This window comes from Aptenodytes patagonicus, chromosome 5, assembly GCF_965638725.1.
Source record: "Aptenodytes patagonicus chromosome 5, bAptPat1.pri.cur, whole genome shotgun sequence".
NCBI classification, from domain to species: Eukaryota; Metazoa; Chordata; class Aves; order Sphenisciformes; family Spheniscidae; genus Aptenodytes; species Aptenodytes patagonicus.
In genome coordinates, this window is record NC_134953.1 from 27,855,456 (window position 1) to 27,977,351 (window position 121,896).

At 37.8% G+C, this 121,896-nt stretch overlaps 2 protein-coding genes across 10 annotated transcripts; both read right to left on the reverse strand.

The window, feature by feature from the left end:
• Positions 1–16,634: 16,634 nt before the first annotated feature.
• ATE1 (arginyltransferase 1) lies at positions 16,635–104,664 on the reverse strand. Of its 9 annotated transcripts, none has more exons than XM_076339156.1 (13): positions 104,587–104,664; positions 102,984–103,047; positions 102,564–102,626; positions 101,736–101,839; positions 100,635–100,907; positions 93,751–93,983; positions 90,772–90,900; positions 78,854–78,886; positions 72,102–72,283; positions 67,273–67,372; positions 40,049–40,169; positions 25,059–25,148; positions 16,635–19,801 (listed from the first exon to the last, which is right to left on the reverse strand). In XM_076339156.1, exons 2-13 carry the CDS (start codon positions 103,043–103,045, stop codon positions 19,623–19,625), a joined length of 1,569 nt encoding a protein of 522 aa, XP_076195271.1. In that variant the 5' UTR covers positions 103,046–103,047; positions 104,587–104,664; the 3' UTR covers positions 16,635–19,622. The 9 variants fall into 9 exon arrangements, with proteins under 9 accessions (XP_076195271.1, XP_076195265.1, XP_076195266.1 ...); XM_076339150.1 differs by lacking the exon at positions 104,587–104,664 and adding an exon at positions 104,194–104,366; XM_076339151.1 differs by lacking the exons at positions 90,772–90,900; positions 104,587–104,664 and adding exons at positions 91,931–92,059; positions 104,194–104,366.
• Positions 104,665–105,520: 856 nt separating this feature from the next.
• Positions 105,521–116,301, reverse strand: NSMCE4A (NSE4A component of SMC5/6 complex). The gene is made up of 11 exons (XM_076338137.1): positions 115,941–116,301; positions 114,564–114,644; positions 113,839–113,969; positions 112,624–112,769; positions 110,549–110,648; positions 109,074–109,164; positions 108,491–108,585; positions 107,659–107,707; positions 106,853–106,944; positions 106,178–106,269; positions 105,521–105,615 (listed from the first exon to the last, which is right to left on the reverse strand). Exons 1-10 carry the CDS (start codon positions 116,224–116,226, stop codon positions 106,186–106,188), a joined length of 1,155 nt encoding a protein of 384 aa, XP_076194252.1. The 5' UTR covers positions 116,227–116,301; the 3' UTR covers positions 105,521–105,615; positions 106,178–106,185.
• Positions 116,302–121,896: the final 5,595 nt, after the last annotated feature.

Below are 121,896 nucleotides of genomic sequence, written 5' to 3' on the forward strand. Positions count from 1 at the left end.
TATTGCCAAGGAGGTGTTCATACTTTTCCAAAAAAGCACATCTCAGGCCTCTGGTTGTAAGGTTTCATGCACTGGTTAAATAAAATTAGAAATCCAGCCTAAAATAAATCAAACATGTCACAGACATCTAGACATGATATTCCATTACAGAAGTTATTTGGAAATGCTACAGTTTGATGCTACGGTTTCCTTCATTTAATTTAAAATTACCTCAAGAATGTTAATCATCTCACAGCAGTAAATCCCCCATGCACCAAGCATTTTCCATAAAACCTAGAACTCTTTGTTCATGCTGATTGGGATCTCCAGGGGATTAGGTGGTCTGTCCATAGAAAGGCAAACGAGAGAGAATAATTCAAACCGGTCTTTGAAAATCACGGTGCCTCATAATCCATCATAACCACTGGTCTCAAGTGGGAATCAATAGCAAGGATTCGTCAAGGCCATAATTTGCCAGTCTACCCAAATACAGGTATTAGAGCTATTGACTCAAAGTATCACCCGAGGGCTACAGCTGAGCCTGTAACCCACAAGGTGCTGCACAAACCTCTAGTAAAGGATAGTCCTTGCCCTTTAGGGAGGTGAATCGCCTCCTGGTACAGCTACCCGGCTGGTACGAGCGAGGTGGCTACAGCGGTCCCACAACAGCCAACCTCCTCAACTGCTGCTTGTGGTCAGCGCTGTCTGAAGTAGGACATCTCACAGGACTCCTAAGGTAGGACATCTCACAGGACTTCAGTGCATGATCAGCTACTAGCCGTCAGCTGAGGCATTACAGCTCACTCCGTGCATGCTTTTAGCCCACAGCAAAGGCAAAGAAATGAGAATTGGCAAAGCACCCTCTCACTGCAGATTACATTAAGACGAATTGCACCACTTTTGCGAAAGGTCAGGAGTACACACAAGGCTTGTTCCCCATCTCTGCTGACATAGGGAAATTTGGTCGTGTGTTGGAGCCCTAGTTCTCATGTGAGCCAACGTGTATAGTCTATGAACATGGACTTCTTTCATACACATCTGTCACACATGTGAGGGGTGACAAATAGCCATACAAGGATAGCAAAGGCTCTACCTATTGAATCTCACATAAGGTTAACAAGAAAACAAGTTTGGACTCAGCCACATGGACTCAGGCTGCCAAGCAACTTGAGTTTCCAGAGTAAAAACAGTTGTGCAAGCAATGGAAGCAAGAATGGAGTCTGACTTCAGAGCTTACCAGGAGGGAAATAAAGAGCAGAAAATGAAAGTAAAGTTTCTTTCCACCTCATGAGGGAAAAGAGGCAAAAAGTGGATGATGTGCCATTGCCAGGAATAATGAACTCTAGAACACCTAATAAAAGTGTTCAGGCAGCCCTGTGATCTCAAACAGAAAGAGGCTGTAGAGAGATATCACTCTTTTCACACATATCCCACAGAAAAATCACGAAGAAAAAGAAGGGAAGCATACTTGCACCGCAGAGCAAAACACTCCGGGGCTCTGCGTTTAATTTGGAAGACAAAACGGCTTGCCAAGTAGAGGTGGGATCATTTGTAGGACGTATGAATAAACTTTCTTCAACAGAAGACTTTGCTTAGAGAGACTGTTCTCCGCTTAGCGAAACATCTCCATACTGAAGTGGCAGCTGGACAATCCAGAAGGAGAAGAGAATGGAGAAACATGTATGGTGACTTGAGATAGAGGCTTCATGGGGTGGAGACAGATGGAGCGTGAATATCATATTCCCATAGAAAAAGCATTTTTAAAATCAAAGAAAAGAATATCCAGCTTACAAATGTCTGGTGAAGGACTGTCAGAAAGAGAGCTATTTGATGGAAAAAGCAACACTGAAAAGTTAGATAACCCTACTGAGGAGGAGAACGTCAACGGCAGAACTTGAACAGACACGAAGACCCTTTACGTGCCTGCCCTGAAGATGACTAACAGCTAATTCACCGGCATACTTGGAACAAGAATCAATCCGGTCCCAGGTGAACAACACTAAATAGCAGTTACATGGCAGAGCAAATGCAACCGCAGACTTGTGCTGGGGGGGAAGGAAAGGAGGGGGAAGCACCAGCGAGGAACGGCAGGCTGGTCCCAAGCGGTTCAGAGCATCATGAAGAAAACACGCGGGATGCAGCCAAAGCAAACAGGAGACAGATCTCTGAGGCTACAGCAGTGGAGGAGGAAGATACGGTTGTGCTTAGGAAAGCCATTTCCAGCAGGGCTGCAGGGAGCGGTGTGCAATGCAAACAACCTTGCAGAGCCAGAGCCTGGCCGCCTATTTCCAGTATCTGCACATCTCAGAAGGAGGTGCCAGGCAACCCAACAGAGCTTCTCACTGAGCAAATAAAACAGTATAACCATTCATTTTCTGGAACTGGCCAAAATTCATCAAGTGCCATAAGAGGCAAGGTGAGAGAGCAGCTGTACATACAAGCCCAGATTTTATTTGAAGGAATTTTACAGTAATCTCAGTAGCTGAAAGAGCTGACATCATGATGCAGAGACACCAGTCAAATCTGAGGGAAGCTGGAGGATTTATCTGCTGGTCAAGCATACTGGGAGCAGAAAATAGACGTGCAAAGGGTGCCATGACTGACAGGAGGACGAGTCTGTGCAGCTTTATGAAATCCAGCCCAAGTCAAAACCTGTTCGTTTGGATGGAGCCGATTCATCCACTAGCAACTCAAGACGATGGCATACGGTAACAAGCCAAATGGCAGCAAAACATGAGTCACAGGAGACAGGTACTAACTCAGAAAAAAACCAGTCAAGGCAAAACAAAAGATAACATGAGTGGCAGCAGAGAAAAACTCAGCCCAGATGGCACAAAAGGAAGAAGTTAGAAGACACGGGGTCAGCTGCGGCTCCATGGAGGAGAGCCACAGATGGGCTCACAGGAGCAGCCTCACACAGTGAGTAGCAACGCGATGGGAGCAAGGCCCACCAAGCAAAACGGGACAGCCCAAGAGGGAACGGCTCAGCAGCTGGTGGTGCAGACAGAGGATAAAGAACAAAAAAAGTCACTTCCGATCCACTTCCAAAAAGTCACTTTACAACTCAGTTAAAGCAAGTGCATCTCCTCCTTGGCTCATAAGTTCCTGGAGATGAAAATAATGTCATTATGCAAAATGGACTATGTTTAAACCTACATAAGTGTGATATTTTACATAGAAAATGTCAAGAAAAATATGAGGGGGTGAGAAAAACACCGCACATTGCCTAAACTCCACCTATTGCAGACGGACACCTAACATTTCTGGAAATACGTTTAATTGCACCTAATGCATTAAAAAGGCCTCGAACTTGTTGCGTATCATGGTTGTGCCTTCACTTATAGAGAAGAGGCACAAAGTTCACCAGTTTCCAGCTATTCAGCAGAAAAGAACTGCAACATGGCTAGACTGGCTTGTGTTCATTCCTTCCGACCTCACAGGGAGAATAAATACATTGAACATCAAGAGGAGCCCAGGTATTACTCTAAGCAGAGTCTATATAATTACTAAAAATAGATGCTATGGAAAATCCCTGTGCTTTAAGCCCTTGCAGCTTTGGGCCAAATTCCAGAGGCTGTCACAACTGACAATGTGCACGTTTGTTAAGCAGCAACACAGGCCACATCTAGCTGATTGGGGACTTTATGATGTATGTTTTACTAATGAATTTTATGCTAGCTGTGCCAAATCAGCTAGTTTATTTGGGCACATTCATGCAAATTGTACATCAACTTGGAGAAGAAAGAAAATTCTTCAACTTTCCAGTGCCGTGGAATAAAAGGGATGTGTTCTCCCAGTCGAGGAGCACATTTGGCACACTGAACAAGGGTCTTGAAGGCTTTGAGGAGGGTCTACCACAGCTTGATTAGGGGCTCTTGCACTTTGGAAGGATTTTTTGGGGGAGAAAATATTTTCCCCCTATTATATTGCCTATATAATCTGGGGGAAAAAAATAGGGTAAGTAATAGAAAATCATTTTTGCTCACAAGAAAATGTGTTTGGAGCCCAATGTCGTGTTGTGTCAATTAAGCAAGCAGGAGAGGGAGGGCTTCTGGTGCACTGTGTCCCAGGCTGAGTCCTGGCTCAGCTCCTGGGCACTGCGGGACCGCGGGCAGGCAGGGCTGACGCCGACGCTGCCTCCTACTGCTCCTGCCCATCACGGCCCGCGTCTTCCTTGGGGCCTACAGCTATTGCTCTAGGACATAAGTCCTCAAACACAGGCTAAAAGGCGATTATGTTAGTAAGACTGCACCGGGAGCTGCATATTGGCTCTCTCCTTGCTCTCTCCTTAAAACTGGCCAATGACTCTGCCCCTGTTGGCTGCTTAGCATCTTCGCCCCTTTCCAAAGATGCCTCTTCCTCTCCTGGACACCTAATTGCCACAGCCTAGCATTAAGCAAACCAGGGTAGCTCATTCCTCACCTACCTGCATAAGAGACAGGAAAATCCAGTAGTACGTGGGCAAGTGAGGATCAGCAGAGCAGATATCTGCATTTACAGCTGTGCTCCATTCCCTCTTAGGGCTCTAAGTGCTTAGCCAAGAGAGAAAATACAAGTATTATTAGGTTGGGAGAGGAGTCAGCATTTCCAAGTGAAAACTTGTTTCGTAGGCACAGTGTAAGCAGGGAAGAAAATCTCATTTCATACAATTTGTCACTATCCTTTGATTAAGTCTTAGTTTTCTATGTTTTTCACCCTCTGTGCTTCTCCACCCCTTCCCCCCCTGCCCCCCCATCCCCTCTCACAATTCCCAGATTGTGCTTTAAACAACAATACCACAGCTGAAAGGCTATTATGCAGATTCATGAATACATAATTCAAAATCAAGCTACCACAACAGTTGCTCTTAACTTTTTTAACCCTATTGTCAGCCGAGTGGCGACGTTCAGCTGCGACAGCAGACGAGAGAAATATGACACACGCAGGTTTTCCCACAGCCTTTCGCCCCTTCTCCACGCTAATCTCATTGAGAGCATTTATGCCCGGAGCACAATGCGGGGATCCCCACCGCGGTCTGGGGACTGGCCGCAGCTCAGCCGCCCCATACCAGGGGGATCCCCCACCATAGTTTGGATCTGGGTTTTTGGGGGGTAGGATAAACCTCTTTGCAGTGATCCAAGTCTGGCTGTAGACGACAGAGCCGCTGTGTTAGCTTGACTGTGAGAAACACTCATTTATCGCATGACTGTTCAGGCACTCCAGTAAGCACAACTGCACTACCGAAAAAATTTTTGCTGTAAAATGAAACACTAAAAAACCTGTTGAATTTACAAACCAGTGCTCATACCGGTTTGTTTCCACCTGTTTGCTTCCTGCTGCCTTTTTAGGCCAGTTTTAGAGAATGCCAAGAAACAAGGCTTTACCATCAGCAGCTCCTGACAGGAGCTATGGTGTCCCTATACCTTCAAACCAAAAGCAGCTCTTTCTGTTTAAAGGGTAAATTAATGTATTTTGTCTTCCAATAACATACAACCCAGGTAGACTGACCCACAGCACGCTGTCACTTGGAATCTGGCTCTGCACAATATGCTGCCCTGTTAACTTGCCTAACAGCCCAAATGCAAGCCTCGGTATCTGTAAAATAGCCCCTTTAATTTAGCCCATAAAAGACTATTTCTGATTAGTGTCAGGTCAATTTAGTGTTCTCAGTACTTTGCAGGCATTTCCCAGACAGCTCCAAGAGCAAAGAACTCTCATCCCAAAAGTAATTTTGGCATTTAAATTAAACCACGGTAACTGTGTGCCTTTTTGCCTATTTCCAGACGACTGTAGTCAAAGCAAGTACAGCGACTCCTCAGTGCCCTGTAAAGATCCCGCACAAGAGAATGAGATAACCAACTCTTTAGCGAGTGGATTAATAGATCGTGAAAAGCCCGTCTCTAAAATTCAGCACAAGCATTTCTAATGGTCTACGGACAAGTGAATGATGGGCTGATTTTTATTAAGTTTCACACAAAGGTGAATTAGTGTCTTTCGCTATGGCAACGGCAATAAAGGGATATAGAATGACTCCGAAAGGTCCCGGCTGGCCGGGGAAATTGGTTGACATTCTGCAAGCCTATTCAACCAGGAAACGGTTTCATTATGTGCACTTCCCCCAGGTTGATGGGTCCCATCACGTGTTCCCCCCAGCCCACTGCCAGGGATGGGACAAGAAGAGAGCAGGAAAGAGAGCTCATCCAGACGTCTGAAATGGTGGCGTTTTGAAAGGAAACCATCCTGCTAAAAGGAGGGAGAAGGACATGGTTAATTGCTACTTGCTGAAACTGTTGGGGAAAAAAAAACAGGGAAAGAAAAACACCAGGTCAAAGACAGTCTGAGGCTTCCCACTAGGTCAGGCAAAGATTAAGTTCTGCTTCATCAGCTGATTCAGCAAACTGCATATCCGGAGCTACAAGATACCTGGCGTGGGGACCGACCACAGCTTAACAACAGGAGTTATGCTTTTTGCCAACCGAAAGATATGCACGCTACCCGGGTCTAACAGCTGCTATGGCTGGTTTCTCAGTAGATGGACTAAAACTTCAACACTCTTTTACATTGATCACTGCAATCTTCTATAGATCCCACCACCCAGAGACTTAGTTAATGATACAATAAATGCCTAGAAGAAAGGGCATCCTCATTTACACTCTGAAGGGAGCGAACAGGGAATAAACCACAAGAGACTGAACATTTAGGCTGGTGAATGTTATGTTGCTGGGGTGGGTTCCTATACTGTGCTTTTGTCTTACCTGGAGAACCTTGCACCTGTGTGGCAAAATACAGTCTTTCTCCACTTTCAGTTCAAAAATGTCATTAACTTGCCATAATAACAGCGGTCTTGAAGTCTTGCATGAACCTATCAAGCACTTCAGCTGTCCTCTGCAGAGCCTGGTCCAAGCTGTTGATTTCTTCCCTACTGACTCTGGACCAAGTTAGTCACATGATCCTGTGGTCCTCATCTGCTCCCAAAGTCCTCATGGGGATCTAATTTTGGTTTTCACTCAATCATAGACTCAGAGAATAATTTAGGTGGGAAGGAGGGACCTTTGGAGGTCAGCTGGTCCAGCTCCCTGTTATGCAAACATTTCCATTCAGCTGTCTACTTTTTGAATTCCTAAAAATTCTCTTGTAGTCTGTCCCTGAGCTTCACCTTATCTGTCGTCTTCTTGATACAGCGACTGCTTGGTGGACTTTCACTCTCCCACAGCACTCGTAGTAGTTCTTTGCACTTACAACCCCTTGTCTGAGGATGTCGGAGTTCCTGGTGGGGCTGATTAAACATCATCCCTTGTTTTACAGAAGGAAGAATGGTGCCTTCAAAAGATTAAGTGGCTTGGCAAATTCTTCTTGTTCACGCATTAGTGACATGCCCAGCCGGCCGCACCGCAGCAGAAGGGAGCATCGCGGCAGCTCTGGCTCTGCAGAGCCTTCACTGCCAAAGGGGACCGCAAACCACTTCGTCAAAGCAAAAATCAGCAGTGAGGAGTGACTAAAGGAGGGGGAAGAAACTATCAGGAGTGTTTGAGGTCACAGCCTGAGGGCCCTAATCAAGAAAAATAAACGGTAATCTTCCCCCAAGGAAATGCTCTGTACCTTTTTATCTCATTTCTTCTGGAGTTGATAGAAGCAGAGGGGAAAAGCATTAACTTTTTGTTACTTTTTATTTACTGAAATGCAGTACTGTCTTAGCTCCAACTTCACTGTTGTCTTACCTTACTTGAAATTCTTCCAGACAGTTTGACAAATTAATTGTGAAGTGGTCCAGCATCACTTGTACTTTCTACAGCGCTATCAATAGAATATGCTCTTAAAGCACAGATCCCCCAAATACCGGGGGAAAAAACCCTTTCAGGATAGCAGCTGCACACTGCGTATGTGCTATGTTTATGGAAAGAGTAAACACGAAAAACAGACACATTTGGTTTTAATTCACTTTGACTGACCCAAGGAGTCCTCCCTAGAGATAACACTCAGGTCAGCCCATAAATTTTCAAATAAGCGTGCATGATTTTCACTCCATGTCTTCTATTGAAAAAGCCAGAAAGTTGTGTGGGGAAAGGTTTCTGAGCAGACATCCAATAAAGACACCGACACAAACTGGCATATTTGTGGACTATTTCACCAGAGGCCAGCCATTGTACCAGCACACACCATGGCACAGATCAACAGTCCGTGTAAAACCCTGCTCTTGTAGACAGAAGTACCTCATATTACCGGAGGCAAGAGTCAGAGGCTCAGACATAACATTGAATAATATTGTACCCTGCAAAGAGCCTCACTGAAGCCAACAGATGAAATCATGGGCTCAGATACCATTCAACGTGGCTATCGCAATTTGATCCATGATTACAGCTTCTGGGAAAATGTTCCCGCTTCTTCCCTCCACCTAATTTTTAGACAAGTTGAAGGGATTTTGTCATAGAAGAGCAAATTTCTATTTTATCTTAGTTCTTTATAGCAACATAAATCTGGAAAATCCTGAAGCAGGTGCCAAAACCTTGTCCTATTAATTATAATCAAAATGTTGTAATGTTTTAAGTCCTCAACGCTGGACCACACCGTGGTGTCCTGGCTCTCGTGGAGTCCACCTCATCAAAACATTCCTCATGGGCTTAGCCTTAAGCATCTGTTTATGTGGTCTGCTGAGCCCAAGCCATGCAATGTAACAGTTCCCTACAAGAAGTGTCCTTTATCAATGGAGCTACACTAATCTACAGCAGCTGGTGTTATCTCTGCACAGCATTTCGATGTGAGGTGCTTTGTATTTGGTTTAGTTCTGGTTTTTACTTCACTAACACAGAGAATGACAATTTTGACTTATCATTAAGGCAATGACTGTCATTACACAATATAAAGGATGCAAATATAGGATGCCTCCCATCATGCAAGTAGAGAACTCACTTCTGATTTCCTGCCACTACCCTGATTTCACAGCGCTAACATCCCAGCATTTTGTCTTTGCTGCATTTGGGGTTTCTTTTCTGTTTTGATTGCCTTTTTGTTGACAATGGTGACGATTTCAGTGTTATTTTAAAAGAAGCTTAAGTGATACCCCAATTCAAGTCTCTTACGTTGCTTTGAAATTTGAAAATCCTAAATTCACTTTCAACAAAGACATAGCTGGAAGCACAGGAGGACAGCCCTGATGTACACCATTTTATCTTAATTCCCCAAACTCAAGCCAACTGCTCTCAGTAATATTCCACTGAGGAGGTGATATTGATGAAACTCAGCCAAACACAAGAGCAAAATCCCTTTTTCAATTAAATGTTTTTAACATCTCCAAAACAGAGTTCCATCATACGACAACATCTTGAATTGATTGAGCTATGGGCAATCCTCGTTCTTTTTGTGTAGTATGAAATGTAGGAAACACAGATGCTGTCTGTTTAAACTGTCAAACAAGTTTCCTGATGGTAGCTATCATGTCTGCTACAGACTTGTTGGTTTAACAAATGTTGTGAATGCAAAATTGGAACATGTGTGCGAAATATTCCAAGCTATAAACATCAGAATCATCAAAAGTTTGGTAAAGGTTTGTACCATCATCATGAGAAGAGCTATAACTGCTATGGCTGTTTTGGTGAAGGGTTTCAGGAAGGCTTTTCTATTTCAAATATGACCACACTTACTGTGAAAAGCTTCATCACCCAAAACAGGAGAACCTTACTTAAAACTGCAGGCAACTAAGCAAATAGTTGGCGCATAAAAAGCCTTCCATTTTTCTTGGTTCAAGTTAACAACAAAAGAAATACTGCAAGTACTTTATGGCCTTTCTTATTAGTACAATCCTTGAAAAATAGGAGGATTAACTCAGCAAAAACATTGAGAAATCTCAGATACTGCATCTAACGGCCAGATACCATCTCTCCACACACACTTCTATAGGTAAAATTGTTGAAAAGTATGACAAGCGTGAGATCTTTATGGGCTAGACGCACCAAAGTTACTATTGCAGGTGCGCAGCAGGGAAAAGGGACAAGGCCACGTGTGAAAACTTTCAGAACAGGGATGAAATCACAAGACGTGTGGTTATTCTACTGAGCTCCTGAAGTCAGAGGCGACACAATTAAGACAAACCATTGAGCTTATAACCCTAACTTCAACCTTTTAAGAAGGACAAGTGTTTACAGCTTTGCTATAGTACATGGTTATTTCTTGATCCGGGTGATTTTTATCTCCAGTAAAAACAAGATGCATAGACAATTATTTGTTGCATTTGTAGTACACCAGCAGGTTCAGGAGTTTGTATTTTATAGTAAGTAAAATCAGGATTACACTAATGAACAATGGTATAGAGAGGTTTGAAAAGGGTCCCAGGTGCTGGCTGGAACAGGAGCTGGGAAACCTCTTTCTTATTATGTCAGAATCAAACTTTTTATTAAATATCCAACTATTACTACACATCACTAACGATTGCAGGACTTCTAATGAGGACAGACTGCTGGCTTTTAAAACCACCATATCATATCTGCTCGATGCAGAGTAAGAAAAAATGATTACGCTCTGTGGAGCCCATTCAGAAGAGAGCTCAGGCTCGCTGAAGGCCAGATACCAGTATATTTGATTTCCCTGACCTTACTTTTGAGAAAAGTGGAGTCACTTCTAAAGGCCTCAACAACTATGGAAGGGTAGGAAACCATTCTGCACTCAGCTGTCTAGATTTTAGAGTAGCTTACCTGCCACACAGTCACGCTCAGTAAGAGTGATTCAGAATGATGGGATTTTGCGAGACTATCAAAGCACTTTCAAGTACCAGCAAATTGAAAAATAAGGTGCCTGTGGGGAGAGTCATGACATTGTGAAACTGTCGCTCCAAGGCATTTTGGATCAATGTACAATGTGCTGTTCATAGGACTTAATGAAACAATTACAGCCCTCCCGTTGATTGTCTTTGTTTTCTACCATGAATCAATAGATTATCAACTGTAAATGTCAATGCATTCGTTCTTTCCTAGGAGGTCACTCAGCAAGGTAATAATGAAGAACATGCACCACTTGATTAAATATGAATTACTAGCTACGGATAAATGTCTCAATTTCTAAAGAGTCTAAAGAACTGAAAGATGCTCATATGTGCAAAACAAAAACTGAGGACACAACAAAGAAAACCCCAAAGGAAATGTAAATGGAGAATCAGCTGTTAAAAACCATCAAAATCTTCAGGCATAGAAAGTGTATTCCGCTTTGTAAATGGAAAGTATATTTTGACAACTTCACTCCTTTGGATTGAGAGGGTTTCTGTTAGGAGAGTTCTGCCTTTTCAGGAATGTCCATTTTTAATTTTAGCAAGTCTCATTTTTCTATTTCAGTGTTCTGCTTTTCCCCATTGTGAAAATAATAATTATTTTTTTTTATTTTGCAATACAAGGCAATAAAAGAAAAATATAGATTTAATATATTAAAAGCAGATCGAAAGAAGACAGATAAGCTCCAATTTCATTACACCGCACTGGAATTCCTAGAATATCTCTATCCTGTTAAACAGGCCCATGAATACAGGAGGTTTTAGAGGATCACCACCTGAAGCAGGTATTGATTTGGAGTGAAGGGTGTCAATAATGAGATGGGGAGTTGCATGATGTCAGAAGCTGAAGCTGGTCAATGTAAAACTGAAGACTACACGTTAGTGAAGATGCAACATTATTCCAGCAGCTTTGCTGCCAGGTCCCACCTGGGTCGCTACCTTTTATCCACGCAAATGCCCTTCTCATTCCAACTGAATACTTAAACTGCTGAAGAGTTTTGTCAGACTGCTGCCATGTTTATTTTCGCTGAGAAGGCAGTGTCTCACGTATCCCCTTATTACAACTTGGTAAGAATGTGCTAATTTATTCCTGGCTGAAATGTGCTGACAGCCTCCAACTGAAAGAAGGAAGCCACAGAAATACTGCTGTCTCACAGCACCCATGGAAGGTAAGAATGACAATGCCTCTCCATAAAAGCATTTTTAGGAGACAGAGGGAACAAGCTATACGAGAGTTATCATAAAGTATACAAGCTCTCAAGGATGCTAACATAGCAACAACAGTATAAAAATACAATATACAATAATATTATAGAATATTATACAATAACAATATTATACAATAACCAGGAAATCAAATGTGCTGATTTGAAAGGCCAGCAAGGGAGAAGTCCCTTCTCCCCTATGGCCAGGGTGAGTCTTAAGGCACCGCGGTCCCTTGGGAAGAGGTGCAGTAACTGGAGCAGGACATTCCTCTGAACCAGTTCCTCCAAGCCTTCTACCTTGTTCCTGGAAAGCAGTTATTCACTCCCTTTACTGAAGCCAGCTTAGAAAGGAGTATTTACAAGACATCTGGGATTTTATGGACTGCAAAAATTTCAGGGGTGAGGATAATCTCAACTTGAGGACACATGCAGCAGCTGTTGCAGCAAAGCCTCTTCCAGGTTTCTGGGCACTGCAATAATGTATTTGTATGAAAAATAATAAATAATTTAAAATTGGGAACCTTGTTTTTTCAACTGATCTGTCTTTGACCGTTTTCATCTTGAACAATAGAGACTAATATATTCACAAAACAAATGGGTTGCAATGCCCTTGGCAATGAAGAAAAGCGTTGCAGTCTCCTGACCTCTAAGTTCACTATTAGAAACCTTATTTCAACATCATTTTATTCCCTGCATAGGTGAGAAAGAAATCCTGATATCAAAATAACTTAGGTTAAAAATGAAAGAGGGATAAGGAGAAAGGAGAAAAATAATGCACTTTTGATTTTTTTTTTTTAGCATTCAAAATCAGTGCACTAGAAACCTCGCCAAGACATCTATTGACAACTAAGAGATTTTTTTTTTTTTCAGGGCAGGTTTGAACTGAGCATTGTTTTTTTTAAATACAATTTTGTGTTTGACTTAAAAATCAGTTGACTTCTGAAAAGAGAGAGCCTTAGCAAGGCAACAGACAAGCTGTTAGTAACTGAAAGTGCAACTGCTAAGTTAATTGTCAGTGAGCACAATACACACCTCTCTTGCACCAGAAGATGCGAGCACACTTTGTTCAATTTTCCTGAGATGCACTGATTTTGTTGTTGCAATCCCGTTGAGAAATATAGAGCAGCTGTCAAAATTCATGCAACAAACAGTATATTAGACATTATTAATGCTCCTACTGCACACAGTTTGACAGGAACAACATGGAAAGGAATAGCATCAAAAGCATTTCGAGATAAGTAACTCTGCCAGCTGACTCCTCCTTAAGTGTTCTACGGATCTTAATTTCAGTCATATACTAGTAGTATAATGTATCTGATAAATCTAGTGTTATAAAATCTAGACTATTTGTCTCGAAATAGCTTTTAATCCTAATTTTTAAAAAATCTGTGCTTCATTCAACTAATGAAGCACAGAACTTTGTCAACCCCACCTGACAATAATTTTTTTTCTGATATACCACAATGAAAAGCAGAGTAAAAAATTAAACTCGGAATGAGATGTTAATAACAGAGACCCAGAAAATTTGGATACTCAAACAAGAAGTAACATTAGTGCTACGACAAACTTCGCAAGCTGGAAGATGCCCTCTGGTGGCTGCAGGTTGAGAGCATTTAAGGAGAGAAAAATTATGTTTGCTGGTATAGGAAGGGTTGGTTCTTCACCGTATTTTACTGAAGTGTGGTAGATAAACAGAAAATATGGACCTGTGTTAAACAGAAAATCAGTTAGGATAGTGACAATTATTATTTTGAAAAAGCAACATTTGTCTGCTGATGTAAAACACTGAAATACTTATTACTTTGATTACTAGAGCAGCTGGCACTAGGGCACCACACTAAAAAAGTGGACCAAAGGGGGAATACTTAAGAAAGCTCAATAAAATATCTTAAAAACACGACTATTTGGAAAGGTAATTGGGATCGGTTAGTTTAGAAAAAAAAAACCAGCAGGTTGACTTGGCAACAGTCTTCGAAAATGTCTAGAGCTGCTGCGAAGAGGAACCTCAGGGATCGCTCTTCATATTCAGGTAGGACAAAACAAACCAGGTTCACTTGCAACCAAAAGTATGAAAATTCGATACCAGGTATTAAAAACTTTCAATAACAAGGATACTACTCCTTGCAGAAAATCACTGTAAGGAGCTTATTGAACTGCCTTCGTTAGAGATTAATGCAAACAGTGAGGTTCACCCCTGTGAGAGATGGTGGATATGTTCTTGCTCCGCTTCAGCCTGGAGAAGACAAGACAGGGGAGGAGCAGCAAACAGTTTTTGAAAGTCCCATCCAGGCTACACTTTTCTGATCCTATGTAGACATCGAGTGAGAATTTCAACAGAATTAATGCAATTTCATTCCTTAACTCGAGCTTTTTGCCATAAATGCAGTACACTGACCTTAACTATTTTTTTTTTTTTTTTTTAAATATTCTACAATGCTCCATTGATTCTTCCTGGACAATGACAATCAGATGTCACAGACAAAGGGAAATGAATGAAATCTGACACATTTATTTTAAAGCCTGCAGCAGACTAAATTGTAAATAAATTCTGCTTTTTATGCAGCACAAAGGTTGCAGACTGACTGTCCCTGTAGACTCTGCTCTCTTCTCGCTACTTAACAGACTTTCTAACACTTTCTTTTGTCCTGATAGCAATCTCTCAGCAGGACTTTTGGCAGACACATGTATTATGTGTCAAAACTGAAGTGGAAATAACTGATGGGAAGCACAAAAATCTGATGGGAATAGTTATAATAAGGAATGAATAATCATCAAAACAGTAAAACATAACCATGAAGAGATACAGCCAGAAAGCTTCTGAGCTGTCACTTGTCAAAGACGATCAGTAAGAGCCACTGTTCTAAGAGTTAAGATCATTTCGTATTAATATAAATAGCATTAACATATGTATACTTGGGTTTGTATGTTAATTTCATCTATTTACTATCCTATTTATTTTAATAGTTAGAAAACAAAGCTCTCACAAGATGAGCTTTAAATGTGCTATAGAATGCATATAGTAGATTAATTTATAGAATACTATTTTATTTAGGAATTCACTGACCACAGCTAGCACCTGGATACTATGTTTAGTATGAGTTACTATTGTACATCTGTTCCTGTAAATGCGTTTTGGCTTATACAACATAATTTAACACCCTCCATTATCTTTGTACTTAAGCAGTTCTAGTCACAAAATGTTCTATTTAGTAAGTGCTTGTACACTTGGCAACTTAGTCACCGTGCTTTTCAAAAAAAACTCATATAAAACGAGCTTCTTATAATCAACCTAGCCGGTATACTCATTTTGTTAGCAGCTATGGTTAACATACATGGTTAACACCATGTATAAATGGTGTTATTTATGCAATTTGTTTTCCACAGTGCATTTTTCTTTCCCCAGTGAGACTAATATCTCTCTCATAACTAAAGGCAAATCACATGGCTACTTACCTGTTAATGCTCCTCTGACCAGCAGCCACCTTCAGTTCCTCTCTCTGTCACGCAGGGTCATCGCCAACCCTTCCTCGGTGTTTTCTCTGTAGCACCTTCCTCAGCTGATGCTCAAGCCTGACCGAGGAACACAGCTCACCACCCTGACCTCCTAAGGACAGCCACAGAGTCAGGGCTTGGAAACTCTCCATTGTTTCGACTAACTTAAGAAAACAAATAATTTGGCAAGTGGAAACATAATCTGGCTTTTTTTTATGCTCAGTATGTGAGATCATATGCAAGAGGCTCTGAAGGTGCAGTTTTATAAATATATTTGGTACGATATGCAGCTACGATGCTTCTGGAAATGCTGATTTCCCTAAAATGTGGTGACGATCTCCGCCCTAAATATTGTCTGCACCCTGTCAAATGCAGACTCTTTCTGTAGCAGGACTGGGACAGAATGAGCAAGAAGAACCATTAAAGCTGGGGGGGGACAGTGGAGATGGAAAGGCTGATGAGAACAGCACATAATACATGCCTAAAGGATTATCTGGGACAACCAGAGTGAGAGAGAATTCAGAAATACATGGCTGATCAGGCTGGTAGCTTCAGAATGATCACCTGGCAAAGCTATTAACAGACCTTCAAAAAGAGTGATGGATGTAGACTCCAAAGGAGCAATGAAACAGAAAAAAATAAATGCTCCCGGGAAGTATGATTTGAAGGACGGAGCCTTGTGCACTGGACCACCGCAAGCCTTGGCACACCAAAATTTCAAGCCATGGTGGCACTGAGCTTCAATAAAAGTCTCATTCAGGAATCCAGAATTAGCTGGAATTCTGTGTCATTCAGCAGGAAAACGAATCAGTGTTTGGTTATCTTTATGCACATAATCCAGATTTCTGTGTTGCTTGTTTGGCTGCTTACTTCAGAGAAAGGTTTTTTGTCAACCAACTAGAAATGGTATAGCCTAACTAAAATAAATAGCTAGTCCTATCTAGTCTCCATTTGTGAAAAGCCTCTATTTATTCTATTCAATTCTCAAAAGAATTATAAATTCTGTTTCAAAGTATAAACTCATCATTAATCTGTCTAGCTAGAACTAAAATTTAGTTCTAAAATAGGTCATGTGTTTTGAACTGATAGGTATCCCTTCCAATCACTGCTACTCTTTGACTTCCCTGATTTTGCTGCTCACTGGACACTTAGTCAACCTCCAAGATAATGAATTCCTACAAAGTAAGACAGAAGTCACACTCGGAGCTATGACTTACTTATAATAATTCACAGAGACTAGAAATAACTTTATTTTCTATACTTACAAGTCAAACAGGCCTGCTGAAAAGCAATTACAAACTTAACATGCGGGTTCTTTTGCATTTACTGAAATGTGTTGATGCTGGAAATGAGTAAGCTCCCCATTTATTTCCAATTAAAACAAAGAATGGTATTTTTTAGCACTGGTCACAGCTCCACATTTTCTTACCACCATTTCATGCTCGTTTATCAACAGACGATAGAACAAAGCAACCTTACTTTAGGGATTAACGCTCACAAACTAACTACACTAAAAAAACTCTTATAAAATAGTTTGTACTAAATTAAATATCTCTAAATTCAATAATTCTCAATGACAACATCTTATTAAATAAAACTGTAATAGTGATGAATTTTCAGCTCCATTGAAGTCAATGGCAAAATTTACAGAAGTTCATCCTCAGACTGTATTCCACTTCTAAAACAGGGATAGAGGTATCAGTCCTGAAAAATACTGCACCAATTTCTTTCTAAAATAACACTAATGAAGCGCATCAGATCTCAGCATACTACATCAGATGAACCCAATTTTTAATTGAATTAATCTCAGTGTTGACTTTCTTATGTATACATACATATATATATATATATATGTATATTTGAGTTCAGTAAGAGTCAGAAGCCCAGCGTGCCGTGGTGCTGCAGTTCCAGTGGAGGTCAGAAAGTGAAAGCACCGTTTCAGAATTCACAGGAAATGGTCATTTACCTTTAGTGGTCACACTAATGACAACTTCAAGCTGTGCTCAATTTTCAGTTTTATACTTATCTCACTTTTCTTTAACTGCACTCCTTAAAAGCTCCCCAAGAGAAACAGAGCATCAGATAAAAGTCTAATACACATCTAGAAGGCATATCAGCAACAAATAGTGGGCACAAAAAGATGGAGCTCTTCAAGAACTCTCAGTGGTGACGTTAAGTCTGCTCCCTTCCAATTTAACAGAAACTTTAACTTCTCCAGGAGCACAGCGAGGCCATCATTAAATGGTTTTGATAATCTTTAAGATTTTGCAAGTCATACTGGAATTCCTCTGTGCCTATTTACTGATTTTATATCATATAAAAAGGTTTTCTTATTTATTTTGGTTTTAAGCCATACGGGCATCACCGCTTTTCAACACATTGTGTAGGCAGAAAATGTTATACTATCTGACATTTCACTGAGTGGCAAAAGTATTTTCTCCACAGAAAGGAACTCTTTATAATAATGTTCATAAGTAATATTTAGTGATTCTCCCATGGCAATAGGTTTAGATAAGACATGGACAAACTAGATTGTACAGTAAACAGAAACTTCTCAGTACCAGGCAACAGATAAACACATACCAGATATAATGCTGACAGAAATAATCAATCTTGTTGCAGACTGGGAGTAGATCAATACAACACATCCCAATTAATAAAACATAAAATTACTTTTTAAAATTACCATTGAAGCTGTACTCTATATCAATAATATTACAATGATCAAACAGATATGGAAAAAAAAGTTAAATCTGCAATGCACTTGAATCCCAAAATTCTTACATCTGTTCCACATAAAAATCAACGATTAATAATACTGGCCAAGCATTTAAAATTAAATAAAACCCATGAATGATAGGAGTTGTAACCCTCAGAGGGTAAAATTGAATTTGGTTCCTTTCTGGGGAAAAACACCTACACATATATTCTTGAATAAGAATCTTTCTTCAAAGGTTAACAGGAAACTTCAAGTTAATTCAAGGTAAATACTAGCTCTTGTTATCCAAGAAGATAAGAAACACAAATGCATTGGTATTGTTACGATGTTGTAATACACTACTGAATACAACAGTGTTATTTCCCAAAACTTCTATACCTTGTATGACTTAATAGGGACACAGACTACTAATGACAACGTTCATGTATCAGATAATAAAGTGCTCTCATAAAGCATCACAACTTCCTGTGTTTCCAACAGAAGTATTTAGTAAAATGTTATTAAAGATGTTAACCTGTGAGCTGCTGCACCATAAACAAAAGAGTGAGTAAAAACGCAGGAATATGATATTTAAGTCTTCCCATACAATTCTGCAGAAAAAAATTGCAACAAAACTCAGCGGTGGTACCTCATGTCTTTTTTTTAGCATAGTTCTGAAATGCGCACTGAAGAGCTATAGGATAAACCTTCCAAGCTCTATTTCATATTAGTGATGTGCATTAAAATATCCACTCTTTTTAGACAAAGGATAAGGCTTATACCAAAAAACCACTGTGCCACTTGGCTGCATATCTTTGGTATATTTATAGTGCAACTATTCTGTTTCATCTCTAAAGGGGAAAGTTTTCCAAAGCACTGCATCCCCTGCCACTGAGAATCTACTATGAACTCCTACATTCACTAGGACCTCAGACGCTAACCTACTGCTTTAAACAAATGAAGAATGTGCAGTGAAAATAATTTCTTCTTGTTTTTAAATATACTTTTGAAATAAAATTAAACCATGCCAGATTTCACATCAGAAAGTAACAGCACGTTTCAATTCTCTTGCAAGAGTTTAGGAGCATACAAATACGAGCAGAAATTTCATGGCAATTTTTAACGACGGATATCCAAGGTGCTATTTGAAAACATTTGTAATTTAATTATTGTTAATCTAGATTTAGTCAACCTTTTTCTCTACAAAAAAGACATCTGTTTTTCATTTTGCTTAGATACTTAGAATTATTCAAAATGCATAGAAATGCTAGAACTACTTAACTAAAATATATTGCAAGCATGTTTTTCTAAACTTATATTGTTAAAGCCTTGCTGTATTCTAAGTTTTATTGGAGTTGGCCTTTAAACACAGTACCATGTATGCACACAAGCCTAAATATATATCTGTATTTCATACTGCTATTTGAGTAGGCATACCAACACACAAATATAGTACATATCATCCAGTGGCAGTGCAATAAAATGTAGCGGCATCAAAATGCCATTTAATGATTTTTCAACTTCTAAACAACAACATTCTTTCTGAACAGGTCTGTCCAACCAAACTTGCATATTGCTGAACACTGGCTTCATCGCTTGGCCCCTTCCTTCTTTTCTTATACACACTGTAAGGCATCACGGTTCTCTTGTGAAGCACTCTCACCCTGCCCAGTTCCTTAATACGACCTTCATCTACTGCAAAGAGAATCAGAGAACACAAAAATTACTTATGTATATTGTCCATATGATCTTAATTTATGCAGCTAACTTCAATATGCATAATGAAAACTGTATGAAGTAATAAAACTAATCTGCAGATGAACACCAGATGAAAGCAGAGCTGATCTACGGAGCAGTCTTCTTGAATCATGGTTGAAAACAAAACCTAGCTTGCAAAGTAACTGTATTTGTGCTGTGTGAAAAAATAAATCACGCATCACACATTTCTAACGGTGATATATAGCATTTCTGAAAATACCTCTACTGCTGTATTTTAAAATTCACCTTCTTTTAATGCTCGCTGGAGCCCACTGCCAGAAGTGAAACTCTATCTGGGAAATACTTTCAAACACAACCGACCGGAAGAGACTTGCTGTTATCGCCATATTGCACTTAATTACTACACCACTCTCAAAATCCACCAGCACAGAGCACTCCCTTTCCCGAGCTGCAAAAAGTGTATTAAAACCAGCAAGAAGCCTCCACACTGTTTGCCTTAGGTAAGCATCAGGCAATAAACTACCTTCCCAGGTGAAACTCCCTGGCCCTCCAGCCCTCATCTTTTTTTCCTCATTTATACTGGTTTCTGAGTTTCTCTAGTAGAATGAAGTTAAACACATGCCCTTACTTCAAGTCTGATCCACGAGCTCTGCAGACTGACAGTTAGCAGTGCAAGCACTAGCTGGGTGGGCACAACACAATTCCTCAAGCTTTCAAAGATACACACACCATAGTTGAATCTCATTAACCTCACCTACAGACCTCTTGTGACTTAATTTAACCAGAATCATACACATAAGAGAATTGTTGAACAAGTTAAAACTTCCTTATTTTTATGAATCCAATTGATGCTACTATTGCTGAATAATAACGTTATAGAGCCGCTGTGTGTCAGAAAAATTGGCCCTACAGTGCTAGAAAACTCTTTAAAGAAAGTGAGAGAACATGCCACACGCCTAAGGCCATTGCAGGATAAATTAATAACATTATTATAAAACACCAGTAAAAGAAATCTTTGAGTTTTTTGAACTTCAGGTTCACCAATGTAAGAGTCAACTTAAACACAGACGCTGAAATATGAGTTTGAGAATAGAACCATATAAATTCAAATAGTAATAGAGATGTTTACTAGGAGGTCAGCATCTGGGGACATAAACTATGCAAAGACTCAATCTTTTTTCGGCATCAGGACAGTATTCTGACTGAAGAGACAGCAGATGTAAGTATAATTGCTTCACTTTAAGTACTGCATCAATCTGCCCCAAATTAAAATATTTTATATGTTCATGTACTTGCTTCATTTAGGTTAGAATATTTAAGGCTCCTCGAATGGGATCTGAATGGTATCCACTCTACACCATTCCCTGCTTACAACACCTGCAACGAAGCCTTCTCCTGATCATCAGTTGACTTAAAATGAAACCAACTGCTGTGTAAAACCAGGTAATTCAAATAGCTACTTCACAGGCAAAAATAGGGGGTTTTTTTGTTTTTTTTTTTAATAAGAGAATAAACAGAGGTAGAACTTTCTCAGCAAGTTTCACAAATGGCAATAGATCCAAAGTGCAGAGGATATGACACTAGCTCAGGGAAGCAAACTGGTCACCAAGTCCTGTCTTACTTTTTCTTTTTACATACCTGACGCTCACTAGGCTTGCTACAGATAAGCTAAGCAACTTGCCTGGAATAATCTGAAAAAAAATCTTTAAGACAAATCTCTATTCAAATGTAGCCCTTACTATAGAAAAGCTTAATATTCTTTATGCTTTATTAAACACAAAGGAGGTCATTAAATGCTTTTCTTTGCCAGACGTTCTTAAGACCCTGCCCTTATTCACCCACAGAAATGCCTTGTAAACATTTTTCTGCTGATTGCCTGAATTTAGTATGTGAAACTTAGCGGCCTGCTTTACAAAGTTTAGAATTACTTCATTACTTTTATCTGTGTTTTGATTCCTAACATGAAAGCACAATGTATTTCTTAAGACTTAACTAGGAAAACGTGGTTTGAAGGAAGAAAATCTGAATAGTACTTGCTAAGATTGCATTCTCCACTAATTATTGTTGGCAATTGCTTTAGATAAACACCCAAGTCAAAAACACTTCATGGCTTTCTCTCTCTCTTTGAAATCCGTTAGGTTTTTGCTGTGTGGCCAACACCTTTCTGATATCCCAACAGGTTGTTTTTTACTACCAGCCCTACTGCCTCTTCTATTACATCCTCCTCGTTTCTGAAAGTTCACCAAGGAAAAATTTGCAAGTTTAGCTTCTGGAGGTGACACAAGTGTAAAGTTATTTTAACTTCTTAAATTGGAAAGTTTATATTTACTGTACCTCTAGGCTGACTGTAAGTTTGTGCCCTGAAACGGATTTACGCCATGCCTAGCCTTCATAGTCTCATGCCAAAAGCACTTTCAAAGCCGTTCACTACTCACTGTTCGATACTCATTGCTTTCAAATAATACTGAAGCCCGATACTCTGGATGAGTTCATCTTTTGGCTTGTAGTGTTCCTGGCCCCAGATTCAATTTCTTACAGTAACGAAAGCTACCGTACCTTCAGTTTCACTGTAGCCTTACTGGCTCAGCTGAACGCTATTCTTGTTGCTCAGCATTTATACCCTTACTCCACTTTCAGTCATTACATCAAGTGAAGTCGGTGCATTATCCTCCTTGCAATCAGGCCCATGCTAGCTCTAGCTGTGCAGCTACATGAAACAATTATTATGACGAGGGTTCTAGCAAATTTGTTAAGCACTGCAGCCAAGCATTTTCTGGGGAGAAGTAAGGCTTGCCAAACCATGCTGTAGACCAGTCCTTTCTTGGACTGTAGCACAGGTTTATAACGCAACCCTCAGGCAGGAGAAGGCTCTCCCAGAGCAATCGAGAAAATACCAATATCTTGAAAAAAAAAAATCACTGTAATATGAGTACTTCAGACATGTTTTAAGCTTAACACAGACTAAACTAGATATATCTTAAACTAGATACATAAAGACTTGGTAATGAGTTTATCATCAGGAAAAGTTTGAACCCAGGTATGTTTGGTCTTACAAACTTACATTTGATTGACTGTATTTATTCTACACATTCAGGTTGATTCCAGATTATTCAAATAAGGTTTGAAAGGCAGAAAAATAATAGTCCTTAAAACTTCCAAAATGTCTTTACAAAGATTACCTGTTTTAGTGAACATTTTTCCATTGACTCCCTCCAAAATAAAAACTTTAGTGATAAAAATAACCTTCTGTAAATGTAGTTAAATATATAGAATTTAAACTCCATCTGAAAAAGAAACCTTTTACTGAAATGTTAAGTATCAGTAAAATAATCTCAGGTACATAGTTAAGCTTTTAGAGAAGGTGAATAGGAACTTGTGTCACCATAATAACAAATCCCTAAGTTAAAATTCAGCCACCTTTCAATTGCTACTGCTCTAGAGGCAACACCATATGAATTCAGGAAAGTACTCCCTTTATTCATGATTTAAACCTAAGCAGAATGGCTTTAAGAGAATTTAATGGAAAACAAAAACAGATTGAGCTCCAGTATTGTTTAAAAAAGAAATTACCCCCCCCCAAAGAAAAATTAAATATCTGCTCCTGCTGAGTGGCACTTGATAAAGTTTGTTTTATATTTAAGAAGATGCCAACTGACTTCTAACACCCCTTCTCTGTGTGACTGATGCTGGGATACAGCAATTGGGAGCAATCCCAATTCAAATGAGATCATACACTCTATTAAATGAAATTACTTGTTGAAAATAAGAACAACATGCTGGGCGGGAGTGTTGATCTGCTCGAGGGTAGGAAGGCTCTGCAGAGGGACCTGGACAGGCTGGATCGATGGGCCCAGGCCAACTGTATGAGGTTCAACAAGGCCAAGTGCCGGGTCCTGCACTTCGGCCACAACAACCCCATGCAGCGCTACAGGCTTGGGGAAGAGTGGCTGGAAAGCTGCCTGGTGGAAAAGGACCTGGGGGTGTTGGTCGACAGCCGGCTGAACATGAGCCGGCAGTGTGCCCAGGCGGCCAAGAAGGCCAATGGCATCCTGGCCTGTATCAGAACTAGTGTGGCCAGCAGGAGTAGGGAAGTGATCGTGCCCCTGTACTCGGCACTGGTGAGGCCGCACCTCGAATACTGTGTTCAGTTTTGGGCCCCTCATTACAAGAAGGATGTTGAGGTGCTGGAGCGTGTCCAGAGAAGGGCAACGAGGCTGGTGAGGGGTCTGGAGAACAAGTCTTATGAGGAGCGGCTGAGGGAACTGGGCTTGTTTAGCCTGGAGAAAAGGAGGCTGAGGGGAGACCTCATCGCTCTCTACAACTACCTGAAAGGAGGTTGTAGCGAGGTGGGTGTTGGTCTTTTCTCCGAAGTAACAAGTGATAGGACGAGAGGAAACGGCCTCAAGTTGCGCCAGGGGAGGTTTAGATTGGATGTAAGGAAAAATTTCTTTACTGAAAGAGCGGTGAAACATTGGAAGAGGCTGCCCAGGGAAGTGGTGGAGTCACCATCCCTGGAGGTATTTAAAAGACGTGTAGATGAGGCGCTTAGGGACATGGTTTAGTGGGCCTGGTGGTGTTGCGTTGACGGTTGGACTCGATGATCTTAGAGGTCTTTTCCAACCTCAATGATTCTATGATTCTAAACATCTCTATCAATAAGTATTATTTCCATGCTTTATTAAAGCAATTTCAGTTAGTGACTTCTGCTTCCGGAAGGACCCAGACTGATCAGATGACAGTAGAAAAACACATTAGGGAAGCTTTAATCATTATTTTAAGTGCTGAATGCAATATTGTTACCATTAAAAAGCTTAAAAAGCTTCTTTTTTCCTCCTCACACTTTCTCATTTTATACCTCCTGAGTCTCCCACTAACCTCTGCTTCTCCTCACAAGTAGTTGGTGCATTAATTTACAGAAATCTCAGACCAGATAAAATCATGGGTTTGAAGACAAAATTTCTTTTGGAAGTGCATAATTCTTGGATGTCTCATCAAGTTATACTTTATAGCCAGTTAATTTTCTACAGCTTGCTTCTTTAGCCATCACCCCAGTCCAGCCCTGTATGAGTAAGACCAGACCATGTACACCACGGTTTCAAAGACTGCCACGCAGCTCACGTGGTAAGTTGCTTCTTACGAATACCGTAGAAACCATCCTCCTGTTTTTGTTCATTTAAGCGAGTATCACTGAGTCCTGGGACATATTTTTATGTTATTTTTACAATTTTTTTACCATTTATCGATTTCTGTGTATTCTCTGCTGACACCTCTGGAACCACTTCATCTTTATCATTCAAAACAACTGGATTTGGTGGAAGCAGTTCTATTAACAAAGAGTGTTATAAATGAGCAATAGTATTATAAGGAGGTACAGTACTACTAACGTCCATTTGAATTCTTGGGACTTCACCTTTGTATCTGTGAAGATTATCTTCTCATGGAGCTGTTGATTAATTGTAGTCTACAGAAGAGACACTGTTACTTCACATATAAAACATACAAGGATTTAACCCCATAATTCAGTTACATGTATCAATATAGTTTGGATGGTAGATACATAAAACCCCTAAACTTCAGAAAAATCAATTTTGTAGACTGAAAATACCTGTCATTTTAGGGAACTGAGCAACTGCGGATGTCAGCTGTCTGTCTTTACAGAAATAACATCCCGTAAGTATCAAAGCTAAAAAAAACCCCTGAATTCTTGTTGCATAAATCAACTGTCACTTCTTTCCCTTCTCCCCTATAGTCCTAAACCAGCAAGTTATTTATATAGCAATCGTCTATTGAAATTTGAATATAGGACAGATTTCATATATAATTCAACCTTGCCGCCATGATCCCATAAAAAAATTGCAAAGAGGTGTTAAAATTCTTTGTTCCCACCCCCATATCAGTATTAGATGCAATTCATACATGGAGGATTTCTTTTCTGAAAAAACCAAAGCATCTCAGATATGTGCTAAGTATTGGTAAAAAACAAAGTAAAAAGCAGAAGTGATCTAAAGACCCTCTATGTAATTTGTCTTGGCAGATGTCAGGCAGATATTGGTTTGATTTGTTGGCCCAGCTACACACTCACCTTCGTCGAAAGCATAGTCAACATTGCTGAGCGACACTGAGTAATAAGCTAAAGGTAACAGCAGTGGTCTTCAAAGGCAGCCTCATCCAGCAATCAGCCCCAGAAATACTTTTATACTCAAGGGCCTAGGAGGAATGTGAAGAGCAGGCAGCCTGACATACTCCTGTACAATTCAGTTTTTATTTCTTTGCACAAACCAAACCAACTTCCCCCCAAAACTGCGAGCTCCCTCCCGAAACCAAAACGTGAGTTTCAAATGCTGATATGCATTCTTGCTGAAATACCAACATGAAATAAGGAGGAATTATTTTACCTTTTTTTTTTTCACAGCAATAGCAAAATGGGCATCAGTGTGCATTTACACAGAAATTAAAAGTTTCATGTTCTGAATTTTTTTCTGACGGTGTAGGATTTGATTAGCATTTTTATAAAATAATTTTGAGAAGCCGATATCAAAATATTTTTATTCTCCAAGTGCATTAATCTTTATTATTACTATCTAATATAAGCTGAAGTGAAAAACAGCTCCATCTGGTCAGAAAGCCAGGTAAGCACGTGCAAAGCTGTACAACTGAGACTCAGAGAGTGGAGAGCGAGCTCTGCAGCAGCCTTTTGCAACTCTACACAGGCTTGGAGCCAACATCGCATTGGAAAAAGTGTGATGGTTCAAAGGTTTTTGTAGCAAACTATTACTAAACCAGGTTTTTGGTGGTGGCTGATTTGGGTCAAGCTGGTTTTGATCAATACTGATTTGGAAAGACAGCCTGCAGCGGCAGCGTTCTGTACTGCTCTTCTTCAGAGCCATGCGTGACAGATGCCAAGACAACGGTGCCTCTTCCCTCATCCCCTTGAATATACTCCTCACAAACATGACATTTTTAAATTTGTCAGGGGCATAATCTAGAGATCAAACAAGCTAACTTTTTTTTTTAAAGTACATTTTTCCATTTCTAGGAAAATAAGTGAAGAAATCATTAAAAATAAGTGACATATTTATTGACTTTCTTAGTTTTTAAATAGGAAAAAGGACAACTGCCAATTTAAAAAAAACCACATTAGTCACAGGAAAATATTTCTTACATTTTCTATACAGAATGGATTCGGAATTAGTAAGAAGCCTTACTGAGGTCTGGCATTTCTAACTCAAAAAAGAAACATGGCACTCAGGCTAAACTCTGAAATGACGCTGTTTCTGATCATAAGTTTCAGTTTCCTTAAATGTTACTTAAACCCCCTGGAACAAAGAAAGTATTTGGCCATCTTCACTTTGTGCTTCTGCATCCCATGCTACACAGAGAACCTGGATTTTCTTTTCTCCATAGCAGAATGAAACAGTGGAAGAAAGAAAGGAAACAGGCACAGAACCAGTCCTAATTCAAAATTTAAAATATTTAAAACTGTGCCGTTAACTGAAACCTGTGATTCATTTTGAAAGCAGTCTTTGAAGGAAACTCGCACATAAATAACTTACATTATAAATTAGTTTCCATTTTGCTTAAAAATGGAATCTCAGAAAAACTATTTTTACCTCTAAACATTAAATCCACAGGAAAAAAAAGTACAAAGATTAACACTTGACAACTGCTGTACTTTCAGACTGACAGCCCAAAGGGGATGCTTTGTTTTTGGTTTTGTTTCAAGTTGTTCTTGGTTTTTAATTTTCAGTTTTGAAGCAGTTAGGACTTGCATCGTTTTTAAGGATGAACACAGTGTTCACATTTTCCAAATCAAAGAAAAATAACAGGATAAAATTCAACTTACAAGGAGTTAAAAAGTTTCATGATAACCAAGCTTTCAAACTAGGTATAAAAATGATAAAAAGAAACACCCATCTCTTGCTGGTTACACTACAGCACTGTTAGTTTATTTGAGAAACACTACAGCCTCGTCAAATTTTTTTTAAAGAAAAGCTACATCTGGTTACACGACCTTGTCACAGTTAATGATCAATGATTTTAAAACAGAGAAACTTTAAAAGGAAGAAACAAATTAACTTTTCAAATTTTATGACTGAAATATACGAGATATTAATTACTGGAAATAGAAAACGTTTCCACCTCAATCAGAAGTCTAATGTATCTGACCTTTGAATTTAAGCTCATTTCTTACTCAGTTTAAAGCATTATTTCTTTTCATTCACCAGCAAAGCATAGGAAGTCATCCTCAAAAACAAAATAGACAATACACAGTGACAAGATAAGCAATAGCCATTAATAGTAATATTTATATAAAACAGTGAGTTGAAATGTGTTTTTTCTCGTATCGCTTTTTTTCATACTAGACTCATACATTAAGAAATATTAAAGACCAGTATGCCTTGGGGTATAAAACCACTAACTCGAACCAAAATAAGAGTACAGTTAAAATGAAGCATAAACAACAACAACCAAAAAATTCAATGAAAAGGATTCTTAATTAAAACCAGAAAGTACGAGTCACAAAGGAAGGACAGTAAAATGTTCAGGATATTCTCCATCCACCAACTCTTTGCAGTTACTCTAACAAGGAAAAAACAGGAACTTTTGAAATCACTGTTCAAAAAGAGAATGTTTCTAAGAAGAAAAATGCATCTTATCAAAATATTATCAATGATCCTTAAAACATAAAGACAGAAGAACTACAGTTTTACAAGTATAACTTATAGGGAACCTTAAAATGAGTAAAGACAGGATGTTACAATGAGGGTAAATCCTAAAGACATCTTACAAACAAAACTTTTGGGCTTTGTGCCTGAAATCATACAACTGGTTTATAATTTGCAATTCAATCTTGAGGAGCAAGCAGACTAATCACTTGACAAACGCATTCGAAATCCACTAGCCCTGCTGTGCCACGCGGAAACAATAACTCGTGTTTTGACTCTTATTGTTCTAGTAGTAAACATGAATAGGGGCCAATGGAAAACATTTCCTGTGAATGCAGCGATTCATAGCCGTTCTCATTTGCAGCTGCAATTCACAGCAACCTGCAAAGGCTTCTGCTTACCTGCAAGTGCAATCCTTTGACTACATTGCCTAACACTAAAATCCAAGTATGACCCTCTGTTTTGGACACATTTGAAAGAGATGCATATAAAATAGTAAGCATAAAATTCCCAGTTTATTTATGAGGAGCTCTCTTATAATACAATGATTCTAACCTACCTCAATTTATTATCCTGAAATATGGTGACTGAGAAATGGATACCAAAGGGATAGATTTAAATGATACTGAGATTTCTCCAAGGACTTGCTTTTCAGGGATGCACTACAAAAAAAGACTAATAGTACCTGGGAAAATGTCAGTTAAATGAGACTGAACATCTTCCTATCTGAAAACAGTATCCAGTTTGCCTCCAAAGTCAAGACACTAAGGCAAAAAATAATGGAATATAATCTAGCAGATTGTGCATCGATAAAGATATCTATTTCACTTTTAGATGGTCTTCCAGAAGACAAAATGAACTAGTCAATTCTTCTGAAGTTGTATCTCTGACACTATTCTTGATGACTTCAGATACGAGAAATGAGAATGTGAATTGCCAGTGAAGAATATTAACTGCATACCCAGGAGGCTTTTGTGTTTTTTTTTTTTTCTTTTTTTCTTGTTTTTAATACCCCTTTTTGGTCATCCACCAGGCAACTTTCAATTATGCTTTCAGTTTAAATGTACCATGCATACAAAGGCCAGAAGCAGAACTGCAGCAGGTACAGCTAGGTTTTAAATGCATGAACACTGCGAGACCCTAGTTCTGCGCATGGCCCTGCAGACTGTCTCCCCAAACTAGGTTCTGCGACTGCAGGACCCAGGCAATCAGCAGACTGCACAAGGTAGTTTTGCAGATCCATGCTAGCTAGGTCAAGTTTATAAGCTCATTCATTTCCCAACTCATTTTTGCTGGGCTCTGCAGGCATTTCTAATGCACGAGTCTGATCACGCTGGGTTCTGGGAAGGTTTATTGGCTCTGGGTCAGCACTGATGAGACTGACCAAGCTTTAACCTGCATCAGATGCCTCTCCCCAGTGCTTCTCAGAACCTTTCTTAGCTGAGTATTTCTGTTCCTCAAAGTATCCAAGTTATTCAGAACAACACAGGAATGTTCAGTATTTTGAGCTGCTCATTTCTCTTTAGAGACAGAAGGGAAAATGATGGTCAAAATCGAACGAGCCCTTGGAAACAGCAAACGAAAGCAACTCTCTAATTCACTCGCTAATAGGGAATCAAAACCGCACACATATCTTTCCAGAGAGTTTAGCAAGGTACCTGTCGTCTCAAGAACATCATCAAAAGTGACTCAGTCACTGTTGGGAGAGACACATTAAACATGCTATTAAATCTTTGAATTAAAGGTTGAGAATACTAAATTAGGGGTGCATCTTAAATAGAAAAGATGAGGGATGGAAAGCAACTGCCACACAAACACTTCTTATAGGCATAAATGAACTATTTCATTCATTTCTTATGAAAAACAGGAATAAATACTTTTCTTAGATAAACACAGAATGCTTACCTCATTACTAACTCTAGTAGAACTTTAAAACTAGTAACTACACTGACATCTCAAACAGAACAGCATATTCCATCTATTTCCTGAACATATTTTGCATAAGAAAAAACAGAAACACTACATAAACTCCATTTTCCTTTCAACTGGTAGCTAAAATACCCTGTAATTCAGTAAGATTTATCCAAGAAGCCAAATACTCAATTCCACTAAAATCAGTGATTTTCTAACTACAAAGTGACACTAATGAGTCAGTCTAAGTTTTGTAGCACGAACAGTGCCTAAGACGACATACTGACCTTCATGCCTGTGTGAGAGCAAATCACGACTGTCCTTCCCAGTATCTGAATTTCTGCAACTTCCACTGATTGCAAAGATGACATTTATGTCATGTAAAAGTGTTTCAGACTTTATTTTTCAAGTCAAATTAATTTTACAAGGGCTAACAAAGAGGAATAGTGTTACTGCTTCATTTTATATATTTTAGAGCCATTTTGCATTGCACAAACAAATTAAGAAAACACACTTTGTAACTTTAATAGGCCATCGTCACCCTCTGGATTATAACCTTGCTTCCAGAGAATTAAAAAAGTTTTTGTGGCTAAGATAGAAATAGTAATTAAAATAAAGGGAATTTTCGCAATTCTGGATGTTCTTTTTTAATTCTATTTTATAAATACATTTCCATATACTTATTTTCATCACATTTATGCAAGAATAAAAAAAAATGTTGGCAGTTTTGTTTCTTTTTCTGAAGCAAAATCTTCCCATGGGACTGACCCCAAGCCAGCTGATAGTGAAGGGATACTAACGAGGACTTCAGACTTTCACAAGAAGGCTTCCCAGGAGGCAGCTCCACTTTCAACCAGACTTCCAGGGACTTTTAGTCACAGGTTTTAATGACACTTCAAGCCGACAGCAAAACGCAGTACTGAGCCCCAAGCTTACAATGACAGTAAAACCAATGGAATAAGAGACAGTATAAAAGATAGTATGAAAGATAAAAGTTACAGGGTTATGCTTTAGGGAGTTACAGCTCCAAAAAATGGGATGGAAACAGGAAAAAATCTGAAAGAGTAGAAGAGTTAAATACTATTCATTAAAATAAATATATTCATATATATTTATATATAGAAGTAAAAATGGCAGAAAACAGGAAGAGGATCTTTCAAAAAGAAGGGCAAAGCAAAGTCCTCGTTAAGATTGATATATGAGAAGGAGGAAAAAAAACAAATACAAGAGTCAAGCTGAGAATTACAAATGCAAACATTTCCATGAAACAGGCAAAATTGAAGCAATTGGCAGTAGCTTATCAGCTAAATAAATCAGATTACAGCAATCAATTTACTGGCTAAATTAATTAAAACATGGAATCAATTATGCTGCATGTGAAAAGTTACATGCATGATGTCACCAGAGCAGAGCGTAAACATGGTCTGAGGCACCGAGGATCGTTACAAAAGGTCTGACCCTGGAAAAAGCTTGCCACGGTGGCTGGTAGCATGTGGCTGCGCTGGGACTCAGCACATGCCTGTGGTGTCGCTTCCACAGCTGCTCTGTATCTGCGCCTAATTACAGCTTTTAACTTTTATCACATTTTGAAACTGATCCCATATGCTAGTTATCCTCGGAATGAAATAAATCTGCATGATCACTCTACTTATTCCACATTATTTAATTTTTAATTTCTAGTCTTGTGTTTCTAACACCTTCTAAGTATGGAAAATGATTCCTACAAGGTTTGGCAGTCCTTGTCCTTCCCCCCATTCCCCTGAATCTTCACCAACTAATGAGTTCACTTCTGGTCCAGTCACAAAAAAGAGCAGAATTATTCTGCTAGAGAATCAAATGTCACCACATTCAAATGGTGAAGGAGTATCTTGAGCACACAACCATCTAAGATTCATCTCTTCAATGCGAGAAGTAGTATGCTAGGATATCTTTATTTTTCAAGCAAAGTCCTCAGAAAATTATGTAATTTCAAAATACATCTGTTCGTTACACAATCTCTATGATGGTCATTTTGGATTAAAACATATTTTTGGGAATTTTTCAGTCCAAGCCAAATGCTTCATGAACTCCACAAGTGAGACGATGGTGCTTCCTGAGGGCTGTTGGTTTACTCTGCTACATGTATGTCAGAAGCAGATATATTTAGAATAGCAATAAATACAAACTTTAAAATCACAAATATTTAGCAAAGTTTGAGATTTGCTAGAATAACGCAAGAAGGAGCTCATATTATGACCGTACTTCAAATCACATTTTAAAGACCTTTCTGTCTTTGCAATTGATTGTTTTGGGAGACTCCATTGCAGAGCTGATGGTTCAGTGTAATTTCTAACCCACAAGCCAATTTATGCAGTGCCAGTTGTTAAGGACCCATAAATTAAGTTGATAACATTACCTTTTTATTACAGAAGCACTGGAATATTTGAGCATATTTTTGCACGTGAAGCTAAAACCCCATGGCAGTCATTTCAATTTAATCCAAACATACTAAAAAGTGAGGGGAAAAATTTGCCTGGCTACACCTTATTGGCACTATCCTCATTGTTTAAATATCTTGCATGCTCAAGGATCACACTGGATTTAGAAATACTCATTCTGATGATTCCAAGTGTTTATAAACTTAATTAGAAACAGATACAAACTTGTAAGATGCACCTCTTCTAGAGCAGCTGTTAGAAATAACTGATATGTCTGTCTTTTTTTTGGTTATAGTATTCAAACTTATTACCTATAGCTCTGATAAGATAGTGGGAAGTTAGTTCTTAAGAATAATTTAGTTCATGAGCTATCAGAATTTATTTAAACTGTTTCCTAACTCTCCAAAGCACACAACACTGTATCTTTAAAAAATTATAAACAGCAGTTGTTTTAGAGCAGACCAGCAATGTCTCCCTAATGAGATGATTGCACAGTTCTAAACAATTTGTTTAATGTTTTCCATCTGTGATAGTTCTGTGACTACATTTTCATCGTCTCAAGAACTTCAGTGCATTTATTCTTATAAACATTAATCTGCATCACACTACCCTTATACACATCAACGTATACTGTCTTTTGCATTAATCCATCTGACTAGATTCAAAGATCAACACTACACATATACATCACTTTGCCAGGGATCTAAACTATCAGACATGACCAAATGGCAACCGCAGTTCACTTTTCGGGTACAAATATGTGAACATGGCTTTTCCGTTAAGAGAGGGACGAGGAATAAGACCAGAATCATGCTAATAAACTATATCTTTTAAATATATCTTAAAATTAAACAGCCTCTGTACTTGACGGGGAAAAAAAAGAAAAAAGTCAACAAAGTACTTGTGTTCACATACACAATAAATGTAAAACATGTTTGAAACGCGCTTTTTATTAGCAAAGAATAGTTCTAAATTGTACTTAAAATTAAATGTTTTGAAAAACACAGCACTGGAAATCAAGGTTATTGAAATAGTTGTGACAGATTATTTTTCTAGTGAAAGCACCATGCACACAAATATATTTTTAAAATAAATACAGTTTTGTATAACTGCCCAAGCCTGCAGATTTCTGGGTAAGAATTCTAAGTTTAATTTACTAGAACTAATAACCCTCAGTTTCTTGCAAGAAGCATTAAGATGCATAATCAAGTCGCTAATAAGAGGATTCAGAAATTATTAAATACTGGGAATGTTGTTTGCCTTTTACTACTCTAGCTTATTATGTGCAGCAGAATAACAATGCTGCAAAGCTGTGAAAATTTTCATTTTGTATGTAGCAAAGAAAATGGAGACGTTTAAAAATCTGATAAAAACTTGCAATAAAAGTTACAAGACTACTACAGAAAAAGACTGGAAATCTTAAGTAATTTCCTTTAGTTCAGTAACTCAAAAACAATAGTGATCTGGTATCAACTCTGTTTGTAAGTTAGTATATCGCATGGGGGTTTTTACAGAGTGATTCTTGTGAGCCTGAAGTGAGACCTCTCACTTCAAATTATGACCTCTACATAGATATGTGTAGCGTCCTAGGACTCTCTCACTGATCATTGGACTAATACTCCTGGAAAGGAGAGCTCAGGCACTGATTTTAGTGTTGTTTTGGGTTGGTTTTTCTTTCAGATGGTTAAGACTTGTATGTGAACATGAGGCAATTTATAAGACTTTTTGGATTTCAACACCTGTCTTTTGTGCAGACATAGCCTCACCAGTTTCTGGGTGGCTGCAGGCAGATCACTGAAAAGCACAGAAAAGACAAATTATCTTCTCTTGACTCCAATGCCTATCATCATTTTGGCTCAGACCAGCTGGAAATAGTCTAAAGCCTAAATTCTTCTAAGGACCTCCACTCCTCCGCTGGAAGAAGCAAGATCTTTATTGCTGTGTGGAGATGGCAGAGGCAAAGCCTGGTCTGCATCAAGACCAATGAGGAAGGTGGTTGCTGAATTGTTAGGCACTGGCAAATTTCTGCTGGCCTATGACCTTGGCTTCGTAATCTCTTCAGGTTTTCACATCTAGTTTCTTTCTACATAGAGTATCTAAAAAACAGCCTCTCTTATTCATCTCGACAAAGACCTATCTAGGTTTTCAAGTTTTAATCCTACCATTACTTATTTCAACAGCTTTCTTCTGTTCTTGGCAAGCCCTTCTTCTCATCATTCTACCTATACGAACTACTGCAAAATTTACTTCCCCATCTTTCCATGCACGTCTCTACCAGCTACCCATACTCTAATCGCATCAGACCAACCTCACTTCTAGAGCTTTCCACAGTCTGTCTCAACCCCATCTTCATTCCTAGCACCTACAGGCAGTAATGCAAGTTCCACCTCAGACTAACTATGGGATCTGATATCCCCGACCAGTATATCTGGTTTTGAATGAAACTCCTTTGTGTCTCCCCATATTCTTCATTTCTCTTACACCTCTCATGCTGCGAAAGATTTCTCCATAAACTCTAAAAGATAACTAATGTCCTTCCTTAGATCCCTCTTCAAAACTCTCCTTCACTGTGATGTTTACAAAAAAAATTCATACAGTTTAGTCAGTTTAGTCTATTAATATACTATAATTTAGTCTATTCCTATAATTGACCAGACAAACCAGAAGTGCTTCTCTGTTTCTTTATACCATCCATTTGCATCCATCATGGTTTGTGTTAGACTATACTCTCTGGAGGAAAGAGTGTCTTGTCTCCAAGAACACACAAAGCCAACAGAGGAGTCTATGTATGCCTTTGTCATGTGTATTTTTCAACACTGAAGAAAGTACTTTCATTTTAATTAATGTATTCCATTCGATTCCATTTTGATTTCACTCTATTATTAGATATACAGGAAGCTGAACAGATGTGTATTAGCTTAGCCAATTTATCAACTTCAGCAAACAAATCAGTCAAGAAAAAAAAAAGCATTGAAGTCCTTTTTGATCTGCACTACTCAAAGCTTCTGCTCAAAGCAGCAGACACAGGAAGGTGGGAAGCAGCTTCTACCACTGAGACTGCTGTGGGCCATGCCTAGCAATTCGGATCAAGCATAGCTTTTTCACTTGGGTAGAAGCGCCCTGTTCGCCCTGGTTGGCACACACACCCCATATTACATGACACAGTCAAGAGGCTATAAAACTATGAAGGCTTTGAAGCCACCACTTTAGATTGGGATTATATCTGCCCTTATCTGAAGTTGCTTCTTAAAGGTGTTGACAGTCCAGTAGTGATGGGAAGAAAGATTTGAAGTTTCCCACTAATTTAATTACCATCCCAAAAGTAGATTTTCATAAAGATTTTTACTTTATGAAGACATTTTTCACAGGCTTCTCTCAGGAGCAAAAACTGAAATTCTCAACAGATGTTAGAAAAAAAGACATGTCAGTTGGTTAGTCTCAGAAAAATGGAAAGTGGAAGGATAAAAGTATTGCCAGGATACCAAGTAAATTATTTATAATTCTTTTCATACTGCTGTTTGTTCCATGGGCAAAGCTGTTAGTTAAAGTACCAATGAAGTAAAACCTTGAAGACCAGTTCTGAGAGGAGGAAGTTCACTGGTGACAGACAGACCATGCCCAGGAATATTTTAGCAGAGACTATCATGTGACTGAATTTTGCTCATCAGTTTTGATATGTTGTCAAAGTCACTGACAAATACTTACCTGCAGAGCAATCTTTTAATTAACTTCTTTTTTCTTCAACATAATTCCATCTGTACTTACAGCTTCATGCCACATAGGGTTCATTCTTACAAAGTAAACTGCATCTAACAGGCCATTAGCCTTTAGCACTATCTCAATTTTCAGAATGCATCAGTATCCGAAGCCTCTATTACTGCCCTACCTCACTAACTGCTTATTTATTTGTAAGTAAATGACTGGCCACTATTTAATAATAAACACATCAGAATCCTAATAAACCTCTCTCATTTATAAGACGATGCCAGGTCTTCTGAATTTTCCAAATTGAACAGACAACGAAAATGAAAAATTTGTTATGAGGCATGAGTAATTTAGGCAAAACTGGTAATTTATAAAAGCAAGAATATTTTACAAACATGACCTTCTATCCATCAGTGCTGTCTGAGTATTGCTATGGAATTTTTTTTTTCTGAAGTAACTGATGTTTTTCAATACATGTTAGAAACTGCACATAAAGAGCCTACTAGCAGTTTATTTAAATATCAAATTTGAGAGTTTGCTGGCACAAGACCTCATTGTTGTCTCTGTATGACCGAAGTGTTTTGAGGTTAAGTAAGGTTGAATCTCATTACACTGGCCAGTAGTAGGAAAGAGCTGGACCTATTTCAACCATCAGGCACCCATGATTTGCCATACAAAACAATAAAAAGTTATCATCATTCCTATGATTGCTTTTTTAAGTTATTAACGGTTAGACACTTTTTTAGACTTATCTCTGTAGTATAAAGAGTTAAAAACTTTGTTTAGTTTGTCTGTCCCCTCTTCATTCTCCAACTGTTAACAAAAGTATTAGACATCAAAGGAGAAGGGGATGGAAAACAATACACTTTAAAACCATTTGAAAATGCTCAAGCTCAGGACAACCACATAATGCAAAACTGGCAAAAATCCTCTGCAAATATAAATTAATATTTTCTGATACTTTAGAAAAATTTTGCTACTTTTTGTGAGCATCTCTTTTTTTTTTTCAGAAAAGAAAAAATAAATCTGATTATAGGAAGGAGCTCTGCAATGTAACGCGTATGAATACTCAGAAATCCTCTTCATATTGCAGAGACTTGGAAGGTCAGAGTGCATAGCACCCTCTCCTGAAGCAGCACTCACTGCTGTTCTATAATGCATTTTCATAACCTGCAACTGGTAAATTTATTAGGTAATTTTTTAATTTTTTAAAAGGGAGGGAAAAGAAGTTCAAAAATTGCCAAACATGATGAACAAACTAGTGTGAGGTAATGTTTCAGAAATTTTCTGACATTACAGACAATATTAAAAGATGACCATTTTCATTGACTGTTTTATTGGCCCAGGCAGCAATGCAAGGTCGCACTATTTCTCCCAGTCGTTTACTGGATCTGGTTATTGCCCGCAGTTTCTACATCAGAAGTCCCACTCCTGATAAAGCGTGACCTGCTTAACTGACATAATTATGGGCAGTATTATAGAAAGCTGATTCAAGAGAAATAAAGCACACCATCATTCCTATTGCTCTTTTTTAAATTCACTGTAACTTCATTAAACTCTCATTACTGACTATTGCAGAGAGTAAAGAAGTAAGAAGGAAACTGATTTTACTGTTGAGAAATAGCTTCCTTAGAGCTAGAAATTACTTAAACCTCAAATGACTATAAGCTCACAGCAGGTCCAGTGCATTTCAACGTGTAGCTATGTTTTGACTTCCTTAAACCACAGGACATAAGTCTCAGTTCCAGTAGTGTCTGGAGTGAGATATTCTGTGCTGATAATGATGCAAAGTTTTATATCCTGCAGTTTCCAAATGCGTGATATGCCACAGGAATTTCACAGAACCAAGAAGATGACGCCCCTTTGCTTGTACGGGGTTAACACCTTCAAAGGCAGTAGTTTAGTTGTCATTTTTGTGCTCAAATGAATACATGTCCTTTTATTTCTGAGTAACAAGAGCATCTTGAACACCACTGGCCTCCAAAACCATTTCCCTTCTCACTCCTACCTTTGTAAATTTTTTCCAATTTCCTCTCACCAATCTAACGATGATTCTAGCTGACCAAAACATGATGTGCCGTCCGTTTAAATCTCTTATGCATTGACCTTTTCCCATGGTGACAGACACTCTTTTCAAAGAGCATCCAAGCATGTGCCCCAGCCTATTTGTCGTCACACGGCTACCTGCACAATCCCTAAAGAACATTCTCTATTTACACAGAACATAATTGTGCTACTAAAACTTTTAAATCAGTATCTATATCTAGAAATGTATTTCATCTCATTACTGTACTATTTTAACTAGAGTATTACCCGTTCAGAACATTTACAGTTACAAAGTATTATTATCTTAGTGTTCCACTTGAGCAACCAAGTCACAGCACAAATGGTAACATGCACAGACTGAGGAAAAGCAAGAAACTGAAGCAGCTTCTCCAGAAGTTCACAACCCTGCTTGAGTGGTCATCTCTCCAACTTCCTTTCATTTGTCTACATCCTGCCCTTCCAACAGTTAACCAGCTAGTGAATGAAAATTTTATTAAACTACAGCCATGAAAAATAAAAAGAAAGCAGCAGCTGTTGAAGATTACTCAAAGTCAAGAGACAGGTAAATCTGTATTTTGATGGCTAGAAACAGACCATGGTATTATGTAGTTACGTATGAGCTTAATCACCGACACCTCTGAATAATACCACAACCTTTCTCAACTGTTATTCAGTGGGGAAAGAGAAAATTTCAAGAAGCAGCTATTCAGCAATTTGCAATTAATAAAAAAAGTTAAATCAGTTTTTTGTTTTCCACCCAAGCACCACACCAAGCATTCTCTAACACAGCTCCCTTGGGGCCTGCAATCGGCTCACAGAGTCAGTAGCTAAAGCAAGTACATGTATTTTTTTCCATTTGATTGCATTGGTTTACAGTATCATTACTGTATTATGTTCTGGGCAGTAATATTTTTGACCATTCTATGCTGGCAAATCACTAAGTATCTATTTTACAGAATGTAAAAGTCTACATCCCATCTACTTCAAAATGTTAAGGTGCTTCTGCTGTTCATTGTATTCTTCAAATTCTCTGACATTGTTAAACTAAATCTGCTGGTTTGTTTCTTAACAAAAGCACTTGATGCCTTTAAGCTTCTCCATCCCTTTCACTTTCCTGTATTGATTTTAATTTCCTTTCTTTATGCATTCATCCGACTGGAATCTAAAGGAGGAATAATTGTTTGATCAGATTTGTTAATGCACAGAATAACAAATATAATTATCTGTAAGGCAGCAATATGTGTTAATTTTGAACTACATATAGTCTGTAAACCAGAATGTACTTAAAATTTGTATTGCTTATTTTATGTTAAACGGTAAAACTCTCTATTTGCTAGTGCTTGCTGGAGGAGTTGTGAATTTTACACTTTTTATCCTTTACAGATAAGATTTCCATAATGCTTCAGCAGCAGATGATACCAATACATCATAAAAACAAGACAGACAATTTACAGACCTATCATTACACGTAAACTTACCTGCTTTTACATCCTGGTTGAATCGACAGTATTTTGAGTGCTCGAGCAGGGGTAGACATTGCTCAATAGGCGTCCAGACATATGTCTCCGGACACAACAAGTCAGAAGGCCTATACTGACCCTAGAAAGGAGAAAAGGAAAAAAAAAAAAAAAAAGAAAAAAGGAAGAGAGAGTAGTCATATCAGTTGCACAAGAACACTCTGGCTACAACTTTCCAGATTTTCCTACAAACAAGGAATAGTTTTAATCTAATCTACACCAAATGAGTGAGAAACAGCTTCACTGAAATCACAGGCTTACTCCTTTAGTAATTTCAGCACCATTTCAGGAATACAAACTTAACCTTGGCACTTGAAGAAAATGTAAAAGTAACATAACACATTTTAACGGTGTCCAAGATGAACTAGAAAAGTTTTGGCTTTGCTTACTGAAACTCTGTTTTTAAGTTATCCTCTAGAGTTCTGCTGAGCTGGTGCCAACACTAAAAATCTCAGCACCTCCAAAAGCAGCTCAAGTGTTGGTCATTCTAGCAAATAATGGAGACCAAAAAAAATCTAATAGAAAGAAACACTTAACTGTAAGCAGGATGCTATTTTTATTGCATTAGTGATGAAGCATTTTGTTCACTGCTACTTAAATAGTAACATTTTCTTTTTAATTCATGGAGTTTTTCCTGGAATAGCTTACAGGTAACGATTAGTGAAATTCTACCATTTTTTCTTGATTTATTAAAAAGATATTCTTTGCAGATATTCTCAGAAACTAAACAGCCATAATTATTTTCCCTTCAGCTACACAGAAAATCACCATCTCAGCAATAACCGCCTCCTCTAATCAGATCTTCATTTGATTTAAAATAAGATTATTCATTGGCCTATAACTTAATTAAAAAAATCTATCTTTGAGCTATTAGTCATTTAATCCATACCCTCTCAATGTTCAGAGCCATATCGTGGCAATATCAAATTAATGTTTAAACTGAAGATTCATTACACATATCAGCTTGAAAAACAGACATACAATAAATAAAATGAAAAAGTTTAAGGATCTCAATTATACAGGTCTTGAGGCAACAGTTAAAAGACTGGGCGTTATAAGAAATCACCCTGCAGTCGATGCAATTAAGAGCTCTTCATATCAATAATTTTAAATAGGTAACAAAGATGATCATCTTGATATGAAGTTGATTTTTTCCCAACATCTACTATGAAAATGCAAAGTAGTCTCGAATGAAGCTCACCAATGTTTGGGAAGGAACATAGATAATTACTGTGACTACAGTCTGGTGATAAAGACGTATTTTAAAAAGCCTCATTCACAAGCTCTGCTATTCTTTTAGACACACCCTTATGCTGCAACACCCAATTTTGGAGAACCAGAACAACCATTTTTTGAGTGTTTGCAGATTCCCAATTCCTTTTATTCTCTTACTGTTCAACTCTTCACAATATTTATAGCAGAATTAACTTTTTTCATTATGTATTTCTTACCAACTTTAAATTGTTGAGTAAGAAATACAAAAATTTTCTCTCATAAAAACAAAGTCATAACTGTCCACGTGGGGGGGGAGGGAAACTTCATGCTGAACCTTGTCAAATACCTGATGCATCTTTCCGAAATGAGTCTGTATGACTCTGATTTTCTCATTTGAAAAACATTCAGGATTGACTTGTAACTACTGTTGTTCATTTTTGTTTTTTTTTTTTTTAATCAAATGCAAATTTCTATATTAAGTTAAAACAATATTCCTCCAATTCCATGCAGAAGCTTAAACCTCAAGGCCTTAGAAAATCCTCTAAAGCCAGAGAATGGAAATGACATTATTAAATAAACCGCTTTGAAATGTTACGCTATCTAAACAGAAATAGTTGAAAGGTATGTGAAGGTAATGCGTAAAGAACACTTTTAGTCACCATTACTCAGACGAAACAATTTAAGGACTTAGGGAAAAAATATGCCTTTTCAGTCAGATTTTTAAAAAATTAGAACATAACTACTTGTTGATTTAAAGACGTTTTCTCAACTGGCCAAGGAGGCAGAAATAGCTAAGTAACCATCTTTCTGAGCTGTCGCTTAAGCACAGAAAGTACAAGGGGGCAGTTTAGTCTTTCCTAGTAGCATGGGAATACTCATGGGTATAAGTAAAGATTGCCCAGTCACTTACAGTTTTCCTAGACATCTTGAAATATATCACATTTATGAATCCCACACATGAAAATCATATCACTACACAGCCCTATTCTAAATTTCCCAATTACTTCTATGTCATATTCTGTCATAAAATGGGATGTAGAAAATTAACTGCATTGCAGCATTACTAGACTAGTTTGGTTATAACAAAAAAGAGCTTCTTTAGTACTGAGCAAAACAGTAATGGGAAAATTTGATTCTCCAATCCATCACTGTAGATTCAGGATTTATTTTAGGCTTCAAAATACGCTACTTAGGAAGGAAAAAGGAAGAAATCATTCTGAGGTGACTTCCTATAGATGTTTTCTTCCCAAAAAATTTAGAATCTTGTTAATAAACTTCCCTGAAGATACATGAGGCTGAGGTGATGACACATCACTGACCAGTGACACACAATGTAATTAGAGGTAAAAATTAAACAAGCCATTGATGCTTTTCAATATCCTCCCTTTCTAAAAGTATTTCCAAACATACTAGAAGTCAGATAGTTCTCCCGTAAAGGCATTTTATTTACACTACTGGTTAAACCCACATCCCATGACTCATTCCATGGAGGAAGTAGGAACACAGAGACATACCGAGGCGAGTTTCCCAATGAACAGCATTGGCACTGTGTCTATATTGATAGAATTAAAAAGGGAATCCACAGAATTTGTTAAATCAAATGCAATAATTTCTAAGGGCTTTTGCCTTCCCCCCCCAAGCACTTACTCTTAATTTACTTTCTTAAAAATGTTTAAAACCTCAACATGAAAACAAACAACTATGAATCCACCTCACTTTTTTTTTCCCCCCTCTCCCAGGGAACACAGCCAGATTCTGCCTCATGTACAGGAGCACCGGTACTTCAAGAAAAATGTTCAAATTTAATTATTCACTCTAAAATGATTACATCACTTAAAAAAATTGCCTCTAAGCATACTATTTATATTCCTTCTTATTCTTAATATTGCTGATTTGCAGTATGCACCCAACATAAATCCAAAATAGAAAGGGGATCTCCTGAAGGGAACTGCTGCAGAGCTATTTATCACAGTAGAAGAACTTCATCAGAGTTGCAAAACTGTTTTTGAAAATAATTTCTCTTTGGCTTTAATTATTAATTAAATTAGATTAAATTAGCATACATTTCAGAAGTAATTCTGTCTATAGTAAAATTCCACAACTGAAAACATTTTGCTTTCTTTTATGTCATAATATAAAAGCTCTTGCACAGTAGCACTGTTTATGTTGTCCAGACCATCTTGGGAATACTAAACTACAAGACTTTCAACAAAAAGTATCATTTAACAGACCATGCCTAAGCACTTGTCTTACGTTTCAGCTTCTTAAATCCAATACCACCTGCTGATGAAATGCACTCTGTCAATGTACAACTGCACATATTTCTGTCTGTGCATCTACATTTTGTCAAGAAATATCCAACAAGATTTAAAATGTGCTATTTTGAAATGTTTTTGGAAATAAAAAAATACATTTGCCTAAAATTTCATTATTTTTGATGCTGTTTAGAATTTTCATGGACATCCAGAAACACCCTTCTTGAGACAGAATAGTAACACATTTTGAGCTGTTATAACGTAACAGCCACTGCAGGTCATACTAGATGTCCATTGTATAGTCAAATATCCCATCTCTGACAGCCATCAATAGAAAATACTCAGTGAAGACTAAAAGAACAGTATAAGCATGTAGTGTTACTCTGCCAATACTCTCTCGACCTCCAACAGTTTGCAGTACAGATCCTTCCACAACAAGATAACTTCAGTAATAATGCATTTTGCCGTTCAATAATCCTAAACAACTGCTTTGATTTACTTCAATCAGCAAACTGTAGTTCTGTTTGCTGACCATTCCTACCTCTATTACAGAAACGCAGTGAACAATCGTTGCCTTATCACCATGCCACTCATGAATTTACAGACAAATACGGGTACCTCCATCAGTCTGAAGGGACCTAAATTCTTCACTGCATCCTCTTACATAAGGTATTCTATACCTTTAACCATCCTAGTCAATCTGTCCTCTTTCCAATTTTGCTTTCTCTCCTTTGAAACAGGGGGAAAGGGCCACAGGGGAGAAACATCAAAACTGCGTTGTTCAAAGAGCAGGAAAGCACAAGGTATAATAAAGATATAAAGAAAACCAAAAGAAAAAATTGCACCTTTATAAACATCTGACTAATTTATCAAATAGCTTGATTAAAAAGCAATACTGAAAATTAGTATAGCTAAGAAATTCCTGAGAACATGCTTTCTTCTACCAAGTGAACTCATTGCAATATAAACGTGACTGTTTAATAAAAAATACCTCCAAGACTTTTTGTTTTCACTAATGTTTGGGGCATTTTTCCTCTTATATAATATAAAAGAAAGAGCCTTTAAGGTGCTTTCCCTTGTACTATTAGACACGCTGCATTTTAATTGGAAACTTCTGGAAATAAATTTTACAGTCAGGCTGCCAAGCCTAAATTAATACTTCACACCATGATATTTTTTGTTTTACAGTTTCCAAATCAGAATCAACCAGAACTCCTCTGAACTTTTCTTCCACAGGAAGGGCAAAGGTTTTAATGAGAATTTAGTCTGGAGATTACTTTTTAAATATTTTGTAAAATCTCAGGGATTTGGTAAGCACTTGAGATGAAAAACACCAGCAGAGTTTGTTTTTGTAGTCTAAGTGAAATTTAAAATGTAAAACTACCAAGAAAGAGAATAGTCTCAAAAATGAAGAAGGTCAAGCACCAGTAGCACTGAAAAAACAAAATAGGAAGGTTAAACACACATTTAATTCTTTTATCAGGTACAGTTTACATCTGTATTCTATTTTTTCACAATAAACCCATTGATCTTTTATTAAAAGTGAATTAAGACTGCCTTCATCTCCATTTCCAGCCAGCTGCTTAAAAAGAAGCTCTCAGACTACGTAAACAAAGTAACCCTAAATTATCAACAGCAATCCATTAGAGAGAGGCAGCACTGCCCGAGAAAGAGCACGCCAGACTACAGGTTTATTAAATTCAGTCTTTCCATTGAAAGACAACCCCGCTGGAATCCCATCAGCAAAGTACTACAGCAGACCCTTGCTCCCTGATTTCATTACATAAACAGAAATAGACTTTATCGATCCCCAGGAGAGTCCTTTGCAAGTAACTCTAACTGCTGTGTTTTCACAGACAGAGGTTGGACCATGCCACGCTGCGCCCGCACGGTGAGCCAGCGCCAGCGGGGACAAAGAGCTGAACATCTGAATCTGTTTGTGCTTCCAACTGTCCACAGTCACTCACATGGTATCCATCTGTGGAAGGCCTGAAAAACTTAAGAAAAACAACAACAAAAAAACCCACCCCAGAACAACCTACACAAATTCACTCCCACCTCATAGTCACTTTAGTCACTTTTTTTTTTTTAATCTTTTTAAATAAACAAAAACCCCCTAAAATTAATAGATATGGAATAAAGCAAGCAGCTTTATTTATCAATGAGAGATGGCTGGAGACTTCAGATTTATCATCAAAAAGTATTCAGCAAACAAGAAAGTATATACCAAAGAGGAGTTAAATCAGGCAATGTATACTTTGTGGGTAACTCAATGAATAAGTAACAACAAGTGGGATTTAACCGTGGGGTCCACAGTTGCACGTGCAAACAGACTGCCTGATGCTCCAGTGCCAGTATCAAACAAGCTGATTTTATCCAAACTACAAACTTTGAATTAATTACGCAATCAACATTTTTAGGACCCAAGAGTTGCATTCTTGAGACCTTAGCCACCTTTCTGTTATTAAAGAATAATGCATTGTAATCCTTAAAAGATGTTATGAATAATAACCAAAATTCATTTTCTAGCTCATAAATCTCAAACTACTTTTGAGAAGTATATAAAGTGTAAGGGAAATATGCCTTCCTCTTCAAAAAGCTGTGCTGATTCTCATTCTTTTAGTTACGTTATCAGAGGCACATAACCTGTGTAATGGGAAATTTACAGGCCAGCCAGGGATCTGTAATGTGCTTCCCAATGCATCTCAAATATAGAAATGCAGAGCAAATGCTCACCTTCTCCTATATTGTTTGATTTCCTATAAGTGAAATGCAAATATTTCAAGTTGTATTTCAAATAGAAGTGTACCAACACTTACTTAGATCAGTTAATTTGTTATATTACTTTTTTGCTATTTTGTTTTTAAATGTGCTCCAACAACCTTTAAACTGACTGACCAAAGCAATGGTATAATTTGCCAACTTCCACCTCTTTTCTGTTTATTTCCCAATTCAATGTAAAGTATTAACAGAAATAGCTAATGATAAGCTGTCTCCAAGGACAAAATAGTTATGACACTTTTTTCCTACATGTCCTACAACTAGTAGGAAACAAATAGTTTCCTACAAATATTGACTGCATATTCACACTTAGCTGTTCTTCACTTAATACAAAAAAATGTTAGTGTTTCAGAAGGTTTCCATAGTGTTCCTCAGATAAATAAACTATCTCAGGTAAGTGTAAACCAGATTAAGATAATGAGTAAAAGACAAAAAGGAAGACAGCCAAGATTCATGCTCAGTATCCTACAACTATCATACCATTATTTGGCCATTAACTGTCTACATGCTCTTAACCCACCACAAAAATGGAATTAAATTAAATTTATCTTAAATTTCACTCTGATTTAAGGTAAATCTCAGCACTTTATTTGCCTATGGTGGTCTGCACAGAAGCGCTTACAAAGAAATACTTCCCCCCCCTTGAAATACTTTCCGAAAGTATTATCATTTGTTTTCCCAACACATACTATTCCTAGGAATCTCCCAAATTGTTTGGGTTCTGCTATCTTCATAACTCAGTGTACACTCTAAATAGCTGCTTTCACCTTGTCCTCTTTCATAAATATCATCTGAAATATTTAACACTTTCTGGCTTGCTTTTGATACTGGAAAATGGCCAACAGGTGTCTGAAAAGGCTCATGGACTGCTAGAGAAAAAATTGCTTTCCATTGAGGAAAAAGGGGGAAATCTGGGACAGGTTTTTTTTTTTTTTTCCCCTTTCCCCTTTAGTCTCTAACTCTGTCCAGTTTGTCTTCCTCCTTTTATATGCCAATATTATCTTTCCCTCCACTCACTGAGTATAACAAGCTAAGGGAGACTGTGGATGTTTATGTGACAAGATCCAAGCTATGAACTGCTGCACATTAACATACAAACGTGCCATCAGCAAGATCCAAGAAGCCAACAAAGTGCTGCTTAAGATAACATATATCCATGACCATACTCAAACAGATCCCATTATCCTGTCTAACACCACCGTATTAAACAATGAGATAATTCTGGTTTCAAGTTTAAAAGTTAACGGTAATTAGTATGCTCAAGAGACTTGTGCTTCACTGTCGTGGAGGGCTGCTGCAGAAGTGATGTGTGCACAGCGGGCATTTATCACCTCTGTTTTATCAGCTTGGGATGCAACTGTCCAGAGCTAAAGATAACGCACAGCTCTGGGCATACTCTGTCAACCACTTTCAAGCGTTGCTCTCTCCTCCAAGACTTCTTGCCAATAGTTTGTTCTTTTTAATTTATAAAGACCAGTGAAAGTTTTCCATTGCTTGTTCTAAGCAACTAAAGCCACTCTACCCGAATTCACCATATTAAAGCCACTATATCTGAAATAAAGCCAGTGATTAGGCTTGCACAAAAGAGGAAAAAAATCTGTATGTTCAGGAATTACATCATAAAAACTATACTTTTAACATCTCCTTGATGAATATAGACAAACACATATTTAAATGAATACTTACGAAAAGATAATTTAAAGATAACTTTTGCAGGGGGGGTGGCTGCCAGTCTTTTCTGTTCATATTCTTTGCATTTTGAGATTTACTCAAGCCAATGGGTGTCTAATGTACAAAAACATTTCTGAATTTGGGCACAAGCCATTAAACATCTGCGCCTATTCCCACCCCATACCTGTTCTCACTTTTTTTTTCTGGCTAAGATAGATAGATGGATAGATAGATACATACACACAAACAAGTTCTACATTTACTGTTCTTAGATTTCAGTAAGCTTAATCTAAACAGTGAATGCTACTAGGCTGAATTTGCCATGTATATGGTGTCTCACACTGTAGAAACAGTACAAAACATTACAAAATGGTCCCTTCAAGACCAATAAGGAGCATTGTTTACCCTACAACAGCTATTGCACCCTGGCTCCGGACTTCTGATGACAGAAACAGCAAGTTTATGGATTCTGAACTGCCCTAAGTTGGCTGACTGTTTATCCAGAGCTGAAATAATAATATCCAAATGACAGACAAGTATGAAGACAACTTCTGAAACTGAGAAACAAAGAGAAATATTGCAAGTATGTAGCTACTCAAAAAGTTTACATAAAATTAGGGTCAATTTTTAAGCATGCTTCCTAAGTACTTTTACATCATCAAGTTATTGATACATCTATTTTGCCTTTTTGTATTTCCCAAGGTTACTTTTTTAATTATTATTTCTTTTTTGCTTATATCTGCTAATCTGGACTGTACACAATGGCATTTTATTAAAATAGGCTATTGAAACTAAGTTTAGCTTTCAGTGTTGCTACATAAACTTTGTGTTTGGCACACAAAAATAAGAGATGCTGATACGGGATGGTACTTACAGGAAAACCATGCTGTACGTTCCTGGCTGGAATTCCAGAAACTACCACCAAGAATATTAAAACACTGCATAGCTTCAAATATTGCCATTTTATCTCTCTCATTTACTAATATTTAGTATCAGTGATACTAAACTGGCAGAATAGTGACATCAACACAAGACTGAAATTCTAAAGAATGTTTCTAATACAAGGTGTATTTGTACACATTTACAGACTGAGATTCCCTATGAAATCAAAACAGCCATATGTTCAAAACTTTTATAGGAAAAACCATGAGTCTGTGATTTTAAACAGATTATATAAAACCAGTTAACATTTACTGGAAATTGCCATTAAACATCCAGTTGGGAACAAGCTAATGAAAGATGGTACCACACGGACATACTTCTGAAGCTGAAAGCTAATATCCATCTTGCTCATAGAGAAGCTACACAAGAATCCTAAAAAAAAGTAGCACGGTTTGAGAAACCTTGAGTGGAAAACAGTAAGAAAGAAGAGTTAAGCTCGTACATTTGATGAATATTAGCTTCTCTGAATTTTAGCCAACTTCTTCAACAATGTAAAAAAGTATCAAGTATATTACAGGAAAAAGTGTAATACGCGTTTGCCTTTTTACTTCAAAAAACAAAGGTCTTGGGGAATAAAAATCATATGATTACTGAAATGGAACTTGTTTACTTTAAATTTGCAGCAGAAATTCTTAAGGAGACCCTAGCATTAAACTTGGAAAGAAAGATTAAAAAAAAAACTATGACAAAAAGATATAACCCAAGTAGGGGCCTCAAGAGGAATGCTTCATTAAAGACACACCAACTATGTTGACTTAGGTCAATCTCAAAAGGAGTTTATTTTGGCAGCTGTGAGAAGCAAAAGGGAAAAAAAAAAAGAGAAAAAGGAGTGTTTCAATCATGTGGATCCCATATCTTTCTCTTGAAGAGTTGCCATAAACTGACAATATTTTTTGAGTTCATTAAATTAAATGTATGAAATTAAGTATAAATTTTATTTTCTTACATTTAACATAAAGTGAAATAATCACAGGAAAAACATGCACAACCTAATATATCATAATCACGCTTTACACTTACATACACAAAATTGTCACGTTGATATCAAATAGCTTTAAACATTCATTAATACCTCACTAGCAGGAGTCATATCTAAAAGAACAGCATTCATCTAAGCAGCTTACAGACATACTCCACAGGAAAGCTAAATTAATGCCCTGTTAAAGAGGCTTCGACTGTCTAGCTATCAAAGTAAAAACACTACAGACCATGTATATTTAATAGAAAAAAAATCCAAACACAAAATTAAATTGAAGAATTTAAATGAAAGTGAGCATGTTTTAAAATATTTTTAGGTACAACTGCACAGGGAACCAGAACATTAACATTCACCAGAACTAAACCATCAACACAACAGAAATGGATGTGAGGGCAGTGTGCATAATTTTTTATTTTTTAAAAACATTGACCATGATTATGATGTACCAAAAAAATAAACCAATGCAAATTAATTTTTTAATCCTTTGTGATGATTAAAAGAAAACAAGGACTAAACCTGCTACCCTTGCTCATATGACACCCTTCAACTCAAATCTGTTTTTTCTCATCTTTTAAAGCAATAAAGACCCTGAATAATTCTAAAGGACGACAACACAACAGAAAAGCAGGTATATTCTACAGCAAGATACCTGAAAAGTAAATACTGTATCTATGAAGTCTCCAATTTACTCTTTTTATACATGCATAACACATGCATTGCACTTGCAACTTAACTCAACCATAGCTTCTCGGCTTCTGGATAAAACAGTTCACTACTGTGCACTGACAGGGCACACAGAAACCTGTATTTCTTCCTGTCCATGAATTTCTCTGTATTTTTAACCCTTTTGACCATTCTTTGCCTGTATGTCTACCTTCAAATCAAGCTCCCTATTACAGCTGCTGTGTTCTGTGATTACCTCCAAGACCTTGTGCCGTTTTCCCCAGCAAATGTCAGTGCTCAGCAGCGTCCAAGCCTTCCCCATCTTTCCTAGCGTCTCTCCAACGACCCTCCTCAGAGTTTTCCCTGGAGCCCCAAACCTTCTCTCCTCCCAGCTCCAAAACTCAACCTTCATCCCACTCAACCATCCCAGGGCCCCAGGCCGCTCAGGGCACAGGCTAGCACTTGCTACTCAGTGCCCCTTTTTCTGCTCAGCTTTACAGGTCAGATCTAGCTCTGCATTACCACCTATACCCATCACACCACCACTGGGAATTCTACCTCTGTACTAGACTTTCCCAAAGTCTTGCTTCTGCCTGTACTGGGGTTTCCAAAAACTCACACAGTAACACATGGAACTTGCCAAAAATCTATCCAGACAAGACCCTGAGGGCAAGAAAGTAAGACCTACCCAGGAAAGTCTGGGCTGATGGTAGCCTTATACTGAATAAATAATTTCATAGTTCACCTTCATGCCCAGCTATTGACTCAGTCTGTGGAATATTTGAAGACATAATAAATACTAGACTAATTGACAGCTTTTCAAATTGTGAAACACTGATATTCACAAGTTGAAATATACTCCTAATTAAGAATTCAGATGAGAGATGTTGGCTTTAGATTACGGTATGTTATGTGGGATTTTCAAAAGCATTTATAGTGTTTATGCAACCAAATCATGCTGAAAAACAATGTCACTTTAAAAAACTGCCACTCCGGCTTTATTAATTTCTATTTGCTTTCATACATCTAAGAACAAGAAGTAATATTCTGAATCGATAATTCAGAACAGTACAAGATTTTTAACTTTAAGGCTTTCTATCAATATATGATACACCTGACATGTTTTATCAAGTCCAACAATAAAACACCTGGTAAAAGCCAAATAGTTTACCTTTAGTCATTCAACACTGAAATATACACAACCCAGAATTGAAGAAACAACTTCAACAACAGTGGCACATATACGCAAATAGGCGTTAACAGTAATCTTAGGATAGTAGAAAAGAGTAAAGTTGTAGGACAAAGTGGAGAAAACAGCACAGGAAAGCTTTTTAGTAAAAACTTAATTTCTGCGGGATCTTGACTAAATAATATTGCGAAATTCAAGTTAACACATCCTTAACACACACAAAGATGTTACTCAGACTAAAAATCCGAAGGAGAAAATAAGACAATGATAAATCTCAGTGTTTAAGTGTCTACAATTTATATTATCAGGATAGAGTAACACACCTCTGCCAAAAAATCTGAACCTACTTTTCTCCCCTACATCTGCAGATTAAAAAATGAATAAATAAATAAAAAGGCTCGCTTTACCACAGTATTCCAAGCATGTGTTAGAACTTAAACCTTAACAGCAAGCAACAGCTATCTGTACAAAGTATCAACAAGTATCTGTACAAAAATTCTGGACCATCAAAAGAAGTGCACTTTAAAAGAACTTTCTTCCATTGTCCCTAAAAATGTTTATTTTCCTAGTAAGTTTTCATTCATGAAATAAGCATTCTAATTTTAGGACTATTTTGTTTGTCAAGTGTTTGTTAAACACGCTTTGTTTGCTGGGAGAGGAGAATTTGTAAACAAAGCCTCTCTGTGCTCTCCGAGGAGTCCGTTCTCAGCAGGAGACCATCCTACTTCACCTTGGGACCACCTCAGCATGTGGAGCTCGCAAACCACACGTCTGAACTGATGCCATTATTGACCTTACCGCAACAGTCTCAAAATGAGACAAAAATCTGTACTACAAAAAGGTGTTTTGTCACCACAGCAGAGATGGTATGTGGTCTGCAAAACTGGAAATGTGTAAAGCAAAGCAGCCAGGCATCACACCTCCCCTACAGCGCACGCAAACACCTACTATAAAGAGCCAAAAACCCCAACGCTGCAGAAAGCGGAATGTGAACTGCCACCACAGCCCATACCAGCTTCCGTTCATCTTCTCAGCCTTAAGACTCAAAACTGAAAAACAGGCTGTAGCTGTATTAGTCGCCAGAAGAAATACTAAACTGGGAGAGCCCCAGTTTCTGGACTTCAACGCATTTGAGTCCCTCTGGGCCCATGCTAAACATAAGAAAGTGGGGAAAGAATCCAAACAGAGAAACACTAAACAAATGTAGGAATAAGACATAGAAAATACGGCTGGAGAGATGTATTGAATTTTTGTTAAGCTATTTTGCAGGGAATAATAACTGCCGGAGGACATAATATAGTAGAAATAATTGTATCCTTTCAACATGTTCATTTTGACATTGACTTGTTTTCAAACTCCTCCTTAAGTTAATGAGTTCTGTCTCCTTAATTATAAACAAAATATTAAACTTATTATACTGGAATTCTTGTCAAGTAAGTCCATTTTTATTATACAAAACTGAACAAAATTAAATTATAGTAGCAAATTCTGTAGCAGTAATTCTGCATGCAACTTTTGCATCTATTAGCAATGTAAATACACACATGTATGCTTGTGGCTCAGTAAAACTGCCCAACACTATTCTCATAGTTGGTTAGAACAGATTCGTTATTATGCTTTCATCTGAATTACTACCATTAAAAGGTACACAAATGTCTACTTGCATGTTTAGGAAAACATACTGTTTAACATTATGTATCCCCAAAGTCTTTAAGCTGGAACATCAACACTTCAGTTTTCTCTTAATGCCAAATATTTGGAAACTGTTTTCTTTATAATCACCCTTGCAGAAGAAAACAAGTTTGAAGGCAAATGGGCTGGAATCAGTAACTATATCTTATGCTACATTAAATCCTGATCATACCATAATCTGGTAATTCAAGGGTATATTAAACATGCATCCAAATATAGGATTAGGGGAGTATTAAAATTAGAACCGCACTTATAAAAATCAAGCACTTTGTTGACATTCTAACAGTTTATAATCCTCGTTTTTCAGAGTTAGAATAATTAAAAATTGCCCAGGCAATCACCTTGCTTTATTTTAAAATCAATAAAGCTCCACACTGTATTCATGTGCATGCATATCTTGAAACACGAAAGCAGTTTCATGCACTTCCATGCATTAACACATTTCTAAAATAGAGAGCCAAGTATAATAAATACTGGTATGCTTAGCATCATATGCCAATAAATATTGACACAATAGTTTAATCCAGATCTACACATCTAAAGGACAGTGGCCAAAAACATTTCTAAACTTTTCTGCCTCCTGTTCAGCCTTGGTGGCATCTGAAGCTGTTTCAACGTACAGCAGCATGCAGTGGGCACTGGGAGGCTGTTGTGCTGATGAAGCTTGGCAGAAGCATGGCACAGTCCAACTCCACCACCACCCCCTGCAGAAGGTCTCCTGCTGCCCTTTTAGAGAAGTTTTCTGTTGGTTTTGCACAGTCCAAGCAACCTAGTGCAGCCAGGAACCAAATTTTGCCTAAAAACCCAGAAAGGGTTCATAAATCTCAGGGAAGGAACAATAACTGCAGTTTTAAGAGACTCAGGAGAAGGTTCACACTTACTCGTTTATTGTTGCTCTAAAGACATGCAACCACCACAGAGGCAAGAGGATTAAAGAAAGCCCACCTTAGCAGAATTTAGCTTGTAGTGTACTAGAGATTTTAGATACTTTTGTGACAGTTTGCAACTTCTCCAACTTAATGGGTATTAGCTTGAGGAATATTAGCTTCTTTTTTCTTGAATCATCACACTTTCTTCCCACATCACAAGTAAAGGAGGTAAATGTACTATCATTTAAAACTTCATCAGAAGGTGGGGCTGTTAGTACAGCCATTTGAGGACTAACAATTTAGTCATCAATGCGGTCAAGAAGACATTTAATATACAGAGTTTCTTTACCATCCCCCACTGATAGAGAATAATTTTGTACTTATAAATCCATTAAACCATCATCAGCAAACAGCAAAACAGATACAGTTCTGAGAAAGAAACAAATTTATCTTCTAAAATAAAGTTTCAGTCAGGGCTTACAAATTGAACTCTATTAGAAGCACATGACGATTTATGAGAAACACATAAAATACCATCTTGCAAAAATTTAGGCTGCACAGGTGCTGACCTTTCGATCCTTTCTCAATGCCACACCTAATTTAGCAGGAATTGTGGTGGAGCAGCCCCAAAGCTTCTCCCTATGGAGACCTTCCCACCTGATCTTGCACAGCATCCTCAGATTGCCCAAACTGAGAAGCAGGGTCAGAACTTGGGACTGGCTCTCAGCCAGCACTGTAGCTTTTTACTCAGTGTCCTTCACTGCCGCTGTAAGATATAAATGGAGGATGCAAAGAGTAGCAAGCCCCCCCCAAATATACTGTAATCTCTCTCTGCTTTCCTCTCCTTTCCCCTGAATGGAAGATAATTAAAAACAATTAATAACAAGCCACACGATGCCAACTGGTAAAGACTAAAATGGAAAGAACGTAAAAAAAAAAAATCATAAAATAAGTCATGGGTCAACTTTACTGACCACATAAGCACTAAGTAGCCCTTCAGAACGCTAGCCTCAATATCTTAAATAAATAAAATCAGTGGAACAAAAAGCTCATCTTGTCTTCTGTCCATTCATAAAACAACAGCACTTCTGTGTTGGGACGAACAGAGAATTTGGTTCCTATGTACTTTTGCACCACAAATCCATTCTTCTTCAATTAGTTGACAATAGGGCCATTTTCATACCCTTTTTTTGGTCATTCTAGCTCAGTGTTATTTGTGAAAACCTTTTTATTCCAAACAAGAAAGGAGAAGGAAGCAAACAATTTAATATTCTATTAAAAAAGATGATCTACTCCCCAAAACCTTTCTAGTAAGAATCCCAAAATTATCCTACACATCTAACACAGCAAATAACTACTATTAACAGTTTCAGTCATTCCTTTTAGAACAGTTCAGTTATTCAGTTAAAAACAACTAAACAAAATAAAGTTTTCGGCAGCGGTTAACTCTCTCACATGATAAGTGGAAACCTCAGGGCAGTGTCTGGAAACAGCAAGGGGTTTTTGTAGGGTTTTTTTTTCATTTCACACTCAAAAGACAACAGTTCACCAAACTCCCAGGTCTCGCTAGGCCTCCCCAATAAGACCTTTGAAAGCCTTTGGGAACTGATTTTATTAGATTAAGAAAAAGCTTTAAAGAAGCTGTAACAAAAATATTTCACTTCTCCATTGACCCTTCTGCTCAGGGCCCTGCTCCGTGCAATCTCTCAGAGCTCCAGTGACCTCACGATAGTCTTCATGAAAACACACCCAAGAGCCTGCCAGGCTCCACAAACTTTGACTACTGCCTCTAATACCAATTCAAGAGAGTATAGATTTGTTTTTAAGTTATTTGCATCTGAATATCGTTGGTGGCTACCACAGGATAACATGAAGTAAGCTCCTCCCCTACTAGTGATATGCTGGTGGTGTAAAAACACCATTAATTACCATCACCTGCAATCCAGTACTAACACATCTTTGCTCTGGGTTTTGCTTATTCTTAATTTGTTACTTTCTTTGAGCTGCCACTTCCAGCATTTACTGTAATACTATAAATAATAATTTACTATAACAAGGAAGATAAAACTCATCCAGAAGATCTCCACAGGCACTGTAAGGAACAACCATAAAACCCTCTATTCTTTGTCACCTCATTTAATGCAGTATTCTCTCCTGAAAGAAAAATGCAACTTTTAACAGAGACTTAGCTAAACCAGAATGAACAGCACAGAGATTCAAGAGCATATTCACGTGCCTTCCTAGTCACTTAGTCACAAACCTTGACACTAAAAATTACTCAGCCCAAGTCCCAATTCAGCCCATTCTGAAAACTTTGCACTCGCACAATTCCCATTTTTTTCCCTTTCCCCCCCTTCTCCTTGCCTCCAGAGTCTACTATCTTCTTTAGTACAATGAAGGCAATAACTCATGTTATATAAACAAATGGTAGAAGCTGACATCACCATTTGAGGGCCTTAGACAGATGGCCTAATTTTAGACATCATTCTCTAGGACAGAAATGCAGACATGACAGTAGCCCTCAGGTTTAGAAAGAAGGGTGTTGAAATAAAAAAAAAATATATGTTTTTTAATGTGCATGGTAGGTAGGACAAAATGTAATATTCTTTAGGAAGAAAAATTCAGGTCAGACATGAAGAAAAAAAATCAATGGGATGACTAATAAAGCACAAGAATATATAGGGATATAACCACCAATGCACAGAGACCTAAGTTCATTGAAGGAGACTTTTGGCACACATATGTCCAACGGGTCTTAAAAGTTAACACAAATATAGTTGACCCTGCCTTGGAGTAAGGGGATGGACTACATAATCCCCCATGGCCCTCAACAAGTCTACTTTTCTATGATTGCACTATTCCCTCCTGGCTCCAAATCATTCCCCTCTATAGGAGTCTGGGACTCTCATTCCCAAACACTGATGTTGAACTTTTTGCAAACTAGACTGTTAGCAGCATTGTGTTTAATATCAGGATTGAGGATAAATAATAGAACCTTATTAATATACTTTTACTTGGAGACTCAGTACAGTCACCAGCTAAACAAACTCAGACAAAGAAAATAACCATTCAAAATAATGAATTGTCATCTAGATTAAATGTAACACTTCAGAGAAGTGTACTGTGATACCTCTGTAAAATTAATGAGGTCTCAGTAAAACCAGACCTCATTAAAGTATCTACCATTAAATCTTTCCTGGAAAATTGGATAAAAAAAAACATCTCTTGTGTAGATTAACTGACTTGTCAGCCAGCTCCTACTGTAAAGACCACAAGGTGAAATACGGCAGAGCCAGGAAAGGCAGGAGTTCCTGGCTTTCAAACCAAATAAATTCCTCTTGACAATATTGCCTAATTAGAGCTAATGCAATCAGCAAAATAGCAAAAAAAAGAAAGAATACAATAAGAGCAATCAGATTTGAAGTTAAATGAGAGATCCAATACTCCAAGTGTTGCCAGATTCAATAAATGTGGTGCATAGATAGAACTAGCCAGCGTTTCAACGACTTACACTTCAGTGACAGATTTAAAGGGCTGGTTTTTGTCCAGGACACAAGAACGTTGTTATTTTGCCCAACAATTGAAAACTGGAATGGCTATGAACAACTTCACACAGAGACTATGTTAGAAAAAGTGAAGAGCATTATCTTTGTAAATATATTTTAACCTTTTGCATCATGGCATTGTAAGATGTCCATCTCTGCATATTCAAATTCACTCACTTTTGGGAATACCCACAAAGAGACAGGTAGACAGACAAAATTCAGAAGTAAAGAATGCTAACTAGTGTTTGAGAACCATCCAAAAATGATTAAATCAACAAAAAAAAGAAGCGAGGCTGACAAAGCAGCACTTTATTCATTTGCTTGTTAGAAACCTCAAAAATACACTCAATTCCATGTATTCTTACACTTACTAGGAAGGACTAATGGATTTATAGAACTATAACTGGAACATTCCGAAACGTGAGTTGTGACTTCATTCCTCAGATGAAGAAAAATTAAAGACACGAGTTGTGAAGTATATTATTCCTCCTCAAAAAAAAACCCCAACCAAACAAAACCCACACCTCTTTTGTCTATATATTTCACAGTTTACAGTTCTCACTTTAATTGCTAATAGTTGCTATGGAGTCCCCAAATAAGCCTTCAAATCAGATTTAGTACAAGTCAGCAATAAGCAGTGAATTTATGACTATGCAGTGTCATGAATTAGACATGATAAATTTCTACCAGCTATTATCATTCAGAAGATGGTTTGCCTCAGGTTTGTTAACATGATCCTGAATAAACCTTTTTAGCAGTTCTTTTTGACAGAGACAGAGAAGTTACCTCTAATAACTCTGAAAACATCCACCGGTACAGAATTGGCCTACAATTTAACAAACCATACCTCTTATTCTTGTACTTTTGCAAAAGTGAGGTTAGATGCTAGTTTACTTAAGCCTCACCCAAATTAACAAAATCACATTTATTAAATAAACACTATAAGGAAGTTGTCCCAAATTAATAAAATTCCTGTAACAAGTAAAAGGTGTAGAACTGCTAATGTGCATATGTAGGTAGTTAATACCATCTCTAGCACATTTCTATGTTTATTCTTCAGAACATCTGAACTGTGAATCCTGAATATATACCTCCTTAAGCACAAACATATTCCTGTTGTATGCAGAACAAAGAATCTTTACTGATTAAGATCTTAAAATCATTAATAGCATCAATATTATCATCATCAAAATCATTAAAACATCAATATTCAAGTCTGATATTTAAGTCACCTCATATTTGGAATTACTTAAAGGACACAGTGTACGACTTTGAATATTTCTCTGAAATAACTTGCATGGGAACTGGTTCTTTTGGGGTTTTTTGTTTGGTTGGGTTTGGGTGGAGGGATGTATTTGGGTTTTTAAAGACTGTGTGAAAATAATGTAACCTGATCCAAGCCTCATACAGAAGATAACAAATGGACAGTTTTAAGAGGACCTACTCCTACTCAATAACATTTATTTCTCCAGTACACAGAAGTAAAGCACCAAAAAAAAAGTTCACTCAATTTGAGGATTTTTTTTTTTTTTTTAATAATCAAAGATCATCAAAGAAAAAGTTACAGGTATACAGCTGAAACTGTAGAAAGGCCATGACTCACAAATACAACTTCACTCTGAAAATTACTTTCAGATACAATTCCTTCGAAGCTTGTACAACATACACGCCAAAAATTCTGCTTCTGGACACATGTTTATTTTCTCAAGGGGCAGTAAAGTAATGAGAAAGAGACTTGTTCACTTCAGAGGTCAGCTGAGACCTATACAACAGACATTTCTTTCTGCCCTGATAAAAGTCTACAAATAATACAAAGAGGCATAAATATACATACTATTTTCACTTCAGTTCTGCTACACTTCAATCATCTTAAACTTCAAGTAAACAACTGAAAAGAAATCCACATTTCCAAAATTAGAAAAAAAAAAGCCCCAGGGACTTGCTCATTTTTCCCAAAGGAGTTCTAACTGACAAAAAAAAGAAGTCCTGATTGCAAATATTTTAAAAGGAAAAATAAAGTTAAGAAAAAAAAGACATGGCTGGGATCTGTGTTTGTTTCTAGTAGAAAAATGGGATTCCAACTGGTTTTAACCCTGCAAACACTGTGTGAAATTCAGCAAAGCTTCAACACTCGCACCAAGGAAAAACTGTAATAATTCACCAATTACACACAGTATAAAACAGCAGCTTAGGAAACAAAACAAGAAGTAATTGCATTCACTATCTTTACCTGCTATGAAAACAACATGGAAACTGATATTCTGCTTTTAATAATTATATTTTCAGTGGAAATCCACTATCAGCATTCAGTAACAGCTGTTGCTATCCAGAACAGAGCATCTCTTTATTCCTGCTTTTTGATGCTCATAATAATGTAGTTTTCACAACCTGACTAGAAATGTCTTAAAGAAAAAAGAAAAGCAACCCAGAAAGTGGCCTCAAACACTTTGTAAGATGCTGTTCAAAGTAAGAAAGAAACACTTTAAAATATTTATCACTAGCACTACAACAAGAACTAAAGAACTAATAATTTTTCACCCATGGTATTTTTTATTCTGCCCCACATTCTCATAGTTGTTTATTCCAACATGTTTAGTTCCATTTACTCAGTGTGGGCTCTAAGTAGTTAGTAAGAGTCTTCCAGATGAGGAAAGGTGAAAGGAGAAAGCTTTTATGGAAGAAAGGAACAAAAGAAAAAAAGAAAAAAGGAAAAAAAAGGGGGGGGGGGGGGAAGCAGCAAGCTGTAAGGGACACTGCAATCCTGAATATAGCATATGACTTATCAGATCCAAAAAAACAGACAGCCAACCTTCTAGTCAAAACACATTTGATGAAATATATGAAGAGAGATAAGGACTTTTTGCGTTAGTTACAACTTGAAGAAATATTAAAGCAACTTGATTTTCAGAAGCATTTAACACACGTACACTGAGTCAATCATCCAAAATACTTTTGGAAGTCTTGGCCAGCCACTTTAAAAGACTTCTTAGAATCCCTTTGGGTTTTAATGCCAAAACTCCAATATAATTCAGAGTAGTCTTTTTCCTCCAGTCACTAACCCAAACCATTAGAAGGAACACATGGGGTAACTTCACAGCTCTGAAGAAATGAATGTTCACTCTTAGCTGCTGATGCTAATGTAGGGGAGTATCCTGGCCAGCGGGGAAGTTTGGTGAAGAAACGGAAGGAAGGAAGAAGGGAGGCAGTTAAAAGTAATGTTAACAAGACATACTGATAAATAGGGACTTCCCCACACACACACTCTTCTTCAACTCATCATTTTCATGGCTTTATTATTATTGTATGTTTCTGCCTTTGTTTATTATTTTGTTGTTTGTTTTTAACAGTCTTGCCAAAAAAATCAAAACCACTGTGTTGCCAAAACTTTTATTGCTTTCTTAGAGTAGACAATGTGTTTTCAACCCAGATATTTCAGTTCTTTATTAACAAATGGTGTTGCAAGCACAACTTGGCACTCTATAAAAAAGTACTGACTTTTCAGAATATTTAGTTGACTATTTATTGCCTGTTTATACAAAAAAAATTGTTTTGTACTAATTTGAATGCATATTTATTCCTATAAACTGACAAAATTAATCCTGGAAAAGCCACTAGTACAAGCGCTAACAAACTTAGGCAGAGCAACTCCAGTCCTCCAAACTACTCTCAGCTTATCATCTTTTCCCATTATCAAGGTAAACAGTAATACCAGCGAGAAAAGCAGGCTGACAGCTGGTAGCAACTTCAATATGTGCTGAATAAAAAGACCAAGCATGGAGGTATAAAAATGCCAGCTTTATTTGTGTGGAACTAGTGACACATTTTGCAAAGCTGCCTGCCGCTCAGTGGCAGAACCGTAACAGCGTGTGCTTATACCCCAAAAACCGTAGAGGATCACATTAAGTCACATCACATTAAGTCTCTTTCCCTCACACATTTCAGCTTATACAGCAAATCCAAGCTTATTGAAAAGGTTAACTAAATTCCATGGTCAGAAACAGCAAAAGAGTTAGGACAGGCGAGGATGAGCCAGACCTTTGTGGATGCCATGGATGTGTAAGTCCAGGCTACCACTGGATGCATTTCACTGCTGCAGGAGGAGTGATGCTGAAATTCCTGAAAGCAGCCAAAAAAACTGGCTCTCGAGTGCCATAAAATTCCAGGGGCACCGCTTACGACCACAGTCAGTCCGAGGTATTTAGTTTAAGAATGATTAATCACAGATGAATCAGCCTTTTGTTTCTTTTCTGACATTTCAGAACCCTTTCTAGTATTCCATCTATCTGAAGTCTGGCCATGCCTTGATACCAAAGGAGACTGTTTGAAATAATTCCATTTACTTTGGCCTGCATACAAGTCTGGATAAAGATTTCAGTCAAAACACCTCTTCACATCATAGAATGGTCTTAAAATGGTACACAGAGATAACAGCAAGACGACATTAAATCTGTTACAACTTCAAAGTACGCTGATGGTTATTTACAGGCTTAGCAGAGTGACTTCAGGGAAAGCAGATCATTGACCAAAACAAGTAGTGATATGTGCTCCAATTGCAGTATTCGTATGCCAATATTGATGACGAAAAAGCCTCGGAAAACCCAGAAGTAAGGAAACTCACATAGAAAACTTCACCAACAACCCCTTCCCAATGCAAGAACTTAGAGGAGAACTTGATTTAAGGTGAGCAGAGGTCTAAATGGCAAAGGCAGGGCAGCAAATACATTTATTATTTACACCAGAAGCACAAACCCAAAATCTATTTAGTGTCACTCACCACAAGACTCAAAATCAGTATCAAAGAACTGTAACAGAAAGAACAGAAGGGATCTCAAGGAGTTCAGTAGTGACTGGAAAATGTGAATTTAGTAACATAGAGCCATGGAGTAAAATTTTTTACTTGGAAAGATGCAGGACAAAACAGAGTATCAGTACAGGAAAAAAATCCAAGATCCTCTCAAGCATCTCTCCAATACGGCTGTTCGCTAAAGGTGGTTCTTTTATTTCAGTAATTCTATAACTATGTTTGTAAACAAATGTCTTAACTGAAAAGCATTAACGAGTACAGATACAGTACTTAAACACAAGAAGCAAGCCTGAGACCAATATCATCCTACAGTAAAATACTTTCTTGTACTTAAAATTTTATCACAGACTCCAAAATGCATTAGGAGAAAGACTTTGCATCTTATGAGTCCTAGACAATTTTCCAGGAGACTATTTTCCAACATAAGAACTACCACATCTAACAAAGCCCGAAAAGTTTTACCACAAGGTCGTGAATTTCTTCAGAGAACCATTTTAATCTTGTATTACCCTAGCCTACCCGGGAAAAATGGAACCAAGCCATCGCTTAAGGTTTTTCATAGCATTTTTCCATATTAATATAGTTAATAGGACTACAGAAATCCTTTTGTCTCAATTTAATGTAGATTTTATTTTACCAGTTCATAAATATTAACCCATACATGGGAACAAATCTAAGAGAAGCTGGGAACTAAGAAATAGCCTAATATTGCAATATATTCCCTTCCCCCATCTTATGTAATTTCACCAGTACTCCACTGTTTTAAAATCACACTGCAATCAAATGCAAGCTGTTTGGGAACAAAAGGAAAGGGAAGGGAACAGAGAGTTGAAAGAGAGCTTTATTTTTAAAATTTCTGTAATTACATCTGATCCATGGGGTGGATGATGCTCGTTAACCATTGAACTTCCTGCCTGATAATCCAGAATTCTTGAACTCTATTACTGAGCCACAGGAATCCTGACTTGGGGATCCTCTTCTAGGACACTCAGGCCTCCAATCTTCAACTAGACTACACACTATTTATGTCCAAAATTGTACCATTCATGGAAATAGAATACTGTAGATGAAAAGGTCCAATAATGTATTGTCTGCCAGTTCAGCCCCTGACCTGCTCAGCGGTGGCTAAAAACATTCAGCAGCTGCACGGCGCAGTTGCGCTGTGAGCAACTGGTGTGACGTTCTGGCCATATCGGAAGGCGACTGCTCAAAGAAACGTTCTTGAATAAATATATAGATATCATTTTAAGAAGAACTGTGTAAAAAGCAGAACAAGCATACTAGCAGCCTTATTAAAAAATAAATACTTCAACAAAATAGTCTATCAATGCCTTGGACCTCCTCAGAGCACGCAACATAACCAAGATGACCTGATGCAGAAGGGAGGAGCTGTTACTGTAAATGGCTCAGTCACTGGTATATATGATCACCTATTACCAATGCTTTAAAAACTGATGTTTGACTATTACTTTACAACCACAAAAAAGTTAAAATCCAGAAGAAACATCTACAATTTGCATTCCAAGAAAGTACCCATGCAGAACAAGGCTTTAATGCTTGCCGTTGGATATCTATACCTCCAATCTAGGAGTCGCGTATTTAAAACCAAAATGTCCAGCTATGTCCTCATGTGCACAATATTAATGCATCAGTCTTGGATTGTAATACGAGTACAACAGTTCATTGCACAGATCCCCAATTGTTCCAACCGTGTCTTGTACAGAACACTGAGTTTTACTCCAAGTGGAACGCTGTCAAACTCCTTAAATCGACATCATAAAGTCACTGTTCCTTACACATCCCAATTCATCAGCTATCCCTCCTCAATCAGCAGGAAGACAGAGAGCTGTACAGTACAAACCAGTAGTACTGCGTTTCCGTCAAAAATCAAATACAAATGTCAGCTTAGGCATTTCCACTGCTCACAATCTGTGACTAGAAGGAGGAGAATTTTCAAAGATTTCCAAAATCCTGTGACTTTACTGTAAATAAGTATAGCATGCATTTATTATTCATAAGACACTGCTTATAAAGAAGTGATGCTGTGCCTAGCCTCCATTTCTAAACATCCTACAACAAATAATTTGCAAAGAAAATTACAAGCCGAGGATAAAAACCAGTGGTTAGCTCTTGAGCTCCTTCCTTTTCTTTCCTTCATTTAATTTGCTTACCTGACATCAGCTTAACAAGTTACCTACAGCCTGTCATTCTTCCACACTAATATCATTAAGGGAAGGGAGCCTCTAACATCTCTATTAAACTGGAATAAAGCAAACATGTAATGCCTCTAAGGCAACCAGGCATTACTGAAATTACTTAATCCGCAAAGTCAGTACTTACCCACCCTACTTTACCACTACCAATCATTTCACAAGTGTAGTAGCATTATCCAGACGCATTTCAAAGCTTAGTTTTAAAATTTGTTTCTGGTGTACTATTTCAGTGACGGTAAAGTGGAACTACAGAATTAATGTCAACCTGATTTTTAATTGCATTACATTTGGCCACTTCTAAACCAAATATACACAGGAAAAGAAATATAAAATAAAATAAAAACCCTTGCAATTCATTTATTAAATTATTACTCTCCCAACACAGAGCATTACTTACCTGCTATTGTGTGTGTTCTAAATATATATGTATAGGCTTTCTTCTCCCCACCCCCTGCCCCAGTAATTCTCATACTGGGCCACACTTAATTACCTAAGCACATTGACATGTGTAGGTTTCTGGAAGACTAAAACGTATATTCTACCAAATCACAGTCATTTCAGATAAGTCATTAAGTCTAAGCAAGGCAAGAAAAGGAGCTTTTGTGGGAAAAAAAAAATTATAATAGTCCCACTACAATTTATTCAATATCCATTATTTAAGAATGAAAACTAGATGCATCATGAGAGTCTTATATTCTTGATGCAATCATTTCCAAATAACAGCACAGGCCCAACAGAAGAGATACCACATTATAATAAATAATACAAATGTATAGTGGCTACTGACGTTAGCGCCCAGTTTTACAGCATTTAATCTTCATATTTTAATAGTTTGCTGGCTACTTTAATACATTGACTCATGTATGAGCTTTGTTTAATCCATGTGTACAAAGCTCACGTTTTTTTTTAAACCGTATTACAAGCGGCTGAACCTAAAGTTTCTTGGCAATGACCTTTTTCAGAACTGGGACACTTTTGGCTGTTATAGTCAGATCTGTTTCTTAAGTGCCCTAGTTAACTAAATGCATTCTTTTTACAAGTTTTGAACTATGTAGGTTGTAGACTAGACAAGGGCTGTTAAATTGCAGCGTCTCAACATGAACAAGTCATCCCAAACTTTTAACTATTTCCAAAAAGTAGAGCAAGTAATCAGAACCTATCGTTCAAGCTGGTTGATGCGATAGCCTTTAAGATAATTCAGAGGACAGAGGCAGTGTTTTCCAACTCACCCATTTGCTTCCCTCAAACTTAATATTCTCTTTGTTTGGCCAGCAGATGTAGATGATGAACTCAAGCTGGCAAAGGGGCAGGGGGGGGAAAGGACAGACAAACATCTAACAAAAGGAGAGGGAGGGTTTTGTTATTTGTTACTTTCAGAAGACTGAATCATCATGGCCACCTGTAGCATAGGCCACAATAAAGCTGAAATGGTTTTTCCTTCACAACCATCACTTCAATGAGGCTCACAATTTTTGGATATATTTGAAAACTTGCTGAAAACACTGCAGATTTTTAGCACGCTTTGAGGGGAAAAAAAAGAAAACACTGTACCTCTTACTCTAGATTTCATGAACTTTGTATCTTTCCACATTATTAACAGATACATTTGGTTACGTGTAAATATTCAGCAAATTTCTGTCAATGTTCAGTACTCTGAAATTGTATCATAATATTCAAAAGGCAATGACACATTTACAAATAAAAGATACCACATTTATGAGATCTAAAAAACACAGAAGAGAGACGCCCTTAGGCACTCAGGTCTAAACAAAGTTGAGGCTAACCGGGGTTACAAAGGAGGTTTGGTGACAGATTGATTATTCTAAATGTTCTGTGGACTCTCCTGACCCTTTCCTCAAAAATCTGCTACCTGGCTCAAAATTGCTGCTAACCTAGCTTCTAACTGGTTTCATCGGCAGAGCAAGTCCCCTATTTCTAACAAAAAATGAAGAGGAAAAACCCAAGTACAGCGAAGACCACAAAGCCACGTTATCACTGCCTATAGTCACTAAGCAACAGTTCCACAAATATGCAAACCTAAAAAAGGGAGAATTTTAGTCTATTGGAAGATATACTGTAAACATGAGATAGCCAGGTAACCAAATGACAAACTATTATCTGACAGCCTTGAAAACCTCTCCATGCGAACTGCTTTTAAGCCAAATTGTAATAAATACCACATGCGGCTAAATTTAAAAAAAAAAAAAAATCCTAAGCCAAGTTAAATAGTAACCAACGTTCAAATTTAACCATATAAAGTCTACATTAAAATCCAAAAAGACAATTACAAAATATTATATTACTATGAACACTGTCAAATGCTTTGAATAATAGTACACTAAGGAAATAAGTAAAAACATACTTTACCTTGTATCTCATTTTGGGGCATGAATGAATGTAGAAACCCATATAATAAAAACAGAGATCAGGAGCTTTTTCATGAAGTTGCCTAGTAAAAGCAATTTCCCTGTGAAAGGAAAGAAGAGACAAATTACTTTCGAATACAATTCTTACATTCATTTTACCTCTTCATATTGAAATATTTTACAGCTACCTGGCTCTTGACCTATTTAAAGCACTAGACTTCTATCAAATAAAAAATGAAGGGAAACTCAAAACTAATGCTTTAAAAAAACCCAAAGATAATAAACTGAAAATTAATGCTTAAAAAACAAACAAACAAATCATCAAAATGCAAAACACTGTGTCAGACTTAAAAATACTTTCATTTTTGTGTTTTGTCCTGCCAATTGACTGACTGGAAATTCAAATAGAAGTGACCAAGAGCCTCTACTTAACAGGTTTCTTGTTAATATTCACGTACACTGGAATTCTACAGAAATCTGGCCCAGCTATTGTACACAGACTGGATAACGTGGCTCAGGAAAACATCAGAGTATTTTTAAAAAAACAAGATTCAAGGATAAGCCTCTTGTTTGTTCTCTTATTTGCATCCTAGCAATTTACATGTAAAAACATCCATCTTTATGCAACAAAAGGTATTCTTCACCTATCCCATGTTTGTTTGTACAATTTTCTCATTTATTCTGAAAGATGTGTCAATGGATTCCAAAATAACTTTGCTTTTTATTTTACTGGCACAAGGAAAATATTATTACAAAGATTCCACCAGTGTTTCCACTATAGTGCTCACTTTTACAGCATTTGTTACTTTGCAGTTCATATCTGTACCAAATTCGATAAAATATGGATGCTGGTTCTTACTTTCAATGTCAAAAGGATAAGAGGATATAAGCACATGCATATAGGAAGCATGTACAAATACTGGGGTTTTTTTTATCACTTAATATTAAGTTAGTAATGAAGATGTTTACATACACTGAAAACCTAACATTTCAGTTGCATGTAGTTTGCCAAGACCATCATGAGTCCATGATAACTCTGTATCAATATACATCCGTTCCGAGAGGAGAATGTCTACAAATAAGTTACTCCATATCTGAAAATCGAGGTAAATACAACAGATTCCAGAAGTGATATTTATATACTCCCAAAAATCTACAAACATGCACTTCATAGATATAATCTTTAAGACATGGCATAAAGTTAAACCACCTTACTGTTTCATGCAGATTATCCTGGACCTAATTAAACAAATACCTTTCTGCAATTCAAAAAGCTGGAACACTACAGGGAAAAAACATTATCTTTGCATTTCAAAATCTCTTAAACACTCTTTCCAACTGGACTACGTGGTCTGATTTAATAAAACAAAAAGACTCAAAGTGAACAGAAAGCGAAGTAAACAGGCCATAATGTAATGAGGTAAAAATTGGGCTGCAGCAGCAGTCTTACCATGGGCAACAAAGCTTCACGCAAGCGAATTAGTGCACGTGATACCAAAGCTAGCTTGCTTAGAACTACTGCTAGTGTCTTTGCATGTGCCAGTCTCCAGTGACACGCCCTAGGTACTCAAGTTCTTGCTCTACCTTTCATTGATCTATTCGGCCAACCCCACTCCAGGCAAAGTTTTACTGGGGGGATGCTAAAGCATCCTCCTCTTTCCTCTGTCCAGGAGTGTGTGCTGTGATCCAATGCAAGAGAATCTTCCCACTCCATCATTTTAAACCAGGAGCAGCAATCAGGTGTCACTGTAATGCATCACTCACATCTACATGCATTCGTTCCGCCTAAATTCCTATGGAAAAGGGACTACAGACTTCCAATTACCTTTTTGTAAAGTTTTCAGTTATGGTACATATCTGAAGAGTTATAATGGCTGTTAGTGCTTGGCAAGAGTAGCCAACTAGTGAGAAAGACACATATTCATTTCATCAATACAAAATTCAGACAGTATTTCAGTGCCACGTAACCCAATTCCAAGACAAGTTCAAGTACTTGTCCTCTTACAAAATAGAGATTATGAATACTATGCTTGTCTACTATTCATGATTTTAGGTAGTAGGGGGAACGTTTAACTTTTTCCTGCAACTAAGAATAACCAGCACTCAATATTTCTTGATGATTTTTTTCTTCCTTTGGTAAGACTGGTATTTCACAAGTAGCTGCTTCTCCCCTCATTCTTTACTTACGTGCCTACATATTTCAAACGATCTTCAAATCCCATCCTTTCTACGACTCAGCAGCAAAAATTCTCAAAGTAGCATGAAGTGCAAGTGACAGGACTGCAATGCAGTTTAACCTCCTCGGAGTAAAATTGGCAACAGCTTTGAAAGTATCAGATTCCTTTGCAACTTCCTAAATCCTCCCTAACTCTCAAGGTTTTTTCCCCTTTTTGAAAGAAGAATAAGGTTGGCTCCCTCCAAGACTGTTAGGAACTCATTTTTATTGCCTTAAATGCTGCAGAATTTATAAGCTGCTTTTTCACTAGTTGAGCCACACATGCATGTTGCACCGATAAAGTTTTAAATTTATTATGTAGACAATTTAAAATCATTTCAAGAATTCATAAGCATAGATTATGTCAGTCTATTATTACATAAAGTAATGCGATATGTACAAATACTAAAAAACAACTCTTAGGAGGACTTAGTATTTTATGTTGTATGCTCACCTTGCATGGAAAAAAAAAATAATCATTCTAATTTCAAGTATCTAGCATATGTAATAAAATACTTCTAAAAATCTAGACCACTAATAGAAAAAAAGATCAATTCTAAATCATAGGAGTTCCAACATTTTTTTCTACATTTGTTAATTCTGATTAATTTTATAAAATCACCAGTGCTACTGAATGCCTCAGAAAAATGACAACTCAGGCCCTGTTAGACATAGACCACTGGAGATGCTACAGCAACGGCTACGTTAATGCTCATGACGACTTTGAAGTTAGCACTGCTTTGCGCTGGAACTGAACCAGATGACAACCAGAGGTCCCTTCTGGCCTAAACTCTTCTGTGATTCTACAGTTGCTCCTTCATAAAGAACCATTCTAGAAGAAGGTGGGGAGAGCCAACAGGAAGGCAATGTTATCAGCTCTTATTAAAGGTGACATACTTGGAGAAATTGCACTTTAGGACTTAACTGATCTAAGAGCTTACCAGAGAGTGGGAGGAGGTCCTGCTCTCTCACTCTCTAGCCATTCTCAGCTGCGTGTTGTGGCTCTGCCACAACTCTTGCACCAGCTCTGGTGTTAACAGGTTCTTCACTGAGCAACTCAGCTCACTAACCAGGCTGCTAAAGCGAACAGTCTTCTGCTCAGTAAATTAAACTGGCTAAATGTATGGTTGCTAGAAGCCCAGCATATAGCAGAGATCGAGAGGAGTGATTGCAGCACCTCATTTCAGCAGCAATAAACCATTAGACTAATGTCAGCAACTTAACAGTGAACTTTGTGGGAAAAACCCTTTGACATATGCATTTGAACAACTCATGTAAAGATTATTCAGAAATCGCAAAATTCACCACTGTAAAGAGAATACACCCAAAAGAATAATAATTAAAAAAAAAAAAAGATTCTTAGGAAAGCAAAAGATCCTAATCAAAGTCTAAACAAATTATGAGTGATTAGACTTCTGAGAGATTAAATTGCACATGGTTTATTAGTTGTCGGAAAAGTAAATGAAGTAACTGTGATAAGAAGAGGTTTCCTAAAAAATAGTGTTTGTGCTTTACATATTTCAAAAGCCATGTCATATTTACCCACCCTGGTGGGTAACACTAAACAATAGCTAAGAACTCCACCTATAGAGAAGATGCCTCTCAACACGATGCCTTGGAGAAAGAAGACAGCTGGATCTCACAATTCTAAGCGCTTCTTTCGTACCTGAAAGACTGTAGTGCAAATCTCAACAGGTAAAGACTTTTGCTAGAACTTCTCAGACCTAGGAAAACTTGAAAATAGACATGTCTGGCACGAGGTTCAAACCCAGTTGCTTCATGAGAACTGCCCTGGGAACACCACATGTCTATGACCAGCTAACTTCATGTAAACAGAGAAGCAAAAAAGCTAAGAAAAAAATTGATATGCACAAGTATTTCCACTCGTTTAAGGGTTTTTTCCTTACAATAATAATGGAATCATAAAATTGCTTATGGAAGAAAAACAGTAACTTGCAATTTAGCATACAAGTCTTATTCACAGTGAAAAGCACTACTCACTATTCCTACCATTTTGCAAGACTGGGTTGATAGTTAATTTAAGGCTTTAAAATTCATAGGATTACTCTCTCCATCAGACTTTCTAAAGACAAATATAATGAGATTAACATACCTGAAAAATATACTTAGTGCTAGTACAGCAGGAGACTACTAATTCAGAAGACAACGGTTTTTAGGTACTCCACTATTTATGATCTCAATGTGCATAAAACTATAAAAGTGATTAATTTCATTTGGAGACTGGGCTAAGAAAAAGGTCAAAGGAAAATTTACTTCTATTCAGACAAAAAAGGGGCTTTTACTGCTGAAACCAAGCAATACTAAATTATTTTCAGGGGCAGTAAAAACTAGGTATTTCATTTCTGAGTGTTTTTTTTAATCTTTAAAAGTATTTAGCTAACTAGAAAGATACAACCCTATTCAAGGATGACAATTAAAAATTTATTTAGAATGCAACCAACTGTAGAGAATTAAAAAAGAAAAAACAACCAACCACAAATACTTTGCTAGAGATAGCGTTACCACTATATGTTTAGACTGGAAATAAAAGCTCAAGTTTAGGAACAAGTATCAAATCTATTACATCTAACCAGATAACAAAAACGTCCTCTTACCGTAATGCAGAGTAGACTCCCAAAGATAAGAAAGAATAGTCTGGATCATAGTACAGATAGACGGAGGACACGCAGTAGGGCAGGATATCAATTACACCGACAGCAATTATCTTCCCATCCAGCCAATACTGCTGGTGGAAAGAACCATAGCCACATTCTGGGCCATTTGGTGCATTCTCTGCCTAAGCAAAAACAAGAGAAGGATGTAATTGTCAGACAGGTAGACTTTCAGCATAAAAACAATTTTAGAAAGAATTTTAAGACAAAAGTAAATATTGTGAGAAATTACTCCTGCTATCCATGTTTAGAAAAAGGAAGAACGGAATTTGAGAAGTAGGGAAAACAATGTAGGTTCACTGTATCATTTCTGACCTTCATTGTACTCATGATCAGTAACCTCTACATATCACCCATGCCAAACATGAATCTGCAAACAGCCTCTGCCATCTAGCATTTATAGTACTGAAATGATAAAACAACAATGCGATTCATCAAGTTATTAATGCATTATTACATGCAAACAAATTCTGTGTATATATCTATTTTTTTTTTCCCCCTCATAGTTTGGCCTTTAATTTGACCTACTTACTCTTCAACAGGAGACGAAGCCCAAAGGCAGAAAGGTGAAATGCAGACATTACATTACACTATGCTGGTGCTTCCCAAAGCTGCCTCAACTGCTTAGCTCCTCCAACACTTTGTGTCACGGCAATGACCCTACTGTTTCTCTCCCCCATGCCCCTAAGTACTGGAAGCACTTTGGTCACAGAAATTCAGCTTCTCAGAGTGGCCATTAAAGTTGCTTGAGAAGAGCACTTATATAAAGAACCGAACACCTTACTCTTTACTTGAGGTTTACTCTTTATGATCAACGAAACAACTTTTATCTAACAGCCTGAAACTCTCTGTTGCAACAGAAACTGTGGAGCTGCTTCTTTGTCAGCCCACATCAGAGTATCTTCTGCAAAAACACTAAGGAACTTGCTATTCTTGGGCACTGCGGTTTTGGATGTGCAGTGAAGTATGCCTCCGGACGGGGTAAAGCACCTAGAGCCAGAAACTGATGCTTCAAATTAAGAAAATTATCTCCTAATTTAAACTGTATTACACAACCAACTTTGTCATGCCATTTTCTTCCACGTCAAGTTTACTTTAATCCTGAATTCCGCTGTGCTCAACTTAATTATCCATCTAGTCATGTTTTTCACTGCATTGCCAGATCTTCAGAAAGCTGCTTCTCACTCAATAAATCTGACAATATTGCCTATTATTACCAACTGTTTTGCATTACAACAACAGAAGGTGGGTTTAATCAAGTATTTTGATACAGTAGCACATACTGAAGAGATGATGGGCAGTAGAAGTTATTCTAATTGGTACCACATGTGTCAAAAGAAATCAATCACGTGAACAAAAATCATTTCAACTGACTTGCCCAGCCAATAAGTCCCAAAGTAAAGGCCATATAATAAAATGTTTGCATTTTATGCTTGTATAGCATAAAACTAGATATGGAGCTACAGATACTGTAAAAGTGAAACGATCAAACATTTGAGAGCTGAATCTGCAGTATACGAGGATATTAGACTCAGATACTAGCATATTAAACTGGGTTTCTTCTCATTCAGGTAAAGCCTACTTATTCAACAGTTATGGTTTCATACAGCATCCTCAACTTTTCAGTAGAGCCAAATGAAATCACATGGTCAGTAGTAAAACTTTTAAGCTGGGACACAGTCAAGTAAGATTTTCTCAAAGGATTTCTCAGCATAGGTTAAGTTCTCCTCTCAGCTACCAGGGTGCAGCCAAGTGACAGAAAAAATGAAACATCTCCTGCAAGCCAAGGGGAAATGTGATTGTTAATATACCACAGACTTGCTTAAATAAGTTTCAGTTAAAACAGGTTTTCTTTCTTTGTCAAAAACTCAACATACAGGATTTAATGAATGTTAAAAAAGATAGTCTAAGCCAACATGGAAAAGTTTTTCACTCAAAGCAAAATCTTCTGAAGTTAAACAAATGCTGTGGCTGTGTGTGACCCCAAACCTCCAAATGGCATCGCCACCAAACCCCTGCAAACTGAAGTATTAGCATCAGTTAAGAACTTCTAATAAAGTATAAACCACGGTTATTTCACTACTGCAGTTATAATGAGATGTCATGAGCATAAAAGAGGCGATGTTCTGCAACAAACATAATAAGCACAGCACCGATTTCAGGCAAAATGTTCAGGGATTTCTATTACATTAAGTAAATAACATTTTTTTAAAAAGTAATGTTTTCCTCCTCCTTGAAGAGTTTTCATACAATGTAATCCTTTGTAATGCTTGTAGGTATTATATTTTCTCCAATTTCTCAATGAATGCTTGGCTCCTTTAACCTAATTTCTCATGTACCATCCAGGCAATTTGACATGAAGCAGGTCTAGAATATTAAACGTTTTGCTGAAGCAGGTTATACCATTTCACACTATTCCCATGTCCACCTGGGACTGTGTTTGTCAAAGGTGATGTAAAATATACCAGTGACATCAGGTGAGCAAGCCCCACCAGGAAGAGCTTACCTTATCTACCTGAAATAATACATATTAGCCCTGGAATCAATCCAGAGGGACCAACTTATTTAAAATTAACAATTTATACTCAAACTTCAATACAATGAATTATTATAATCTGATGATATTGAAGCAATCAAAAAAAGAACAACTAAATCCAGGACAAAAATTAAAACAAATAATTTTCTCTCCAATGTTTAGACTATAATGCAGAGAAAAATACAATATATTCCATCACACGTTAATTCTGCCTGTCTTCATATTCTGCTAGCTAATGATTCCGTGGACACATTTGCTCATATTTTATAATGCATTATTAAAATTTAAATATTTAATAGCAACTAGTATTACATATTGCCCCAATTATTACACCTCAATGTAGTAACTGCTTATAATTGACCTTCAATGATGGTGAGATCACTCAATTTTCTTCAAAGCACATTGGTCTTTCTCTTTACTTTTAAGAGATGTTTTACTACTTTATTATTACTATTATTATGGAAATTGCACTTGTTAACCCGCATGCCAGACCAGTGTGCAACTGCCGGAGGCACTGCATACTCACCTACCAAAAATGGGTCCTGACCATACTAACTGCATGATTATTTTTTCTCTGGAAGGTTTCATGAAATTTCCTATTCTGAACTTTTCCATTTTACCCTCTGCTGTGGATGGAGGGAGGAGGAAGATATGAAATCCGTGCTATCCCTTACACCGAGAAAAAAAAAAAGCCAGGAAACCCTTGACTGCTACACTCCGGTGGAAATTTTATGCCGAAGAAGAGAAATGATTAATTCCAGCAGTTCCCTTCCCAAAGGCACACATACACACAACCTACCATATGGTAGATTTCTATCTCTTGGTTAGCAACATATTTCCTTTTCACTACTACATCCTCCTTTCACTAGGGATTAGTGGAGATGCTGTGAAAGCAGCCTACAAATACAGGCTGTGTCAGCAGAGAGGTAGCACTGCATGTTTTCATTAAAAAAAGCCAGCAATGCACCCTCGCAGCAAAAAAGGCCAACAGCATCCTGGGCTGTACCAGGCAGAGCACTGCCAGCGCGTCGAGGCGGGTGAGCTTTCCTCTCTGCTCAGCACTGGTAAGGCTGCATCAGCAGTGCTGGGTCCAGTGCTGGGCTCCCCAGTACAAGAAAAATAAGGACGTATGGGGGCGAGTCCATAAGGGCCGTAAAGATGATTAAGGGGCTTGAGCATCTGAGATATAAGGGGAGCTTGAGAAAGCTGGAACTCTTCAGCCTCGGGGGGAAGGTTTTATCAGTATGTAGAAATACCTGATGGGAGGGAACGAAGGTAAGGGAGCCAGATTCTTCTAAGTAGTTACCAGTGACAGGACAAGAGGCAATGCATGCAAATTAAAACACGTGAAATTCAATCTGAACAGAAGGAAACAGGTTTTAACTGAGAAGGTCATCAAACAATGGCACAGGCTGGCCAGAAAGCCTGTGGAGTTCCATCCTTGGAGATATTCAAAACCCATGGTCCTGGACAACCTGCTCTAGCTGACCCTGCTCGAGCAGGGGGGTTGGACTAGGTGATCTCAAGAGGTCCCTTCCAACCTGAACAATTCTGTGATGCTGTATCAAAACAAAGTAAATCAACTCACTGCATCAAAACGTTAAGACACTGTCTACAGAGCTAACTTCTGTACTTTATTGGAAAAGTATAGTATTTGAGCTATACTGTCAACTATTTAATCAGGACAGTGACAGTAAGCTTAAAATGCTAAAAAGATTTGTGAAGCTGTGAAGGTACGAGGGATTTAAAGTCTCTTGCTATTGGAGTATCACCACGTAGACATCATGGCAATGTCTACACCACTGTAAGGAAAAAAAAAAAAAAATATGAAAACAACAATTTGCTAAGACCTCCAAATGAACTGAGTTTTGATTTAGACCTGAGCAGTGTATTGAATGTGACTGAAATATGACATTCTACAGAAGGTGATCCTGGGAATTCCAGACCTGTAACCGTATCATTTGTTATTACATCTCCTAAAAATTAACACACATCAATAAACAAAATAATGTGGAGCAGAAGCTGATGTGCTTTTCAAAGAGCAAAGATGTAGATTCACAAATGCCTTTCAGTTCTTTAGGATTCAGAAACATCTCAATATGGATAAAAGCAAACAAAGTGAGAACAAATGATCATTTACATAATGGAAAGCAGCTCACTTTCCATCATGCTGGATATATTCTGTTCTCCATACTGGTATGTGAATCACCAAAGACTGAACAATGTTGCAGCAAACTGAGCTGATAATTTAAAAGTATTCAGGATGGCTAAACAAGAGCTGAGTATAAAGAGCTACAGAAAGATCCCATAACACCGAGTGATTAAAAAAGGCAGAGGAAATATCAAATGTTCATAAATGCATGGAACATAAATGCATGGGGAAAAAAATATTGCTATATACACATCTAAAACAATGGGTATAAATTAGCAATTCACTCAAAAAGATGCTTTTGAGAGCAGTTTTATGAAATCATTGATTTAATGCTTAGCATCAGTCAAAATGGAAAAAGACTAAAGAGCAATTAGAGAAGGATTTGAAAACAAAACAAAAACCCCCAAAAAATCATCATTCGACTGCATAATTCCATGGCACATCTGAGTACTGAGGCTCGTTCCAACTGTTGTATCAAGACGACATGGAACAACTCAGGAAGGACAAACACAGAGATGACTATTAATGATGCCGACACAACCACTGGCCCAGAACACCCCCCCCAATTCACTGAGCACCAAAACCTAGGAATCCAGCCTGAGCAGTTAAGATTTTCCCCGCGCCCTTCTTCCATAAACACTCTCACTTTAGCAGCAACATGGTACCAGGCCACACCGGTTTTTGGTTAAGACTCCCTCCGTGCAGTTCTCCTATACTGAACCATTACAACCTTACCTCTCCAAAGAAGGTAGTATTTGCACATGTGAAGTGGTAAAATGGCAAATGTTTAAATGTAGCTTTTAAGACGAAAGGATGAATAAAAAACCCCAAACAGTTCTCTCTACATTATCCTGTTTACTGCTAGAAAATTGCCTAGTTTTCTGCTACTACAGACTGTATCATTTTTTAAACTATTCATTTTTTGTGCCAGAGCCCATAGCCAAAACTGAAACTAAACAGAGTAATAAAATGAGGAAATAAAAAAAAGACAGGAAGAGTTTGGGTGTTCATACTATTTGCAGCTAATAACAATATTAAAAATTCAAAAAATTACAAATTGAAATCATGTAAGGTTTAAATTTGATTTTAAATTTTTTTTGTTCAAAAGAGTAAACAGACTACATACTACTAGACTTGCTTGTGGCAACTGTTTCAGAATAAAGAATTTCAAGAATCTCTTGGCCTCTGATATACAACCCCTTTTATTTAACTTCATCTAATTGAAGACATCTGTAGTGGTGCCACACAAAATTTAATTCAAGCTTCAAAATGTCAATAAAAAGTGTCTGTAAGAAACAATACCGGTATAAACCTGGCAGGGAAGTGTGCATCAACATCTACGTAGCCACACAAAATTAAGAATATAATGGCAGTCTGCTGCCTGAGTTGACGAGGTGATAAAAGCTCTTTTCCTATAAAGTCTAATGAGCTCTATTACTCTTCAGCTTTCAGGAATGTAAAGGCCAGTGGACTCAGCAGAGAAAACCAACAAACTCTCCACACATGGATTCATTCAAACTGCAACATATCAAATTACTAGCGTAATTACTATAACCTGACAATTTCATTACAGTCATGCGGTACTTAACTCTTTAAGACTAACAAGAAAGACAGTGCAAGAAATCCGCAGCAGTTTGCTTACTTGAAATGAAGCAACAGCACCTCTCCTAAACTTTTAACTGATTGCAGTCACATACCAGTTCAGTAAGTTATTTAGTAATACATTTTTTTTCTTTCATAGAAATAAATCAAGAACAGAAAAGACACAGCACTTTCTGCTACTGTTTCCTAATGCAGTGATATGAAATTCAGTGGTAGCTTATTATCCAGCAAGAGAGTCCTCTGACTCCTTTGAAAACACAGTGCCATCTTCCTTACCAGTCAGTGATGATACAAGTATTGTGACACCCACCTATACCACCTATACCATAATGGGTTGCTGTCTACAGAGAGTGAAGAGGAAAGAATACATTCATTTCAAAACTTGCATCTAGAATGAATACATACCTCCAGAGGAGAATCACAGAGGAATCGTGTGAACTGCATCGAGGTAGGTTCATCAGAAATATGTGCCCAAGAAGACGGTCCAAATATGCAAAGCAGAAAACCAAGAAAAATATTAGCAATACTTCAGGATACGTTAACAGTCAGACAAATAAACTCTTTCAAAACCATATATTTTAAAAACGCCATCAGATTTTAAAAGTTAAACCCAAATTTCCATAAACTATCTCCCACTTTCTATTTTGTTTAGAAGTACAAATAGATATAATAATTAACCACCCGAAGTACTTCCTTTCCATAAAATAGAAGAAGATTTTTAAAAAATGTGATGCGAGAGAATTATCACCTTGTAATACAGGTCTGTTTCTGGTGTCTTTAATTCTAAATTACACATTACCCTTCTCTGTGACTGCCTGCAACAGGGAGTCTTTTCCCACTGTTCCATTGGTACCTGCCCCATCACTAAAGCAAGGGGGTTAGGGCCCTCATACCTCTTAATATAAATTGATTAAGTCTATTTACATTCAAAATCATAAGCAAGCCTGGTTTAAGTATAAAGAAGAGGAAGAAGGAAAAAAAAAAAAAATCAATCAACTTCCTGAAAGTGCAAGCATTTTCAAAACTCAATTCTTTACTCAATACAAAATGATGTGCTGCAGATAATCAATCAAAAAGGCAAGGTTTTAATGATCTGGAGCTTGTTCAAGATTTTGAGTAATAAAATATAATAGTTATTTATTTACCACCTCTTATTTACTTGATACTAATACTTCCTTATTGGTGGATTCCACATTAAACATGTTACAAATTTCTGGTATGTATTTAACCCAAAACACTCCTTTGTTAAAAAGCTAGTATGTGTTACGCAGTTTAATTCCTCCTCTTGTAATAGCTGGATGATTTAATAAGGCAGCAGTTCGCAAACTACAAAGAAACAGTAAATAGGAACTTTTAAGTAAGAGTTTGGTAAAAAGAATATATAGACACACCCACAAAAACCTGATTGTTGTCGAGATTTTGTTGTCAAGAATTCTATGAATTTGAGATTAATTAAAGAAGATTATTCTATTTAAACAGGAATACAAAAAATGGGGTGATTACTTGTCAGTCATCCCATTTTTCCCAGGGAAGGGGAGGAGAGGAAGGAAGGCAACAATAAGAAGTGCCAATATTGTAAGGTGCTGACTTAGGACGGAGTTCCATATACAGCCTAAGTAATTAAAACTTTCTCTTTTCGTCAGAAGGTGCTATAAAGCACATTTTAGAAATAAAAACACAGCCTCTGGTAGAGAGAGATATATATATCTCTCTCGATCTGCAAACATTAACTGGACCATTCTCATTGAAGCTCTAAGTGAACACGACCTTAACCTTCCCTAAAACTGTGTCTCTAAGAAAGTGCATCTGTTGATGCTAAAAGAATCAAGACTTTGCAGAAGTTGCATTTCCCCTCAAACACATAGCAGCAGCTGATCCTATGGATGAATGGTAAACCTTTGGACACAGACTTTACGGAAGAACACTGAATTTCTATGAGGTGCTGGTGAAGACAGGGGATTGTGCATTTTCTATAATTAACCATTTCAGATCTAGTCACCACCACTCTAAATTACTCAGAGTTTAGAAAAACAAATGACTGCGATATCTTAATTAAATTCTAGATTTTTTTATTGATTTGGTGGATAATGAGAGAGAACAAGAGAAAAAAACCCCAAATAATACTTAAAGAGAAAAAAAAAAGTAATGCAAAATTTGAATTATTGAGTTATGTACCCATAAAAAAAAAAGAGTTGCAAATTCCTACACTGCGAGTGCATCAGTCCTTACAGCCAGTGATTTTAGAATGTGCAGGCTTCAGAAAAAATAAACCATGTGTTATTAATTTTCATGTCAGAAGACCCCCAATAGTTCTTAATCTGTAACTTTAGCTTTATAGTGCAAGTTAAACCCTATGGGTGAGAAAACTGAGCCAATGACACTTTTCAAATAGTTTTATCCATTCTCCAGGCTCTGCTGTACAATCCCTTGGCTTTGGGGGTGACGGGAGACTTTTTAAGTGTACCTGAGCATAACTGCTGCTTGCCAGGGAGTATATACTGTTACAACTATCTACACTGCTGGCTAGAAAAAAAAATTCTTAACTGCACTTGAATTTGTATCACAATCTTTAGGGGAAAAAAAACATTGCAATTCTTGTTAGATATTATTTCACCTGTTGATACTTGCTAAAGTTCTCAGGTTAGACAATTTTCTTAATCAAGTCCTAGAAAACTTCAGAAGGCTGTGAATCTTTTCTAGAAGTCGATTAAGAAACAATTACCCCAAAACCCAACAATTTTTTGCTGTGGGTTTGTTGTGGATTTTTTTGTTTTCTTTTTTTTAAGGAAGAACTTAATTGACACATAGAGCTGGAGAATTTATTAAATACTTTAGATCCACTGACCTGTGCTGTTATCTTCTCAACCCTTACCCTCCCCTCCCACGCCCAAATCCACAGCACTTTCATCATATCCCAGGAATATATCTAGTCTATACATTTATTTAAACAGAAGTAAAAGTAAGATTCACTTTCTAAATTAAGAAACTCATTTAATACTGCAAGATTATTATGAACACAATTCAAAAATGATTCAATAAACCATGAAATACAGTTAAAAGCTGGTATTGCATGTAAAATAACTCAATCTGTCACACAAGCACAATTAAAATTCCTTTCACAAAGTCACGCTTTTCTAATTTTAATTTAAAACTGAATTACATAAACTTTAGGTTTTTAAAAACTATATAACACATACATGAAATCCACAACACTCTTTCTTTGGTGCAAACTAATTACACTTGCCAGAAAGAATCAACAGGACAACAGGAAATAAGTTCAAACATAATTAATAAAACTAAGAGATGAATGCATCACTGAGAATTAAATCAAAGGGAGGAAAAAAGGCAGAAAAATAAAAGGAAAGTTTGATCCAACCCAAAGCTACTTGCTCAAGTAAAAGCACATGCACAGCTTTAAAAAGCTGTAATAAAACTAGAGTGTTAACACCTGCTTCCTTTTACAAGTGGGGGAAGATATTCAGGTGCTTTGGATGCTAAACAGGAACGGGTTTCACCGGGTAGCTCAGTAACTTTCTGAAAACAAGGGTTACTGGTGTCACACAATGACATCATAGCCTTCTCAGGAAAAAAAAGCTTTGAACTGTCATCACCGGCAACTGCAAAATTATCTGAGATCTTCAGTGCGAAGATATCACAGAAAGGTGTTCATTTATAATTTTCCCTTTGACAGTATTAGAGTTTGCTCATATTTGCAATTCACTGTCAAGGAAAACTGAGTATTTGCCCTTTTCCTTTGAGTAAAGGAAGGGTGAGGAATGGATACGGGACTTTTTTTTTTTTTAAATCTAATCTCTGAATGGGATTAAAATAAACCAAGGTGTTGGTTGTTTTTTGGTTTTGTTTTTCATAAAGGTGACAGGCTCATAATAAAATAAAAAATAATGTTATGAGTTTCCATACAGAATACAAGTCATACAACCTACAGTTCCAGTGTATCACCTTCATGTGTACCAAGCAAGTTTATTCTCTCTTCCCTGTTTCCAAGACCAACATCTTCCCCATCTTTGGAACTAAAAGTGGCCAAACGAATCTTAGTGCACCCACTAACAGAAACTAGCCATGAAGAGATGGCATTCTTTCTAGAGGGCTCCTGGCATCTTCCCTATATATTCATTTTATAAAGTTTTTTTCCTCCTCACGTAGGGCAATCGTTAGGTATCTTACATATGCAGGGAAACGAAGAGCTAGGATCCTTGTAGAGAGGAGAGAGGTTTCTTGGGTTTTGGTTCTCTAGAAGCTCCTTTCCAAGTCAAACTCTTTTCCTGTTTCATCCAGCTCCTCTTGGCTTCATGCAAACCCTGCATGAGTGTGCAGGACATCCTGCCACCACCAACGAAAGGAGCGATGTCCCCCTTTTGAGCTCTATTACTTTCAAGACATTGGCACTTCCCACAGGTTAAGAATAAATAGGTTTTTGCTCTCAGATATTAACCCTTCCTTGTTCATCAACAAAAACTGTTTCTAAGGCAGTTTACTTTTTAAAGAACTTGGTCTGTAGTCATAAGCCCACATTGTCCTAGGAAATGTGTTACGATTTATTTTGTGCATTGGGCTGCCATATTTTAATTGAAATAATCTTCTCTAGCCAAAACAGACTAGAATCAACATTAACCATAAAGTTGTGGAGTGAAAAAAGTAAAAACCAAACAATAAAAAGTCAAGCTTTCAGTAAGGCTAGAAGCAGCTATTAAATGACCCCCTCAAAAAAAAAAAACAATAAAAAGACACTATCTAGGAAAACAGATTGAAATTAAGCTGAAAAATGAACAAAACTCTGTAACTTTCTGTAAAAATCAGGAAAATGGGATAAAACGGAGCATGTTTACAAAGGAAGATGGTGCCAAGCTATCCTCCTATCCTTGAAACGGGCAATATACTAGAGCTAAGTCAGCAGAGGAATCAAAGACTTATTCTGCGGCTGGCTCTATTTAGCATTTTCAACAGTGACTTACAAAAATATAGGAATGCTAACCAAATACAGTTTCAGAGATACCCACAGACCCGAAGGTGAAGAAAGAGCCTTCAAAACATAGTACATAAGGAAAGAGAGGATTTAAAGTTTAAATGCATGTCTCAAATGTAGTTTTCAGTACAAGAATCGGACTAATGAAATAGAAGTAATTGCTGATGCGACAGAACATACATTTCAGAATTACAATTTCAATTCCCTTATAGAGTGACAAAAGTCACGGTGGCTTTGTCTGCTCAGAAGAAACTTACTCTCAAAATAATGGAGATCTGTCAGTCTTACACTAAAGTGTTTTTTTTCTAATTTTGTATGGATTTATATAGAAAACTGTCAAAAATCAGGAAAAACATTGTAAACTGTTATGCAAAAACAATCTGAACTGAAACAATATGACTATAGACAAGTTGGTTAATCATCTGGATGCCTAAATTCTTAGGCTCTTATAGGCATTTCAAGAATAAAATCCATGAATCCACAGCACTACAGTCACGAGGGCCATGCAAGTAAACAGAAGGAATCAGGCTGATACAGAAGTACCAGTTGTAAGTCTTTAAGGCAGCGTTATCAGAGATGTGAAACACAAGCTCATTGCAGTGAGACGTTCTGCCACAGCAGCAGCCGACCACGGAAAGCCAACCATCAGATTAGCACTGCCATCAACCAAAATGATAAAAGAACGAATTCAAGAGCATTGTAGAAACGTATGGCTGCCAAGGCAAGCTAGAGAAGGTTAAAAATAACCACAAAGGCTATTGATTTTTTTTTTTTTTTTTAAAGCATTCTTTCACTAGAAGATAAAAAAAGGGGAAACTAGGTTAGAGACCCCTAAAAGTTTGCAACCGGCTGCTGATAGCAGCTTTTAAACTGATCAGAACGTGCTCCTTGGCATTTCCCAGACTACTTACTCAGTCTTCTATATTAGTTCAAGTGGATTTCTGGGAGGCAATTAAAAAAAACTGGGAAAGAAAAGAAAAAAACCACTATACCTATGTCAGTAATTTTTTTGCACCTTTTCAAACAGCGTATCTTTTGTGTGTTGTGAAATTCTTTTCTTCCAAGATAAACATTTAGTTAAGCACAAAGCAAAGAGAGTGTCTAGCTAGCTTTGCAGAGGGAACGGAGACACATGCTATTTTTCTACCAGTTTGTCATTATAAAACACTGATGAAAAGTTAAATAAAACGTTTGCTTCAGAAGGTCTAAACAGCAATAAACTGTTCACTGTGACTCTTTCTGGAAACTACTGTAGAATTTTTATGATCTTTTATGGAAATGTTTTCTAACTTGTGTAGCTGCCACATAGCTTTTTTCCGGTTACACTTCAGCTCTATTTCTTAAAGACAAAGACTACTGTAAAAAGATTTAAAGCCTAAATATCACATTAATGTTTTAAACCACCCAAATAAATCATTAAGTACACTAGAGAAGAGGCAGGAAGAAAAAATGCTTAATTTCAAATTTTTACTTGACAACATGTTATATGTAAAACTCATTTTGGAATTATAAGCACTAATTTTTTCAGCACAAGAACTGAATACAGCTAAAGAACTAAACTAGCTGACAGCTTTTATACAAGTGTATATGTGTGTGTATATATATATAAAAAAATATGCTGACAGCTTCTATGCTGGACTTCAAGAAGCATTTGAAAGAGGACAACAGGTCAGCAGAAAGGCAATGCCTCTAGTGAGATGATACTTCATTAAGAAGAACTGCTAGAGATATCCTCTATTCTGTCCAAATTAGCCATTGATTACATCACTGGGATCAAAATCCTTCTTGGAATGAAAGGGCCAAGAAGAAATGTTTTCACTGTATTCATTTAATTTACAATCTTTGCCTCCAGAGCTACACAGTTCCACATCTGTATCTATCATTTAAATACCAAGAAATACATTTTGACACTTCATATAAAACACAAAAGACATGTAGGTGGCAAAATGTTCTGAAACATTTACATATATATTTCCACATACTTTGTCAATCATCCTGAAGCTGGGGTAGAGTCAGATCATAGCATCTTCCAGGTGATTTGTATTCTGTAAAGCCCTCCCTGCATTTCTTACATAGAAACACAGGTATTTTTGCTGCCGAGCAAGAGTTAAAACATTTGCAAAGATGGATTGCTCTTAGCAAAGCAGAAGACAAGCCAGATCTATTACTAAGCTTCCTTAAATCCAATGTTCTCATCTGAAGAGCCAGCCTATGCCCTCGGACCTAGTTACTGTTTCTATCTTGTTTCTACCTTGTTTTCAGATTTCTGTACTGTAATTCTACAAAGCTAAAGTATAAAGTAGTATAAAGTACTACCTGGTCACTCTCATATTCTTCTCTGTTTCTTGAAGTAAAACCAGAATAACAGACTGCGGTACGTCTGTAGAGAAAGCCACCTCTACTAGCACTGTCTAGCACCAGCACTTGATTCAATGATGTATCAAAGTATTTCTGCCTCTTGGGATTACACAAGACACATAAAAAGCTCACCCTTCTGTCTTATTCTCTGATCATTATTCTGTACATTAATCTACACATTTTCTCCCAGAAATATAACCAAATGCTATTAAAAGTTACTCAGTTTCAAAAAAAATATTGGCTCCAAAACCATATTTGTCCATTTCTCTCTGCATGAATTATTGTGACAAAGCGATGTTACGATTTATTGTATTTCTTATGAAAAAAGAAGGAAAAAAGTAGACAAACTGCCATTCATACAATTTGTTTGCATAATTATGGCACTCGATCTGCTGATCAGCTCTATAATTTGTGCTTCAGCTGATCTTTCACTGACAATACAGGGAAACAACGCCTGCCCAATGAAAGGATGCTCAGCCTACTATCTCCTCTCTGTTCATTATAGAGGTCTCCCTTTTTCAGTTTTTCCAGGCTTTCATGATTTCAGTTTTTTTCATTACAGCTTGACTCATTTAACAAAACAAATATAACCACCATCCAAGCAGGAAAAAAACCAAACAAGTAACTTGTAGACATGTAAATAAATCCTTGCAATTGATTATATTAGTCGCTTTTTGTATGCTATAGACACAGATCCACATATTAAACAGGATTATAGTCTTCCACTACTTTAGCAAAAAAAAAAAAAAAAAAAAAAAAATTGGGAACAGTACAAGGGAACTACTGTCTTGGACCTGAGAAAAAGGTCCATATACAGTACTTCCATAAATGGCCAGAAGAAATGCATAGAATGTGACAAACACTAGAACAGATTCTCCCCTTGCACATTTTCACAGCTTCCAGAAAATGAGCAGTTCAAGGACTTGGCTAATTCAGGAGCAGCCTTGGATAAACTTGTCCAATACGCAGTCATACACCTATTTTCCATGACTGTATCTTACCTCATTCAGAAGCTATTTATACTTTACCACTTAATAATCTGTTGAAGTTCCCCCTAATTCTTCTGATTTTTTCCAACAACTCTTTTTAAGATAAGAGTACATATATTACTAAAAAAGTGGATGACTATGCATTTACATAGCAGCATACTAAGGTTTTGTTCCCACAGAGAAAAACTGAAAAATCAGTTCTTCCACAGCACTATTTAAGAGCAAGTATTATGAAGCAACCTTTAATTAGAAAATCGTTTGCTATGTTTTTCCTCAGGACACCAATTCAATTCAGTAAAAACATGCTGACATAAATATTCCTAGGTGCCAACAACTTTGCGTAACATCAGTATTGACTGCACTCCAAAGCACAGAGACAACCAGGTCAGTTTTGAAACTGAAATCCTGTAGCAACTGACCAAAGGTTTTTGAGAGGGTTGAGAAGATTTCCAAGGGAAATTCAATTTATACAGACAAACTAAGACAAAAGGGGATAATCAATAGTTAAAAAGCCTATGCAGAAAATAGTTGTAAGTTTTTATGTCAAGATAAAAACAGAGATTTGAAAAAATTCCACTCACAAGCTAAATTATTTTTGATTCCACAAGCAACAAGATACTCAAAACTGTTCCTAGAATATTAACTTATTTGGCAGATATCAACTGTACTTCTACTTTACCATATTCTCTGCTTGCCAATGAGAGTGGCACTGAAGATTGTGATGATGCTTCCATAGAAAAGGCAAGTTTCATCACCGCAGGGGCAACACCAACTCTGGGACTTGGAAAAAGTTTATTCCACTATGAAATTTCTGCCTTGCTTTTTATTAGAACAAACAGAAGTTACTGCCTTAATCAGGAATCAGTACTGCATCATCAAAATCCATCACAGGACTCTCCCCAGCAAAACCTCAAACTAAATTCTTGTTAATGAACACACACTATTATTAGTGCTACTGCAGTCTCCACCAGAGATGCAGAAGAAGGAGAGGAGAAAGTAAGGAGGAAAAGGCAAAATTCAAAAAGACCCACCATCTTGAAGGGCACTGAAACACTAGTTATCACTAGTCTCAAAGTGGCACTAACCAGAGAGGGCCCAGAAGTTCAAAGTAATCTTTGGTGTCAAGTATTCAATGGATTCCCTGTCCTGGAAATTATCTATTCCCCTTTCTCACATAAAATCTTGACGAAAAGATGTACAGACATTGCATAGGTGCAAAAAGAGGGCCTTCTTTCACACTCATTGAGCAATAATCAGCTTCATGGTTCACATACCTTTTGTTAATGTTGTGAACTGTTTTATAACTTTCCACATTAGTGTTATTTTCAAATAATCACCAAAATTCTAAATCTATTCCTAAAATTGCCTTTTAATGTAATAAGGTTAATATTAAACTAGTCTAGCAGCAAATATAGGCAGACAGTATATTGTAATGCTAACAATCTAAGAATATATTCCAGAAAGAAGTTGTTAACATGTCCCATAACAATTTTTGTCGGATTCTGAATTTAAATATAGGCAGGTTTCTGAATATGAAGTGTTCAGCCAAATATAAAATTAAATATTTTTCCTAAACTAGAAACTTTCCAAACACAAAAGTGTGCAGGACTCTCCCTGAAAAGGAGGTTCACCTACCATACACAGATATATTAGCTTGCACAGACTAAAAGCTAAATTTAATTTTTAGAGCAAAAAAATTCCTGGATGTTTGCCAGTTTAAAGCCCAAAGCAGACTTGTTACTACCCTGATAAAAAGCCCTGTGTATAGGACAGAATTTCATTCTACCTTTACTTAAAGAACTGCTTGGCTCCATAATGTCTGTATGATGTATTAAAAAGTCTGAAAAACAGGAAGAAGAAAAAGTTTCAGGTCTTTGAAATAGCATTTTCCACCCTTCCTCTCAATAACTTGGATCAGTTTTACCCTACTTGGTATCTTCTATTCTTAAAAGCGACTCTCATAATTCTCCTCCCACACAAATTCAGTATTTAAAAAAAAAAAAAAAAAAGGCACAAATGCATCAAAATACATTTTGTGTAAAGTATTCTTCAGTTTACTTCCTGCAGGGATCAAATACAAAACGCTTTTGATTGAAGTGACAGAGCTTTAGTGCCTAATAACTGTGAATAGAAAGACCTTCTTAGCCAGATAGTCACATGAACACACAAGATAATTTACTAGTCCTAAAGAAGCACCTAAATTAAAAGCCATCAGCATCAGGCTGAGTTTTTACATTTACTAGACGCTTCAGAGAAGATCTATGTCTCCTCTGGATTACTACACTAACCCTGAACAAACATGATGCGAGAGACAAGATAAAGGCAGAGCAGGGAAACACCTATGGCAAGTAACAAGGAAAAAGAGGATAAAAATCCTTTAAACTATTAGCGGTATGAACGGAAATCCATCTCCTTCCCATTCAACAGCAATTCCCATGACAGACTTTACACCTTAAGGTGGTGGAAACCAGAACTGTCCATAATGCATCTTTATAAGGTTTCCTCCCCCAGACTCCCTCAGTTAAAAAACAAAGTTCCATGGGTGATTAAGCCCATCAAACCCAAGTCTACACCAAACCATGCACTCTGACCCAAAGAGAGATTAGATGAACTGAGAGCTAATTGCTATTCAGAACTGAACTGGAAGCAGCCATCATTATTTTGGTCTTGATTCTTCATGATGTAATGACTGTATTAAAAAAATCCATAATTTTAAACAAAGAGTAAGTAAGTATATGAAGTTCTTACCACCCTCTCTGCAGCAAAAGATCTTCAGAGCAAAAGCATGGTGGAATATATGCTATATCTAAGCATTAGGGCTGAAATACATTCATCATAGCAGACAAATCAAGTCCCTAATCAGGCCAGGTAATAGCTGGTACAAATATAGTAAATAGCTCAATCTTTCTTGGCATGTTTCCAATTTTTACCTTATATAATTAAACCAATTTATGTCAGTAATTATAAAAAGGGCAGAGACTACTACTTATTGTTATAAGTCCTATTATTTTACAAAACAAAGTGGAATAAATTTTATGGCTTTCCACAGTAGCATTACAGAGATCTCACAAAAAAGCTCTCCTTACACTCTTTTGAACTAAAGCCAAAAATGATTATGTGGTTCTATTATTCTACCTGTAAAGCAGCCACAGCTTGCTAGGTATCACTTCTGCAAGTATTGCTCTCAAGCACAGAAAAGTCTGACTAGATAGTTGATCAATATTGAAGTCTTACATTTGCAGTAGATAGAAATGACAGATCTGAGGTAGCAGTTTTATTAATTCTGCTAATGAAAAATGTTGTGCCACCTGCCAGAGAAATGGAGAACTGCTGCTTGCTTAGAACCCTATGAGTACTTTTTTCTTTTCTTTTTTTTTTTACTTATCTAAGATTAGGATTAGCATCCTGTAAACACCATTTTAAAAGCAGGCTTTATTCATATGCAATGTACTTTCATCGAATCTCAGACAATCAGCTAGCAGTATTTTTGCACAATTCTACCAAAGGTGAGTTCTAGTTGAGAGGTATGCTTAGCAATGAAATCTGAATAAAACTGAGATTTTGAAAACCTTCACCTGTTAAATTAAGCGAGACAACAAAAATAAAGGACAAATGTGAAAAGGTACCAAACAGCTTTAAAGCAGAAGATGCTTTTGCCATCAAAAAAGCACTTCCATACCATTGTCCCATTTCCAGTGGAAATCTCAGTCCCAGACCTCTTGACAAATCATGTACAAACAGCAGCTCTACTCAACTCATTACTAACATTAGTTTTTTTAGTTATGATGGTGCACAATCCCTGTCTCTTCAGCTCAGTTTCCCCTGGGCTGAAGCCTGCAACAGAAGCTTGCTAAAAACCACAATGCTTTCCCTCCCAAATGGAAACTCCAATATTTTAATATTTAGAATCACTCTAAGAGACACCATTTCCCATCATTTAACTGTGCGTTAAAAAAAAATGTTTTCATAAAGGTGCATGCAGTGAACTGTACCTCATTTTCGCCACAGTCAGAAGGTGTATCCTTGTGTATAGCCATCTGATACTTGGCAAATAAGGTGGCTGATTGGTTGAAGGATGATTTGAACTGGGGGTCCTCAAAGGAGACAGGTACTAACCTCACCTTCAGAGCAAGGAAAATACAGGCATACTATTTTGAGTGCATATAATCAGATAATATGCTTCTGAAGGTAAGGCTAGTGAAAGATCTCCTATCCACTTCAAAGCCTCTGAAGTCGATTTTCTACTTTAAACATATTAATAAAAAAAATCCTCCTACAGGGGAAATCTGACAACTAACACTAAGCTTAAACTGACTGTTGATACTTTCATTAAAGAATAAAAATTGTATAACAGTAGAACACTTCAAAGCATCAGTTTATTGAAACTATTTTTTTGACCAAGTTATCTAACAAATCAACCACAAATTTTATTTTCATTGTACAGTCTCAAGGACTTTTAAAAGGTAATCTTCTTAATGGCACATCACTCATTGCCCCCGTTTAGCAATTACATATTCTTGCTACATATACTTTTTCTCCAAACTCCTGAATTTTTTTCTTTATAGTATTAGAGAGGTAATATGTCTGACAGTTAACTATTACACACCGCCTGGTCATTACAAGAAGCAGTAACGACGTGTAATTTAGATGGAGTGCACTGATTACTTCTTGAAGGGCTTAAATTGAAAAGGAAGAGGTTTATAAAACTTCTCTGAACCTTAAACCAACAATTTGTATGTGTGATAAATTCTTCACTCACATGTTGGCCCTGATCATGCTTGTTCCTCCTTATGGAAGCATTCAAACCAAAGCCAATGCGACTAGTTACCAGGGTTTAGTTTTATGAGATTTGTATTTATAAGGTCCACAATATCTATCTCCAAAAGCCTCATCCTCTCCATCTCTTACCCAAGAGCATCCCCATGTAACTTCCTTAACTTTTCTGTCTGCAATTAAGACCAAATATTTGTGGCACTCACAAAGAGATATCAAAAGAGTTTGCACTTTCAGGACGTTGATTTATTTGATACACTATTTTACATGCTCCTGAATATACAATGGATATAAAATCCACATTTGTTTCTCCTAGAAAGACGACGCATGAAATGGAGGGGAAGCTGAGCTTTGCATAAATTCATTTGGCCTTCTGACCTGATTTATAGTTGGTTTATCAGGTGGGTCCTGGTGAATAACCATCTGGTAACGTTTATAGACCTGGTAAGACTCCTGAAATGTGGCTTTGAACTGTGAACTTGGTGGAGATGATCTCACCACCCTCACCTTCAGAAGAAGTTAAACACATTTATTGTTACAATATCATGCAATAACTATATATTTGTACATATACAAACATCACAGAGAGAAATTTTGAATTCCTGCACAAGGGCCCTAACAATTTAATTAATATTAGCCAATAGCCTTCCAGTTCTTCAACTCAATTTAGGCTATTGAAGGCCTTTACATTTACACTGAATAACATACAAGGTTTTCAAACAGCAAATTAAGATGACTAAAACGCCTACAGAAGAACTACACAGTTTTTAGGAAATCATACCAATAAATGGTATGCAGATTGACATTTTAAAGAGATTTTTCTGTACTTTTCTTAAAATCTTCTCCTGTAGTTTCACACTATACTGAAAAATACTTGAAGGACCCATGCATTTGGAAAACTCATATCTGTGCTCTTTAGATAAAGACTATGTTTTTTTGCAGCAATCCCAAGGGGATTTCTTGATATTTTTCAAATTGAAAGAGGAAGATGAAACAATGTTTCCACATTCAGTTACAAGTTAATTGTAATAAGAAGTTATCTGTCTTCCCCACCATCACACTTACACACAAAAAAATAAAATAATTATTTTTTTAAAAAACTACAAATTAAAAATTGTTCTTAGTAAAAATTCTTGCTCCCTAACCAAAAGGATGCTATCACATGAGCAACAGTGCATTTCTTTTCAAGCATATTTAAGGACATGTTCATTTCAAAAAACACTTAATTTTCAGTATGGTTCTGATCTACAAAAAAAAAACCACCACACTTGACAGCCATAGTAAAGAGCAAAGACAGTCTGGGAAAACACTGCTGGAACCATCCTCCTTTTAATTCTCCCTGCATCTTGTAAATGAAGATGTGCAGACAAAACCATCGTACTTCTGTTACACAACTCATCAGAAAATCTGGAGGAGTTAGTGAGATGGATCAATTTCATGGCTTCTTGTCAGTTATTCAGGGTGAATCTTTTAAGTCATCATCACTACCTCTTTGAATAATTACCAAAAGAATATTAAAAATTTAACTTCCAATGCCATCATTGATAATAGTAACTCCAGGAAAATACTTATATTCATGTAGTTTTCCAGCTTCCAGAAAAAAAAAAAAGAAAAAAAAATGGTTTTATGGGTTAGAAAGTCCAAAAGTCTTCCAGATGACTGCCTCTATATTACTAATAGATTTAATGGCAACCGGTAAATTAAGCAAAGTTTTCTACCATCACTTTTATGGCTTCCAAAGACACCAACACACATCAATGACATTTATAAAGAGCATCTATCTTCTTATCTGTTTAATTTTATGAACAGTTACTGCTTTCTTGTCAAGATTCATTAGCATAGATAGTTTAAGTATTTATATACTGCAGAACTAAATATTGAATCTCTCTCATCATTCAACACTCAGTTAATTCAAAGTCTTTCATTTTCAAGTCACACTGTATGAAATCAATTTACAAGTTATTTTGGTAACTGTACTGGTCTCTGCTACGACTGACTGCAAGTGCAAGAGTACCCTCTTGTGGTTAGACAGAGCTCAGCTGCACCATATACATATATCATGCAGTACCACATACATTCCAAGATTTAAACTACAACCATTCCATAAAGTCACAGATGCTAAACACCTAAGCATTTCAAAAACTCCTTAACTAGACTTTTCCTTAATTTGCCTCCAACAACAGTGAATGAGATATTACCTCTAATTTGTGCGGTGCATCATCAGGTAAAGAGACAAAAATGAAGTCTTCAATGGTTTTAGGTTGGTTTGTTTTAGATTTAGAGTTTTGCAAGAGGAAAATTTGATCTCCTGCTTGAAGTGGAGAGCCTTCAAAGGTGCACATCTGGTTTTGAAGGAGTTTCTGCAGTTTTCTTTCTTTCCGTATGTCCTTTGCTTTTCGACATGGTGGCTTGCTCAGATCGGCCCCTTTGCCTGCAAGGGCATAAGCAAAGAATTAAACACCACATTTTGCAACAAACAAGTAGTTCTTACATAATCACTGAAAATAAATGGTTAAAATCACCTTTACTGCAGACCTTAGTCTGGACATAACATCTTTCCCATTTACAACTACCAACAACACCTCATGCCAAGCTAAGTTGCAATGATTTTTCCTCTACAGCTGTTTAATGCAGCACTTTAATATGGAAACACCTTGACCACGATTCCACTCCAGAGCCAAGGATATATTTAAAAAATAAAATGAAAAGGCTTCCTGCTAAGTCTATCCTTAAATCATTTTGCCACAGCCCCCTCTCAGAAACAAAGAAAAGTTCCTGTTTAATGTATGGTATGATGGTGTACTACATCCAAATAGCTATAGGATCAGCTTGAAATACTGAAAGGAAAAAACACAACCACAAAACCTCGCAGCCAAATTCACAGAGAATTGTTCTACTGCATTAAAAACCCAGGTGGCTACACAACAGACTCCTGTAGAAGACACACACACAAAAAAAGGATCTATTTTTTGTCACCTGGAATCCTTATGCAGTATATAGAAATGCTGCCAATGCCAGTGCCATTAGTACCAATGCTACTTATGTCATGTAAAAGAAGAGTAAAAGGCCACATAAGCTTACACAGAATCATAGAATCATCATAGAATAGTTTGGGTTGGAAGGGACCTCTAAAGGTCATCAGTCCAACCCCCCTGCCATGGGCAGGGACATCTTCAACTAGATCAGGTTGCTCAGAGCCCCGTCCAGCCTGACCTTGAAGATTTCCAGGGATGGGGCATCCACCACCTCTCTGGGCAACCTGTGCCAGTGTTTCACCACCCTCAGCGTAAAAAATTTCTTCCTTATATCTAAGTCTATATCTATCCCCCCTTTAGTTTAAAGCCATTCCCCCTTGTCCTGTTGCAACAGGCCCTGCTAAAAAGTTTGCCACCATCTTTTTTATAAGCCCCCTTGAAGTACTGATAGGCTGCAAGAAGGTCTCCCCGAAGCCTTCGCTTCTCTAGGCTGAACAACCCCAACTCTCTCAGCCTTTCTTCAGAGGAGAGGTGTTCCATCCCCCTGATCATTTTCGTGGCCCTCCTCTGGACCCGCTCCAACAGGTCCGTGTCCTTCTTATGCTGAGGGCTCCAGAGCTGGACACAGTACTCCAGGTGGGGTCTCACCAGAGCAGAGTAGAGGGGCAGAATCACCTCCCTCGACCTGCTGGCCACGCTTCTTTGGATGCAGCCCAGGATACGGTTGGCCTTCTGGGCTGCGAGCGCACACTGCTGGCTCATGTCCAGCTTTTCATCCACCAGTACCCCCAAGTCCTTCTCGGCAGGGCTGCTCTGTATTGAACCCCCAGCCTGTATTGATACCAGGGGTTGCCCCGACCCAGGTGCAGGACCTTGCACTTGGCCTTGTTAAACCTCATGAGGTTCACACAGGCCCACTTCTCCAGCTTGTCCAGGTCCCTCTGGATGCCATCCCATCCCTCCGCCATGTCAGCTGCACCACTCAGGTTGGTGTCATCTGCAAACTTGCTGAGGGTGCACTTGATCCCACTGTCTATGTCATTGATGAAGATATTAAACAGTACCGGTCCCAATCTTCACCTAAAATTACATTCAGATTGTCTATTTTTACTAATCGATTCACTTTTATCAATTTACCCCCATCTTTAACAGATCAACTGTTCATAACGTTCTATTTGTGAAATGCTATTTACTTAAAAGAGAAGTCAAACCTAGGAAACAAACAGATCAGCATGGAAAATAGTAATTAGTACTACAAGAACTTAGTTTTAAAGGAATATAAATCCAAAGACATGCACAAATAAAAATGTAGAGTGGTCCAAATTCCTCAACAAAGGGACTAGATTAATTTCATAGTTAGGACAGTAATGTAAGATAAAAAGTCAAGATATAAGAATGCCAGTACTAGAAAAATTAATACCAACCAAATGCACTGAAAGGATGGTTACCCAACAAATAATCTACTTACAAGTAGCAATTTCCCTAGACGGTATTATTTTCATTGATACTGATTGTAAATCCATAAATTCAAATCTATAAAAATTACAAAAAGCAAGAAACATCTTCCTAACACTCTCAGTGCTGCATTTCATCTTTCCTTAAGTTTTGTACATCATTGTTGGCTATTCCATGTAGCACACACAAGTAACTGAACACCATACCTCACCTCAGAAGCTGTGTAAGAGCTATATGCTGGAAAAAGCGGTGGGAGAGGTAATCAATTTTCAAGGAATACCTGTGTCAGCCTGGCAGCTGCTGTTGCCGAGTTCCATAGAGAGGGAAAGTTGCACTCAGTACTTTATCAGCAGCCAGCTAATGGAATACAAAGTAACTCTAATTCTCCATTTTTTAATTACCTTTTTTTTTTTTTTTTTTTAAGGCAGCGGTAGATGAATTGGAGGCCAAAAAAAGAGTCGTAATATTAAAAAATTCAAAAGAAGAGGAAGAGTGGAAAAAACTGATGAAGAAATCTTTTATGCCATTAGCATTCTCCTGAAATCCATGTATTTGCAAAAGACACACTGGCAACTTTTGAAAGACTTACGTTTTCAAATGGGAAAGTACCCTGAACAGTGAGGTGCTTTCATTTGAAGCATTAGGAAGAAGACACATTTCCAACTCCATTAATATTTACAAGCAATAAAGAAGAATCCAAACCCATACTTAACTACAGCTTATCCCATTTTACTCGCTTGGAGGCCTGGAAATTACATGGAAATTGTTTTTCCAGAACTCCTATGAAAATGTAGTTAGAGCTTTCTTTCCTCCTCTTTCTTCTTACTAGTAACTTATTAGCCAAAAGTGACATCTTTCTTGTCCTCTACCAGCTTCAAACCTTCCCATGGACAATGGGTACAGTGATATACTTCTTCAGACTGGAAATGGTGAGAGCACTGATATTTTAAAAGCTCACTGATGTGTTTAAGAGTCACTTCACCTGCAAAGAATGGCACCCCTCAGAGCCGCTGCCTGCATCTTTCTTTACCAATAGATACATCATAGAAATTGGCAAAATACTTTATATTGGGATCAATTTTCAAGCATCAGTAAGGCTGTAAACAGTTCCTTCTAATGTGCATACCATACTGAATTTAGAGAGTTTATAAGTGCGCTCCTGGGGCAAGTTAGCAGCAAGCTCTTCATGGCTCACCCAGAAAAGTCTCAGCCTGGTTGTGTCATGCAGACTCCATGACAGCTGAAATGTTGAGAGCATCTCAGGGACTTGGAAGAGGAGCTAATACCACTTTGGCACTCTTCAGACACCCTACAGTTGCACTAGCAGATTTTATGATCAAGTGTTCTCACCTCTCAGCTCAGGTTTTTGAGTATTTGTTTCATCCATACAGCTAAAATTATTCACCAGAAAAGGACAAATATTTATGAGGAAGTTACAGACATTACGTGACCTGTCCATGAGCAAACAAGTCAGAGAAAGAGTTTATTTAAAATACTCATGATACATTTGAAGAATGTTTGAGTACTTCATCTGTATCGGGATCTGTTTCATGTCTTGTATCTTCTATAAGCTGTAAGTTACCAAGAAAAACTTCTTAAAACAATGAATGTGCATAGAGACATAAGCAAGCCTTCTTTTCTATCTGAAACTGTGCAGAAACAGACCGTTATTCCTATAGGACAATGACCTGTTTTGTTTATAAAGGAATAAAAATGCAATTAAACAATCTTATTGTGGAATAAGTCTACATTTTCCAAGATGAAAACTAAACATCTTTCTATCTGGAAAATTTTAAACTGAATTTGACCTGTGACACCACCTACCCTTAAAAAAAGATTAAGGACCAATTAAATAAGCTTTCTGATGCATTTATTATTCACATTTATTTCATTTAAAACCTCCAGAAAGAAAGAAGCACACTAATGCATATTTCTCCTCTATAAAAGTAAACCCCCGTTTTCTGAAATAGAATACAAACAACGTTTCAGGCTTTCTTTATCTGCATTTCCAGTGTTTCAAGTTTTACCCAATGTTACTCTTAACATAACTGAAGAGCATACCTCACCTTTTTCAAAACAATGGCAGGTTTACACTAATAATTTACCCAAGACTGCCATCTGCTGTCAATATCCACTCAGTTTGCTTCCAAAATGAAGTTTACATAACCCAAAGTTTGTCATCAATTATTATAAAAACAAGAGGGTTTTGAAAATTTGCACAACAAATAAAAATTATATAAACTATAAACTATATAAAGGCTATAAAAGTTTTGACTGCATTTTATAAAATCAAAATATTAAATACAGTCTTAAAAACTCTGGAATAGTTTTCAGGAACGTGTAGCAGTACTGCTTCTGTGCAGCACTACTGGTTTTCTGATCAAGCATTTCTGAAAACTTTACTTCTTGTTTAGATGCAAAATTGCTTGTTAAGCTGGTGAAAACCTGATCCAAATGGAATGAGTGTTCATTAAGGAAAAAACAGTATTTTACTTAAAATTAGCCACCCTATAGAAGGTGACAAAAATCTTTATGAAGGAAAAAGTACTTTGAAGTTCTCATAAATACTGGCACAACAATAATAGGTGAGTGAAATTAGGAATTAGTATGACATCCCAACACATGCAGAAATTCTGAAGTATCCAGTCTCCAACTAGGATTTTAACTAACATTACTGGCGATGTATTGGCTAACTGCAATTCAGAAAATACCCTTTATTTTTCTGAACAGGCCACTGTAGAGGCTATGCAAAACTGGAAACATGATCTGTAAGACAAGGCTGCCTCACCTGCAACCTTTGGGCCACAAAGAGCTTGTCAGCAATTCTACCTTCTTTTCCAGTGCAGGCTATTGGTCAAATGAATTATTCTGGCAATAATCCATTCACCCCTTACCATCTTCCTTCCAGAAATCACCCATGTCCCACAAGAACCCAGCCAGGACACAAGAGAAGCTGTAGGAGAGGCAACCCGCAGCACTCTGTGGGCAGGTCCTGGTAGCAGTACTTCCCAGCATTTCTTTTTCCCTCAGGGACCCTCAAGGACTCCTCTGCATGATCACACCATGCAGGGGATCACCCACCAGCATATGGTCTTCCCTGTCACAAGCAGCTATATGAGAAGCTTAACACCACTGCAAGCAGATGCAGACTCCAGGCTCTTGTGCCACAGCAAGGGGTACAATAACAGCTATCACACAAAAAGGATTACAGTCAGATGACTGACAATGAGGTTATCCTTTTTTAGGGTAAAGGTTTCATGTTCGAATTCAGCCCAAAGGCAGCATTTCAGAAATCCTTACAATGACGGTACAAAAGCTTGACTGGGATAACTTCCATATTGAAAAAAGTGACCATACTATTAAATTTGTATTATACTAAAAATTATTAATATTATTATATTAAAAACGCCACCAATATTCCACGTACTTTCACACAAAACTGTAGAAATTAATACGCATTTACCTTCAGTTTTTGGCAGAGGAGAGCCGTAGCATTGTATAAATGCATCAGAAGTAAAATGAGGGAGATTACCTTACTTGTACATACTTACTGCACTTCCTTACAAAACTGTAATATTAAGTTCACAGCAAGAAAAAAAAAAAGGAAAAATAACTACAGTTTTTCATAATTTCACATCCTCTAGTGACATTGTTTTTCTAATCTAAAGTTAGCCAAAATTTAAAACAAGGCAAGCTCCCAAACAGATAAAAAAGCTCAACTAGAAAATGTCATTCTTTATAGGGGACCAGAAGAATCTGTACCTTTTTTTTTTTTTTTTTTTTTTAAAAATCAGCAGAAAGCTATACAATTTTCTTTAAGCCTACAAAATAACAACACAACAACATACTGAACGTATTTCCAATGCCAGTTAGATCTGTGGCAAATAGTCTGTGAAAGCATAAAAAAATATAGTCTTAAACAAGTTATTCACAGGGTGTAAACAACACAATTTGTATTACAACAAGATGACCTGCAGAAACAAAGAAATGTAAAAACAATATCTAGGGTGTTTTTCCTCGGGTCTTAAACTGGTTTCCCACTGCTGCACAAGAGACAAGGTTAAGCCTTAACCTAACTCAGTAACTAGCACTCCTGCAGCACCAGCCAGAGCTGTATCCAGCTCTTAGTCTTGCACAACCAGGAAGTCCAACTCAGGGAGTTGGACTCAATGATCCTTATGGCTCCCTTTCAACTTGAGATATTCTATGATTCTATGAACCATACCTCAAGGTACATAAAGCCTGAGTCACCACATCATATAGAAGAAAGGGAAAGCTGGATGTACATCTTATTCTGCACGCAAAAGTATCCCAAACTGGAAACTGGTCCCAATGTCTGATGAGATTCAATCACCTTGACCTATCTGACTGCAATCTAAATAGCTTACAGAAAACTATCAGCTGTAGATACATATTCTCAATAACTAAACCAAAAAAAAAAAAGAATATAATGAAAATCAATGCAACTTTAAGGAAAAACTAAGAAAACAAGTAACACGCAGCACCTCTCAATTTATACACTATAATTCCATAAATTGGTAAGAGTATAGGGAATAAAAAGAAACAGTTTACTAGGCAAGATAAAAAGGAGGACTTCAACAACATGCAAAATCATGACAGTATATTTCAATTACTACCAGAAATCTGACTACCTGGTTTAGGTGGTGCATGAACAATTTTAGCTGGACGTGATGGTTCTCCAGGGACTGGTGTGTCTTTATCCGCACATATCTGAAGAGAACCTGATTCCACCTTCTGCACATTCACCTCTTCTTTTGTTACTCCTGTGTCCTTATCTTCATTCTCCACCCTCTCTGTGTGATCCACACTCAAGGGAGTCAGTTCAGACTGACTGACATGAGATCCACTTTTGTATGCAAAATCGCATGCAGCCACATCCTCTATATGGGAATCCATAGGCTCTTCTGTAAATAATTAAAAACTGCATGAGTGAATTTCTCTCTGTATAACCGCAGCTCACACTTTGCACAATTAACATTAACATTAATTCATTTCCAATTTTACAACTGTTTTCCAACAGATAAAGTGACTGTTTGCAATAGTCTGAAAATGGAAAACTTCCTTTATGACCCCGATTACTAGCACCGACTCATTTATGAGAACAGTTTTATTTTCTCCACTAAAATGGGGCAGTCAACTAATCTCATGCCATAACTTCAAACAAACAACAACAAAAAAAAAAATCCAAAAAACTTAACACACACACACACACACACACACGAGGCAAATCATAATGATTCAGAACCAACACAACAAGTTCCACCACAACTGAGAATAGCTGGTTCTGGTGTTGGATAAATGAGGTGTGACTGTTCGATCACCTGGAAGAAAAACTCTCCTTTCCCTGCTTGCTCTTCCTTTTCTCTGCCACCCAGTCCTGCTTAGTCCTCTCCAGATTATCACTTCTATGACAGAGGTAAAAACAGGGTCTAATGCTCTACGGCACCCAGCTAGAAAGTAAGCACATACCCAGAGATGACCAGATAAGCTGGTCTATGCAAAAGGTAAGGAAACATATTCTTCAATAGAGCAAGTCAGCTGCACAAGCTGGTCTCGGGGCTACATAGTCCTCTTGACTCAAAACACACTGTAAAGACACAACCTACCCAGACCTTTATAAAGGGGTCTATATAGAAAAATCAAAGCATATTAGCCATTCGATCACTCTAAGCAGGTACTTGATCCTCCTTTCAAACACCAGTATTGGTTTTCAAACACTAAGAATCTCTTACCTTCACTCACTACTTTCGAAACATCTCCTTTGGAAATAAATTTCAACATCTTCTTCAGAACTTTCTTGTGAGATTTGGAGGTCTGAAAACTCAAAGCCTGGCACCTTAAAAAGAAAAAATTATGACCGTTTCCTTTGTGAAAGATTATTTAAAAAAAAAAATGTTAAGGAACCACTTTAAAAAATTACACTATATATGTATTTTCTAAATATTTCTTAAGTTTCCCTATATTAAGTGGTCAAATATTTTATCACCACTTTTGAGTTAATAAAATTATGTTGCCTTGTATTGCATAATATCATTCTTTATGACATGTTTTGTGTGTATATCACTATAATCACTAAAATATGCCAAGGTGACCTCAAGCACTGCGTAAAAAGCTTTCCTAGTAGGCTAATACACTAGAATTTTTCACTTATCCATCTTACAGATACAGCATTGACACTAACTACTAATGCCGGAAAAGCATATCTAGAATTATTCATACCTATTCAACAGACAGCCTCTCTTATTTGGGCTACTAAAGCAGTGTTTGTGGGATACAGACATACTGGTTCACCTGCAACCAGTGAGCAATCATAGGACTCTTGCTTTGGATTGCAACCCAAAAGCAAAAGGCAAGGGTACAGACTTCGCAGGTTGCTTACAGGAAAACATCACTGAGCCGCTGATGTGCCTGTGCACAAACCCAACAACATATATTTAGTATTCAAAGTATCATTAAAAGTAGATATTTCAAGTATTCTGTATTTAAAGCAGTAAACACAAATGGTTGAACATATTTGAAGCAGTCAAATCACTTACAGTAGTATATTTTGAGCTTCTTACCTTATTGTATATTGAGGACAACATGTTTGATTCATGATAGGTTTGTAGACATATTTTCCACTTCTAGAAATAATAATAAATATGTATTGATTTTGTTGCTTATACTACAAAATAAATGGAAGACCAACCTTTTTTGTTAATATAAAAATATTACATGACAAGTAACAAAAGTCAAGATGCAAGTTCTTCAGCTTTTTGCTGCTATACTGCTATCCTTCCAAAATAACTGAATATTTTCCTGTTCAACAGTGTCATGTTACAGTGTCATGTTACAAAAAGTTGCAGAGCATTGGACAAATAGTTCTATTTCAATTACTTATGGAAACTAGTTAACTGTTTCCACAGACCTAAATTTTAAATCTGGATTCTAAATTGTATCTAAACTGACAACACGGCTTTGTATTTTCTTTTTAAATTTACCTTCGCCATCCTCTGTCTATGAGGTCCTGGTAATCTTGAACTGTCATTGAATGGGCCCACATACCTGAAATAAATAATACAGTAACACACTTGACTGACCACAGTTATGCTTTAAAATACAACAAGTTCTACAGAAGTATTACTGTAAATCTGAGTAGCCAACGATGACTTTCAAACAGATGTCTTTCAAGGATTTGGCATACTCATAAATCTCGTAAATTACTGATTTCAACACCCACATTAAGTGTAAAAAAGTGGGATGCAATCAACTATATTGCTCTGATCGTACAAGTTAAAAGTTTACCTCTCCACCTGCTATCTTTCCCAGAGATACACCAACAAAATAACATAAAATTGTTCCTTAATTTTGTTAAAATCAGTCGGAAACACAGGGCCAGAACTCTTCTGAGAGGGGCTGAAGCTGACACAGACCATTCCAGGGACCCCCTCAGAGAGCAACAGCCCAGGTGGCTACCAAGCTGAGCAGAGCTCAGGGACTGTCACCTCTTCACCAGGCAAAAGAATATAATCCGCTTCCCATTGAGCTGGCCTAAGCAAAACTTGTCTAGCCACAGCTTTAGAGCCATCGAGCCTTGCCGGGCAGACGCTCTTATCTACCAGTTAATCCAGACTGTCGCTGGAGGGTCAGGCAGGGCAGTTGCACCTGAGAAGTAGAACTGTACCAAGAGAACACTTAGGGCGAGATCCTAACTACATTCTTAGTTAGGGTGCGTATGTTATGACAGTAATAATTAAAACATTTCATTCTTTACAAAGCTTTCCCGTTATTTTTGACGGTGTGCCCCTAGAGTGGAGAAGTACTCCTATAAAACCAGACCATAGGGCAAGGTTTCCCAGTGAGCCCATGGCCTCCGGCGGCCCCGGCCCCACACCGACCCCGTCTCGCTTCGCAGGCTGCCCCGAGAAGCCCGCGCTGCCCGCCCCCCGGCAAGCCCACAGTAAGGGCTTTCGGGCACTTTCCGGAGGGAGGGGCAGCTGCCCGCTCCCGGCAGGACAGACGCGGGAGGGGCGGAGGCTGTTGCCAAACCGCCGCCTTTACCCGCCGCTCGCAGGCCTCCCTCAGCTCCACCGGCACCAGCTAGGCGCAGCCCCGTAGCCTCCAGCAGCCCCCTTCTCCGGCAGCACCGGCGCGGCGCGGCCCGGCCCGCTCACGGCTCCCCTCACAGCCCGCCCTGCCTCTGGGCCGCACCATGCGAGAGGTTGCCGGTCTCGTTCTTGCAGTAGCCGCAGCGGTAGCCATCCTCTCCGCCGAAGTACTCGACGATGCTCGGAGAGCTGCCGGCCGCCTCCATCTCCCGCGCCGCCCGGCTCAGGACAGCACCCTACCCGTCGCCCTACACCGCACCCCGGGGCGACCGGAAACAGCCGCCGCCGCCATCTTTGCTGTGGGCAGGGCACGGGCAGCGCCCACAGGAAACGGCGGCCCCGCCGTGTTTACCGCGGGCAGCTGCGGCGGCTTCCCCGCACGCCCCGGCAAGCTCCCCCATCTTTAGTGAGGGCGGCCGCGCTACCCCGCCCCCGGGCGCGGCTCCCACCACAGGAGCCCGGGCAGCCCCGTCCCGTCCCACCTCCTCCCGCTTACCGGCGGAGACCTTCCCCCGCTCCGAGGCGCAGTAGCCGCAGCGGTAGCCCTCCTTCCAGCCCTTGTACTCCACCACGGCGGCAGGCATGGCGCCCGGCGGCCCCGCTCGCCGCTGCGTCCCTGCCCGGCAGCGCCCCGCCCGGCCGCGGCCCCGCCGGGACGAAGCGGGGTGGAGGTTGCCGCCTTCAGCGGCGCAGGCTGTGGCCCGGCCAGGCCGGACAAGGCCTCGCCCCGTTTGCTGGATTTGCATTAACACGTAGCTCTCGGTTTCGTCGTAGAGGACCAAAGATGATCACGCTATGTTTTCGCATACCCTCATGGCCTGACCACGTTTGATCACCCCCGAGAAAGATGCTCTAACACTGGTGCTAGTAGCAGGACAGCAGATCACTGCCTGATCAGAAACCCTGCCTAATGATAAAAGGAAGGAAGAAAGCCTAAGAACTCCAGAGACAGCGGTCCTCCGAAGAGCATTTTCTAGAGATAGAGCTAGACTTTATTTATTTTGAAGAAAATAATGTCATGGCCTAATATAGCTGTCCTGCCTAAGTTACAAAGCCAAATACACGTGATGGACTTACGAAAAAAGAAAAGGAAGGAGGAATTTTTATCTGTAATTGAGACCAAATTTCCAAACTCAAACCTTGATTTCCAGAAGAGTAAGAACAGAAAGACAATATCAATTTCTCCTGCAGCACCCAAGATCATCTAGATAACCACCTCTGCTGTGATAATCTTGTTAACCATGTAAATTCCACTTGCAGGCTGTTATTGGGGAGACAAGGGATGAAAGAAGGGGGATAGCATTTCCTTTTTATGAAAGCTTCTAAGTGTCAGTAAACTTTATACGAAGTAGTAAGCTAAGCCATAATAAATAGAAAGTATATGGTAATAACCCTGTGACAGGTATAAACAAGACATCTTATATAAAGTGTCGAGACGTTCCAATAAAAATAAATTTAATTTTACAATATATACATATAAAATCTTTTCTGAAGGAAACATTTTAAAATATTTTCTTTAAGGCACCTAGAGGGAAAGAAAAAAAGAGAAGACAATAAGACAATATGCCTTAAAATTTGGAACTTGCCAAACAACTGTGACAATAAAAGAATTCAGTCCTATCGTTTAAAGGATTTTAGAGGGAACCAGGCTGTCTTCTCTTCCTGCCTCCCTAAGTCCTTCTTCAGACTACTCTATTAACAACATCAGCTGTCAGTAGGTTAAAAAAAAAAAAGTACAAAAACTAAGCTATGATTCTTCACAGCATTGCATTCCAAGTACAAGAATAAAGTTCCAAAAATTAACTCAAGTATATCTCTTAACTGACCATCAAATGTAAAAATACAGGGTTTTTTCAGTTAATTACTGCATAGAAGACTAGATTACATTTTGCTCCATGAAGATATCAAGAATATAGAAATGTTCCAGATGTTATACAGTTACCCTGCTTATAGTTTTTCTACATTTATAAGTCACAGATAGTTTCCCTGCAGTTCTTCCACATGCATAAGGAACTCATGCACTGTATCCTTATTTAGTTTGATTTATTAAAAAAAAAAAAAACAAAAAAAACCAAAACCAAACTTACTTGAAGAATTAAGTGATTTCCATTTCATCTTCATTTCTATGACAAGGAGGGCTAATCATGGGTTCTGTTATTTCATATGTTTCTACAATCTCCTGGTTAGAGATGACAAGAGTACGTAAGTTACAAGAGCTGAACTATTTCAATTTAATTGCAGTTACCATCAGGTAAGTAATAAAGTTTCTCACACTAAAGCACTATTTCAAATTACTAAGTTTCTTCTGCACATTCTGAGTGAGGGACAAAGGAGAAGAGTTGTATGTACTAAAAACTACTTTTTGTCTAAGATTTATTACAACCAGCAAACAGCGAGGAAATTGTATGGAGAACTTCGCCTCTAGAAGCAAGTATCATATATAAGGGAAGAAACAGACTCCATACTTATCCAGTCCTCAAATAAAACAGTAAAGGCAAGTCACCGCGCAACTTAAAAGCACTTAAACTGACCAGGCTTCAAGGATCAAAGATGAAATTGTTATCGCAATTCTCAGTTTTCTTGCAGTTAAAAGCATTCATTAGATTTGTGATTGTTCTGGAATCCATAAAATTAAATGTAGTGGTAATATATACAGGAACATCTATCCTCATCAGAGTACATAACAGCACAGCTCTCGGATGCATTCTTACACTTAAGAAAAAAAAAAATGAATCAAAAGTATCAAGTGCTATCTATTATACCTTCCATTCTTGATGGTTCAGAGATATGACAACCTGGTTCCGTGCTCCAGCACTACGGTCATCCTCTCTTCCCTCATTGTCTTTTGAAGGCTCTGTTCAAAATACAGTATTTTCATATTCTTTACACGTGTAACGTCAGTTTCCTCCAGGAACACAAAAGCTTCACCAAAAGCAAATCAATTATACATGCTCCACTAGGCTAGTGTCTATCAATAGCCTGCACCATATGCTTCTTAAGAAATTTCTTTAGTCTTGCCTCCTAAAAATCTAGAAACTAACATTTTTCAGAGTCCCAGAAGGACCTAAGTATTTAATCCTTTACGAAATCCCACCAAAGTCTTAATCCCATCGATATCCCGTGGGAATGAAAGCCAAAGACCTCGTACATAGGATGGCATTTCCTTTTCAACTGTTTTGAAGTTGCAGCACTTCCCAACTCAGATAGGCAAAGGAGACTTCTTGCACACAAAAATATCTTTTCTCAGCAAAGCGTAATAATGTTCATATACTTATTACTGAAAACATCACTTAAAAGGAAAGGCAATAACCTTTTACTTGTATTAATAGAATTAATTTGTATAGATCAGCATAATGGCCTTTTTCTATATTATGTTATTTAAGAAGACTCAATCCTTTCAGTTCCTCTCATAAATCTCTTCATGCCTTCAATTACAATTCACTGCATATCCCCAAATCTCTACTCTTGCAGCTAAAAATATACCTAAAACTTTGTGAACACATAAGATGTAGCTACTTTTCACTGTTGTAACAAAAAACAATTATAGGCTTTTAAAGCTAGATTTTACCTATTATTGGCAATTTATCGTCATCCAGCTTTAATCTTGCAAAACCATCCTAAAAGACAGTAGGATTTAAAGTTTCAGAAATTAGAACTTTCTAATTAGGATAATGCACTGAGATGTCATATTTTTAATTAATATATTACATAATCATAAACAGGTACATATATTGATAAAGAATCTTAATTGGCATACCAAATAAGAAAAATTATTTAAATATAGCACTTATTCATAAAGAATGCAGCTGATATTGGACAGTTGATAACTGCTGGATTATAGAAAATTTGATTTATTAAAAAACATTACTATTCATTAAATATATTTGAGTTAACCCTTCATAATCACAGCACTATTCACTATAAACCTGAACTTAGTCAAAATATATTTGTAAGTTTTTCCCTTTTCCCAAACTCGTTTTATTTATTAGACAAAGTATAGTTTGAAGTGCAAATCTACAGATTTGAAGAGAACATAAAACACTGCACTGACATACTTTCTACAACCTCAGTAACTCTTCTATACTCTATGACTGCTCTTCTATGATCTAAAGTAATGTGAGCTAGAATCCCTTTTCAAAAAGTGTATTGACAGCAAAAATTTCACTATTGTTTTGTTGGTAAATTGACTGTAGTAGAAAAATCTAGTAAAAAAAATTAGTCAACTCTGTTTTCTTTTTTATTCAATTACCAAAATATCATAGACTGTTTGTAGAAACAAATTAGGATTCCTAATATTTAAATCCTAATCTGTCAATATTAAAGCCATAAAAACAACAAATCAATATTTCTAGAGAATTCCAATATCTAAAATAAGATTTGAAGAACATGTCATGCCTTACCCTTATAATGAAGGACACATGAAAGATGTTTTCCACAGTGCGTGCAAAAGAGTTTGGATCAATCACAAGATCAAAGAAGGAAATAGGTGTATCAGCTAGAGAGGTAAAAATGGGCTTGTTAAAAAAAAAAAACAAAAAAACCCCACACCCAGGTAGTATACACAGAGCTAATATATGTAAACACAAGTCAGTACTCCTTTTAAAAGCTAACTGAATGTTTATGTCAATTCAGTTACAATGCCGAATTCCCAGTTGCCTGCAGAAAGAAACAAAGTTTCTAGAGAATATTATTTTCTTCCATCTTTTGCCGCACGCATACACATACGCAGTGACTATTTGATTGCCTTCTACAACATGGCACGCTCTAATAAGAGGGAGAGGGTAGGATTCAAATTTACTTTGCAATCAAACAGCAACTGATTAGTGTTCATAAAAAATAGTATATATTCTTCAACATTAAGATTTCTATTTGCAAACTCCACCTAATTTTGTTTCTATAGTTTAACCACTCTTAACTGTGGAAGATTAAGTGTATTCATTTCCTCACATTAATGCTTTAAAAGCTTAATCGAATCATACTTACGATCATTTTTAAAATGAGTTTGCAATAATCCCAAGATCCTCTCTACTTCTTTTTCTGTAGCTTCCTGATGAGACTCCTCCATTTTTTTTAACTGGAATAAAGAAACATAGTTTCACCTCAAATAACCACCGTTGTAAGACAAGAATATGAAAAGGGCCTTTTATGAACACATACTATAAATTCTTCTCTCTACGCCACACATGCAGTTACAGACACACTTATGCAAACATGAGACAACTTACAAAGTGCTTTAGGAATTAATTCCCATTTTACAGTATCAAACTGAAAGGTCACAGTTTGTCTGTTTTGAGCCTATTTACAGGTCTCCTCTTGGGTTACTCCTAGTGGTACACAGTCTGTGAGTTTACTGAAGAAGTTTTATAGGCATAGAAGGGCAGTTCATTAAGATCTTTAACTCTTTTTCAGAAAAGGCACCTAAGTTTACGTGTAAGAAACGTCATGGCACGAAGTCTGACATGGTCAAAGGAGACAATTATTGTGATTTTACAGATTTGTTCATTATCTGTAAAGCAGGGTACTCCAAATCGTCCTTCAAGTACTGCCATCAGCAGGGTACCAAATTCACTTTTCAAGTACAGCCTTCAGTAACTGTTTGCTGTTCCTGTTAATCACCGCTTTCCCTTTGACTACCTTGCAATAAAGCAAGCTACAGAAACTTTCACACATAACTATGTATCTAACACAGATTAACATCAGTGATCGTCAGTGTTTACCTAAGCAAATTACAAAGAGCAGTCACTCACTTCCAGAAGCAACTCTCTCAAACCCTCCAGCTCCTCTTCTTCCCAGTACAAACTGTATCAGAATAATTTCTATCACTATTTGGATTATTATGAAGTAGGCTGTATTTAAAAAGACATGCTCAACATTTTGCCTCTATGTACTGGCATTATCAGCCAGAGGTTCCCCATAGCAACATGGTTTATTTTTTCAAAGTTTCAAATGTAAGCCTCTCTAAGTATTCTCAGACTTTTGCCTTTCTGCCAGAGTAAGACTGAAAGAATAGGGAAACAGAAAGCAGGGAAAACAGTGGTTAAGTGAGCTAATTAGGTTGCTGCTGTTAACCGCATTTCTGTGCAAATGCCACACACTGTTAGACACTTTTTAAATAAAAGTTGAAAACACGCTAATGTAAAGATGGGTTTTTTTGTAATGTTCTTTTTTTGTTTCCTTTCAAAGCAAGGAGCATCAGAGCAAATAAGATAATTTGAACTTGAAAAATCAGTCTGTAAATCCTATTTCTGAACTTGAAATCAGTCTGTAAATCCTATTTCCTTCCACTCAGTGAAATACTGCAGTCCACACAAAACAAATCAAGAAGCCTAATAATGAAGTCTGAATCCTTTAGTACTACACAGTTCGTAACTACAAAACCCAAAACAACTTGAACAGAAAGATTTAAAAGTCACTTGTAATAACTAACAAATCGTTAATAAAGATAACACTTCACAAACCTGAGCAGGCATTGCCCGTTTTTCTTCTCTTCCTGTAGCCTTTTTCTGCCTCTCAATCCGTTGCCTTGGTACAGGAGGATCAGACTTGAAAGATCCCAACCTAACCGAAATAAAAATAACATATATATGGAAATATGTTTTACATTGTATGTTAAGAAACCTATATACTGAGCAGTTGATCTCCTGATAAAAGTGCAAAGTAATGACTGATATCTAAAAATAAAGCCTCATCACATTTAGAGATTTCTGTAAACAGCCATCCCCAAAAGTTGCTCCCAACGTATGTCAGCAGCCTCATACCAGAATTATCAACAGATGTATAAAATTTTATGCAATTATTCCAACTTTTTTTTCAAAACTGAAAACTTTAAATCTACTTTTCTTAAAACTAGTTAAGAAATGAAACAGAATATATCCTCCAATATCTCCATTTTAATTTATTACAAACTTTTCTGCCTGAAAACTCTCTCCATACAATATTTCTCTCTTTTTCATTTATTGTTTAGTTTCTGTAAGTTCAGGTTTGCAGTAAGCTGGTTTTTTTTTAAAAAAAAAAAGCCACAAATTTTTAAAATATAGTCAATCAATAGAACATTCAGTACACTAAGAAAAGATCCAAAGTTTCTCATTAAACAATGTGAGTGTAATATACGTGCTAGATTTAGGCACTTTCTTGAAGTGCTTACCTCTCTCCATTGACTATATAAGGAACTTAGGCTCCTAACTTTGGTTGCCTTGAACCTCCACCAAGTTAGATGCCTAAAGGAGAGAGTGTGAATTGAGACTCAATTCAAGTTAGTTCAGCAGGTACCCAAAAATTCTGCAGCACATATTTTTCCCTATTTTGGGTGAGTTGCGACTGCTCAATTTCAGAAGTCACGGACTGACCATGAAAAAAATAACTCAGGCCTCAGATAAGAATAGATGGAGTCAGAAATAAGTAGTTCTTTTCCTAAACTGAGATCTACATTTTATTTTTAAAAATTAACACTTCGCAGCTATTCATACATCCTCCATCAAAAGGAGCCCATCATTACTTAAGATGTCAAAATGCAACTAATGAGAAAAAAAAGTCTTTCTTGCAGTCAGTTTTGTCTTAAGACCATAAAAATGATTGGAAAATGTACTTCTCGTTTAGAGCTTACAGCTTGAAAGTGCAAATGTAAGTTTGAAATATCTCAATTAGCTATCCAACATTAAATATCAGATATTGTATGATCAAATTATTATATTCAGCAACTTTCTTACAATTATAGTGATACTTATTGGGGGGTGGAACAAGTGTAAAAGTATAAACAACTGAATAATATTCTATCAGCTCTACTGTTGATAATTTAATTGGACTAGATCCTGTTATTGTAGGCTGACTTTATGAGAGATTTAAATTGGAGCATTGTCTAAAGCCAGGTGACTAAGGGTCATTTGAAAGCAGCTAAAAAGGCTCCTACTAAATGGGTTGCCTACGCATAAGGAGAGATGACACTGATTCTGCATAAGGCCACTTGCCAGTAATCAGGTGATTTCTTCTGAAGGCAGAGCCAGAAAACAAGATTCTAAAAGACAACCCATTAACACAGATGTACAAGAAGAACTGTTGGTCTCTTCACGATAATACAATCATCAGGTAGAAGATATAGACCCCGACGGACTGATCTTCCATAACTGTCTGGGAAAGGGCAGGGGGGGACAGGGAAAGGTTCCTCTATTCATGATTCCGGCTGCAGCTTGTACAGGGAGAGAAAGATGAGGGAAGAGTCACCTTTTAAAGGAAAGAGGATCACTTCTACTGGCTTTGGTCTGAAACAGGTACATCAAGAATACCTTGCTATCTCTACTAGATACAAGTGATACTATTTTGTAGCCAAGCCAAATCAACATCAAAGAGAGAAATATTATGAAACGTTTTGGAGACAAGAAGTTCACTGTACCATAAAAACAGAGACCACACAGAAGTTCTTGTTGACACTCTGTGACCCGAGAATAAACTCTATTCAAGCCCAGGGCATTAAAGATAAGAATCAATTAAAGCCATTAGCTTGTGCTGCATTATATGCTATTTCCTTAAATAAACTTACATATAGTGAAAAGAAGGTGCTCTTCTGAAGTACTTTTCTGTTTCTTCTCCCAGTTTATGCCAGGCATTACTAGGTAAATAGCCACCTGAAATGCCCTCAGAATCACTACCATTTTCTTCTATGCGATTTATACCCATGAAGGTTAGCTACAAAAGAAAAAAAACTGCAATGAAAATTCACTTAGAGAAAGATCCGTAATGGTGAAATACCATATTATGGTGTTTGTCATGCAGTGATATTAAATATTAACCTAGCAGAAGAACTTAGACTTTCCTGAAGATACTGTGAAAACAGAAAAACACTCACATACAGACTTCTTGTGGTCAGCAAGCATCAGCAAGCAATGAAAAGAAGAGCTATAGGTAAACAGAACTGTCTATATTCCAATAGAATTTCAGTGATGTTTGAAGTAGCAAAGCATTACTTAAACTGCACTACAAAGCTAAGACGTCTCCCAGTTTCTGAACACCACACAATCCCAGGAAGCCTAGCTCCTCAAATACCATAAAACAACTTATTTGGCCCAACCCTGCATCCACCAATCCAGACTTCGCCAGGAAAAACTTCAGTAAAACAACTGAACTTGATGTTTTTTTATATTGCAGAGCTCTAGACTTGACCAAAGACTCAGACTCCTTATTAATATACTGTAACATAAGAGAAAATTTTCAGGGAGGAAAAAAAAATAAGTCTAATTCAAAGCTATTCTGAACTGACTCTTCCACCCAGTCACAGTACAAAGAGACAAACATGTCAAGTCTAAAAGCATGCAAGTAATCCAAAGTCCCATTTCATGTCAGTAACACAGGGCCTTGAGAACTCCATCCAAAAACATATGAAGCAGTGTACAGAAAAAAGAAAATACTAAGCTACTGGGAAACTACAAAACAGTGGGTATAAAAGAAGTGCGCAAGACTACCCTAAGAGCACAAACTGACTGAAGCGTGATAAAGTAGCAGCAAAGCAACAATGGGGAGGGATGTCTGCATTTTAAGTTAGATTTTCCCCTATGCATATTGGAAATGCTTAATACATAGTTCAAAACAATTAACAACACTAACCTGAAAGTTAATCAAAGAAAATTCATAAGAGCGTTAAATTCCATCAGAACTGTCATGCACTGACTGACAATCTGAGGCTTTTTTTTTATGATTCTGTAAAAAATAGGGCAAACCTCTAGCAAAATTATTGGCAAATTCAGAGTCTGGAACTTACCAAGTCTTCTGCAAATGCTAGTGAATCAAATGCTGTCATCTCAGAGTGCAACTCATTGGCCTTCTCCTTCCCTAGATTTGATGCTAAGACAAGAAATTGGGCATCCAGCGCAGCCTCTCGTGCACAGGAAACTGTTACAGAAAAGGTTTTATGTTAATAATATGAAATTGTCAAAAATATAATAATAAAATTTAGCATGCAGACTATCCTGGGTATAGAGCTTTGTAAATCATTTTGTTGCAATGACCTCTAACACAATTACTTACATAATCCTTATAATAATATTTGCATTAAAAAAAAGAGAGAGAGAAAAGGAGAGGATGACACTGACAAAGGCAAGCATGGAAAAATAACACATTATCTTAAAGAATAAAATGCATTTTTCATTGACACGTTTTCCATCTCTCCAAGTGAAATGAACCCCTCTACATTAATATCTTTTTATATGTACTACTTACATATATTGTTCTACAGAGTCAAGATAAAGCAAGGAGTATTTCTAAGCGCAAATAAACACTAATGATATTTATTTTCTCATATCAACTTATTCAAACAATTCCTCTTCAACTCAACATACCTATTTCAAGCTATACTTTAATAATTCTGATAAAGTACTTGGACCTCAACTTCATTCTCTTGCCCTTTTTTGTTTAAGGCATCATTGCCTCACACTTCGCCAACTGTCAGGCAAACACCTCTAATAAGGACCACAGAATTTGTTTTACCTCCACTAAACAGTTTATTGGCTTCTTCCAAAGCTTCTGTCAGTCTGTTGCTTTTTGAACTCAGCATATCCTCACGATTTTCTGGGGGGGAAGGGACACAAATGAAATCCTAAATTACTTAAATATAGAAGCATCAAGAAATACATACTTACACCTTAATCAAAACTGGCTGGTTCATAGCCCAACATACACAAAAAAATACAGAATATAGTTATAGTACATTAATTGCAAGATTATGTAGCTCCATTTTTACTAATGTTTATGCATTAACTCAGTTTGAAGCAGTAATTTTCCATTTACTTCAAGGGAATAAGATTTACATGGTTGAATTTATGTTAGCAGATCCCAGATTCCTCTTGGTTCCAGTAAAATACCTATATCTGTGTCAAAGCACCTACCAGATACCATAGTTTTCTCTATGTTATTCATCTTACCCATAAGTTATTAAGGATTTTCATGAAAGAAATAAACAAACCCCCCAAAAATGCATGCTTGGTGATTTCCGAAGATCACCATGTCAAACACCGTTACTTATACGTAATGGTATACATATGATTTAACAAGGCCTTCAGATGGTCAATTCTGAACAGCTACTCACAGCACTGCTTTTAAGGATGTACATCATACTCAATGCACTGACATACCACTCTTGTTTTTCTGCATAAACACAGACTGGGTCATCCATAAACTGCATTGTATTCTCTTGTAAAACAACCCTACAAATCTAGCAAGTATGCAGAAAACAACCAACACCACATGATGCTAAATTTGGCAGTGCTTACTCAAACAACCATTGTTGTGCTTTCACGAGAAAAAACAGCACACCTCAAACATACACGGGAGAAGTACTGACACACCTATCTAGAGAGATGCTAAAAATCCCATAGCACTTTCTGGAAAGCCTAAGAATAACTTTCTGGTCCAGGCAGATACTGGTACCTGCAGTTTCCAAGTAAAGCTCAAACACCATGAATGCAAAATTAAAGGTTTTCAGTATATCTCCAGGTCTAAAGCTGATAGTTCCCCTGCATCGATGCAGTCACACACGTTACATGCAGGTAAATCTCTCATAGCCTTGCTATCCCTGGGCATGCAAATGCTTCCTGGGAGACAGATTTCGATCTAACTACAGGCCCAAAATTTCAGCAGGCCAAGGAACTTGGAGTTCCCACGAAAGCTTAAGAGTTCCTCAAACAATAACGACAGGCTACCAGCCTGGCACTGAAACGACTGCCCCGGCACCCACTCGCAGCCCCCAGACCGACAAAGAGGCATCTCCGCCGGAGGAAAGGCGCGCCCGCCCCGGGGCCGGGCGCAGGCCGGCGGCCCCCACCGCGGGCTGGGCCGCTCCTGAGGGGAGCCGCACCCCGGGCTTACGCTGCACGCTGTAGATGAGCTCCCGGTACTGGTTCCGGATCATCCTCCTGCTGCGCTCATCGCCGGCGCCCTCGGCGCTCTCCGGCCGCCCGGGCTGCTCGCCCGCCGCCTCCGGCTCCTCTCTCTCCTCCCCGGAGGCCGGCGGGCGCAGGCGGCTCGAGAGCCGTTGTTGCTCGTGCTGGGGCACGGCGCCGTTGCGCGAGGTGGACGGCAGCGAGAGGTGGCCGCGGTCCGCGCCCGAGCTCTGCGAGGAGGAGAAATCGCCGCTTCCACTCGACTCCGACATCGCTGGTCGGCGCCCGGGGCCTCCACGAGCCGCTGCGGAAGAGGCGCGGGAGGCCGCCGCCCCGGGACGCCGCCGCCCGGGCAGCGCAGCCCCGCGGAAGGCGCCGAGGGCGCGGAGACACCGTTACCGGTCGCGACGGCGGCCCGAGAGGGCCAAACCCGCGGGGCGGGGGCGGGGCGGAGGCGGGGCCAAGGCCGCCACATCCCGCTCGGCAGCGGGCGCTGTCGCCGCCGCCGCCCCGCGAGGTCGCTGCGGGGCGGGAGACGAGCAAAGCACCGCCGTGCATAAGCGGGCGGGAGGCCGAAAGCTCCCTGCTGCGCGGCGGCAGCCTGCTCGTGCGGGCGCGGTCGCTCCCTCAGGGCGCCCGCCGGCGGGAGGCGGCGCGGGGGTCGGCGGCCCCTCTCTGAGGTAACAGCGGCCTCGTAACGGGGCGGGAATGCAGCACCCGGACCGGCCGCCGCTCGCAGCCCCCCAGGCGGTGTCGAGCCTCGCAGGTAGTTGTCCTTGGCTCGTTCCAAAATAAATTGTGCCTAAGTAAGTCATTTCGAATCGGTCCCCGAAAGTCGGCCGCTGAGGTCCGCTCACGCACGTGAGCACGAGGCGTGACTTTTTACCTCTTGGATTGAGCAGGTTTTCTGCTTTTATCTGCTCTTAAAAAGTTGAGCGGAAAAGTCCTAGAACTTTCACCTTTATTAAGGGGTGGAAATGTCATGATGAACCTGGTGGTAACAAATCTTTCATCTACTTTTAAGCCTCTCTAACATCTGAGGAGCAGAAGAGGTGGAAATTAGAGACTTGACTGAGCGTCTCTAATGCCTGTGTTTCCATATAATATGTATAGATTAATCACTAAGAAGGGATCTGTGCTCTGGCAAATAAAGTAAAAGTAACAAATGTATACTTAGAAGTGGAATAGACTCCTAAATTAGTTAATCGTGACCGGTGGCGTTCATTATACAAAAGACAACAAAGTTAAAGCAGAGTTAAATGTAATAATATGTATTATTAATTTACCAGGAAGAAATGTATCTTCAGTATTTTTAAGTTTTCCACAACCTAGCATTGCAAGTCTGGAAAATCAGCAATATTCAAATTGTCATTTAATGATGAGCATTTTAAATTACAGATAAAAAAAAAAAAATTCCTTAATATATAGTTTCTCCTCTCTTCCTATTCCTTTCCCAGTGCCAGTATCATTAGAGTTGAGTTTAGTGTTATGGTGGATCTGGCTTCTAATTTGGAGCAGTGGGCCGTGTAATGTCCCTCACTGCCCTCATTTTCTCATAGTTCATCATAAGTCGTAGAACTCTTCTATAAATATCAGTAGTTTAGGAAGTGTGCTGAATGATGATTTCTGACATCCTGATGATCCTACTTTAAGAGTTCCTTCCTTGAAATAGTCTTTTGCTTTATGTTATCACACCAATCAGATAAAACAATCATTAGCAATCTATTTCAGTTGCAAGTATAGAGTTTGCACAAGATTCTCATGAAAAGAGAATTAAAAGAATATGTAATAATATCAAGTTGCTATAATCTGTAAGAAATTTAAAACAGCCATATATGCTAAAGGTTTAATTCCTGCTTTCCTGGTTACAGCATGTAACTCCCCTTAATCGTGGAGTTCATAATGTTACAGTAATGCATATGCTCTCTGCTTCAGTGTACTACATAGAGTTCAAACATAGTGACAGGATTGCCTAGAAGTTTTTACAATCTCAGTGAGTTGTGAAACAGAAGGCAAGATTTCAGAACCTTCACACTTTCACAGTGACTTCTTGAGGGCTTCAGTAGGCTGGAGATTATTTGGTGAAGCAGCCAGAGAGACAAAAAGGAGTAGCTTCTTTGTCATTCAGATAATTTAAGTCCAATTTTGTATTGATTCTAAAGCAAGTTCTATTACACAGGATTCTTATTGCAAGACTACATCTCCCAACTGACTCTTCTTTCACTGTTAATGTGTATTCATATAACAAGTTAGCAAAATAAGGCATTCTAGGTGTAATGAACACCAGCATTATAGGAGATTTTCTAATTTGGGAATCTTTCATGTTATTGATATAGGATGAAATACACTGTATTACAGAAAATGCATTGGGATGAAGTATTCTGTAATTTTATCAGAAAATAAAAGTATTTTTATTAAGAGGGCACATCATTAAAAACAAAACCATATTGTTACTTGCATTGATGAATCCCAGATTTTTTACAAGAACACATTCAATAGCAGGGATTTCCCTCCCCCTGAAGTCCCAAAACACAGTCGTCTTTTCTTCATAGTGCATATCAGTCAACTCCAAATTTTCTTATACATTCATAACTCAGTTGAGCATTAATCCAGAGGTGTGTTGGGTTCTCATGAGAATGTAATATACTTGTGAAACTTGAGGCAAAATCCAAATGCAGAACTTACCGCAGGTTGGTACAATTAATATGAAACTTTCTACAAGCTTGCACAAGCTCTGATCCATACAAAAATATTGCCCATCAAAATTAATTCCTTGTGTGAATCCATTGACTCCAACAAAGCTATCCTAACGGATGATTTTAACCACGTTGTTTCAAAGACAATGGATGCCACTTAATATAATTCCAAATTATCAATATAAGGGTTTCATTATAATACATTATTAGAATAACAATATACTACATTAAAAGTTGATTTCTAGGAACTTTCCTAATGAGTTTTTAAAAGTCGTACCTTTTCATTGCAAGGAATCTAGGAATTTATTTGTAGCTTTCTCTGCTTGATTTCCAGATTTAAATTAATCCTGTGAAATATAAATACATAACACTTAGTATTTCATTATGAGATTAATACTATCGTGTTGCTCTAATTATTGTGGTGTTTTATTAGAGTATTTTTAGCAGGTGTTCTAAAACATCTTCATAGATCAGACTGATTTAATATACAGTCATGGATCTACCTTATCTTCCCCAAATCAGTACTTCTGCTGGACTACAGACTGCAACTATGTATAAGCTATCTATCCTTCAAAAGATATGTTTAAAATATTTCATTTTTCAGTACAAAATGACTGAATTATAGTTTGGACTATTGAACAATTTTCAATTCTTATACTTTGTGTGACTAGTAGAGTGCTGTCAAATTTGCATTGCAAATTCATTATGAGTAATCTGCTTTTGGACCCTAACACAGAAAGTCTCAAGAGAGGATCCAAACAAGACTGAGGCCCATTGTACAATGCGGTACACAAACCCATAGTAAGAAATATTCCCTGTTCCAAAGACTTTGTAATACAGTACAAAATGCAAAATGCTGAGCTGGGTGGGAGGCAAAGTAATAAAAGCTTCAATATGGGGTGAAAGGTTCAATACCTTGCTGAGGAAATCCTGTTGTATGCAGTCTCATACAAACACTAATCTTGTGTTTCTGAAGATGATGCTTGCTTTCTTGAAATCTGTGTTTGACCTTTCTTGGTGCTTAGACAAGCAGGGCCTTTTACTCATTGGGTACAAGAGCAAAATATCCCACAGGCTGTTCTTTGTCTCAAATATACACTAAAGTAGCAAAAAGTGTTCTTAAAGAGGCAACCCATGTTAACCAAAAATGAAACACTAAAAAGTACTATAGTGCAACAAATACTGTGCAGCATATAAATTCACTTTTAACAAGAATATTGTGCACCATAAAAGGATTTCAACAATTACTGTCACATTCCTACAGTAGCTTGTATACGTAAAATAATACCACCCCACATAGATCAGTGGAGTTTAATCTGAATTCAGTTTTCAGTTTCATCACAAAAAACTCTTTTACTGAAGCTACACATGTCACTTGGGAGTGCTAGGAATGAGAGGAAAAGCCTACTGCTGCTCTTCATGTGGACCAGTCTGTCACAGCACATACCATGCAGCTATGTGTGAGACAGAATGTGGATGCTATCGGGACTCCTAATTCCTATTCCATCTTGTTGCAGGGAACAGACTGGCAGTTTCAGACAGCATAACTGTATCACATCATCTCAGGTCATCTGGAGAAACTGAATCTGGGAGCACCGAGCATAAAGGTATAATAACTTCACCTTTTTGCAGGAGGACAGAATTTCAGGGGTGGAAGTGTCAGCCAGCACAAGCCTCAGTGTGCTGTCTTATGACTGCAGGGTGACACAGAGCCATTGTGCCAGCACTGATTATCCTGCATGTAGGTAGGCACATACGTTCTGCAGGCCTGCCTTAGACCTACAGAGATGTCTAGGTTCTTGATTCCTGTTGATTTCAGTGGGAAGAAGTGCCTAAATTGTGCAGTAACTGGATGCTCTATTTCCAGCTCTCTCTTTAACAGTTGTCCATAAACTATCCTATCAAGTGAATGATTTTTGACCCATGCTGTAGCAGTATTGTGGGCAGCAGGTTCCTGATACAGACAGCGAAAAGCATAGAAGAGCAGAAGAATGAGGGCTAAAACCAGTGTTTCAGGCGATAGGACAAGTTGTGAGGAGCTCTTACCAGTCTCAGCTATAGCAAGGGCATATTGTGCATTATTCATGAGAATTCACAGCAGTGTTCCCCTCCCATTCACAGTGATATGGCATCCCACTGACAATTATTTTCTTGGGAAAACATGAGCAGACTGTACAGTAAGCCGATTTTCAAACACAGTTTAACTGCTGGAAGCCAGAAGCGGAATCATGCAACCAGCAGATTCTTCCTCCTATGCCACTAACTCTGTTTAAGAATTGCATTATTTATCTGAAAATTAATTTACAACATACGTAATATCACCTCTCATGTCCCAGACCTCACTTTCCAAAATAATGCCATTGCCTTCTGTAAGCTGACTCACAATACACCGCTTCAGAAAAAGGGGAAATGTAGGGGGATATTATTAAGAAACTGCCATATATGCCCTTAACGTATGTGGACTTTCTCCTCCCAGTGAGTCCAGATGTCAGGATGCAAATATAGGCTTAACAAATGTGAGTATATGTGAGTTACAATTTTTTAATATCATCTGACTATGCTTAATGTAAACTAAACATCTTGTAATATTGCCAGACATTCCCCTGGATTTTTATTTTGAGAGTTCTGCTTGTCCACATGATCAGATCTCTACTTTCCTGACTATTATTGTGTATATATGCCAATTATTATCGTCACAGTGAAAACAGTAACTTAAGAAAATAGTCCGTGTTCAGTTGATTGTGAGATTTTCAAGTTGGTTTTACTCACCAAGACTATTTTTTCATCTGACATCCATTCAGTTCTCATACATGCATATATGCAAAACCTTATTCTCATTGAAATGAGAAGACTCACATAGAGGAATCTTAAAATAAATATTTAAAATTTATTAGCGGAGATTCACTGCGTGCAGATTTCATCATTCCCTCTTTTTCCTCCTCTCAGAGTGCAGAAATGCACATAAAGTTTCTGGCATTTAGCAGAGGATCTTCAACTGTATTCTAATTCTTAATGCTGCATACTTTGTATATACCATGATACGCAGCAGCTCAAATGGATACTGTATTTCAGCAAGCAATGTCATCAAATACAGAGAAAAAATAATGGAGTTTTTTTACGGTGCTGAGAAGTGAATTACCAGTGGTGTTGACTGTGCATCTCAGATAGCTTGGGAGCTGCCCAGCATGCAGGTGCTCTCATCTAGAGCCAATAAACTGTGGACCTACCACCATTCAATTTAGTATC

Excerpts from the sequence above, each read along its gene's own strand:
- ATE1 (XM_076339150.1), bottom strand. The coding sequence starts at position 104,296 with ATGGAGGCGGCCGGCAGCTCTCCGAGCATCGTCGAGTACTTCGGCGGA. Across the intron at positions 93,984-100,634 it reads TCATGCACCACCTAAACCAG|GCAAAGGGGCCGATCTGAGC; the intron begins GTAGTCAGATTT and ends ATGCCCTTGCAG. Across the intron at positions 72,284-78,853 it reads TCTGTGATTCTCCTCTGGAG|GCAGAGAATGCACCAAATGG; the intron begins GTATGTATTCAT and ends GTTTTTGCTTAG.
- NSMCE4A (XM_076338137.1), bottom strand. The coding sequence starts at position 116,226 with ATGTCGGAGTCGAGTGGAAGCGGCGATTTCTCCTCCTCGCAGAGCTCG. Across the intron at positions 107,708-108,490 it reads ATGTGTCCTTCATTATAAGG|GATGGTTTTGCAAGATTAAA; the intron begins GTAAGGCATGAC and ends ACTGTCTTTTAG. Across the intron at positions 106,270-106,852 it reads TGAACCATCAAGAATGGAAG|GAGATTGTAGAAACATATGA; the intron begins GTATAATAGATA and ends ATCTCTAACCAG.